We start from the raw sequence: 143,819 nt of genomic DNA, 5'->3' as shown, positions 1-143,819 counted from the left end.
TTTGGTAAGAGTCACCCCAAGATACTTTATACTGTTTGTGGCTATTGTGAAGGGGGTCATTTCCCTAATTTCTTTCTCAGCCTGCTTATCCTTTGAGTATAGGAAGGCCACTGATTTGCTTGAGTTGATTTTATAACCTGCCACTTTGCTGAAGTTGTTTATCAGCTGTAGGAGCTCTCTAGTGGAGTTTTTTGGGTCACTTAGGTAGACTATCATGTCGTCTGCAAATAATGATAGTTTGACTTCCTCCTTTCCAATTTGTATCCCTTTGACCTCCTTATGTTGTCGAATTGCCCGAGCTAGTACCTCAAGTACAATATTGAAAAGATAAGGAGAAAGGGGGCAGCCTTGTCTGGTCCCTGATTTCAGTGGGATTGCTTCAAGTTTCTCTCCATTTAGTTTGATGCTGGCTACCGGTTTGCTGTATATTGCTTTTACTATGTTTAGGTACGGGCCTTGAATTCCTGTTCTCTCCAAGACTTTAAGCATGAAAGGATGCTGAATTTTGTCAAATGCTTTTTCAGCATCCAATGAAATGACCATGTGGTTTTGTTCTTTGAGTTTGTTTATGTAGTGGATTGTATTGATGGATTTCCGTATATTGAACCAACCCTGCATTCCCGGGATAAAGCCTACTTGATCATGGTGGATGATCGTTTTGATGTGTTCTTGGATTCGGTTGGCAAGAATTTTATTGAGTATTTTTGCATCGATGTTCATAAGGGAAATTGGTCTGAAGTTCTCTTTCTTTGTTGGATCTTTGTGTGACTTTGGTATCAGCGTAATTGTGGCTTCGTAGAAGGAATTGGGTAGTGTTCCTTCTGTTTCTATTTTGTGGAATAGTTTGAAGAGTATTGGTGTTAACTCTTCTTTGAAGGTCTGGTAGAATTCTGCACTGAAACCATCTGGTCCTGTGCTTTTTTTGGTTGGAAGACTTTCTATGACTCCTTCTATTTCTTTAGGCTTTATGGGACTGTTCAGATGGTCTAGTTGGTCCTGATTTAATTTTGGTATTTGATATCTGTCAAGGAAATTGTCCATTTCCTCCAGATTCTCCAGTTGTGTTGAGTACAGGCTCTTGTAGTAGGATCTGATGATTTTTTGGATTTCCTCAGTTTCCGTTGTTATGTCTCCCTTTTCATTTCTAAGTTTGTTAATTTGGATACTTTCTCTGTGCCCTTTGGTCAGTCTGGCTAAGGGTTTATCTATCTTGTTGATTTTCTCAAAGAACCAGCTCCTGGTTTTGTTGATTTTTTGTATGGTTCTCTTTGTTTCTACTTGATTGATTTCGGCCCTGAGTTTGATGATTTCCTGCCTTCTACTCCTCCTGGGTGAAATAGCTTCTTTTTGTTCTAGGGCTTTCAGGTGTGTCATTAAGTTGGTAATGTATGCTCTCTCCATTTTCTTTTTGGAGGCACTCAGGGCTATGAGTTTTCCTCTTAGCACTGCTTTCATTGTGTCCCATAGATTTGGGTATGTTGTGTTTTCATTTTCATTGTGTTCTAAAAAGTCTTTAATTTCTTTCTTTATTTCTTCCTTGACCAAGGTATCATTGAGTAGAGTATTGTTCAATTTCCACGTGTATGTGGGTTTTCTATTGTTTCTGTTGCTATTGAAGACCACTTTTATTCCATAGTGATCAGATAGGAGGCATGGGATTAGTTCGATCTTCTTATATTTGTTGAGGTCTGTCTTGTGACCAATTATATGGTCGATTTTGGAGAAGGTACCATGAGGTGCTGAAAAAAAGGTATATTCTTTTGTTTTAGGATAGAATGTTCTATATATATATCAGTTAAATCTAATTGGTCCAAAGCTTCAATTAGTTTCATTGTGTCCATGTTTAGTTTCTGTTTTCCTGATCGGTCCATTGAGGAAAGTGCAGTGTTGAAGTCACCCACAATTATTGTGTTAGGTGCAATGTGTGCTTTGAGTTTTAATAAAGTTTCTTTTATGAAAGAGGGTGCCCTTGCATTTGGAGCATAGATGTTCAGGATTGAGAGTTCTTCTTGTTGTATTTTTCCTTTGACCAGCAAGAAGTGTCCCTCAGAGTCTCTTTTGATGACTTTGGGTTGAAAGTCAATTTTATCTGATATTAAAATGGCTACTCCAGCTTGTTTCCTGAGACCATTTGCTTGTAAAATTGTCTTCCAGCCTTTTACTCTAAGGTAGTGTTTGTCTTTGACCCTGAGGTGTGTTTCCTGTAAGCAGCAAAATGTAGGGTCCTGTTTACGTATCCAGTCAGTTAGTCTGTGTCTTTTTATTGGGGCATTGAGTCCATTGATGTTAAGAGATATTAAGGAATAGTGATTGTTACTTCCTATCATTTTTGACGTTATTTTTTAAATTTGATTGCTTAACTTCTTTTGGGTTTGATGAAAGGTTACTATCTTGCTTTTTTCTGGGTGAAGTTTCCCTCCTTGTATTGGTGTTGTCCTCCTATTATCCTTTTTAGGGCTGGGTTTGTGGATAGATATTGGGTAAACTTGGTTTTGTCGTGAAATATCTTAGTTTCTCCATCTATGGTGATTGAGAGTTTTGCTGGATATAGTAGTTTTGGTTGGCATTTGTGTTCTCTTAGAGTCTGCATGAGATCTGCCCAGGACCTTCTAGCCTTCATAGTCTCAGGTGAAAAGTCTGCTGTGATTCTGATAGGTCTTCCTTTATATGTTACTTGGCCTTTTTCTCTTACTGCCTTTAGTATTCTTTCTTTGTTTAGAACATTTGGTGTTTTGATTATTATGTGAAGGGAGGTATTTCTGTTTTGGTCCAGTCTGTTTGGAGTTCTGTAGGCTTCTTGTATATTCATGGGCATCTCTCTCTTTAGGTTAGGGAAGTTTTCTTCCATAATTTTATTGAAGATATTTGCTGGCCCTTTAAGTTGTAAATCTTCACTCTCATTTATGCCTATAATCCTTAGGTTTGGTCTTCTCATTGTGTCCTGGATTTCCTGGATATTTTGGGTTACAAGCTTTTTGCATTTTGCATTTTCTTTAACTGTTGAGTCCATGGTTTCTATGGAATCTTCAGCATCTGAGATTCTTTCTTCTATTTCTTGTATTCTGTTGTTAATATTTGCATCTCTGTCCCCTGATTTCTTCCCAAGGCTTTCTATCTCCAAAGTTGTCTCCTTTTGAGTTTTCTTAGTTGTTTCTACTTCTGATTTTAGATCCTGGATGGTTTTGCTTAGCTCCTTCACTTGCTTGTTTGTGCTTTCCTGTAATTCTTTAAGAGATTTTTGTGTTTTTTCTTTCATGACCTCAGCCTGTTGACCAAAGTTCTCCTGTATTTCTTTAAGAGATTTTTGTGTTTCGTCTTTCATGATCTCAACCTGTTGACCAAAGTTCTCCTGTATTTCTTTAAGTGTTTTTTGCATTTCCTCCTTGTTGGCTTTTGTATTCTCCTGGATTTCTTTCAATGATTTTTGTGTTTCCCTTGCAAGGGCTTCTAACTTTTGATCCATTTTCTCCTGAATTTCTTTAAGTATGTCCTTCATGTGTTCCTGTACCAGCATCATGACCAGTGATTTTAAATCCAAATCTTGTTTTACTGGTGTGATGGGGTATCCAGGACATGCTGGTAGAGGAGAATTGGGTTCAGATGTTGCCATATTGCCTTGATTTCTGTTAGTGACGTTCCTGCGTTTGCCTTTTGCCATCTAGCTCTCACTGGTGTTACTTGGTCTTGTCAGTGCTGGACTCACCAGTGCAAGCTGCCCCTTCCCCGTTGGCCTCTGGTGCACAGCTTACACCCTGCACTGCCTGTAGACAGGGTGCTGCTGTCCAGGCTGTTCAGATCCCGAAGCAGGCACCTGAAGGCTCCCACTGGGGCCCGCAGGATTTATTGGAGCACACCGACTTCTCCCAGCTGGCCGCCCGGAAGCCCCCACTAGCCTCTTGAGGGACCTGGAGATGTGGTGCGGCCACCCAGGCTGATCTGAAGCGGAGAGAGTTGACCTGAGGGCTTCTGCCTGAGGCCTTGCCCCAGATTGTGTCTGTGGACCAGATGGAACCCGTGTGCACCCCCAGGGAGCTCCGAAGGTGTATGCTGCTGTGACCTCCCCTGTGTTCCGCTCACTCCGCTGGGCAGCCGATTTCGAGGGGCTGGTATTGAGAGTGTAGCAGGAGCCAGAGGCCTCGAACCAGACCACTGATTCATTGCAACAAACATTCGCAAGTTAAGATGTGTGGGCAAAAGGGCATAGTGTGGGACACACTGCTACACACGGAAGCTTCCACAGCAAAATTTTTTAATTATTATTTTATTTTTTAAATTAATTTTTTACACTCTATATTTTATTGCTTCCCCCCTCCACCCTCCAACTGTTCCACACCCCATACCTCCTCCCTACCTCCTGTCTCCAGGTGGAAGTCCCCACCCCATCCCCACTCCACCTGACCTCTAAACTCCCTGGGACCTCCAGTCTCTTGAGAGTTAGGTGCATCATCTCTAAATGAGCACACTCCTGCAGTATGTGTGCTAGGGGCCTCATATCAGCTGGTGTGTGCTGCCTGGTTGGTGGTCCAGTGTTTGAGAGATCTCAGTGGTCCAGATTAATTGAGACTGCTGGTCCTCCTACAGGGTCGCCCTCCTCCTCAGCTTCTTCCAGCCTTTCCCTAATTCAACAACAGTGGTCAGCTGCTTCTGTCCATTGGTTGGGTGCAGATATTTGCATCTGACTCTTTCAGCTGCTGATGGGTCTTCTGTAGTGTGGTCATGCTAGCTCCCTTTTTGTAAGTGCTCCATAGCCTCAGTAATAGTGTCAGGCCTTGGGACCTCCCCTTGAGCTGGATCCCACTTTGGGCCTGTCACTGGACCTTCTTTCCCTCAGGCTCCTCTCCATTTCCATCCCTGTAATTCTTTCAGACAGGAACAATTATGGGTCAGAGCTCTGACTGTGGGATGGCCCCCCTCCCTCATTTGATGCCCTGTCTTCCTGCTGGAGGTGGGCTCTACAAGTTCCCTCTCCCTACTGACAGGCATTTCATCTAAGGTCCCTCCTTTTGAGTCCTGAGAGTCTCTCACCTCCCAGGTCTCTGGTGCATTCGGGAATGTCCCCACAACCTCCTGTCTCCTGAGGTTGCCTGTTTCCATTCTTTCTGCTGGCCCTCAGGGCTTTAGTCCTTTTCCCTCACCCAATACCAGATCAGGTTTCCCTCTCACCCCTACTCCCTTTCCCCTATCCACTTTCCCTCCCAGGTCCCTCCCTCCCTCCCCACTTGTGATTGCTTTCTTCTCCCTCCCAAGTGGGACTGAGGTGTCATTTGGGCACTTCAGCTTGTTGACCTTCTTGAGTTCTGTGGACTGTATCTTGGGTACTCTGTACTTTTTTTTTTTTTTTGGCTAACATTCACTTATTAGTGAGTACATACCATGCATGTCCTTTTGGGTCTGAGTTACTTCCCTCAGGATATTTTCTAGTTCCATCCATTTGCCTGCAAAACTCAGAATGTCCTTGTTCTTAATAGCTGAGTAGTATTCCATTGTGTAAATGAACCCCATTTTCTGTATCCATTCTTCTGTCATGGAACATCTGGGTTGTTTCCAGCTTTTGGCTAACACAAATAAGGCCACTACGAGCATAGCAGAACATGTGCCCCTGTGGCATCGTGGGGGCATCTTTTGGGTATATTCCTAAGAGTGGTAGAGCTGGGTCTTCAGGTAGGTCTATTTCCCATTTTCTGAGGAACCTCCAGGTTGATTTCCATAGTGGTTATACCAGTCTGCAAACCTACCAGCAATGGAGAAGTATTCTTCTTTCTCCACATCTTTTCAAACATCTGCTGTTACCTGAGGTTTTGATCTTAGACATTCTGATTGGTATAAGTTGGAATTTCAGGGTCATTTTGATTTGCATTTCTCTGATCACTAAGGACTTTGAACATTACTTTAGGTGTTTCTCAGCCATTCAAGATTCCTCCATTGTGAAATCTCAGTTTACTTCTATACATAATTTTTTGATTGGGTTGTTTGAGTTATTGGTGATTAGTTTCTTGAGTTCTTTATATATTTTGGATATTATCCCTCTATCAGATGTGGGGTTAGTGAAGACTTTTTCCCCAATCTGTAGGTTGCCTATTTGTCTTATTGACTATGTCTTTTGCCTTACAGAAGCTTTCCAGTTTCATGAGGTCCCGTTTATCAATTTTTGATCTTAGAGCCTGAGCCATTGGAATTCTGTTTAGGAAAGTCCCCCATGTGCCAATGAACTCAAGGTTCTTGCCCATTTTCTCTTCTATTAGATTGAATGTATCTGGTTACAGTTCTTGGTCCACTTGGACTTGAGCTTTGTGCAAGGTGACAGATATAGATCTATTTTCATTTTTGCTACATACAGACAGACAAGCACCATTTATTGAAGATGCTTTCTTTTTCACATTGTATATTTTTGGCTTCATTGTCAAAGATCAAGTATAAGTAAGTGTGTGGTTTTGTTTCTGCATTTTCAGTTCTATTCTGTTGATCAACGTGTCTGTCTCTGTACCAATACCATGCAGTTTTTTTTATCACAATTGCTCTGTAGTAAAGCTTGACATCAGGGATGGTGATTCCCCCTGAATTTCTTTTATTGTTAAGAACTGTTCTCACTATTCTGGGGTTTTTGCCTTTTCAGATGAATTTGAGAATTGCTCTTTCCATGTCCTTGAAGAATTGTGTTGGGATTTTGATGGGGGATTGCATTGAATCTATAGATTACCCTTGGTAGGATGGCCATTTTTACTATGTTTATTCTGCCAATCCATGAGCATGGGTGATCTCTCCATTTTCTGAGACCTTAGATTTATTTCTTGAGAGACTTGAAGTTATTATCATACAGGTCTTTCACTTGTTTGATTAGAGTTATCCCAAGATAGTTTATGTTATTTGTGGATATTGTGAAGGGTGTCATTTCCTAATTTCTTTCTCATCCTGTTTATCATTTGTATAAAGGAAGGCTACTGATTTATTTGAATTAATTTTATATCCGGCTTCTTTGCTGAAGTTGTTTATCAGCTGGAAAAGTTCTCTGGTAGAGTTTCGGAGTATCTTATGTATACTATCATATCTGCAAATAGTGATACGTTTATTTCTTCTTTGCCAATTTGTATACCCTTGATCTCTTTTTGTTGTCTTATTGTCCTTGTTAGCACTTTGAGTATTATATTGAATAGATATGGGGAGAGTGGGCATCCTTGTCTTGTCCCTGATTTCAGTGGGATTGCTTCTAGTATGTCTCCATTTAATTTGATATTGGCTGTTGGTTTGCAGTAAGTTGCTTTTATTATGCTTATGTATGGGTCTTGAACTGATCTCTCCAATTCTTTTAACATGAAGGGGTGTTATATTTTGTCAAATGCTTATTCTGCATCTAAGGAAATTATCATGTGACTTTTTTCTTTGAGTTTGTTTATATAGGATTATGTTAATGGATTCCCGTATATTAAACTTACCTTGCATCCCTGGGATGAAGCTTATGTGATTATGGTGAATGATGATTTTGTTGTGTTTGTGGACTTGGTTTGCAACAATTTTATTGAGTATTTTTGCATCAATATTCATAAACACGATTGTTCTGAAGTTCTCTTTCTTGGTTGGGTGGTACCTTGTATGGATTAGGTACCAGAGTAATTGTGGCTTCATGTAATGAATTAGATAGTGTTCCTTCTGATTCTATTTTATGGACTACTTTCAGGAAAATTGGTATCAGGTCTTCTTTGAAGGTCTGGTAGAATTCTGCACTAAATCCATCAGGCCCTGGGCTTTGTTTGGTTGGGAGGTTTTTAATGACTTCTTTTATTTCTTTGTGCAATATGGGCCTATTTAGATAGTTTACTTGCTCTTGATTTAATTTTGGTAGCTGGTATCTGTCTAGAACACCATCCATTTCATCCAGATTTTCCAGATTTGTTGAATATAGGCATTTATACTAGGATCTGATGATTTTTTTTAATTTCCTCCATTTCTGTTGTTATGTGTCCCTTTTCATTTCTGATTTTGTTAATTTGGATACTGTCTCTGGGCCCTTTAGTTAGTTTTGCTGAGGGTTTATCTATCTTGTTGATTTTCTCAAAGAACCAGCTTCTAGTTTAGTTGATTCTTTGTACTGTTCTCTTTGTTTCTATTTGGTTGATTTCAATCCTGAGTTTGACTATTTCCTGCCTTCTACTCCTCTTGGGTGTGTGTCTTTTTGTTCTTGAGTTCTCAGGTGTTCTGTTAAGTTACTAGTGTAGGATTTCTCCAGTTTCTTTACCAGGGCACTTAGTGCTATGCACTGCTTTCGTTGTGTCCTATAAGTTTGGATATGATGTGTCACCATTTTCATTCAGTTCCAGGAAGTCTTTAATTTCTTCCCTGACCAAGTTGTCATTGAGTAAAGAGTTGTTCAGTTTCCACATGTGTGGAGGCTTTCTGTAGTTTTTGCTGTTATTGAAGACCAGCCTTAGGCCATAGTGATCTGATAGGATACATAGTATTATTTCAATCTTCTTGTATTGGTTGAAGGTTGTTTTTTGACCAATTATATGGTGAATTTTGGGGAAGGTACCATGATGTGCTGAGAAGAAGGTGTAAACTTTTGTTTTAGGGTGAAATGTTCTGTAGATGTCTGTTAAATTCATTTGTTTCATAACCATTATTGGTTTCACTGTGTCTCTCTCTCTTTAGTTTCTGTTTCAATGACCTGTCCACTGGTGAGAGTGGGGTGTTGTGGTCTCCCACTATTATTGTGTGAGGTACAATGTGTGTTTTGAGCTTTAGCAAAGTTTCTTTTATGAATGTGGGTGTTTTTGCATTTGGGGCATAGACTTTCTCTTGGTAGATTTTCCTCTTGATGAATATGAAGTGTCCTTCTTCATCATGCTTGATAACTTTTGGTTGAAAGTCAATTTTACTGGATATTAGGATGGCAACTCCTGCTTGTTTCCTGTGACCATTTGCTTGGAAGACCTTTTTCCATCCTTTTACTCTGAGAATAGTGTCTGGTTTTGTTACTGAGATGTGTTTCTTGTATGCAGCAAAATGCTGGATCCTGTTTGTGTATCCAATCTGTCTGGATAGCAAATTTCTTTTAGCTTATGTCTTTTTATGGGTGAGTTGAATCCATTAATATTGAGAGATATTAAAGAGAGATGACTGTTGGTTCCTGATATGTTTGTTTTTGTAGGTCGCTTTATGTGCTTGTGGTTCTCTCCTTTTGGCTTTGTTGTGAGATCCTTTATCTTGTCCCTTCTTTGGTGCAGGTACCTTCTTTGTGTTGGAGTTTTCCTTCTAGGATCCTCTGTAGGGTTGTATTGGTAGATAGATACTGTTTGAATTTGGTTTTGTCCTGAAATATTTTGGTTTCTCCATCTATGTTGATTGCGAGTTTTGCTGGGTATAGTAGCTTGGGCTGGCATTTGTGTTCTCTTAGAGTCTGCATGACCTCTGACCAGGCTCTTCTGGCTTTTAGTGTCTCTGTTGAGAAGTCTGGTGTAATTCTGATAGGTCTACCTTTATATGTTACTTGGTCCTTTTCCCTTGCAGCTTTTAATATTCTTTCTTTGTTCTGTCCGTTTAGTGTTTTATTATGTGACGAGAGGATTTTCTTTCCTGTCCCATTTATTTGATGTTCTATAGGCTTCTTGTACCTTTATGGCCATCTCCTTCTTTAGGTTGTGGAAGTTTTCTTCTATAATTTTGTTGAAGACATTTTCAGGTCCTTTGAGCTGAGAAGCTTCATTCTCCTCTATTTTGATTATATTAGATTTGGTCTTTTCATTATGTGTTGAATTTCTTGGATGATTTGGGTTAGGAGTTTTTATGTTTTGAATTTTCTTTGATAGCTTTGTCAATCTCTTCTATGGTATCTTCTATACCTGAGATTCTCTCTTCTATATCTTGTATTCTGTTGGTAATACTTATATCTGTAATCCCTGACCTCTTTCCTAGGTTTTTCATTTCCAGGTTTGCCTCTATTAACGTTTTTTTTTTTTGTTTCTATTTCCACTTTTAGGTCTTAGAGCACTTTATTCAATTCCTTCACCTCTTTTTTCTGTACCCAATAAGAACTTATGACTTTAACTTAGTAACAATTAAAAGGATTTTTTGCCAAATGAAATTATGGCTATATAATCAATCTTATTTCCTCTCTGTTTCAAATCTGACCATTTCTACATTCTCTAGAAAGACAACTTAATAACAGCCCTTTGCAGCCCCAAATTCCAGGGAACTGGGTCAACAACTCTTTGTAACTTCTTCAAGCTGAGTATGGGTATTGGGATATTAATAAGGGGGTGGGGGAAGGGTAGAAAAAATGGGGGAGTTGGTTGGTCTCAGATTTCTGTGTCTTGACTGGATCTAGCTGAAGTCCAGGACATCAAGAGTTCAAGCAGGTGAGTTCAGCATGTTCTATGAGGAGACTCAACCTGGCTGTATTTTCTGTAATATATAAATCTCAAAACAAAATTTTAGTATCACAAAGACAGATCTTTTTTTTTGTTGTTGTTGTTTCATATTCTGGAATCTAGTTCTCTGGAGGTCTCCCTCTATAATTTCTGATCTAAATAGCTCTGGAAGATGTTCAGAGCCTAATTACCCTTTTTAAAAACAGAAAGACAAAAATCCTTTTTTCCAAATCAGCCTATCCTTGAGCCAGTAACCAGAAAAACCTTCATTTTGACCTCTTTCCCAGAGGAATAATATAACCACAAAACTCAACATCACAGCCATTATGAAAATCAAAACAATCTAAAACAAATAAAATAAGCTAAGATACTGTATAAGCCTCTAGGTTTTTATCTACCCAATGAGATATAATGACTGTGGCTCCATGGACCCCTCCCCCCAGCTTTCTGCTCCTACCTGGAGTCAAGCTGGACAAGCTGAATTCAGTTCTCTACCCAGGGGGCATTCCTGAGTAAGAATGCTCAGAAAAAAACATAGAATGTATTGACTAATAACCACCTGACATCTTACAGGCCCCGCCACCCAGGCCTCCTCCCTCAAGAGGGAGAAAGGTGATGGGGCAGAGATGGGAGATTGGTCAAGCTGTGGGATGGCAGCCAGGCTCCCCAGGATGTCGGGGAGGGGTGACAGGGTTGGGTGGTTCGGTGTCATGGGTGACTCACCTTTCCCCGCCAGGCCTTCTCTGCCATCCTGGAGCTGGTTGCAGTGCATCACCAAGGTGGAAGTGCATCCTGCAGTAGCCAGTGTCTGGCCAGGGGGTGGCCCCCTGCCAGCCCCACATCTGGCCCCGCCCACATTTCTCCACCAGCCTCTGGAACAGGGGGAAGGGGTATGATGCGAAGCACGGGTGCATTGCTAGATGTGTGCCGCTCTGGGTTGAAACAACACAGAGAAAAACAACCCTGCCACAGGCTCACCTAGGTCCAGGGACACAGAACAAGACACTAAGGAACACAGAGGAAACATTTTGTCCCTACATTGGCCCAGTTACAGATACCAGGTGCCCCTGCCCGTGGCAGGAGCTGGATAAACCAGATCATAGCACAACTCCCGCAGTTACTGTCCTGCCATGTTCAGAAGGAGCAGAGCTCTCCAGGTTCTCTCCTAGGTCTGGGGTGTCCCCTATACTCCCGTGGTCTCGACCTTTGGCACACTTGCCAGTCAAGCTCACCACACCAGACACCATAGGCTCTCCGAGCCTCCAGCATCCTAGACATTTGCAAGCAAACCAAAAGTTCAGACAAGTGTAAAGATTCACACTTTGACAAACAGTGAGACAGAAAACAAACCGCACGGTGAGACTTCCGATTCACTACTCCAGCGTGTCCCCACAGGAGGTCAGTTTCCTAGCCAATGCACCAAATGTAAGACTTGAGGGAGTCTTAACTTACCAGAGAGACCCCCTGAGTGAATCACACGGAGATGGGAATCGATGCAAAAAGCAAGAGGACTTTTATTTATTTAAACATTTAAACATTTAAAGCATGTTGGTGCCATCCTGCACATGGAGACAGAACTTTTTTACCCGTGTTTTCCTTAATTTCTTTCAGTGAGTTATTGATATCCTCCTTAAAGAACTCTATTATCCTCATGATATAGAATTTATGTCAGCTTCCTGATTATCAGGTGTGTTGGTGTATTCAGGGCTTGTCTGGTGGGAGAACTGGGTTCTCATGATGCCCAGGTATATTGGCTTCTGTTGCTTATGGACTTACACTTGCCTTTCACCATCTGGATATCCCTGATGTTTATTGGTCTGGGTGACTGTCTGGAGTCTGCCTCTTTTGTCCCTGGGTCACTTCAGGTCTCCTGATAGGCCTGTAGCCTTTGCAGACCACCTGTGGGGCCTTCCAACTGGGGGCTCTTCACTGGGGAAGAGTAGATCTCCTGGAAGGCCTTCAGACTATTGGGTCTTCTGTGAAGCAGTCAAGATGTTGTCCAACTGCTCTGAGTGCAGCTGATCCTCAACTTCTCTGAGTGCAGTGGGGTCTCTAGGATGGGTCAGGATATGATGTCTTCACTAGAGCAGACCAGCTAAGAGTCTGCCCCAGAAGAAATGACCAGGAGGAGGAAGGGGCAGAAGTGATAGAAGGGAACTAGTATTCGGGAATGTGGGGGGTTTGGTGGCTGATGGGTCCCGAGTCCACAAGGCTCCCAGCAGCAGCTCTGGGATTCCAGGGGAGTAGTTCTTACCAACTGCTCTGACTGCAGCAGGTTCTCTAGAATGGATCAGGATATGGTGTCTTCACTGGAGCAGACCAGCCAAGAGTCTACCCCCATAGAAAGGACCAGGCAGAAGCTATTATTTTCTTTTACAGGAGAGTTGCAAGGACAGAGAGAAAATACTAAGGGCTGGGGAGGTGAGTGGAATTGAAGTGGATGATTTGAAATTTACGAAGACCCATATGACTCTATCTTGTGTCAAGTTGACACACAGAACTAGGCATCATTTGTGACCTTTTGGCAAATTGACACACAAATACATCTTTATTAAGCCACAATGTTTCCATTTTTATTTATCCCCAAGATATCACATTAATATGAGCATCACAATACTCCAAAAATTTTAAGTCTCAAGATCTTTTAAAAATCCAAATACTTAAAAAAAAAAAAGGCCTCTAAAATGGCCAGTCTCTTTTCAAATCCAAACTCCTTTAAAATTCAAAATCTCTGAATTGTGGGCTTCTGTAAAATTCAAATTGTGTTAAATACTTTCTTACTTCAAGAGAGAAAAAAGGGCATACTGACAATCTGAACAAAGCAAAACCAAATTATTGTGCAAATAATTCAATATCCAATGCCTAGAATTTACCAAAGATCTTCTGGGTTCCTCCAAAGTGCTTGAGTCACCTCTCTGGTTCTGCCCTCTGCAGCACACAGATCTTGTCTTTCGTATTCAGCTGGCTTCACTCCACTGCTGCTAATTTTCTTGGTGGTTTTCCCATGTTACTGGAATCTCAAAAACTGCTGGAGTCCCCTTCTGTGACTGGACTACATCTTCACCAATAGTCTCTCCTGGGCTGTCTTCAGTGACTCCAGCCCCGCCACATGGTGCTAAGCCTTAGCTACTCTCCAGGATCCCTTCATGCCTTCAAAACTATGACCAAAAAGCAAGTTAGAGAGGAAAGGGTTTATTTGGCTTATTTCCATATCACTGTTCATCATGGAAGGAAGTCAGGACAGTAACTCAAACAGGGGAGTGACCCGAAGGCAGGAGCTGATGCAAAGACCATGGAGAGGTGCTGCTTACTGGTTTGCTCAGCCTTCTCCTTATAGACCTCAGGATCACCAGTGCAGGGATGGAATCACCTATAATGTCCTGGGTCCTCCTTCATCAACCACTAATTTTAAAAAATGTCATACAGACTTGCCTATGCCCAAAACTAATGAAGGCATTTTCTCAGTTGAGGTTCCCTCCTCTCCAATGTCTCTTGCTTGTGTCAGGTTGACATAAACTCACCAGCACAGGCATTTAGGTTGTTTTCATTTCCTAGCCATTGTGAATAGACTAGTAATGAACATGGCTGACCTAGGGTCTGTGGCATAGGATGTCTAGTCCTTTGGGCATATGCTAAGGGATAGTATAGCTGGATCATATGGTAGATTTCTTTTCTAGCTATTTGAGAGTCCTCCACAGTGATTTCCATAATGGCTACACCAGTTTGGAATCCCACCAACAATGAATGAGGCTTCTCTTTTCCCAAATCCCCTCCAACATTTGTTGTCAGTTATTCAGTTAATCTTTGACACTCTGACTTGGGAAAGATGACATCTCAAAGTTGTTTTGATTTGCATTTCCCTAATTGCTAGGGATGATGAACTTTTTTGAGATATTTCTTAGCCATTTTTTTTCTTCTTTTGAAAACTCTCTTATTTAATCCCCAGGCTAATTTTTGTTTTTGTTTTTTGTCTTTGTTTTTGTTGTTGTTTGTTTTTTCAGACAGGGTTTCTCTGTGTCGCCCTAGCTGTCCTGGAACTCGCTCTGTAGACCAGGCTGGCCTCTAACTCTGAAATCCACCTGCCTCTGCCTCCCAAATGCTGGGATTACAGGTGTGCGCCACCACTGCCTATTTTTCAAATGGGTCATTTTTGACTCTGTTTTGTGAGTTCTTTTAGATCCTGGTTATTAATGTCCTATCAGATGTATAGCTGAAAAGATACCCACCCCTGTCTTAGTTAGGGTTTTACTGCTGTGAACAGACTCCATAACCAAGGCAAGTCTTACAAATGAAGGACAACATTTAATTGAGGCTGGCTTACAGGTTCAGAGGTTCAGTCTGTTATCATCAAGGAGGGAGCATGGCAGCATCTAGACAGCCCTGGTACAGGAAAAGCTGAGAGTTCTACATCTTCATTTCAAGGCTGCTAGAGGAATACTGACTTCCAGACAGCTAGGACAAGGGTCTTTAAGCCAACATCCACAGTGGCACACCTACTCCAACAGGGCCACACCCAATAGTACTACTCCCTGTGCCAAGCATAAACAAATCATTACACCCCAATTCTGTGGAAAGACATCTTTTCTTTCCTTTCTTTTCTTTCTTTCTTTCTTTTCTTTCTTTCTTTTTTCTTTCTTTCTTTCTTTCTTTCTTTCTTTCTTTCTTTCTTTCTTTCTTTCTTTCTTTCTTTCTTTCTTTCTTTTTTTTGGCTTTTTTCAAGGCAGGGTTTTTCCGTATAGCCCTGGCTGTCCTGGAACTCAGTCTGCAGACCAGGCTGTGCTGGAACTCAGAAATCCACCTACCTCTGCCTCCCAAGTGCTGAGATTAAAGGCGTGTGCCACCACTACCCGGCTGTGGAAAGTCATCTTATTGATTGTTCCTTTAGCTGTGCAGAAGCTTTTGACTTTCATCATGTCTCAGTTGACAATGGTTGGCCTAATTCCTGGGCCAATGGTGTCGTAGTCAGGAAGTCCTACATCTATATCATGTAGATATTGCCTATGTTTTTTTTCAGGTCTCAGGTTTTGGGCTTTGCTACATTTTGAGTTAAGTTTTGTGAAAAGTGATAAGTACAGGTCTAATTTCTTTCCCTTGAACATGGGCATCCAGTTTTCCCAGCAATATTTGTTGGAGATCCTTTTCTCCAGCATATATTTTTTACATCTTTGTCAAATATTAAGTGGCTGAAGTCATGCATGCTCATGTTTGGGTCTTTGATTTTTTTCCATTGATAAAATATATCATTTTGCCAATGACATAGTTTGTTTATTATTGTGGACATGTAATATATCTTAAGATCTGGAATTGTAATCCAGCACTGCACCTATTTTCTCTAAGGATTGTCTTGGCTATCTTTTGTAATTTTATAGGAATTTTAGGACAGCTTTCCTCTTTTTGACAAGAATGAGTTGGGCTTTTGACCAGGATTGCATTGAATCAATAGTTTTGCTTGAATTGTCATTTTTACAATGTTTACTCTACTAATCCATGGACACGAATGTCTTTCCATTTTTTTAAAACTGAAATTCCTTCTTTTTATTTTGTCTTTTTTTCTATATTCTTTGTTTACATTCCAAATGATTTCCCCTTTCCCAGTTTCCTCCTCTCCATAAGTCCCATAAACCCTCTTCCCTCCACCCAATCAACCCCCTCCCACTTCTCTGTCCTACATTGCTGCATCATCCTTCTTATGACTTTGTGAAGTAATGCTCTAATGAAAATAGATGGTGATTTCATTAATGGGAAGATAAGAAATAAAAGGCTGTCCTGTTTCTTACATTTGTTAACTAAATGCATCACTAACCCCACATATGTGAGGTAAAGTGTACACGAATTAGGTTGGTTTAATCATTCCACAACTTATATCTCTCATAAAGTTACACTATATATTATATATGCAATTGTTATTTCCAATTTAAAAAAATGTAAGAATTAAAAATGCCAAGAGCCATAATGAGATATGCAACTTGTTTAAGGCACACTTTTTATTTACAATTTTCTCTTCAGATAAGCCATCAACAATGGAAAGAAGCAATACATCTCAGCTCTCACATTGGTACCTAAGACAAAAAGGGAGATATTCAGTATGCATAATGACACCCATATGCAGAAACAGTATACTGTGGACAAATAAAAAAATAAATACAGCTTATTTACAGTGCTGTAACTCTTTTTCATAGCTTTAAAGTTTTTATTGTAGATGTAATTCACTTTCTTGTTTAAGTTTATTCCTAGATATTTTGGTTTGTTTGCAGCTATTGTGAATGGGAGTGTTCCCATGATCTCCTTCTCTGTATTTGTTGATAGTATAGAGAAAAGATTAAGCTTTTCAAGTGGATTCTATATCCTGCCCTACTGCTGAATTTGTTTCTAAAATTTTTGTGGTAATTTGGGGTGAGTTTCTAATGTATAATATCATATCATTTGCAAATAGAGATAGTTTAGGTCTTTCCCTATTTATATCCCTTCAGTTTCTTTCTCTAGCCTTATTGCTCCAGTGAGTACTTTGAGCACAATTTTGAAAAGGAGTGGGGACAGTGCTGATCCTGTCTCATCCCTGACTACAGTTAGATTACTTCAAGCTTCTCCCCATTTAGACTGATGCAGACTGTGAGTTCATCTAAGTGATTTTCATTAGCAAGCTCTTCTACAGGACTGGTAGGTTTTAAAGACAAGATATGGCTTGGTCTTTCATTGTCGATTTTCCCATGATGAACTCTGGATGTGTGTGCTTCATTTGTTGTGGGTAGAGAAGGTTGGAGGAGAAGAAGGTATGAGGGCAGGTTGGATCTAGAGGTTGGAAATGTTTTAGGTAGAATAAATTCAGGTTGGCAGAAGGACCTGGTCAGGTATAAAGGATGTGCTTCCTATCCAAACAACAAATGTGGGGGTAAATAGGTCTAAGTTGGCTATGATGTGGAGAAATCCTGAGACAATTCTGACCCAAGCCTTGAGCTCCTCTGCAGTGCAGGTGGGAAAGGACAGACTAGGCTGGTACACTGGTTGTGAGACTCAGCCTAAACCTATCTGCTAGATTCCAGAAAAGGTATGGATGAGGATATCAAGGGCACCCACCAGGCTAGACCTTGGAGGATGGCATAGGAAGGCTGAGTGTGGAGCGGAGTGGAGTGGAATGGAGTGGAGTGGTGGAGGTGGCACAAAAGATCTTCTGAGCTTCAAATGCAGATAGGATGCAGCAGTTTAGGTGATGGCGGTGGCACAGGAAGACATGATGAGACTGGGCCTGGGAATAGAATGTGAGACTTAGACAGTTGTCTGTGGCAAGGTTCAGGTGGCCAGACTAGACTTGGGTGCTGGCTGTGGAGCCCAGGCTAGATTTCATAAAAACAAGTCTTGGGTCGTTGGGGTTGTTTACCGGATAGACCTTGGAGGAAGAAAAGGTGGAGAGTCTGAGTATGGAATAGAGTATCGGAAGCTGTTCAAAGGGTTCTATGGGTGGATGCAGGCCTACATTTTAGTTTTTGAGGACCCTCCATACTGTTTGTCAAAATATCCTTACTAGTTTTTATTTCTAGCAACAATATATAAGTGTTCTCTTTTATTCATAACCTTGATTTTTTCTTTTACTTTCAATATAGCCATTTTAGTATTGTGGCTTCAATTTATATATCAGTGATGTTGATCAGTCATGCTGAACACCCTTTAATGTACTTGTTTAACATTTATATGGCTTTCTTTGGAAAATACCTGCTCAACTTTTTTGCTCATTTTAAGTAAGTTTTCTTCTGGGGTTTTGGTTGCAGTGTTTCTTCGTATATTTTGGATATGAGCCCATTGTTGGATATAGAATTTGAAAATATTTTCTTCCATTCTGATCATTGCTTTTTTATTTTTATTGTTTGCTTTGAAAAAATATTTCCTTTTCTCATAATGCTGTTTATTTTTGTTTTCATTGTTCTTGCTTTGGTATCATATCCATTAAAATATCACTAACATCAGTGGACTGAAGTTGCTCTCCTGCCTGTGTTTCTCGGAGTTTTAGGGATTTGGGTCATATGTTTAAATCAGCCATCCATTTTAGTCAAATTTAATCAGTTTTGTATGTAATGTAATGCAAGTATAAACTTGGAGAGAGGCAGTATTTGGATATCTGGTATTCCCAAAATAATTTTTGGAAGAAATAATCCCTTATTGTATATTCTTTTGTTGTAGATCATTTGCCTGCATACTGAATTTATTTCTAATATTTCTATTCTGTCCCGCTGTTGTCTTAAATTATTTCACTATAAAATAATTAGTTTCTTTTTTTTAAATTTTCTATATTCTTTGTTTACATTCCAAATGATTTCCCCTTTCCCGGTTCCCCCCTAGCCATATGTCCCATAAGCCTTCTTCTCTCTACCCATTCTCCAATCACCTTCCTCCTTTTTCTCTGTCCTGGTACTCCCCTACAATGCTGGATCAAGCCTTTCCAGGATCAGGACCCTCTCCTTACTTCTTCATGGGAGTCATTTGTTATGCTAATTGTGTCTTGGGTATTCAGAGCTTCTGGGCTAATTAATATCCACTTATCAGTGATTGCATTCCATGTGTATTCTTTTGTGATTGGGTTACCTCACTCAGGATGATATTTTCCAGTTCCAACCATTTGCCCAAAAATTTCATGAATTCATTGTTTTTAATTGCTGAGTAGTATTCCATTATGTATCCATTCCTCCATTGAGAGACATCTGGGTTCTTTCCAGCTTCTAGGTATTATAAATAAGGCTGCTATGAACATAATCGAGCATGTGTCTTTATTACATGCCAGGGAATCCTCTGGGTATATGCCCAGGAGAGGTATAGCAGGGTCCTCCGGAAGTGTCATGTCCAGTTTTCTGAGGAACAGCCAGACTAATTTCCATAGTGGTTGTACCATCTTACAGCCCCACCAGCAGTGGATGAGTGTTCCTCTTTCTCCACATCCTCGCCAACACCTGCTGTCTCCTGAGTTTTTAATCTTAGCCATTCTGACTGGTGTGAGGTGAAATCTCAGGGTTGTTTTGATTTGCATTTCCCTAATGACTAATGATGTTGAGCATTTTTTAAGATGCTTCTCCACCATCCGAAGTTCTTCAGGTGAAAAATTCTTTGTTTAGCTCTGTACCCCATTTTTAATAGGGTTATTTGGTTTTCTGGGGTCTAACTTCTTGAGTTCTTTGTATATATTGGATATTAACCCTCTATCAGATGTAGGGTTGGTGAAAGCCACAAACAGTATAAAAATACCTTGGGGGTGATTCTTACCAAACATGTGAAAGATCTGTATGACAAGAACCTCAAGACTCTGAGGGAGGAAATGGAAGAAGACCTCAAAAAATGGAAAAACCTCCCATGCTCATGGATTGGCAGGATTAATATAGTTAAAATGGCCATTTTGCCAAAAGCAATATACAGATTCAACACAATACCCATCAAAATCCCAACTCAATTCTTCATAGAGTTAGAAAGAGCAATTCTCAAATTCATCTGGAATAACAAAAAAACCCAGGATAGCTAAAACTATTCTCAACAACAAAAGAAATTTTGGGGGAATCAGTATCCCTGACCTCAAGCAATACTACCGAGCAATAGTGTTAAAAACTGCATGGTATTGGTACAGTGACAGGCAGGCAGATCAATGGAACAGGATTGAAGATCCAGAAATGAAACCACACACCTATGGCTACTTGATCCTCGACAAAGGGGCTGAAAACATCCAATGAAAAAAAGATAGCTTTTTCAACAAATGGTGCTGGTTCAACTGGAGGTCAGCATGCAGAAGAATGCGAATTGATCCATTCTTATCTCCTTGTACTAAGCTCAACTCCAAATGGATCAAGGACCTCCACATAAAGTCAGACACTCTGAAGCTAATAAAAAAGAAACTGGGGAAGGACCCTTGAGGACATCAGTACAGGGAGAAAGTTTCTGAACAGAACACCAATAGCGTATGCTCTAAGAGCAAGAATTGACAAATGGGACCTCATAAAATTACAAAGTTTCTGTAAGGCAAAGGACACCATCAAAAGGACAAATCGACAACCAAGAAATTATTTCTAGTATTTCTATTCTGTCCTGCTGATGTCTTAAATGATTTCACTAGAAAATAATTAGTTTCACTGTGCCATTGTATGTGCGTGCGTGTGTGTGTGTGTGTGTGTGTGTGTGTTGTGTGTATACATATATACTTTGTTTAAACTTATCTCCTCACTGTTAGTGCCTATAAGATTTTTTTCTTGAGAGTATAATTTAATTACATTTTCCCTTCTTTTTTCTCCCTCCAAACCCCTCCTCCCATTTACTCCTTTCTCCTATAAATTCATGGCCTCTATTTTCACTAATTGTTAGTGTGTGTATATGTGTGTGTGTGTGTTTGTGTGTGTGTGTGTGTGTTCCTAAATATAACCTGTTGAATCTATATAATTTTACTTACATGTATGCTTCCAGGACAAATCATTTAGCATTGGGCAAACAGCTGGTGTGCTTTTCCTAAGGAAGACCTCTCTCCTGTACCTAGCTTTTCTCAGATGTCTACACTATTGTATAAGGTTGAGTCCTCATGGGTTTGTGACATGTTCATTGTTGCAGCTCACGTTTAGATGGTCAAAGAGCCTATTTTTAATTATGCTACATTGCTACTTTGATTACTCTAGCTTTCAATGGCCACAATCTCTTTATAAAGTACAAGAATCAATAAAAGAAAAATTATAGAGTATAAGACCAATATATAAAAATATTTTTATTTCTATGCAGTATCAATAATCAATGAAAAATTAGGGAATAAATTCTATTTATAATACCTCATAAAGAGTTTCATTTAAGAAATTTAATATAATAAATGTAAACTACTACTCTGAATGCAACAAAACTTTGTTCAAAGACCTATGTAAAAGGAAGGTTAATGTATTAGAAAATTTAAAACTATGGTATAAGAGATAATATAGTCCATCTATGTTTCACACAACCTGATCAGAAACCTCGCTTGCTTTTTTGTAGAAATTGGCAAACTGATCTCATTCTCAGTCCACTCAGATTATTTTGCTGCTAGATATGAAATGGATTTTATCTTGGTAAATCAAAGTTAAGGCAATATTTGTCCTGGTAATGAACATGGATAATTAAATATTTATTGTGAGACACTGTCTAGTTATGTATGCAGGCAGGTCTGAATATCAGGATTATCCCGCCTTAGACTTCTGGGTTCTTAGATTGCAGTTGTGTACAATCACACCTGGCTAACATCTTTGTATCATACTAATAGCTATTCATCTTTATGAATGAGAGGTTACTTTTGAACCTTTTATAGGATGGGCTAACCAAATAATATGACAGATATATTTTAAGATATAATTTCTATGAACAATAAAAGTAATCTATAGCCTACAAAAAAATGTTAAAAGAAAGCTTCCAGTAATTCTGTGCCAAATTGTCAAAGTTGTCTTGACCTATAAGAAGGGTCTACAAAGAAGTGGTAGATGACATAAATTAGTCAATCCTACTGAGTTATACATAGTTTTATTTTGCATTATAGTTTATAGAAACATTACAAGTGATTTATTAAACATACTCTTATTTTCTTCTTTCTAATAAACATTTCTGACAGTTATCTTGAATTTCAAGTGTTACTTAACAGCCAGAATGAGGAAAATGACTGTTAAATAATTTTCCCTGGGATAAGGGAGGAGGGGCAATACAACTACAAAACAATTAACTATGATTGTGGGAATAACAGAGAAATAAGCATGAAGAGCTACTTTACCAAAACGGGGGGGGGGGGAGTATTAAAAATCTAACTTTTATGCAGTTGTGGTTACGTTTGTTTGGAAATTCTTATAGATATATAGAAAAGGCCTGTAGAAAAACTAAAATGAAGTTTTTCTTCTGTCTTTTAATGTGCTAGAGCAGTGGTCTTCAATCTTCTTAATGCTGCAACCACTTTAATACAGTGCCCTGTGTTGTGGTGACCCCAAACTATGAAATTACTTTGTTGCTACTTTATACTTTTGCTACTTTTCTGAATTGTAATGTAAATATCTGATGAGCAGGATATCTTACGATTCTCCCCGAAGGGTCTTGACCCACAGGTTGAGAAGCACTGTGCTGGATCTTCACTTTCACTTTTTAAGTGAAGTTTTATAAAAACAAAAAAAGTACAAGGAGCAACAGAAAGAACTGAGGTGAGTAGTAGACTCTCCTGCACTACTCCAGGGGCGGATCTCTAAGTAAAGAACTTAACCAGTCCAAAATATTTGACATATCTATATACTTAGTCTGAAGTGCAGTTGAAAGGGAGAAAAAAAGAAGTGTTCATAGAATTGATCTTGTATGGGGAAATATTTTGAACATGTCCTCAGATGATTTTGTTTTAGATATGAGTGGATATCACAGTGACGAAATTTGTAACTAAAATGCATGAATCTACTGAGTGATTTACAAGATGATGATTCTTAAAGAATTGTGAGGGTGAAACTATACCTCACTGAAACAATGTATATTATATTATAAATAGTCAAGAGATATATTTCATGTTTTGTAAGTAGTGGTAAACAGAAATGTTGTAGGGTCTCTTTTACTGCCCCCTTTTATATTGAAAAATTTTAAATATATATTTCCAATCTTAATTACATATAATTTATATAAAACAAATGTGAAAATATATCAAATTACAAAGTGTTTAGATCAATTAAAAGATAAACCATATACAGAAACAAAAGATAATTATAAGAGTACATCTGGAACACTTGCAGGCCTGAACCAGCATAAGGAGGTAAATGTATACTATCTTTGAGTATAGCAATTAAATAATGCATTTTTCTTTCATAACAAGACAGGTAACACATATTTTTAACATTTGAAATTTCTTCTACACATTTAATCAGGAAAAAACCTTGAATGTTATTAAGGTTGATTAGAAAAATGAAGTTAATAAAGTGTACACAAACACAAAACAGATGGATATATAGACAGGAATATTCATACACATTGATGATTCAATCTATCTACTTCAATGTACATATTTTTCATGTTACCCAAGACAAAAATCAAGTACCATCAGCCAAGGAAAATATTTTAAAAGTATCTTTAATGACAGAAAATGAAAGCTCAGCAGTCTTTGCGCATATACACACAAACACACACGTGAAAAGCAGATATAAAAACAGTATATACATTATAATATACACATATGACAATGCATAAGAACAATACTAGAGAAACAAGAAAATGTCTCAGAGGTTACTGAAAAACAGCGGGCACATAGAGATGAGGACAATTCAAGAAGGCATGGGAGTCATTAGGATTGATTGCTGACAGCATTTTAGCATTCCATTGCTTCTGTTAAATCATCTGCTTAGTGATTTTGGTTTTTTTTCTTGCAACATAGCTGATTTATGTTTCTGGCAAGAGGGAAAAGGCAAGGAAGCAGGAACGCAGGAAAGGGGTGGTAAACAGCATTCAATTCCAGTGAAATAACCACAGCAGTGAAGATGCCATTTGCAGCTCATGAGAGTGACCACGCACACACGCCGTGTGCACACACACGCATACAGAGACATACACACAAGCAGAGAGAGAGAGAGAGAGCGAGAGAGAGAGAGAGAGAGAGAGAGAGAGAGAGAGAGAGAGAGAGAGAGAGAGAGTTAGAGGGGGGCCATGAGACTGTGCAGGGACCATGAGCATATCCATTTTTTTCTTTTTCCTAGCTGCACTGGCTGGCTGGCTGGCTGGCACAAATACAAACTTGTACAATGCTCATGAAAGGGAGCCTTTTGGCAACACACAGGGAAAGTCTTTGAAACGTCTATATGTGGACCCTGCAAGTCCACAGTTAAGGAGGGAGCATCCAGGATGCTAGCCTAGATTTGGCTTGACAAGGAAGGATTCACTCCTCAGGGCACACAGTGTTGGTTTTAAACACAGGGAAAGAACTAGGCACCACCTGAATGTCCAACAATGCAGGAATGATTACAGAAATGTTAAGGTCCATGGATACACAGGAGCACTCTGCAGGCACTGAAGATGACGGTCTTATCATAAGCCTGTTGAATAGCATGGAAAGAAGTCCAACGCGTTGATTTCTGTTTGGTTTTAGTTGCTGGAAAAAAAGCAGGTTAAGAAACACCACATACATGAACCACTCTACAAGAATGCCAATGGGGAAGGGGGGGTCTGGGGCTAGAGGGAGAGAGAGGCAGAGCAGAGAGCCTGGAAAAACAGCACACCAAAGAAGATAAAGGGGCTTCTCTCTGGGTATTGGGATGGTGGGAAGCAATTACACTCTTGCTTCTTTCTCCCACATCAGACTTCCTTCTCCTTCCAGACAGTTCTACCACGAATTGCATCACCTGTGCAGTAAACAAAGAGACAGAAAAACACTTTTAAGAATCAGACCGACCACCACTGGGAGAAGAGGCAGCCTTTAACCTCTCCAATGGCACAGATTAGTGGGATTATTCTCTACAGGGGGCCCTTGCTGCAGCTGGGGAGAGGAGGGAAGAGCAGAGGACAGAAGAGGAGAGGGGCTGAGAGCAGAGAGCAGAGAGGGGATGGGGAATCTAGCTAGCTCTGAGGTGGGGGGGGGAGAGGGGGGAGGAAGAGAGAGGGAGGGAGGGCAAGAGGGGGGAGGAAAGGGGAAAAGAGGAGCGGGAGGGGTGAAGGGGGAGAGTGAGCTGGGGAGAGAGGGAGGGGGAAGAGGTGAGGGGGGGGGAGAAACCTGCACTCCCAATACAATACACTGCTGGTGGGTTGGGGGGGTGGGGGCTGTAAACGGGGGTAGGAGCCAAGATTCGGCTCTACTGGCTGGGTCCTGGGATGTCTTCATCGAAAGGTGGCCTCGTCATCCGAGTCGATTTCGAAATCCTTGAAGTCAGCGCTGGTGGACTGGCGCGCCCAGGCTCCCCTCTCGGCCTCTCGCTCCTTGTGGGACTTGAATCTCCCCACGAAAATCTTGCGGTAGTTGAGGAACATGCCGTTCAGCGCGTCGATGGCCCGCTCGGCCGACTCCTGCTTCTGGAAGTGCACGAACCCGTAGCCCTTGGGCCCCTTTTCGTCACAGGCCACCTTGCAGGACAGGATGTTGCCAAAGACCGAGAAGATGTTGTACAGCGCCTTGTTGTCGATGGTCTTGCCCAGGTTCTTGATGAAGACGTTGCCCACCCCGCTCTTGCGCAGCGACGGGTCCCGCTGGGACCACATGATGCGCACTGGCCTGCCATTGATCATGTCAAAGTTCATGGTCTCCAGGGCCCGCTTGGCGTCCACCGGTTGCTGGTAGTTGACATATGCGTAGCCCAGAGAGCGCCGGGTGACCTTGTCCCTGCAGAGGCGGATGGACAGGATGGGCCCGGCAGGGCTGAACTTCTCATACAGCATGGACTCGGTCACCTCGGGGTGCAGGTCGCCCACGTACAGCGAGGCCGTGGGAAAGTCTGGGTTGCCATCGTCCGAGCCCCCGGCCGCCGCCTCCTCCTCTTCTGCGGCCAAGGCCGCCGCCAGCTCTTCGTCCATATCCACCCTCCCGTAGGAAGGCGACGCAGCAGCCTCCGCCAGGCTGGCCTCCTCCAGGCTGGCCTCCGCCAGGCTGGCCTCGGTGGCTGCCACCGCCGCGGCCGCGCCGCCGGCCTCTGCCTTCCCCGCGGCCAGGGCCGCCGCCTCCCCCCGCCTGGCCTCCGCCGAGGCCTCGGCCTCCACCTCAGCCTCCACCTCTGCTTCCGCCTCCGCCACGGAGGCCTCCGCCACCGCCTCCGCCACGGTCGCCGCCGCCGCCTCCGCCGCGGCTGCCGCCGCCGCCGCCGCGGCTGCCACCTCCGCCGCCACTGTCGCCGCGGACGCCACGGTCACCGCTGCCGCCGGGCCGCTGCCGCGACCTCCCTTGCCGGGCACTGAGGGGGCGGAGAGGCGGCGAGGGCCGGTGGGCGCCGGAACGCGGGCCGGGGGCTCGCGCGGCGGCCGCGGACTGGGACCCCGCTGCGGACGGAGCGAGCGAGTCACCCGGGGTGGCGAGCGCCGGCCGCCAGCGCGCGCAGCCGACTCGGTCTCCGCAGCCTGCAGCCGCCGCCGCCGCCGCTCGGTCGTGGGCTGGCTGGCGTGCGGGGCGCGGGCGGGCGGGCGGCGTGGGGTGGGGGCGGGCGGGCGGGGGGGTTGGCGTCTGTGGTCCGGGCAGCTGGGAAGGCTTCTGGCTCTTTGGTTCCCCCTGTGGCTGCTGCGGGGCTGCGGGCGGGCGGGCGGGGGCGGCTGAGCCGGGCTGGGGTACCAGTGCGCAGCCTCTGGGCGCCCACGCGCTGGGGAAGGCGATGACGGGGACGGGGACAGGGCTGTGCGCTGGGCCGGAGGGATGAGGCTTCCGTGTCTTTGGCGGGCGGGAGGGAGGGCTGGTGGGGGGGGCTCTGCCCCTTTCCCCATAAGGGAAGGTGGCCATGATTCAAGTGAGAACCTTGCTAGGCTGGGAGGGGAGGCCTTGAACATGGGCTAGCCCTGCCTCAAGGAGCCCAGAGGCAATGTTCCAACATCCAGAGGAGGGGGGTTTCCCCTAGACAGACAGAGCAGAGACAGACAGAGACAGACAGACAGAGCAGCATGAGCTCTGACACACACACACACACACACACACACAGTGGAGCAAGAGCTTACTCTCTCTCCCTCCCACAGTCCTCTCTCTCATTCTGTGTGTGTCTGTGTGTCCATTGCTGTGTCTCTGTCTCTCAAACTGGCACAGAGGCACTAGAGCACTGCTGTCAATCTAATTCCCTATGTCTGTGTGTCTCTGAGTCTCTCTCTCTCTCTCTCTCTCTCTCTCTCACACACACACACACACACACACACACAACTCGTCACTGCCACCACTGCCACCCAGGAAAGCATGAGTCTTCCCAGCTCCCCACGCAGCCTGCTGAGCCATTTTCTGAGCCCGCTCCCCTTCCTGCCCGCCCTCCCCCAGTAACATTTCCAAAGGAGAGAATAAAGAATGCTTGCTCATTCATAAGGCCCCGCCACTGTACTGTGCACAGAGCCTGCGCCAGGCCCTGGGGATGCACAGGTCTGGAGCCCAGAGGAAGGTGGGCTGCCTTCGAGCTGCTCTCAGGAGCAGAGAACCTGAACCGCAGACTGCATCCTGCCCCCCTCAGCCCCCTCCACAGCACAGGGGCTTCTGCAAAGCCCAGGTGCGTCAAGACCCCTCCTCCCACGGCCAGGTGGCCCCTGTAAAGCAAGGGCACCTGGCCTCCAGGGCAGTCCCCACTGGGGAGGGACAGACAGCCAAACCTGGGCTGGGCAGGTTGAGCAGGGACTGGGAAAGGCCAGGTCCACAGCCAGGTGCTACCTGACTCTTGGCTGTCTGCCCTTGAGATTCTGAAGTTCCTGACCTGGACCAACAAGTGCACATCCCTGCCCAGAGGGCAAAAGAGAACAGGACCTGACATCTCACTTCAGGATGAAATGCAGAGTCCGCTCTCAACACCTAGTGCTTCTGGCATGGGGTGTAAAATCACAGTGTAGACAGGGAACAGTGAATCCCTGCTCACTGCTGGTGTGGAGAGGGCGATGGCGGGGGCGGGGCGGGGGCGGGGGCGGGGCGGGGCACAGAGAACTAAATCCTGAGGGGGTAGTCAAGCTGACACCCTTCAGAGAACAGACCAAAGCAGACACTCCTATCTGTGCCTTGTCCTCCAGAAAGGAGGACCAGATGTGCAGCATTCTGTAGGGATCGAGGGCAGTCTAGCTGAAGGGGAAATGCCCAAGAACCCCGTGGAGTGGACAAAGTCTCCAGGAGCGCGGGTTGGAAGAGAGCTGGGGCTCCACAGCCATGGCCTTGTCACCATTCAGCATCTGTGAGGAAAGGGGCCACGTGATCAGAGTAGCAGAAAGGGATTTGAACATCAGCTTGCCTACAAGGGCGGCAGCCCACACACACAAATCTGTGGCAGAACATAAAGAAAACTGTCAGACTGAACCAGCTACAGAGCAGTCAGAGCAAACTTTCCCTCCATCTGCACTGCCACGGCGGGACTATGGTCGCCCGTTTCCCACAGACTTGGTGCACAGGATATATTAAGCAACCAAATAAAAATAAGCAACCTTGGTGCCCCACCTCAAGGCTGCTTGACTCCACTAGAGTAGCCCAAGCTGCCTGTTTACGAAACACAACTGCCCTCAGCCAGAAGACTGAGTTGTTTTTGATCTTGTTTTCACATTTTCCCAGTGAAATTTATTGGAAAACAGTAAGTATGGGTTTCACCTTCACTTCTTCCTACAGGTGACATTATAGTTTCTCCTTTCATCACGACCGTGCCATCTCCCAGGTCCAAATCTACTCAACTTACCATGTTCACTCTCCACTGAAGCCCTATACTCTTTAAAATCACATCATGGGTGTGCACCCTGTTTTCTTCAGGTGCTCATCTCCAGAGGCTCCCCGGGCTCTTTCCTTTTCCTGACGATTGTTCATAGCACAGCCAACCCATGGTTGCACAAATATCTGTGTGCCCCGTGGGCTTACAGTCCTTATGACCAACGGTGGCAACACTGGGCTGTAGGCTAGTTCTCTTTCTAGCTGGTGAGGTACCATGATACTCATCCCCTTCACAGCCCGGCCAGTTCACACTAAAACCAAAAGAGTTCCACTCTCCCTATGACCTCCTTGAGATGTGTTCTGCTCTGCAGTGAGTTTTCTCTGTGATTTTCTCCTTGCTTAGAGGTTGCACACTGTTTCGATTATTTATTGGCTATTTGAACACAGTATCCCATCAGGTCTGTGTGATCAGACTATGTAGTCCATGGAATTTCAGAAGCCAACCCATGTTCCTGTCACAGCACCGCGTCCATCCTGTTTATATAAGAAGCACTGCTTTCTCTAATGGCAGAAGGCACACAGATTAGGACAACATGAATTCCAGAATGGGATGCAGTGGGCCATGAGGAGGCAGGCCTTTCTGTCTCTTCCTGAGTAGCTGGTGCACAGATAGGAACCTCACACTCTGGAAATACCCAGCTCTCTGCACCTAGTTAGAGCTTGTGCCAGTAGAGCTGAGTGGCTGGGATCTAGTAGGGCTTGGGAGCTAAATGTCATACACTAGTGGTCTAGGGTGATTTGGCTGCAGAGAGTGGGGACAGGTGAGCTGCTCCTCACCATGTCATGTGTCTATCCCAGGTGGAGGACAAGGAGAAAGCCATGATGTCTGTGTGGGGCTGGAGGATGTGACATGTCATGGGACCACAAAAGGGGAGCTTCTATGACAGGAGCAGAAGACAAATGACAGGGTAAACCAACTGGAGGAAGACTCCAGGATCAGGCTCAACAAGAGTCCACGCTGCCTTAGTGGACATGCTCACTGAGTCCATGGACATCAGCGGCATGGCTGGAGACACAGGTGCAGGGGAACAGGACCTACATCTACAACTCGGTCCTGGAGAGCAGCCTTAAGATCCCCAGTCACAGTAATGAGAGCAGTATAGTGTCTTGGACCCCAGCTGGAGACTGCCCAAGTCCTTTCTCTGCAGCGTCTGTGAAGGTCCTATATCCACTTTTCCAGTTAGTTTCTGGTGAGTTTATTCCACGTGTAGGCAAAAGCGTTCAGAGTACTAAGCTCTATGACAGAGGTGAGGACTGTCCAGCATCCCTAGAGGGAGGAGGGGCCTCTCAAATGGAAGGAAGTGTCACTCATGTCCCTCATCTAATGACTCACAGGTATTCCTCAAGGGTCCTGCTGGAGACCATGACTTCACATAGCCAGATTGTCCCTTTGCTCAGCCAGTTTAGATTCCCCTGAGCATCTGAAAACAGACTTGCCAGAAAACCTGAAAACAGGTGGAGGTGGAGACAAAACTCTCTGGGACATAAAGAAGATGATTGGGAGCCACTTTTCTAGAATCCAGCCGGCAGCAGAGGAGGACCATGGAGCCTAGGGAAAGCCGCGCTGGAGATGATGATGAACTGTCAGTCTTGTCTGGAAATCCTGCCTGGAAGACAGAGCTTCAGTGTATGCAGTCACTAGGGCAGAAGCCCCGGGTGCTAGTGGAACCTAGGGGGTACCTGCCATCACTGGAGCCTGGAGCTTATTGTGACAGGGAAGAAGGAAGGAACTAGGGATGAGGGTGAAGGGGGTGGGGCAGCTGTCCAAATAAAGGTCTGAACTCATTCAGATTGCTATGCGGAATCAAGAAGAGCCCTAAGTCTGGGGAGGGCCCAGACCTACATAGACTCATTTCTAGCTCTGGTTGCTTCTCCTTGTGGCAAGGATTGATGATGTGAGAAGGGTACAGAGATAAGCAGAAGGACAAGGTGCTATGCCCCTGACGCCTGATAGCCATTCACCCATGACACCACAGTGTCTTTCCATCCTGATGTCTGTCTTGTTATGCATGGATTCTCAAAATAACTGACAAAAAGTAGATGGCATTCATTAGCTCCTTAAAGGGAATCAGTGACCAGTTGTCAGAAACCCCATATAATTTGTGAATGAATGAGTGAGTGATTATAGGAAGTTCAACAGTTCCTTGAGTTTGTGCCTCTAGCCATCCACTCCAAATGATAATCGATAAGTAGCATCCTTCCAAGGACAAACGCTGTCAGAGGGACATCCCCATGTCAGCCCTGGCCACATGGTACCTGGAGACACCATTCTGCCTGCAGGCTGTCCCTGTGCCCACAGACTGGCAAATGCCAGCCAAAGCTCTTCATGTCTACTGCCGTCCTGCTTCCTGCATTCCCAGAGTCTGCTCACTCCTTCCCTTCTCACTCCCAGCTTCTCCTCAGTGACCAGACTCTTCTGAAAGTCCAATCATCCCACCCATTGCCTGTCACAATGTCTGCCTCTTACACTTTGATTCAAGTGCAAACTTCTTGGCATGGCTGTACTCTGAAGAGCTCTTGGCAAATGACCCCCTTCAGTCCTCTGTGTACCCTGGCCAATGGGAGCTCTCTGATAATCCATGACACTCCTCTCTGCTGTGGGTTCTCTTCTTCCTGTGGTCTCCCCCTCATTGTAATTTCTGAATCTTTTCTAAAGAGTGGACACATTTTATTTTTTTGGTTTGGTTTTTCGAGACAGGGTTTCTCTGTGCAGCCTTGGCTGTCCTGGAACTCACTCTGTAGACCATGCTGTCCTTGAACTCAGATAAATGCCTGCCTCTGCCTCCCAAATGCTGGAATTAAAGGCGTGTACCACCAACGCGCGCAGCAGAGTGGACACATTTTTAACTTAGATTGTTACAGTTGTTTGCAAAACACATGTTCTAAAATGAGTAGACACAGTTCTGATATAGATTGTTACAGTGGTTCTCAAAACACATACTCATGCACTGGTCCTCAGAATACAACCAGAACAACACTTTGTGTGTTTTTAAGTCCCAGGTATTTTGGTCCTTTGTAAAGACAAATAATTATATTAAAGACATATGACCAAAGTGCTGCCCCCTTTGCATCTCTTTGCCATTCTCTCTCCTGTGCTGTTTCTCATAGAGAGAACCCTGGATCTCTCCGGGGTGGTTCTAAAGTCAAGAAGAAGTAAGATCTTGGTCTATCCTAACTGTGTCCCTTCCTCTAGCCTTCCTTTGTCTCTCTCTCTGCCCTCTCCCTGAAGTTGGGAGTCCCTTTGAATCTTTGCTCTTGGGTGCTGCCTGATCAGCCACAGCCCACAAAAGAGATGATGGCACCGGCCTCAGGGTGGGCAGCAGATAAGAAGGGTATTGCTCTGGCAGCTCTCAAACACTGCTGGCCATCTTCTAGCTCAGAGCACTTAGAAGACGGACCCTGGAATGAAACTGGCTTGGAGGCAGAATCTTAGAGACTAACATGAAACCATTGTATGCTTTAGTTCCTGCTTGAAAGTCTCCTGAAGGATCCTGGCAGTATCCTTTAGGATGCTCCCTTTGCACTAATCCTTCTTTGAAAGCAACAGCAAAGACTGATCACAGCAAGATGTTACAGCACAGCTTCCTCTTATTCCTTTGTCCCCTTAACCAAATCACAGTCCATCACATGCTTCAAAGTTTCTCTGCCCCTGTGTGTCCTAATCGCAGGCACTTTCCGGGAGTCATCACATAACAGTGTACCTGACATGCAGCAAAGGCCACGGCTCAGGAGTGGTGCTTACCTTGGACATGTTACTGTATGTTCTTGGCTCTTCCTTACCTTTGGAGTCCTGGGCTGTACAAAGAGATATTCATCAAAAGTGGTCACGAATGGCCAATGCCTGGCAAGCATTCAACGCCTATACAATAGACTCCTTCTTAATCCCATCTCCCTCTCTCCTGAGGTTGGCTTGTTCATCTGGTTCTTGAAGCCAATGGGTTTTCTTTCTGGTGCCCTAGGCTGCCTGGATGTTTCCCTCTGACTAGGATCAAAGTGTCAGAACAGGGGTGGTCTGACCTCCTGGCTTCAGTCCCTGGTAAAGGCCACTTTTCACCCCAGGCTACTACAGCCTGAATCTCTGCCCCTAAGCCACTCAGCTTACTCCCTCTGTAGGCCTTCTCCCAATCAGAGCAACATTAGGATCCACTGATCTGTTTTCTGGGGGTTCAAGGTATTTGCACATTAGCATATGAAACCCTGGCACTTCTACCCTCTCAGGAGGTGTGAAGCTACCTATCCCTCAACCACATTGTGCAGGAGTCATGACTGTTTTCTTTCTCTTCTTTTAGACTCTTCCTGGGATACATCTGGACAGACTTCACAAAACTTGATGCTTTGCCTCCGTGCAAATGGACTGGGTGCCTTCTGATGCTGCCATGTCGTCGCTGGAACAATAGCACCAAAGTTTAAGGTTATCAAGTGGCGATTCCCGGCTTACTAGTCCTTGTGCAATTCAGGTTCTAGTCTGCCTCACACACAGAACCTATACTCTCCACACAGCGTGGTCAGGTCTCATGAAGTCAAGATGAGGAACCTTTCCACCCCCAATATACCTGGTTTGTCCGGAGTGTGTAGAGGACATGAACTCTGAGCACTTTGGACCTTATCCTTTTTCTTCTCCCATGAAAGCTTAATACATGTGAGTTCATTTTGGAATCAGTGTCTCAATCTCCAAATACACTCTCTGTGTCTGTCTCCCACAGATACAAATCCTCATAAGGGAGGCAGACAAAGGACCATTAAACTATTTAAGTTGTAGCAGCCTATGGAATTATTGTTAACAGCATCTCCATGTTACATGTGGCAAACTTTGTTAATTTTGGTAGCTTTCACACATTGTGATTCAACCGCTGGCCTGAGTGCAGGATCTGGGATAAGATTTAACCCAAGGCAGTCTTGGTCCACTCTTGGTCATGGAAACCACCCTGTTTTATCTGCTCTGTCCAAACACAAGCTGCCACCACAGAGGCCATAGCTGCACAGCTAGATAATGATTAGCAGTCCCCACAAATACTCTAGGTTGCAGAGAACATGAGAATCTGTGGTTTGGTGTGATTTTCCCAAGCCCATACAGTTTCCAGTTGGCCCTCTGTATGCTTGAAGCTTCAGGAGCAAGGTCTAGGCTCTGAGCTATTGTTCCAGCAGCTTGCCTGCCTGACCTCCTGCTGCCATGCTCCCCACCAAGAGAGCCATGCACTAACCCTCTGTAACTGCAAGCAAGCTCTAGTAAACTCTTCCCTAATTTCTTTGGCCAAGGTGTTTTAACACAGCAATAGAAAAGTAGTTGTGAGGTCTCACTTGAGGCCTGTGACCCCGACTCTAGGAGAGATGTACAGAAGAGACTCATCATGCATGAGTGAATTACAGGCCATGTGGGGCAGGCTGGTGTGTGGTTGGACAATGCCTGCTGGGAGCTCTGTTGTCTGGATCTTGGGATTCAGCCTTAGGGCAGATGCAGAGTGATAAGACCAGTGTTGGAGGGGAGGACTCCTTCACCCCCTTCTTCTGTGAAACTGCAGCTGGAAAACATGTGCCTCGGGCATCTTTTCTAGATCTGGAGCCTTCTGTAGTTGATGAGATCTGAACTCACCTGAGATCTGACTCTCCTTCCCAGAGCAGCTTTTCACTTGGAAGGAAGATGCAGCCCTCAACCATGCCCTTGGTTTGATGATACTTGACTAAATCTCCTAACCTGGAAGCCAGCCCCAATTAAATGTTGTCCTTGTAAGAGTTGCCTTGGTCATGTTGTGCACAGCAGTTAGATCCTAACTAAGACAGATTCCTTGGAGGACAGGGATGAGGGAAACAAATAGACAACTGCTTAGAGCCTCTCCACTGTGCTTATAGCAAAGTCCTTTCAAAATAAACAGTGTCCTTGCCAAAGAAGAAGAATAGAAAGAGAGAAATTAAGAAAGGAAGAAGGAGGGCTGGAGAGATGGCTCAGTGGTTAAGAGCACTGACTGCTCTTCTGAAGGTCCTGAGTTCAAATTCCTGCAACCACATGGTGGCTCACAACTATCTGTAATAGGATCTGACTCCCTTCTCTGGAGTGTCTGAAGACCGCCACAGTGTACTTAATTACACATAATTAGTAAATAAATAAGTAAATCATAAAAAAGAAAGAAGATAAGAAAATGACAAAGAGAAAATAATGATAATAAAAGTAATTGAGACCCCGTCATTGAGTAGTCTCCCTGTATTTCTCATTGGGAAATACATGTTGTCCCTGTGAGCCTTTCCTTGCGTGTGTTTGGAGTTCATTTACTTCCCAGAGGTGTGCTTTTCTCATTTTGCCCCAGGTGTGGACCTTTCTAACATTGTTTTTTCTGATGATGGTGTTGGTGCTGAGTCCACAACAGCAAACAAATCTGGTGACGTCCCTGTTTCCCCATAGCTTAGAGTTTCTTCATGGCTTTCCTTCTTGAGGCTGCGTTAAGATAGTTCTGACGCATGATGAATTGCTCCGATTCTCAGGCGTGCCACTGGCAGGTTCGACACGTGACACGCAGAATATTCACCACAGCTGAAAACATGTTCTCAGGCCCTTAGCAACGCTCCCCTCTCCCTCACCCTGACACTCTCCTCTCTGTCTCTAAGCAAACACAGATATGCTTTCTGGAAATGAGGGCTTCTTTCTATTTCCTGGAATTGTGCACAAATGGAGACTGTCAAATACACACACACACACACACACACACACACCCCACAGTATGGACCTTTTGAAGGCTCTGGCTTCTTTCAATCCTAATAGTAATTATTTTGAGATTCTCTTGTTTTGTTTCCTCAGTCAAGGTCCTGTGCTTTCTTTGCTGGCCAGTGTTTTTCTGCGTAGTTACACAGCAGCTCGCTTATGTGCTCAGCTTGCGATCGGCATGTGGAGGATGTGTCTAGCTGTTTGGTAAAAATCTGGCTGTTCTGCACTTTCATGTGCATGATTTATTTAGATCATACTTGGGTACTCAATCATTCAGTGATCAAGAAGATAGTGTGTGACTGGTAGTATTATTGGTTTGACAATTTTTTTTGAGAGCAGAGATGTAAAGAAGGGGAATAGGGAAATAGCACATGACTTTTACCAACAACAGAAATAAGTATTTTTTTTTTTTTGAGAATTCATGTGGAAGTTAGTGACCATAGTAATTAGCCAAATGTAGCAATGTAATGGCTGTCGATAGTATAACAAAGTGGCACTTTTTCCTTTTTAATGCATAGTGGCTCAAGATATGAAAATCATGGCTGGACATATCGCTTCCGGCTCCAGCAGAAGAGAGAGATATGTTCCCTAGCACCCATATGGTCCCTGTTGTCTGCCTGTCCTTTTAGTTCCTGTAGATCCAATGTCCTCATTTGTTCTCAACATTCTCTTGAAGGCGCATAGAGCACATAAACTCACTCAGGCTCACACATATACACATAATTTTTAAAAATATTTTGATAATATACCATCAAGATGGATATCCAGTGAAAACGATTTGCTCTAAATTTGAGAAAATGATAGGAAAATGTCAGAAATTATAACCTGCTGGTGCAGAATCCCGCGATCTAATGTGGGAACAAAGAAAAGCACATGGAAATGTAAACTCTATTTGGTTAATCATTATAGAAAAATAATAGGGAACTCAATCTTAAATGATTCCTAAATATTTGTGATTCAGCTTATATAATTCAACTAGGTTCTCAGTGAAAATCAATGAGAAACTATCTCATTGTTTAGTCCTGAGGAAAAGGATAGTCACCATTTTAAAGTCTACCATATTCAGTCCTTCCCATAGGTTTCAACCTCAAGAAAATCTATGTACTCAAAGACTAACCTATTAGGGTTTCTTAGAGTATGGTCTAGAAGAAGGGAACAATCAGCTCCAATTCATTCTATAATATATATATTTTAAAATACATAATGTCATATGGTCTTATACTAAGGTCAGACATAAAAGCACAGATTATGGAAGCTCAAAGAAAACTAAACATATGCCATAAAAAGTTGCACTTTAGAATTTTATTTTCAGGGCTGGAGAGATGGCTCAGCGGTTACGAGTACTGACTGCTCTTCTGGAGGTCCTGAGTTCAAATCCCACAACCACACGGTGGCTCACAACCATTCGTAAAGGGATCTGACGCCCTCTTGTGGGGTGTCTGAAGACAGCTACAGTGTACTCACATATAAATAAATAAATCTTTTAAAAAAGAATTTTATTTTTAAATGGATAAAAATAAATGAAAGCAGATGGAATGGCTTAATGGCTAAAGACACTTTCCATGAGTCTCATGACCTGAATCTGACCCTTGAAAGCCAGGTAAAAGTGGATGGAAAGAATTTTATCTACAAAATTGTTCTCTAACCTCCACATGTACAGCATAGCTTGCATGCTCATATACATACACCAAATACCCATCCACACATACATACCCACAAATAATTAATGATTTCCAGTAGAAGAGACTTATCTTTCTATGCATAAGTGTGTTGTATGTATGTGTGTATGTATGTCTTGTACCACGTGTATGCCTGGTGGCCTTAAAGTTCAGAAGAGGATTTTGGATCCCCTAGAACTGGAGATGAGATGAATGTGAGACTCCATGTGGAAGCTAGAAATTGAACCTGGGACTTTTAGAAGAGCAACCAGTGCTATTAACTTCTGATCCATCTCTACAACCCCACAAACACATTACTAACTAGATTCCTTGTTGTACATTAGAGTTCCAAACTTTTCATTTCACATTAAGCAATTTTGTAACCCTTGATTTATAATGTTCTCATCTTTCCCCATGACCCTAGTAACTTCTTCCTTGACTATGTTTCAATGCATTTAATTTTCTTTTAAATCAGAAGTTGTGCTCTTACCACAAGAATGTTAAAATTTTCAATCATGTGAGATGATAAATATATTAATTGACTTGGTTGTAGTAACCTTTTGAATGTATGTAGGTATGCATGCACGATCATATACCAAGACATTATGTGGTACAACTTAAATATATAAAATAAGAAAGAAAATAAAAGGGAATCTGGAACCATGAGTCAAAAATCTTTTACCTTATTATATTGATTATATCAAATATTTTGGCACAGTGATAGAAAACTGATTGACATACTATAGATCTGATAAAGGGTTGATAAAATGCCCTTTACAACAGTGGTGTTGAGGCACCATGAGTGTAGCTTGTGGTATTCTAGGAGAAAAAAATCTCATAGAGCACTCCATTATCTTTCTGCCCCTCTTGTACAATAAACCCTGAGCCGTAGGCGAGGAAGTTGTGTTGGAGATGTTATTTGTTGGGACTAAGCTCCACAACTCTGCGTTTCGATTGTGTATGGTTTTATGTAATAGTCCCTGCCTGTTGCAAAGAGAAGTTTCCTTGATGAAGAATGAGGGCTACATGCCCATAAAATTTCATCAACATGACTGCCTAAACAGGATCTAGACAAGGGCAACAACAGGCAGCCTAAAGTGAACAGGCTCAGAACTTCAAACAATTTAGAAATGCTAAGCGTGGAAGAAATGTTCTTTCCTGGTCTTTCACACCAATTGACTATCTAATGCCAAGTAGCTAGGTAATATGCAGATTTAGAAACAATGATAATTGTTAATGAAAATTTTTAATGGAAAAAAAAGAGGCCACAAATTTGCAAGGAGAATTATATGGGAGGGCTTGGAGGGAGGAAAGGAGAAAATGATGTAATTTCATTATTAATTCAAAATATTAAAACTAAAAATCCTTAATCATAGAAGACAAATACAAAAATTAAAAAAAAGACTAACACCATATTTGTAAATGCATGACAAACATCATTATCTAAGATTTGCAAATCAAAATCACAATGAAATTTCATTCCATTGCCAAGAGATACTATAAAAAACATACTAGATAAACAAGTGCTATAGAGGATATGGAGAAATGTTTGCACAGTTGGTGAGAATATAAATAAAAAAGCTATTGGTGGAAACAAATTCACTAAAATTTTGGAAACAGAATTAACATGTGATATAGCAAGCAATTCATTTACTAGGCATACATCCAAAGAAAATGAAATTACACTGTCAATCATTTACACTGTCATATTCAATTTACAATAGACTATAAATTAAAATAGCCCAACTGCCCATTAACTGATGAATGGATAAATAAATATGTTGTACATATGTACAATGGAATGTTACTCAGCAGAAAAATGAGGTTATGGTTAATTTGAATGAGGTTATGGTTAAATGGAGTTATAGTTAATCTCAGTTGTCAACTTGATGAGATCTAGATACATTTGGGAAACAGGTAAGCCTTTGAAGGATTAGTTTAGTTGAGATGGAAAGACTTCCACTGTGGGTGTCTTCACTCCCCAGGGCTGAGATCTTGGACTATATAAAAAAGGACATGAGTTGAGTATAAATATTCATTACTTCTTGCTTCTTGTTTGCAAATGCAATGTAACCAGCTGCCACAGGTTCTTGTCACCATGATGGACTATAACCTTAAAGTATAAGCCAAAATAAATCCTCTTTGTCTTAATTTGCTTTGGTCAGGTATTCCACATCTGGTTTCAGGCCGATAAGATAGTTCAGTGATAAAGGTGCCTGTTGGACAAGCCCGGAGACCAGGATTTGATTCCTCAGACTCATAAACATAGGAGAAAATAAGCTTCATAAATTTTTCCTCTATCACACGCGCGCGCGCGCGCACACACACACACACACACACACACACACACACACAATGTATAGGCAAATAAAGCCAAATTTTAAAACGTTAGTGTCATAGAAATTGAAAATAGAAGGGTGCTTAACAGAAGTTGGGGAGAACAGCAAATAATTGTGGATTGATCAATGGGTATTAAATAAGTCTCAGATGGAAGTAAGAAGTTCCACCATGATATTACCAGTTCCATTATATTGAGGAACTATATATATAACAATAGCTTCAAAACAGTGAAGTAAAATGGTGTGTGTGTGTGTGTGTGTGTGTGTGTGTGTGTGTTAAAGACCAGGATATGTTTTGGAGAGTGCAGTGTGGTACAGTGGGAACTAAGGCATCCCTCTCCCTGAGGTATCAGACAAAGGGTTTAGTATAAAATAGAGTTTATTTTTTTTATTCGATGTATTCTTTATTTACATATCAAATGATTTACCCTTTTCTGGGTCCCCACTTCCCGCAAGTCCCATAAGCACTCTTCCCTCCCCCTGTTCCTCCATCTACTCCTTCCCACTTCCCTGTTCTGGTATTCCCCTATACTGTTGCATTGAGTCTTTCCAGAACCAGGGGACACTCCTCCGTTCTTCTTGGACATCATTTAATATGTGGATTATTTCTTGGGTATTCCAAGTTTCTAGGTTAATATCCACTTATCAGTGAGTGCATACCATGAATGATCTTTTGAGACTAGGTTACCTCACTTAGTATGATGTTCTCCAGCTCCATCCATTTATCTACGAATTTTATGAATTCATTGTTTCTAATGGCTGAATAGTACTCCATTGTGTAAATATACCACATTTTTTGTATCCATTCCTCCGTTGAGAGACACCTGGGTTGTTTCCAGCTTCTGGCTACTAAAAATAGGGCTGCTATGAACATAGTGGAGCATGTGTCCTTATTACATGCTGGGGAATCCTCTGGGTATATGCCCAGGAGTGGTATAGCAGGGTCCTCCGCAAGTGCTATGCCCAGTTTTCTGAGGAACCTCCAGACTGATTTCCAAAGTGGTTGCACCATCTTACAATCCCACCAGCAGTGGAGGAGTGTTCCTCTTTCTCCACATCCTCACCAGCACCTGCTATCTCCTGAGTTTTTAACCTTAGCCATTCTGACTAGTGTGAGGTGAAATCTCAGGGTTGTTTTGATTTGCATTTTCCTAATGATTAATGATGTTGAACATTTCTTAAGATAGTTCTCAGCCATCTGAAGTTCTTCTTGTGAAAAATCTTTGTTTAGCTTGGTACCCCACTTTTTAATGGAGTTATTTGGTTCTCTAGGTTCTACCTTCTTGAGTTCTCTGTATATATTAGATATTAGCCCTCTGTCAGATTTAGGGTTGGTGAAGATCCTTTCCCAATCTGTTGGTTGACATTCTGTCCTTTTGACAGTGTCCTTTGCCTTACAGAAACTTTGAATAGAGTTTATTTGTGGAATAGGAAGTGGAGTTGAGAAGGGAGTAGAGGCTTGGGGTGGGGAGACAGAGAAAGGGACGGGAGGGAGGAGGGAAAAGTAATAGATATGTTTAAGTTGAATTAAACAATATACAATGCATATCTGCATTGAAACACCAGTTTCTCATGGATTTATAATTTTTGTTTTTATGTATAAATTAAAAATAAATTTAATTTTCAAAAGAATTAGAAGATGGAACAATGCAATTGATTGCATGTAGTCAGCAGAAGAAATCAACACAGCAAGAACTTGCTTCTTGAGGAAAATTAATAAAAAAAAAACCCTATGTTTCTAGCCAGACTAATTAAGAAAAGAAAAATCACAGATTACCAATATCAGAAATGGAAGAGAACATTACTACAGATCCATTCAAGATTAAGGTCATAATAATGATGCCCCCAGCAGCTCTAGGCTCACAAATTTGTATCTAAATCAAGTTGGCCAATTCTAAGAAACAATTAGCAAGCACTCATGTAGCTCACAGAAGAGGAAACAACCTGAATAGTGTTTCGCCTTTAAAGAAATGAAATAAATAATTAATAATCTTCAAACAAAAAGTAACCAAGACAAACTGAGTACACTGTTGAATAATACCAAAACATTAGTGAAACAATTAAGTCAATTCTCTCATACAAATAGAGGGATTACTTCCTATCTCATTCCTTGAAGGCAGTGTTATTGTAATAGCAAAGACATTACAGAAAAACAAAAATACAAACCCATATCTCAAATGAATTTAGATATAAAATAAAAGCATTAACAAAGACAATCCAGAAACAAACAAAAAGAATTGTGTATCACAATCAACTGGGACTTATGCAGGAATGTAAAGGTGGTTAAGTTAAATTTCTCTTCATGAATCTAAAATTTATGTGGAAATGAAAAGGACTCAGAAGAGATCATAACAGTAATGAAAGAAATTGGTGATGAAAACAGTTTTTTCAACAGAGAAAAATTTCGAATAGAGGAAAAGAAATCCTATACATGGCTCCTAGAAAACCTATCAAATAACAATACAGAGCATCTAAAGTTCTTTCCAAAATTAAAGAGAAAAATATTTCTTAATTAATTATAAATCAAGAACCAATAAGTTCTCATAATTTTATATAGCATTGGCATTTATTTTGAATATGAATAGGATGTTTACATATGAGGAGTGAGACAGATTCCAATTCTCAACATCCTCTCAGGCCTCCCTTTGATTGATCCAGATACATGATTTCTATTACTGTTTCCTGACACTTACCTTGGGTATAAAATAATACAATATATTTGACTTGTTCTCCTCATCTCCACACTCAACACTGCACAGATATATGGTAGTACTACTTTGGAGTCATTTCACAAAATTGTTCTCTAATTTCTCTAACCCTATGCATAAAAATTCCCATAGGAGATTAGGATGTTTTTCAACTGGTAGAGTGCTTGCCTGGTATGCAGAAAGTTGTAGGTGTGATTACCATCCCTGCATTAAAAGTGTCCTAGCACTTGGATGGTAAAGGAGGATTTGAAGACCAAGTTCATCTTTGGCTAATTAGGCAGTCATGAAGACAGTCACATTAAAATAAATACTGTACTGGCTGGTTTTGTGTGTCAACTTGACACAGGCTGGAGTTACCACAGAGAAAGGAGCTTCAGTTGGGGAAGTGCCTCCATGAGATCCAGCTGTGGGGCATTTTCTCAATTAGTGATCAAGAGGGGAGGGCCCCTTGTGGGTGGTGCCATCCCCGGGCTTGTAGTCTTGGGTTCTATAAGAGAGCAGGCTGAGCAAGCCAGGGGAAGCAAGCCAGTAAGAAAGATCCCTCCATGGCCTCTGCATCAGCTTCTGCTTCCTGATCTGCTTGAGTTCCAGTCCTGAACTCTTTTGGTGATAAACAGCAATGTGGACTTGTAAGTTGAAAAAACCCTTTCCTTCCCAACTTGCATCTTGGTCATGATATTTGTGCAGGAATAGAAACCCTGACTAAGACAAAATACCAAGAGGGCCATTGCCATGGTATATGCTCTGCAAGATGCTGAAGAGTTCTAAGACATATAAAAGTAAAAATATAAATTCCCACAAGGAAAGTAAATGTATAGACAAATATAAATCTATATTGTTTTGACTTCAGTTTGTGGCTCCAGTTTAAGTTCTTTTATATTTAAGATAAAAACTTAAAAAAATGATTAATCTATATTACAAAGTGTGCAATATGCAGTGGATAATTTGAGGCAGCAATAATATAAAGGGTGTGGAAATATGAAGGGTTAGGGCTTGTATGAGATTAAATTGTTTCAAATTTTAAAGTAATTATTTCAGTTTCAAGATGTTTTGTGAAATTACTAATGGAAACTACAAAGAATATCTCCATGGAATATAAGCAAGAAGAAATGATTGTTGGAGACATGGCTCAGTTGATAGAGCATTTGTTTGATATGTAAAAGGCTGTAAATTCAATCTCCAGTACTGTTTTTTAAAAAAGTGCAGAAGATCCCAAGATGGAAGAATAGAGACCAACAGGACTTTCTTACATCCTCACAAATTTGTAGGAAAATCCCTGATACATGACTCCAGACAGAGGCGAGAGATTAGAAAAGCAAGAGGAGGTAAGAGTAAATGGTAGACAGGAAGAAAACAAACTAAGATCCAAAATATTAAATATTAGATATTTAATATTAAATTTATAAAAGAAACAAAGCCCAACTTAGAACACTGAATGGAGTAGAAGGAAGAACCCATTTGAGAACGGTGACAAAAAGCATGGTTTGTAAAACAGAACTTTATATGGGAGATCTGTGTAGAACCTGCAAACCAGTTGCTTGGACATGACTTACGAACTGTCACCCTTGGTCCTAGACTTGGGCAAAGGAAGGAACTGTTCCCAAAAAAGACATTCTCACTACACTGTTCTGCCAAAAAAGAGCAGACAATTTAACAGGACTGTATCTACAAACCCAAGCCCCTCCACCCCCACCCCATTGCCTTTGCCAACTAAGCAAGTAAATAAATAAATAAATAAATAAATAAAAAACTGCTGCAACTACACAAGTATGAGAAGTAGAGTAGGCAAACGTGACATGGACTTGTGGCTACCAGCAGGCAAGACTTGAATTATTGAATTATTGGCAGAGGAAACAGCCAGGGTTCTAGTAAAATGAAAGCACCCACCTTCAAATTTAAATACTAGTAGAGACAGCTCTCTCCACTTCTGCCTGAGAACAGTAGACACTGGATAACATGCACGGAAACCAAACACCCAGTGTGCCATAGAAAAGGCTGTAGGGCATTTTCTGTAATTAGTGAAGAATTTATATGGGAGTGCCTAGCCCACTGTTGGTGCTGCCATTCCTAGACAGGGGTGTATAAGAAAACAGATTGAGAAAACCATGGGAAGCAAGCTAGCAAACAGAACCCCTCCCCTCCATCACCTTTGTATCAATTCCTGCTTCCAAATTCCATCCTTGAGGTCCCGTCCCAACTTCCTGGATGAGGAACTACAAGCTGTAAGAGCAAATAACCTTCCTTTTCCACATTGCCTTTGCTCACGGTGTCTTATCGCAGCATAGAAGCTGACTAAGGCAGAGATTGGGAACAGGATTGAGGCACTGCTGTGACAGACCTGACCATGTGTTTGGGAAGATCACAAAAGGACTTTGAAACTTTGGCCTGGAGGAGTCATGGCGCGTTCAGAGCTTAACTGAGGCAGGAGCTGAACATGGTGCTGAGCAAGGTACCCCTTGGCTTCAGAAGTGCCAAAGCAAAATTTGATAGTTCCTTCACGAGTATCTTGGTCATTTCATTATACACACACTGACTCCTACATGTAAAAAAATTTTTATTCACTTTATATCCCAGTCACAACCTCCCTCCATCCTCTTCTCCCAGTCCCACCCTTATAAATCCATTCCCCCATTTCCCCCCTTCCTTCTCCTCAGAGAAGGAGAAGCCTGCCTTTGGATATCTAGTCCCAGCAGGACAATGCACATCCTTTCCCAATGAAGTCCAACCACGCAATGCAAGTAGGCTAAGGGGATCAAAATTATCAAGTGTTTAGTGGTACTAACAAAAAAAAGAGAACAGGCATAAATATTAAAATTACAAATGAAAGGAAAGACATGACAATTGCTTTTACAAAAAATAAATAGATAATACAAGATTATGAATAATTTCATACAAACTCTTAGATAACTAAAGATACCTAGAACCACACTCTCTCCTAAGAGTGAGTCACAAAAAAAGAACATAGCAGACCATGCTGATAATTGCTATGAAGAATGCATTAGTAATTCAAAACCTCCTAATAAAGGGAAGGAGGCAGAAGGGAACTGGCTGGTGAACTTGCTGGCAGTGAGGTCCACCAAGCATTTACATATAATTAACATGAATCTTTCTCAAGTGCTAAATAAATAAATAAATAAATGAAGAAAAGCAAGTATTTTATTTTCAAAGTCACTCTATGAAGCAAGAATCATAAAACCAGACAAAAACCACTGGTGAGTTTCTTATGTTCCAATGGATAGTTCAAAATCACATGGCCTCCTGGGTGGCTCTGCTTAAATTAATGGGTCAAGATAAAATTCAAAACAACAAAAATCCACTAGAAAACAATATCCAACAACATATTCAAAGGATTATATACTATAATCAAACAGGAATCATTAGTATGTGAAAAGACATCATAGATGCCATTCACAACTAAAAAAATTCAGGTTGCAAAAATAGGTTTCAAAATTTATGTCACATGACCAACACCAAAAGTACAAAGACATAACACTCATTTCTGAATTATGTATTGTCCATTTCTGAAACTTCAGATCCAACCAACCACAAATTGGAAATATTTGAAAAAATGCTTGCATTTAAAATGTACAAAATTTTACTCTTATATTATTCCTTAAACAATACAATATGCCAGCCATTTACATGGTATTTCCAGCATATTTTGTTTTATTAATAATTTAGAAACATGTCTCCTTTTGGTGTTATCAGCTAGGAACCCTCCACAATCATGTCACTACTATGGTTGTGGTTGCTTTCTGCCGAACCTCCCTCTACCCACTGTTCCTCTGAGGAACACAATTCATGACGACATGCACCACAAGTCTCATTAAAATACAACCAAGGAGCTGTGTGTTACAGTGAGAGCAAAAGACAGAAGTCAGAATGGGACCACACCTTCTGAGCTAAGAAAGCACCCTGTCCTCATTTCTCTGCTTGAGCACCACCATGTGGTATAAAGAGGCATACCTGGGGAAGAGATTGTCATTCCAGGAAGAGACTTGGAAGCCATCTAGGAAAATGCAGAAAGAAAATTAGGTTGTTTTCTTGATGTCCAGTGTTTTGTTTGCAGTTTCTGTTTAGTTTTTTCTTATTTATATAGTTGGTAAAAATCTTTTCCCATTGTGAAGGCATGCACTCTAAGTGTTGACGTCGAGGTCCTTGACCCAGAAAAGCCATGGGTGCCAGGATGACCAACAAGGGAGGAAGAAGAAAAAGAAAAGGTATGAGGGGGAGAATATTGGAAAAAAAGAAGTCAAGACTTCCTTCAAAATGAAATGTCACCTTAAGAGTCATACAGCCATGGTGGGTCCCTTCAGAAATGATACAATGAACTATGGTGTCAAGAATTACTTGGGGGGAGGGGGCTAGAGAGATGGCTCAGGGGTTAAGAACACCGACTGCTCTTCCAAAGCTCCTGAGTTCAAATCCCAGCAACCACATGGTGGCTCACAACCATCTGTAATGAGGTCTGGCGCCCTCTTCTGGAGTGTCTGAAGACAGCTACAGTGTACTCACATATATAAAATAAATAAATAATTCTTAAAAAAATACTTGGCCCAAGGAACCGAGCAGGAAGCCTGAATTGGTGCTGCTGCTTCTTCCTCTTCCTCTTCCCTCCGTATTTCGCTTGCATTCTCATTTCTTTCCCGTCCTTCCTAGATCCTCTTATTTCTTCCTCATTTATAGTTGTCCTTCCTTCCATATGCCCTTCCTTCTGTTACTCCTCCACCAGATACTCACTGAGCACTGGTACCAGGGGCATGCCTGTCTTAGTTTGGGTTTCTATTGCTGTGAAGAGACATCAGGACCACAGCAACTCTTCTAAAGGAAAATATTTACAGTTTCAGAGGGTTAGTCTTTTATCATCATGGCAGGAAGCATGGCACACATGCAGGCAGCCATAGTGCTGGGGAAGTATCTGAGAGCAGAGAGATGGGGGAGGGGGAGGGGGAAGGGGAGGGGAAGGGAGAGGGGGAGGGGAGCAAGAGGGGGAGGGGGAGTGAGAGGGAGAGGGAGAGGGAGAGGGAGAGGGAGAGGGAGAGGGAGAGGGAGAGGGAGAGGGAGAGGGAGAGGGAGAGGGAGAGGGAGAGGGAGAGGGAGAGGGAGAGGGAGAGGGAGACAGAGAGAGCCCAGGTCTCAAATGGGCTTTTGAAACCCTAAAGCATACTCCCGGTGGCATACCTCCTCCTACAGAGGCACACCACCCAATCTTTCTCAAGCAGTGCCACCCACTGACGACTAAGTGTTCAAATGCGTGAGCCTGTGGGGGCGACTCTATTAAAACCACTACACTCAGTATGTCTAAGATACATTGCAATGTGTCATGAGGAGTTTTGCCACTGCACTTTACTGATTTTATTTTTGAGATTATAATATAATCACAACATTTGTCCCTTCCTGTTCCTTTCTCTAAACCCTTCTATATACCTTCTCTGCTCTTCTGCAAAATCCATGGCCTTCCCCCTGACTAATTATTACTGCACACATATAATTATTATTTGTAATATAGCATATAATATACGTGCTACTCCACACATATTCGTGAATATCACTTTCTCAGTGCATATATTTTTACTTGACTCCAGGGCTACACATTAGACTCTGGACACTCTGCTGTTCTTACGACTGTGCCCTTGGGTAGAAGCTGAGCATTACGGAAGCTTTAAATTGTACAGCAATTTTACAGAGGTTCCCGTACAACAAGAAAAAATATGTTGAAATACAGAAACATTCACACACACAAACTCAGTAGACTGTGAACGTATGGATGCTTTACAGAACTGTAGACCCTGACGATTATAATTGCCACAAGAATAGCCGATGTTAACAACATCCAAAAGGATAGAACTAAAGAAGGAACTGTCTCAACTCTCGTATGAAAAACAGTAAGAATAACCTCCGTTAGAAGAAGACTTATTTACTTCTTGTTTTAAGGTGTCCCTGAAATGTAAATTTTGTGTCATGTTGAAACAGCCATAGAAAAACCATAGTCATTTAAAATCTTCTCTAGAGAGATCATACAAATGAGGGGTGGGTGCACTTGTCAACACCGTAATGAGAAGACAGGAACTAAAGAGGTATTTGTCCTGGAAGCAATGCAGCTATAGATGATACGCCTCCATGTGACCAGTACAATGCCGGGATGGCACAGGATGGCACACGTGTAAACTGGCATCTATGGAATTTGGTAGAAGGCCAATTATCACTGGTTAAGGACTTGGGGTAGGGCTGGGGTAGAAACAGTGGATTCTGGATGTGGGAAAGTGAATTGATTGGTTTTCTGAACATAAACACAAGGCTGGAGAAGTCTGGGTAAGCTTTTCATTGCCACTTGAGCAACAAAAGTCTGAGGGGCATTGCCTGGTGAGTCCGTCTGCCTCCCCAGCTCCAGTGCTTCCCTGAGGACAGAACTGACCTGGTGTTTGCCTCTTTCACCCAAACGACTATCCAGTCTTATGGACCAACGCCGCTCAAGAAGCTAACTACCTAAGGGTAGCTGTTAGAAGCCAGAAAAAGCATTTGACATGGAATAACACAATTCTGGTTTCACACACACGTAAATCCTAAGGAGCCTTAATCCTATGGGAAAAAATGGAAGCAACATTGAAGAGATTCAACAACACTGCAGGCGAGTTCTGCATGAATTTCCACAACTCGTGAATCAGATGCACCACCGCCATGCAGAGACTAAGGGGTCTCGGAGGATGTGCACCCTGTTACTGAGGCCAACACAATGGGAGCTTCTGCTGACTCTTGGGAAACTACCTTCGTGTGAATTGCTTTTACACAACATCAGCAGAAGGCCACGTGCAGTTCAGAGCAAACCTGGCAGGAAGGAAACGAGGGCAATGCAGGTGGAGCCTGGTTGGCTCTTTAGCTGTTGCAAGTGGAACAGCTATGAGCATTTGTGTGGATTTGAGGGTCAAAGTGCATGCCTTCATTCCCCGTGGGTAGCAACATAGGAAGAGAAAGATTGGTTGGTGTGGTAGGTGTACGATTAATTTTAAGGCACTGACAACATTCTCTGTAGTTATCCCACCAGCCTTGCAAGGTGTAAAAATAACTTTCATTCTCCAGATGAGTCGTCATCTTGGAGGCTTGCTGCTGAATAAACTCACCCTTTCTTGCTCTTTCTGAACTCTGGCTGGCTGGTTCAATTCAGCTGTTCTGGCTCAACGTCCTCTCCAAGATGAGTTATTCAACACGGCTTCTCTCAGCTTCTCACTGAATAGCTCTGCTTGGCCTCAAACAATCTCTGGCGATCTGTTCCAATCTTCTGGCTCTTCTCATTGTCTGGCTTCAACTGTCTGGGCTTCCCTGCAGGAACTCCATCCCACTGCACTTCACTCTCTGCCCTGACTCCCTTCTGTCTGCCCCTCTTGCTGTGCTGCTCTTAAATAGCCTCCTTTTCTGTGTCTCTCAGGAGAGTTGGGCCTATCCTCCTATCTGTGCCTCATCTGTCAAGCCTCTCTCTCATTCATCACCATGTCTGCCCCTCAATTAGATGTCACTTTCAAACATGGCTGCTTCCTTCTACAAACTAATGTTACCTTAAAGACGTGTACTAAGGGCTGTTTGTATTCCAGCCAGAGGGATTAAATGTGTGTGGTGTGTCTGCTATCCAGCTGCATCACACAGACCAGGATGTTTGGATGTCATCCCTTGTTAGGGCAGCAAGAGATTGAAATTCCTCTACATTAAGGGAGTTCTGGGGCATGCACATCCTGGAATGTTATTATAATTTTAACTGGCATTACCATAATGTGCATCTTGTGATTTGCACACCTTAAAATCCAGGTATCTTCTTTGGTAATACGTCTCTTCACATAAATTGCCCACTTTTTAAAGTGGATTCCTAGATTTCCTATGGAGTGTTTGGGACATATTTTAAGTACAATTCCTTTATCAAGTATATGCACCAAAATATTTACTACCCATGTGCCTTACTTTTCATTCTCTTAACAAGGTCTCTGAAAGAAGGTTTTAATTTCAAAAAAGTACAAGTTTTAGTTTTTTTTTAAATGACATATTTTCTCCGATCTTTTCTTTATCTCATTGTAAAGAAATGTTTCAGTTGCAGAATAGGTTTTTTGAGATATTTGTTCATTTTTTCATGTGTATTAGAGTTGTGCCTGAAGATAGGTCTGTGTATCACTTGCATGCATTTGCTGTGGAGGCCAGAAAAGGTGTTGGTTCCCTGGAACTTGAATTATAAAAGGTTGTAAGCATCCACATGGGTGCTGAAAATTGAACTGGGGTCCTATGGAAGAGCAGTCAGTGTTCTTAACCACTGAGCTACCACTCCATCAATCTAGAGGGTTTTGATTCATATACACATGTTAAGCTTTTTAATTACTTTTTTTGAGAGTATAATATAATTACATTGAAAAGTTAACTCAGACATTTTGAAAAGGTCATAAAACACTGACCCTTCCCAGAAGGGAGAGGCTAAATTACATTCCTCAGACCACTGGGTGGTTCCTGCATCTAGGAAAGGCCCACCTACCTTATCCCCTATCAACCAATTAGTTTAAAGGTAACACTGTTCTGCCAAGCACATTGTGCCTAATGGCAGCTGCCCCAGAACTGTATAAAAGGCCCTCTGTTTTGTCATTCTGTCTCCATGTGCAGGGCGGCCCCAACATTTTGGATAATAATAAAAATTCTCTTGCTTTGTGCATAGATTCCTGTCTCTGCATGGTCCACTTAGGGGGTCTCTCTGGTAAGTTAAGATCCCCTCTAGTCTTATATTTGGTGCATTGTCTGGGAAACTGACCTCCTGTGGAGACATGCTGGGTTAGTGAATCGAGGTCTCGAGCACGATAACCCAGCAGTTTGTTTTCTGTCTGTCCTACTACTTGTCACGCTGATTGTGAAAGTCTTAATCTGTAAGCTTTTCTGAACTTTCAGTTTGCTTGCAAGTGTCTGATAGTGCTATGATTTGGTTTATATGGTTCCTGCCACGGGCAGGTGCACTTGGTATCTGTAACTGGGCCTATCACTGTTTTCTCTGTGTGTTAGTGTCTTGTTCTGTGTCCTTGGACCTAGACGCCCGCCTGTGGCAGGGTCAAGCTGTTTTTCTCTCTGGTTGTTGGTGTCTTATTCTGAGTCTCCCATAGGGACCTTTGACTTACAGGTGTTCAAAACGCCAGGAGGATTCAACCCAGGGCTGCAAGAGTCCGGCCATGCAGGTGGTCCTGGCTAATCTTTCCTGCCTCCGGTCATCCCCATTCTGCTTGTCCTGCTGCCCTGCTGCTTGGGTGCGGGCTGTGGCGGGCCTTGCCGACAGGGCCAGAGGTGGGGCTGGTAGGGGACTCTACCATGGCCATGCACTGCAACTGGCTGCGAGATGACTGAGAATGCCTGACGGGGAAGGTGGCTGGGGGGGGGGGCCAAGGCGTCACCCAGGGCGCCAAACCACCCCCTAGATACCTATCATCCTTCCCTGACTTCCCAGGGAGCCCAGCCGCCCTCCCACAGGGCCACCGATCTCCCATCCCTGCCCCTGTCACCTTTCTCCCTCTTGAGGAAGGGGCCTGGGTGGCGGGGCGCATGTTGTTGGAGGTCAGGTGGTTATTAGTCAATACATTCCGTTTTTTTTCTGAGCATTCTTACTCAGGAATACCCTGTGGGTGGAGAACGGAATTCAGCTTGTCTTTGACTCCAAGCAGGAGGGTTTCTTAACTGGGGCAATTGTGAGAGCTCTGAATTCTTTCTCATGTTGCACAGGTAGTTCTTGGAATAGACAGGGGGAGGGGTCCCTGGAGATCCAGTCATTATTTCTCATTGGTTAGATTAAAAATGCCTAAATGGAGGCTCATATAGTATCTTAGCTTATTTAATTTGTTTTAAATTGTTTTGATTTTCATAATGGGTGTGATGTTGTGCTTTGTGGTAATATTACTCCTCTGAGAGAGAGGTCAAAATGAAGGTTTTTCTGGTTACTGGCACAAGAATATGCTAATTTGGGGAAAAGGTTTTGTCTTTGTGTTTTTAGAAAGGGTGATTAGGCTCTGGACATCTTCCAGACCTATTTGGATCATTAATGATAGAGGGAAACCAGCAGAGGACTGCATTCCAGAATATCAAACAGAAAATCTATCTTTGTGATATTAAAACTTTGTTTTGAGATCTGTATGTTACAGAAAATACAGCCAGGTTGAGTCTCCTTGTCAAACATGCTGAACTGATCTGCTTGAACTCCTGAGGTCCTGGACTTCAGCTAGATCCAGTCAAGACACAGAAATCGGAGACCAACCAACTCCCCCATTTTCCCTACCCTTCCCCCCAGCCCCTTATTAATATCTTAGCGTCCATACTCAGCTTGAAGAAGTTATGAAGAGTCATCGACCCAGTTCCCTGGGATTTGGATCTGGAGAGGGTTGTTATTAAGTTGTCTTTCTAGAAAATGTAGAAATGGTCAGATTTGAAACAGAGAGGAAATAGGATTGACTATATAGCCATAGTTTAGTTTGGTAAAAATCCTTTTAATTGTTAATAAGTTAAAGTCATAAGTTCTTATTGGGTACAGAAATCATTTTGATTCATTATTAAGGTTTTCATTGATATAGATTTCTTCTATTGATACTAAATATTTAAAAGTACAGGGTTTATACTCAGTCCTTCTTTGCTGTTTTTATAACAAATCTGAGATGTTTAAGCCTGTGAGTTTAGGGCCAAATAACAAAGGCTCTGAGTTTATTGTCAGGGTATTTTCAAGATTTTAATCAAAACAGCTGAAAGTTGTCAAGGCTTAACAGTTCAGAGATGCTTTTAGATAGATAGTCTTCAAATGCATCAGAAGTCCACAGAATGTGACGTTCTATGTTATTCATTTCACTTGTTGAGACTAGTCTGCTCCTTACAGCTTCACTGTCTTAGATTCAAAGAAGAGATTGGGCATCTGTGAGTTACTCCAGCTGTGACAAGACAGCCACTAGACAAAAATTTCTCCTCTTCATCTACAAATACTGTCCAAAGAAAGGACACACATACTGACTTAGGACAGTTTAAATCTGCTGAGACAGAGTAGGCAAGTCCTTAATATTCCTGTTTCTCTAATGTCTGTCAGAAGTTCATGGGCCAGAAGGCAAAAGACCGATGCTCCAACGTTTTGAGGTATAAACTCTGCAGGTGTTCAGCAGTCTCTACTATTTGACTATATTTTCAGTTAATATTGGTCCCTCTCAGATTTCTGATGGGGTTGAATACTGTTAGTCTCATAGCCAGCCCAAGCTGTTTAACTTTGAGAAAGCTGATATAGATGTAAATAGATGGTCTTCCGATGATATAAAATTTATAGCCAAGTCATGTGTCAGGTGTTAATTCTTACAGTCTTCTAAGACAATACAGATAACAAAGGTTCTGTTTGATTGACAGAGATGATAGACTGACTGGATGTCAGGTTTATCTTACACTTTATAATTTACAAAATGGTAATAGTTATGCTCAATTTATACTGAGAGAAAGTTTTTTATTAAACAGAACGGATAAAATGTTGCAAGGTTTCTTATCCATTCACATTGAGGCAGTGAGAGGCCAGTGATTAGAGGGGAGAGAGGAAGAGGAGCTAGAGAGGGAGGAAGAGAGGGCCATACGAGAGGAGCAGAAGGAGACCTGAGACCACCTCCCCTGATACTGAGGTGGCTCTCTCACTAAGGGAATATTTCCCAAGAGACTGATTAACCTCTTCGAGACTGTTTTATTTGTGATACAGGAAGCCAAAAAGAATTCCCCTCAGACTCAGGGGTGCCATCAATTGACCAGGCTATTGAGAACAGTGGGCTTTCCCTGACAGACCTGACTGAGATTTTAAAATGACAAAAGGTAAGGGGCACCTGAAGGTCTACCACCAGACTCCATGGGCATGTCTCAAGGGGGCTACATGGCAACCCACAAATTTGACCAACGTATGTGAGGTTAAACAGGGACCACAGCCTTTCTAGAGCAGATCATAGAGGTAATATACACCCTATGACCCCAGGAGCAAGGAATATAAAACTACTGGGACAATGGACCAGTATAGACCAGGCTAGTAGAGATATCAGAAAAAGGTTTCAGAGGCTAGAGAAAAAGAATAATCCATTGATAGATTTAGTACAGTTTGCTGAGACTTGGAGACAGAGGAGGTGAAGGAGCAGAGAAAGAGAAAGAATAAGTCTGTAGAGGGATTTAGTGCAGGTTCCTGAGAAAGTCGACCATTACAGGGAGGCAGAGGAGGAGAGGGAACAGAGAAAAAGAAAGAAAAAAATGACAGAGAAGGAAGCTACAGAGTCCTGGCTACAGTAGTTAGGAAAAGCAGAGAGGAGAGACAGAAAAGGACCAGTGTGCATACTACAAGGAGAGAGGCCACTGGGCCTGAGAGTGCCCCCAACAGAAGCCGGGAGTAGGAATTCCCAGCCCTTGGGAAAAAAGCCGCCAAGTGGCAAAGGTGAAGACAGTGACTAGGAGAGATGGGGTTCTGACCACCTCCCCCAACCCAGGGTAACTCTGAGACTAGAGAGGAAACCCACTCAGTTCTTTATGGACACAGGGGATCTATGCTCAGTCCTCCAAGCCAATGCCCCCCCCCCCTATTTCCAAGAAAAGATCTTGGGTCCAAGAAGCACTAGAACCAAAATGTATTCATGGACCACCCAAAGAACACTTCCTGCCTGATGGGTCGCAGATAACTCTCCCAAGAGGAGAAACTGACCCCTGCCAAAAGTCGAAGCTACAGACCAGAGCAGTTTTCTCCATGAAGGTCAGAGATGAGCAGGTGATGCTGTGGTGGACGGCACAAATGTCATCTGGGTAGAGCCTCTACCCCCTGGCACTCAACACAGAAAGTAAGGCTAATTGCCCTCACCAAGACCTTGTTACTTGGAGCCAGGAAGAAAATTAATATCCATGTGAAAAGCAGGTATGCCTCTGCCACAGCCCACGTCCACAGGGCTATATGCCAAGAGGGAGGGCTGCTCATGTCAGAGGAAACAAACAGGAAATCTTGGACCTCTTGGATGCCCCAAATGAAGCCAGCAACTGTGAGTATTATTCACTGCCCAGGACGTCAGAAGGGAAGAGACTCAGTGGACAATAACCAGCACATCAAGTGGCTCCAGGAGTGGCTATGCAGGAGCCTATACTGGTTATGGGCTTTCAAGAGACACCCATTGGGAAATAGGACTGAATTAAGGGATGGCCTCACGTAGAATATGCTGAAGAAAAAAGGACTCAGATGGCTAGCCACCCTAGCTACCCTACCAACTATTACCAAGAGAAGGCACACACAAGAAGAGAGAACTATACTCCCCAGAAAGCAAGCAAAAAACGTACTAGGCCAAGTACACTGATGGACTCATTTAGGGGATAAAAAGCTTGTCCAGGCAGTTAAGCAACCTAAAGTATATATTTATGGCTCAGGTTTTGGGCCAGAGAGATAATAGAACGGTGTAAGGTATGCCAGCAAGTGAATGCTTATGCAGCAAAGAGTAAACAAGGCAAAAGACCTAGAAGAGAACAGCCTAGAGAATATTGGAAAATTATATGAGTTAAGACAAGAAAATATGGATGGCTACAAATACTTTCTTGTATTTGTAGATACTTTCTCTGGATGGGTTGAGACTTTCCCAACCAAGCAGGAAACAGTTGCCATGATTAGAAGAAATTTTCCCAAGTTTTGGAGTATCCAAAGTAATTGGATTGGACAATGGTCCTGCTTTTGTCTTCTAAGGTAAGTCAGGAATTGACAGAGAAATTGGTGACTAATTGGAAGCATTATTGGGCATACTGTTCCCAGAGCTCAGGGCAGGTAGAAAAAAACAAAACCCTATGAGAGACCTTAATTAAATTGACCTTAGAGATTGGCTCAGGCCAGATGGTGCCCCTCCCCTTGTTCCTGTTCTGAGCCCAGAACAGCCCCTGCCATTTTAACCTGACCCCTTTTAAGATCCTCTTTGGTACGCCAACTCCTTTGTTGTCCACTGGGCCCTCCAAGGAGGTATCCCACAACATGAGATTTGAGCCAAACTGTCTGCCTTAAATGCTCCAGGGATGCCAGAGACTATTCATTGCTTCTAGACTGGTGTCAGGATCTATGTAAGGAGGCTTCAGGAAACAGTTGCTGGGACCCTGATGAAAGAGACCCTTCCTGGCCGTTACTAGCCACTCCCACAGGCCTCAAGGTGGACAGTACTGCGGCCTGGGTGTATGCTTCACATGTGAAACCTGCGGATGCCCCGCTCTCCAGACCCCCGCTGGACAGTACAGAAGATAGACAATCTTCTCAAGCTCGAGATAACTTGATCTTGATTATGACTGCCTGGTGGCATCCTTGGATCCTGGTTCCTTCCCCCACCCCCGTCCTATATGCCTGTCCACCTAACCTGTCATGGCACTCACTGTCTCCTTCTGTTGGGTTAGAGATGGCCAGCGCAGCCACCAGGACTCCACTCTGGTCTTATTAGGGGAAAATTATGACAGTCTGAGGGCTGCCATTGATTTAGATATAGAGAGAATAGAAACTTCCATCAGTCATGTTCAAGAATCACTGACTTCATTATCAGAAGCAGCACTGCAGGATAGGAGGGCTATGTGCTGCCCTAACTGAGGACTGTTGCTCTTATGTAGACCATGTCAGGTTGTTAACCTGTTAGGACCCCTAATTGTTCTCCAGCTATACTTGACTTTTGGCCCCCACATTTTGAACTGCTTAGTTGCTACCATTTAGACACACTTAGGTACAGTACAGCTAATGATCTTAAAGCAGAGATACAAAGAACTAGATACAGAAGATCAGGAGTATGAGCTATCAGAATACCAACAATTGCTTCAGGGTTGAAGCATGCACAAAAAAGGGAGGGGAATGAAAGGGTTAACTCAGAAACTTTGAAAAGGCCATAGAGGAGCCAGGCTTGGTGGCACATGCCTGTAATCCCAGAACTTGAGAGGCAGAGGCAGGCAGATTTCTGAGTTCGAGGCCAGCCTGGTCTACAGAGTGAGTTCCAGGACAGCCAGGGCTACACAGAGAAACCCTGTCTCGAACCCACCCCAAAAGGTCATAGAACACTGGCCCCTCCCAGAAGGGAGAGGTTAAATTACATTCCTCAGACCACAGGATGGTCCCTGCAGCTAGAAAAGGCCCACCTACCTTATCCCCTATCAACCAATTACTTTGAAGGTAACACTGTTTTGCCAATCACATTGTGCCTAATGGCAGCTGCCCAAGAACTGTATAAAAGGCCCTCACAGCCCGGAGTTTCGGTCGTTCTGTCTCCATGTGCAGGGAGGCCCCAGCATGCTGGATAATAATAAAAATCCCCTTGCTTTTTGCATCGATTCCTGTCTTCGTGTGGTCCACTAAGGGGGGGCTCTCTGGTAAGTTAAGACTCCCTCGAGTCTTACAACATCATTTTCCCTTTTCGTATCCTTCTTCCAAACTCAACAAAATACCTTCTCGTTTTCTTTCAAGTTCAAGGTCTCTCTTTTTTTTCCATTAATTGTTATTACATGCACTAATATAACCAGCTTAGAGTATACAATATTACATGTACATGAGTTTCATCAGATGTATATAGTGCATCATCTGACACCGACACTTTGTTTTGGTTTTTTGTTTTTTGTTTTTGATTTGTCCATTGAATGTATGTTGTTGACTGGTTCATGCCACACTTAGCAACAAAGCTATGATTCACCAGCAAGGACTAGAGGGGGATCAAGACGGCTGGATAACTGGTACTCACATTACACACTGTTGCTTTTACCTCTCACCACCACAGAAGTGAGGATGAATTTCATCCTTTATCCAATGAAATATTTGATTTCTTTTCCTCTTCCATATCTCAGGCTATCATCAAAGGAAATCAGGGCAAGAATTGAAGCAGGGAAAGAATCTGGAGTCAGGAGCTAACACAGAGGCCAAGGAGGAGTGTTCTCATGGCTTGCTCAGCCTGCTCTCTGGTAGAACTGAGGACCACCAGCTCAGGGGTGGCCTCATCCACACTGGGGTGGGAACTCTGACATCAACCATCAATCAAGGAAATGTACCACAGACCAAAACAATGGGGCATTTTTCTCAATTAAGTTTTCCTCTTCAAAAATGACTCTAGGTTGTATGAAATTGACATGAAACTAGCCAGCACACGTGAGTAATTTCTGAATAAGTGGATAAAATGTATTTGATGCTGAAAGGCTAAGATTTAATGTGATGTGTCACAGCTTCCCTTTTGGATGCTGATTCTGATTGTATGTAAGCTGCTTAAGCTGTGTAGACCTTGCGACTGGATAATTTAGGTGTGTGGTATTTTTTTTTTAATTTGTATTTTTAGAATAAAAGTTTATTTGTAAAAATGGAAAAAGGTCAGATCTATGATCATCTCAATTCAATATTATAATGTTGAAGTATTCCATTCGAGCAGGGAATTGTAAGGGGTCTGATGGGCTATTATTCCTTTTTGGCACTAGCATTGAATGACAGTTATCCCATTCCAAAAATGAATCAGATTGCATTTCCTGTGATCTCCTGGTTAATGACCTGGTGACTGTCTCTTCTGATCTCTTGCAATGGTCCTTCTAGAACACTGTATGCCCCAGACAAGTACCCAATTTTCCCTCCTACATCTAAGTTTTACAGACTTGTGAGCAGATCACTGTGTCACTTCATTTTGGACACACGGTAGCTGAGCTTGGTTTGAAGGAACACAGAAGTTGTGCAAAAGCCTAGCAGTTTCGAGGACTTTGCCACTTTGGAATATTTGGAATACTTTGAGATACTTGCTACATATGGAATAAATGTTCTTTTGGCCTTAGGCAAGCCTGCTAAGCTTCAGAGACAATGCACCTATTGCTGAGACCAGTCCTCAAAGGTCATCACATTGTATAAATGTAAATGAGGAACCGCCTGGGTGATTTTTTTTGTTGGCCAGCCATGAGGCCATCCTGGAGTCAACTACTTGCCGGTCACAAACACAAAGTAACCCCTTTAAACAAAAGGGTTTCTAAAAAGGTACACACAGAAGCTCTTAGAACTCAGATCACCATATACCGCCCCTCCCCCAAATCCTTCGGCACTAGAATGGACACCCCACACCAGCCTCAGTAATGCCAGGAAAACCCTGTTTCAGAACTGCTGTACATCAGTGATTGGGCTAACCCGTGATCTACAAGTCCTATTTTCTGGGGCAAGCATCGGATACAAATTCCAAAATAGTGTTCTACCACAGACTATCTCAATGATACCATCTCTACATAACGAATGGGACCTCCACAGTAAGTCCATGTGCCACCTAGGGTCACTTGACCTTTGCAGCTTTGGTGGTCCCTTTTGGTTCCTTCATTATGTGCAACACATTTGGGTCTTAATTTTTAAAGATCTTCGAATCTCAGGCATTTCTATGGATGCATCCTTAGTCAAACAGGATGCCTTTTGCACTACCAGTGATTAAAGGCCATGTGAGTAAGATTCTACAGCAATGCCTGTTATGGTTTAGACGTGATGCTCACCCCTACACCTCACAAGGCTCTTGGGGATTTGGTCCCAAGTTGGTGCTATGTGAAGAGCTTCTGAAAACTCTTGGAGAGGTTTACCTGAAGGAAATAGGTTGTGGGGGCGAGTAATTGGAGAGAATTTATTCTTGGGCCTCTTTCTCTCATATTGTTGCTGCTTCCTGTCTGCCATGAGGTGTTGTTCCTTGGCCTCATAATCCTGCTGTGATGATGCTGTGCTTTCCCATGGACCCAGAAGCAGAGAGCTGTCCATGATCAAATGAACCTTCTGGAACTGTGAGACTTCCTTCTTCTGCTAAGATGCAATGCAAAAGTAATAGGCTACTCCAATATACTCCATCACCACCAGTATTCTGTCAGGTTTCACAATGACTATAAGCCCCTGACAGTGACTATTGATAACATGTGGTGTTGATGGCCTAAGTCAAAATGTACGCTACGATAGATAAAAAAGCCACTGCTAAATATTGGGCAAGCCAAATGAACCTGAGTGGGATATTGCACATTAGCAAAATTTGAACCTCCAATAGACACATTTTGGACCTCCATGCTCTTGTGCACCACCACCCTACCTAGAATTCTACCACTTGAGCTTGTATTCCACCAGGGCTACCTGACCATAGATGGAACAAGAAACACCTGGCGGTAAATCTCTAGAAAGTAGGTGTTACTATTCTAAAACTTCTCCAGGTATGATAGGTCTAAGGGTTAACTGATGTCAAGTCCTGGTTCCCAGGAAGAATTGATAATTGTACATAGACCAATGCCTAACAGCATGCAAGTCTTGCAGAGAGGTAGAACAGACCCCAAGGTGGCTCTGATGTCAATATTTTATAATAGCATGTCTAATGGTACTCGTTCACCACCCACAGTCCTAACTCTGGGCTGCCTCTCAGTGCCCCCAAACACAGAAGGCACCTATCGCTCTAGATAGACACCCAAGATTCAAAGCAATCTCTAAAATCTTGTAAATATTCCTGCAGATGTTTTCAGCCCTCACTGGCCTGGTGGTGCTCACTGATTTATGGCTTGTATCTAGGGCCTGGTTTTCCTAATTCCTAGGCAACCAAGACTCTCCAACACTATCTCTTGTCAATATGGTACAACTCTTCCTCTACACTACCACAGGCAGGGCGCATTGTGGTACTATCAGGTTGAACAAGGAATCACTTTGTCCTGTTCATAGTAATTCTCTGACTTATGTTGATATTAGTGCTGATGATAGACTTTCTGGATTTGAACGTGTCCTGGTTCTGGCCCAAGAATTGTACTGACCTTCAAAGCCCCTGTTCACAGCCAGCTAACCTTTATATCCCAAGGGGCGGTTGTAGCTCAGAAACACCCATATTCTAGCTGTTCCCCTAGGGTGTTGGGTGACAACCTTCCTTGATGCTGTTGTTCACATCACAAGCAGCAAACCACACCATAAGTGGCATGCACACTCCCACGTTAGAAATGGAACCCATTAACAGTAGGGGTACAACTTGCCCCTTGGACCTCACATGGAGAAGCTGCCGCTTAGACCTAACTGTGCCAGTTAACATGTAAACACCACTCAAGCTGCATCTCCTAATGTCAGACCTCCCACCTGCTCTTGGGATCACGTCACCCTCTTTGTTGACTTGAGTATGGGTCAGGCACCGCTTAAATACACACGGTTGTTTGGTTTCTCCTGCTTACAGGCTGTGACTGGATATCCCCTTTCCCCCACATATGAAAGGAATCCTAGCAATAGAATATTTGAGCAGGAACGGGCTCCTATCCCCCAACCTCCACCCCGGAAAACTCATGCCTGATATCCCACCTCGTTAAACTCTCTCTTAGCAACCTCACCCACAATCTGCTAACGTGGCTTTTTCCTCCTCCATTTTTCCAGACTCCAATAATCTGCAAGAAATGGATACTTCCTTCAAAACTATCCAACAATTCCGGAGGTTTCCCTGTCTCAAATGTTGCCAAGCACTCTCTGGAGTCTTTCCTCCTTTAGGGACTAACCTCACATTGAACAACGAGCCTGAGTGAGCAGTAAATATTGGTATTGTTTAGCCTAGTGCTAGGTTTATTGTGTGGGTTGTCTTGACTGTGATACCCATCTCCTGAGGACAGAGAGGTGCAAACCTGGCAGCTGGCCAGAACAGCCCTTCTTCAGATGGGGCTGGGTAGATTCATAGACACGTGCGATACCAGTCAGAAATAGGGAAGGCAATGCAGATGAGTCTTCAAGTCACCGTACTAAGAAAAAGGATTCAGGTAAAAAGAACATCTGACGGTTCAGTAAGTAAGCAGGTACAGAATGGGCAAAATGACTCTAAGCTGATACAAAGAAGAAAGGTAGCCCCAGCCTGGGGAAAGCAGTGGGTACTGATTAGAGAGGAACACGGGGGACTTCCTGGGAGTGATTGACGCTATCTGTATGCTGATCTGTGCTTTCCTACAAGGTCCAGTGCATTTTGCAATGATCAGCTCTCTCTCGACTTACCAGCTGGACTTGTGCATCTTAGAGTATGTAATCGACACTTCAGTTTGAATCACCTCAGTACAAAGTTACCCTCACACAAAACTGTACTCCAGCTTTACTGTTCATTTTGTACTTCACTCAAATCCTCAATCTCTCTCTCTCTCTCTCTCTCTCTCTCTCTCTCTCTCTCTCTCTCTCTGTCTGTCTCTCTGTTTTTGATTTGTCTTCTCTTTTCGGTATTTATTTATTTATTTACTTGTATTTTAATGGTGTTAGTTGAACTTGGGACTTTGCACTTGGTAACCCTATGTTCCTAAAAGCCAAAGAGACTCTTTTCATTGCTGACTTTAGCAGTGTGTGCCCAGGGCTGCAGTCCCAGAGTTGGGAGGCAGGCGCTAGGTAATGACCATAAGCAGAGACCAGCCTGTTCTATACAGTGACTGTTACGTGTCAAACCCAGTCTCATTCGCCAAAGACAAAATACTAGGGTTATCTGTGTGGCGTCAGGTAATATATATCAACAGGTTTCAGAAATCGTAGACATACAATTTGGTAACTTTAGGTAATATTTGTGCTACGAGCCTAATTGTATTCATGGATATTCAAAAAATAGTGCATGCTCCAAACTCCTAAGTCAAAGGTGTCACTAAAAATGCTCACTGAAGCCGGGCAGTGGTGGCGCATGCCTGTAATCCCAGCACTTGGGAGGCAGAGGCATGTGGATTTCTGAGTTCGAGGCCAGCCTGGTTTACAGAGTGAGTTCCAGGACAGCCAGGACTACACAGAGAAACCCTGTGTCGAAAAAAAAAACATAACAAAAACAAACAAACAAAGAAAAAACTCACTGAAACAGATCCCTGGGTGTTCCTTTCATGCACAACCATGTACTACTTGCTTTCTGCTTTAATTTACTCTGTGATATAAAATTTGAAATAATTACTCCAGGACATTTAGTTTGAGACAGTCATCAGTAGCATAGGTCTGCCTAGAAATCACTATGTAAAAGCTTCTGGCTCTGAACTCCAGGACTCCTGCCATGCTGTCACATTTGTTGGAATGACAGTTGTCTGCTACCATGATCAGCTTTCATATCTGTAACCAAAGAACACATTTTTATTTATGTCAACATATATATATATATACATATATATGCACATATACATACACACGTACATATAGTTGTGTGTATATGCCCTGTTATATGCTCCCACAATTGTGTGTGGCATTTAGCCACAGTGTAGATATTCAAATATTTTTCTCATAAATATTTCTAGCTAACTTTTTGATCTCCATCTAAATAATAATTACTCAGGACTTTGAAGTTGTCTTCCTACAAGTCTTCCTCTCCACATAGGAAAAGTACATACCAAAAACACTCCCCAAAACAAAAACAAACTCTGAATCCAAGTCTGCCTGGGTATCCCGTATTTTATCTGACAACCAGATTCAGGGTCCACATCTACAAGTAAACACTTTTAGCAAGTGCTTGTGCACTGAAAATGTCAGTAAATATTGTAAGCCCATTTCTAGCCTTTTACCACTTTTGCTGGCCTTCAAATTGTCCTTGCTGATATACTGGGTCAACTCTGTCTCTGTTTCCAGCACCATTTCCTGCTGGGCTTGACCACTTGACAAAGGAATTATCATCCTGAGAATTCCTGACTCAGAAGAGGATGTCAGTGTTTCTTTGCCCTTTCCAATTTCTTTATTTTCGCAGAGCAGGCCAACATGAATAGTGTGTGGCAACGGTATAGGTTTAGGGTGCCCAAGTCTCAGCCATAGCACATAAAGCAGGACGGAGATGTGATTCCATTCCTACACCATAAACCTGCCTAGCATCAGGCTGCTGTCAGCCTGGGTCCTTGTGTGCTGGTGCCTCTTCTGCAGTGGGAAGCACTCTGGCCTTGGTCTCTTGCCTTTTTTGAGGACTTCAGAGCCCAGTCTGGCCTGGTTGTGGCCTGAGGTAAGTGGTAGACATCTTTCCGGGGTGGTGTTTGGCTTTGTAGGGAGCACCAGAGAAGAGCTGTCACTGTTTCACAGAGGACGGCCGGCTCCAGGAAACAAGTCTCCAAACTGCAGGTAGAGCCCGTCAAGTGTCCAAAGGCAGCCGTTAGAGGTGAGTGAGAGAGGGCTGTGTACTGCTGGGAGAATTGTGCAGAGAGTGCAGCCAGAGTTCCCGGCATGTTCCCGCAGCAGCTTTCTCCTTCCTTCCTCCCTTCCTCCATCCCTCCCTCCCTCCTTCCTCCCTTCTTTCCTTCCTTCCTTCCTTGTTTTTAAAGGCTAAAATCATCTGAAGAGAGAATCAATAATGAAACACCTTCGAGTGGAATTTAAAATTCATGTGCAAATAGCATTCTACAGGGGTTACTTTCATAAAAACTATCTCTGCGGATAACTCTCTTGAGGGTGAGAGTTCTCCCCTCCGGAGGATGAGATGATGCTGTCATTTGGACTAAGAACACCGAGTAGAGAGATTGCCTGAGCACTGCTTTTAAGAGTTCAAAAGTTATGGATGCAAAAGACCTATTCTTACCTGTAGGGTGAGAAAGAACAGTGGGTGACGGAGTAAGAGAAAGCAGTCTCCCCCTTAGTTGCTAACAAACCTCTTAAAAATATCTTTTCTTTCAGCCATGGAGAAAATTGCCAGAGAAGAAGTGTCTGTATTGCTCTAGAGAAGAGACCTACATTACAGCGTAGGGGCGTGTGGAGCCCATGGACGCCTAGCACTGCCCAAAGGCAGCTATGGAAGTGAGAGCAGGGCCTGGGGGCGGGGGGGGGCACAGCTGGAACTTGTCCTTGTTGGCCTCTGACCTCTTTCCGTAAAAGACCATAACCTGAATACTGGGCTGGAAGGAATGCAATTTCCTGCTAGGCTCTCTGGGCCACTCCAGTGCCTGAAGCCTACAACACCTAGCACTCACTTCCTGGTACAGGAGAAAGGGGAACAGGCATTAGCCCTGGACAAATTTGACTTGGAACTGGATTCACAGCAATAGCTCAAATTCAGCTGGCTCAAAGTACACCAGAAAGCTACAGCAGGCTGTATTTGGTTCAAAGGCACCAGAGTCCCTCCCTTTTACTGCAGTCACAGACAGAATATGTCACAGGAACAGCATTGGCTAGCTGGTACCATGGTCCTAGTCAGGGCGATAAGAACAGGAAAATGAGCTCAGCACTCACAGCATGCAGAGAGCACCCACTGAAAGCAAATTCCAACTACGGACAGTTGTTGTTAAGATGGCTTTATAGCGGTCAAACGTTTGACAAAGGTGGACTTCCGCCATGTCAAAAATAATTTGAATATGCAATGTGAAAATATCCATCCGAGAGAAACATTAGAATTTAAAGGGCATGGATAATCATCAGAAATATGCAATAGGCACAGAAGGGAAGGTATAGAGATAACTGAAGTACTCTGAATAGAAGCCAGGAAGAATGGCAGAGCATTCTGTGTGTGTGTGTGTGTGTGTTTGTGTGTGTGTGTATGTGTGTGTGTTTGTGTGTGCATGCGCATGTACGTGTCTGTGTGTGTATATCTGTGTGTCTGGTGTCTGTGTGTGTCTTTGGTTGAGAAGCCTCCACATTTCCCAGATGTCAGCCTTCCTTGTGGTGATCTTTATACAGCAGACCATTCTAGTGCAAATCAAGCCAACTATGCCTTGATATGGGCAAATTTTGACCACGATGTTCTTACAGAACACACAAGTGTTCAAAGATTCAAAAAGAAAAAATATGAGGAGCTATTTTCCTCAGATAATAGAAATGATGTTCAAGTCTGCATAACAGGCCAGCAGAGGGAGAAATCTCAACTACAGAAGCATCAACATCATGTGGAAATGTAGGGACCACTGTATTGGGATGTGGAGTCAGGCACCAATGTTAAGGCGAAGAGGCTGGATGGTTACTGTCTAGAAAGGGTAGCCTGGAAAATGGAATTCTAACCTGTTGGACATGATGCCGAAAGAGTGGACTTGCTGGGTTGAGACCATTTCTTGTTCTTATGGGCTCCCCAGGAGTTGAGTTCTGATTCTCCTGTTTATTAAAGGTCCCTGAACATCCGATGAGAGGCATGGGGGGGGGGCAGCACCTTCTGGGAGCACGAGGCCTGATGAGGCGGGAAGCAGAGAACCGAGGAGGAGGCACGACACCATTAGCTTTGGAAAGTTAGATTATAATCCGTGCCCCTCTGGACTCTCTAGTGGAGAAGCAGCATACCAAAAGGGTGTGCTATGCTGTCACCCCTCCCTCCCGAGATAAACTGGCCAAAAGGTAGGAAAGGAAACAGACCTGCACATCTCCAGGGAGAGCGGAGGCGCTCATCTGCCAGCCCCTTTTTTTGTGGTCTATGCCAAGCGTGCCCTCAGGGCACAAGCAATGTGGGTCTGCTGCATGAAGCTATTGAGACAGACAAACAGAAAGGAGCAGTCACCGAGTGCTCTCTGTGGGCCAGGCACTGATGTTGAGCAAGGAGGCTCTAATCTAAGTGGAGCACTTGCAGAGCCAGCAGAGGGCTGTTGCTGGAGTAAGGCCTCAGTTCAGGGGCAGAGGCATCTGCCTCCATCTCAAGGGGCAGGGAGCGGGAGACATGGATGAGCTCAAAGGACAGGAGTCTCCCCGTGAGAGCCAACAGGGAGGAGGGTGTTGCTCTCAGTGGCCCCCAGGCTTCTGGTCTTGCTCTTTTTTTTCACTTTTTTTATTGGATATTCTCTTTATTTAAATTTCAAATGTAATCCCCTTTCCTGGTCGCCCCCCCCCCCAACTCCTGGAAACTCCCTGTCCTATCCCCCGCCCCCGCCCCCCCCCCCCCGCTTCTATGAGGGTGCCCCTCCACCCACCCACCCACTCACTCCCGCCTCCCCGCCTTCAATTCCCCTACCCCTGGGTGTTTATGGGGCCCTCATAGGACCAAGGTCCTCTTCTCCCACTGCTGGCACCAGGGGCCCCAGCCTGTGGGAGCAGCGCCCCCGCATCTTTCTGGCCCCAGGCTGCAGAACCGGCCCCGGCCGGCGGAGGCGCTACGGGGCGGCGCCAGCGCTTTCCCACAGCTCACAGGCGGCAGAGGCGGGCGGCAGAGGCTGCGCCCCCTCCCCTGCGCGCCTCCTGGTCCTCGGGGTCAGACGGCCGCGGCCTGGGACTCCAGAGCTGGGGGCTGCGGGTGTTCTCGGCGGCCGCCGCAGCGTCCGCGGCGACTTCTCGGTCCTCGCGGCCTCGCAGCCAGCGCTCGGGCCGGCCGCCGAATGCCCGTGGACGCGCATCTCCTCCCCGAGTTCCTGCTTCCCGGGCCAGCCAAAGCCGCAGGTGAGAACGTCCGCGGTCGAGGTGGCACCCAGGGCCTGCGGGTCTCAGAGGCCCCCTGGCCTCCTTCTGCTCTCTTCCTTGCTCAGGAATCCCCCGCGGGAGCGCCTGCAGCGGGGACACTAAGTGCTCCCCGAGCCCCGAGAGCACTTCTTCCGAGGCACGTAGCCCCCGCCCAGGCGCTTCTGCGAGCTCCTTTGTGGACCCCACAAACCCCTAGGGGTTCCCCCGCCGAGCACCCCGCGCGCCCCACCGCGCGCATGCCCAGAGGCCCCGGGGAGCTAGAAAGTAGCTGAGCTGCTGGCGCAGTACCTGCTGTGAAGATGGTGTGGATCAAAAGGGCACACAAGCTGAAGTGTGTCATCCTAAAGGTGCAGGAGCTTCTTCCCCGAGATTGTCAAGAGAGCCTCTGACCTCCCGGTGCCCCCGAGTTAGTCTTTGGGTCTAGGTGAAGGAACTTGGCTCTCCAGAGCACTCTTATGTCCCGCACAGGAAATAAAATTCTATCCTGCCCTGCCTCTGGAGTCTGACAGGAGACAGGGGCACGCCAAAGACTTGGCTTCAGATGAGTATCCCGGACTTGATCTTCCTGCAGGCCAGCTGTGTCCCAGAGGAGGTGTTCAGGGAGGTGTGGAGGGTGTGGAGGTATGCTCGCCCCAAGCCATCCCATCCTTGGGGAGCGGGCAGCAAAGCGCATCACCAGAGCTGTGTGCAGCACGGGCATCTGGTGCAGGAGAGAGTAGGTGTCCACCAGCGGTCCCTTCTCTCGGTATTCTTGTGGGGCTCTCAAAGGAAGCAAGACAGATGCAAGTCCTGGAGTTTGTGGCCCAAGTGAATGACATCCAGCCCAGAGCCTTGAGGTGGCAGTAAATGAGGCACTGCAAGAAGAGGAGGAAGTGCCCGGTGCTGAGCGGTGGCCCAGAAGCAGCTGCTGGTGATGATGTGACCGGTGCCAGTGTTAGTTCGAGTTCGAGTTCCAGGGCCTGTGCCACGGTTGAAGCAAGCGCCAGCGCCAGTGCCGATGCAAGGGCCAGGGCCAGGGGCTAGAGCCATGCAGGAGTGATGTTGGTCAGTACCGGGGACAGTGCTGGTGCCAGTCAGTCCCAGTCTCAGGTCAGAGTCAGGGCTGCTGCAGCCAGCAGGGATGGCTGATGCTGAGGCGTCCTTGCTTTGCTTGTGGTAGTCCAAGGGACGCTGGAGCCCTGGGCCCTGGGCATGAAGAGTGCAGGGGCAGAGCAGGGGCAGGGATAGCATTGTGTTGTGCTCCAGTTTTGTGCTTCTTGGTGGCTTGGCACTCAATCCGCACACTGCAAAGTCGCGCTTGCTTTGTAGCTACCCCCTTCCTGATGACAAACAGTTGTGAGGGATCAAGTGATGGAGGCTGAGGATGTGGTTGAGCGGTGGAAGACTTTCCTCACACGGGATTGGCTATGGGCTCCATCCCAAGAACCATAAAGTAAAACAAATCCAAGGGCACTCATTTTGAACGGTGTCACATCAGCGTGGAAGTAAAGACAGACTAAAATCCTTTCCAAATCTTTGCTTCTCTAAGGCGTGTGATTCAGTAGGAGCATGGATGTTCAAGCTCGGCTTGCATCCAGAGTTCCCTTTTCCTTATTTTGTTCATTTACCCAAAGCACTTGTGACACACTGACATATTATATCCGAAACAGACTACAGTAGAGTCAGTAGTTCTTGTTGCGATGTTGAAGGAATTTCCAGCACAGTGATTCCCTGCTCCAGATATTAAGAGGCAAAACACAAACGTGGGCAAAATCTGACACACAGCAAAACCAGCTGATATTTACGTGTGTTAACCCAGAGCTCTGGAATGTAGGGAAAAATAAAATTGAATTAGACACCTTGCTCATGGACTCGTTTCTTTGACATATATCTAGTGACTGGCTACCATATGTGAGACTCTGTACAGGGCATTGGAAGTCTGAGGATATACCAGACTCAGCCTCTGCCACACATCTCAGAGTCTGGTTGGGGCTCTCTGTGTAAATAACTTAGGTAGATGTGGCAGTCAGACGCCATGGGGTGATCATGTGAACCAGGTGGTCAGGGAGCCCAGGGAGAGGTGTGGAAATGTGGGAGGGGAGCATCTGGGGAGCAGCGGGCTTCACTGCAACCAGGTAGCAGCACTAGAGACCTGCTGCACTAGAGATGGGTGAACTACCAAAGAACCCCTGTTGGATATTGTGGATACCTGGAGTATCCATAGCCAGACTTCCATGGATAGGGGAGGATACTGGAGGGATAGTGTGAGAGCAAGAACTCACGTGCAGGAGGTACAACCTTTAGTTGTGCCTGTCAGAGGAGAGGGGTTAGAAGTGACAGGGATTAGGCACTCTTGGCTCTGAGGCCAGCCAGAAGGAAGGCCCACCTCCAGCAGCTGTGGTAGCATCTGTGCAGCTGCTACACCACGCACTCTGGGTCCTTTCATCTGTCATTTCTAAGGAGTAGCAGGAGCGGAGCAGGTGTTTAGTCACTGGAAAGATTGTCCCCTGAAGCAAAGGCACAAAGTGGAGGTTGTCTCCCAAGGCTTGGGAGAGCCATGGCTCAGTGCTTTATGAGGGCATTGGTAGGGTTCCAGTGAAGTTCCGTGAATTCAAAAAGAAAGACAAGGGCCTGTGTGAACAGCTGTAAAGGATGCTGTTGGTGTTGTGGGGTGTTGTCTCACTGTGGACAGAAGTGTGACACAGTGCGTCTTAGCCTGGAGCAGAGCCTTGATCGCCAGACCGAGGCCCAGTCCCATGGAGTTGAGCTACAGAAGTTGTGTGGGCAGAGAGGAACCTGCTGAAACTATAGCCCTGCTCAATTTTGAAGGCCTGCGTGGCATGGCTTTTGAAGTAGCCAAATGTCCTGTGCTAAGTTAGGCTAGCCTCTAGTGGAAATCAGGAGCATCATAGCTGGACCTGGAGCTGACCTTTGACCCTTGCAGGCTGCTGGTCATGTTTCACTTCTGTGCTGCCGTGCCTTGGAAACCTCCAGGCCTCTAGACACAACCATCAGCAGATCTGGTCACAGCACTCTTGGGACCTCCCCTGGGATATCTGGGGTCCAGAAAGCATTGCATCTAAAATGCCCTATTCATTCACGTCTGTGCAGACATAAAGGAGAAGTGTCTGCTGGCAGGGTGAGGTTGACCATAATACTAGAATCTGGGGTGACTGTAGTGGGGAGTGTGGGAATGCTCTCTGTTTTTCCCTGGAGCTGGGCTCTTGGGTGTGAATATGTAGAAGTCTGTCTAAGCCCTTTCTTTGATGTGCCAGATATCCCGATTCCTCTATCAGCACACAGCCATGTGTCAATGCTGAACACTGCACAGTAGATCCCACATACATACATACATACATACATACATACATACATTCTGTATATGTATGTTCAATATCTACATATTATTTCTCCCACATGACCGTGGAGATGCACTGTCTATAGCCCACAGTCCTAATAGGTACCTAGGCAAGTTCTGCCCATTTAGAGCACTAAGCCTGTCACCCGTTCACTTGCTACTTGCTTGTATCCTCGAGTGATCTCTGTCTCCAAATGCAAGTCCATTCCTCTCGGCTGTTTCGTTTTTTTGTATCTGTTTTTTTTGGGGGGGGGATGGTGGTGGTGGTGGTGGTGCAGGAACACTACTGTTACAGAACACACCAGATATAACAAGACATGTTTCCACCTAGATGGGAAAGACGCAAGAGGAAGCCAGATGTGTCAGAATGGAAAAGGGTGAGCCTATGTTAAAAGGGCTCCCCGAGAGTGCTGCTCTTCCCTCGACAAGTGGACACAATATTTCCCCACACTTCTACAAGGCCCAGACAGCACTCTGGGTAGCACTGTGTGATCCAGGACCTCATTTATACAGAAATGAAAGCAAAGTATTTTGAGAGACCTCCATGAATTCCAAATCCCCATAGTTTCTGAAGCCTACGGTGTTATTGCCATTCTCTTCTATCTGGGCTTGCAATTTATTTTGCATTCTCACATTTATTTCTCTGTATGGCTGTATTGCTTACATCTATGCGCCTGGTGTGTGCCTGGTGCCCACAGAGGTCAAGAGGGTGTTGACATAGATGGCCTGGAACTGGAGTTATGCTCAGTTGTGAGCCATTGTGAGTTATGGGACTCAAACCCAGGTCCTCTCAACCACTGAACCATCTGTCCAACAGAGCGGTTCCAATGTCTAACATGACCTCCACCATATGAGATTATGGGATCAGGTGTGCTCTATCCTCCCTTGGACCCTTGTCCTGATGAAACTATGTTTCATTACCATTCAAGGTCACCAAGAAAAGGCAAGCAATGCCCACACAGGCAGAAAAACCATGTGTAGTGGGCAAGAAGGTTTTCTCTTACAGGCTGTCCCTCTTAATGGGCCGTGTGTAGACTGGGAACTGTTTGTGAGCACTGAACTCTAGAGCCCTGTTGCAGGATGCAGTGTCTTCCTATAAGTCTCACCCCACGCCCTGATCATGCGCCCTCCTCCCGGTAATCCTCCCCTACATCCCCTCCATGACCAATTCATGAAGAAGGCCCATGATTTCTCCATATGAGGATATTGTTGCAATGCAAGGGGGCAGAGAGACATGCTATTCCCTCCTGAGGGTTCTTGGGAATGTGCACATGCTCCTTGGGTCCAGAGGTGAGATCTGTGGGAAATTCCCTATTGAATGGTCTCTGTGTTGAACAAGAATGACACCATTACTATGCAATCACTAGTGCCCAAAGAGGGTGAGTGGGTGGCCTTCCAGAACGAAGAAAGACACTGGTTCCTGTCATTCACACCCACAACGCCCTAAGTGCCACCAAATCTGACAGCCCAGTCATTCATCTGAGGTGAGTGTCACAGCAAAAGTGAAGGAAATTTCATGATGCCAAAGAACATTGTAAAGTATGCCAGAATTTATTTCAACATCACTGGACAGGATTCTTGGGAGAGCGGGACCTGAGCGGCCGGAGGTCTTGATCAGTCTGTTCGGCCCCCATGTCTAGGACTCCAGTGGTCTCAGCCTCGGGTTGACCGGCGCCCTCTCCTAAGGAGGAAACAGACAGGTGGACCCTCAGAAGGTCTGCTGGAACTGAGAAGAGGGCTTGCGTTCAGAGTGGGGCAGGGCAAGGGAGACAGACTGACTTGCTGTGAGTGGAGAGAGAGAGAGAGAGAGAGAGAGAGAGAGAGAGAGAGAGAGAGGAAGGGAGAGAGGCAGGGGCTGGCTGGGGTCCTCACCTGAAGAACTTGGACACGCGTGCCAGAGCTTTCTGGAAGCGGCCTCTCCAGGACCTTCTGGGAGGAGCAGGCTCCCAAGTCACTCTTGGGCCGTTGGATGAGTTCTCCATGGTGTGAGCAAAGATCACACTGAACTGGGAGTATTGTATTGGGTTTCTCACAGTCTGAAAAAGAGAGTCAAGACCACACCCAGTCCCATCATGGCTGCTGTCCACAACCCCGTCCGGCTACTGTGATGTACATCTGCACAGCTGGTGGAGGTGCCCAGGATTGACAAGAGTGGCCACCTGCCCTGCTTGGACCCCAGCCCCCCGGAGGGTCGTCCGGACCACATAGGGTGAGACTTACCGACCCAGGAGGCAGAAACAAAGGGATGAAGATCATGCTTCCAGCAGTGTCTGTTCCGGCTGGACTGACTCCTTAGACTTCCTTGCAGTGATCTGTGCAGCTGACCTCTGAGCTGAGTATGAATGCTAAGCACGCCCCTTCACAGTGCCGGCCCACTCGGCCCCTGTCCAGGGCTGCCCACTCTGCCCCTGCCCATAGTTCCTCCCTGGCTCAATCCGGTAAATTCAGCCCAACCAGTGGATACAGTTTTGATAAGTGACCTCTTCTCTTTTCCTGTGTCTCTCACTCCCACCTCTCCAAGGTTCCTTTCTCCCTTCCTTTCCCATTGTATCTTAGTCTCCTCCGTGTTCCTCGCTTCTTTCTCTTCCAACCTCACTCGGACTGTCCCACTCCGTCTGTCTGTCTCTGTTCTTCCTCTCCTCTGGCCTGCTGGCAGACTCAAAGCACTTTCTGTTCCTGAGCAGCGGTGCACTGAGGGGCCCCACTGTAAGAAGAAAGCACACTTACATTTTAACCATTTCTCCTTTGGGGTGAAGCTATTTGACCTTAGTAGACTGTACTGGTCCCTGTGAGCACCCAGTCAGGTTCCTTGTCTTAGGTTCTTTCCTAAGTCCTGGAGAAGGGTCAAGAGTCACTCGAGCAGGCATGTTTTATACTGTGCCTCAGGCAGACGCTACCATCATAGTACTCCCGTACTCTGCTCTGCTCTGGGTCTCACACACTGAGCTGTAAAATCCTGTAGTCGTGAGGGATGCGTATGAGAAAGCTTTGGCATTTCTGAGGGATGGATAGCTACTCAATGCCTTCAGAGTGTGGGGAAACAGAGAATTGTGTCCGTCGTGGCCTTTGACTACGTTGTTGTGTAAGCCTATTTGTGGCCTTCGGCCATCACTTTTCTTTGATGGTCCCCACGGGCGTCACTACAGAATTCTGCATGGACCTGGAGTGGCAGAGAAATTAGGGAAAGAGTTGGAGGGATGCTTGCCCTGGAGCTGACACTGAAGGGGAAACTTGCCAGACAAAGTCTTTCTCTTCATACGGGCCTTCTCTCGTCCCTGAGGTGCTTCGCAGCAGCCCAGGAGGCAGCAAGCAGGTGTGCCGCTCCTTTGCTGGGCCCTAAAGGGCAGGGTGTCGGCTGCCCCTGTGCAATGGAGGTAACAGCGCCCAGAGTTTTCATGTGTGATTTCCATGTTTACCCAATCACTGCAGCAGAGCTTTAGAAATCGCCAGGTACACCTTCCCCCAAAGCTCAGAACTGTCATGGTCCCCTCTGAAGTGAATATGTTTCTTTATCCTCAATGTGTCTCTTTCCTGTCCCTGGATCCAAACTCCTGCAAAGACCCCTGTGCTAATGAGGAAGGTCCACCTTTTGCTCCTGCAAACATAATTGCAGCAATTATGGCCAGGCTCCCTGGCCTGCACTTGCTGCCATCCTGAGCTACCACCAGGGGGCAGTACAAGATGGGAGAACTGTGTCAGCAGAACCCCTGAGCTCACTCTCCATGATGCAGCTTCTGAATGAGGCTTCCCAGGAGCCAGAATCTGTCCTAAGCTAAGGGCTCATGCCAAGACATTTCCCTGCAAGTTGCTTGAAGGCAGGGCCAGTTTGGGATGTGCTACCATCTGCAGTGATGCTGGAGAGACTGAGTGCAGTGAGGAGTCCTGCCCGTGCATCCCCTAACCAGCAAGGCAATGTGGAAGTTGGTGGTTGAAGCAGGAGGAAGGGAAGAAGTATCTGTCACTGTTTCAAGGCAATGTACACACGTCTGTCACTTGACACCGTGGACTCAGAAACAGCAGGAGGTCGGTGTCAGGTACAGGACACTTCTATGTCTGCCTTGGACTGAATTATTTCTCCTCATAATTGTTGTTGTTTTGAAGCCTTAACCCAGAGCTTAGTGCATTGGGGACCTTTGGTGTGGAATGAAGGTGGACCTTAGCCATAGGTAGGAAGCTGACTTAAAGGGATTTATGTCATCATGTGAGGGGACACCAGAGGCCATGCTCTAGGCCGGCACGAATGCTTGAAGGAGATGCTGAGTGACAACTCGGTGAGAAGGCGGCTAAGCTGGAAAGTTCCCCAGAAGCCAAGCTGGGGGACTCTTTGTTCTTGGACTTGCCATTCTGTGGAACCATCAGGAAATAAACTTCTGTTGTTCCAACCATCTTGTCTTGGGCATTCTTTTTATGGCCGTCTACAATGTGGACCAGTGTTCCCTATGTTGGGTTTCTCTTAAGAATGAGCCTGGGTTGATACGGACAAGTACCAGGGGACTTGCAGGTAGGGAGACCGGAGCTCTGTGGGAAGCATGGGTGTTTCCCCCTCGGGAACCCTGTGAAGAACAAAAGCAGTCTCCACTCACCTGCTTTGAGGGCTCCCAGAGTTCTTCGGGCTGGGGGCGAGTGTGTGTCATGTTAAAGAGTCTCCCACTGTGAGTTTGAATGTTTACTCTATGAACAAATATCACTGCGTTATTAAAATATTATACAAGAGAAAAAGAAAGCAGTTTGTGGAGGGCAGCATAGGCTTGAGGATGTGCTGAGACAGAAGGGGGTAAAGGGGAGAAAGAGAGTGTTCAATTTTCAGTTTTTGTGTCCATTCCAGAGAGCAGAGGTCAGCAGGATCCTGTCAGCCCAGAGACACACCTGGAGAAATTACAGGTAATTGTTTGCAGGAAGCACTGTGGGCAAAGGTGGGCCCCGGGCAACTACATGGCTGGCAAGGAGCTTCTGTGAAGCTCTTCGAAGGTGGGAGGCCCCTCGCTTCCTACCGTGCTGACAGACACTTTGTGCAGGACACATGACAATCGGTGCTGCCTCAGATCTGCTCTAGCTCATTCATTGTCCTTCTGTCCCTTCCTACCGAAGAATACAGGAAAGGTGACAGATGAAAGAAAAGTCCCTCCATGTGGCTTCCACCATCACCTGTTACGCAGGTGCTGTGTGTCTTCAAGACTTCTGCTAACGTGACTTTACATGCCTCTATGTGGCCCTGTGGGTACACATGGCCCCCATTTCCCTTGACATAAAATATGACCATATTGCCCAGAGTGGAAAGCAATTTTTATTTTGTTCTTTTTATTTTACCTGAGGACCGGGAGTATTTACAAGCCATCTCATAGAAAGCTTTGTGCCGTGGGTTTCAAGGTCAGCATGATGTCTGTAACCTAAGCAATGTGCCTGCTTTCTTTATGTCCACATGGGAGGACCTTTGCCTGCCTCTTTAGCTTTCAAATTTTCACATGCTTGTCACATTTACAGAGGCCGTTGCTCTAGAAGAAAATGTGGAAATAGAATTTCGAGGCCACAGTAAAGTTACATTTAAACATCAAGTAACCATTGAGGGAAGTGTCTCCAAGGAGGAGGTGTGCATTTGTGAGGTTCAAGTCTCTGACCCCTTTAATTTTGCTGCTTTGATGGCTGACCTATGAGAGATGCTGTGAAAATGGTTTTTTGACACAAGCTGAGTTCTGGGGCCAGGGGAATCATTCCAGGCAGGCAGTATTCAGAGCTGGTCTCCAGTACCTGTGCTGGGGTGAGATCAGGAACGCCACTGACAGCAGAGAGGGTGGGACATGCTCCGGGACCCCGGGATTTCGAGATCCCTCAGAAAACTAGTCAGCCTTGACCGTTGTCATGGAGTCAGGAATGTGTTGCAGAGGATTAGCTCTCTGGTATGGGTGAGGAGAGGGATGCTGTGGTGGAGGGGGTTGTGTGTGTGTGTGTGTGTGTGTGTGTGTGTGTGTGTACAACTCTAGAGAAATAATACGAGGCAGCTGCAGTGACCTTTGAAACCACAAGCAAGTAGCTGTGGACCTCTCTACCTTGTGTTTTCAGACTTTAAACATGGCTACCAGGCGTCAGCAGAGTCCATCTTCATGTGAAAGGGATACACTGATTTCTGGGCCAGCGGTGTTCAGAAGTGTTTGACCCTTGAGAAATTGGCAGGGCATGATCAGACTGGTCTGGATTTGGAAGGTCTGTCTTATGATTTCAGGGGTGATGAGGTCACAAGACACACCTAAAGACCTGCCTGACTGATCTTATTTAGTCCCCCCACATCGGGGCACTGGGCTTTCAATATTGAACATCTTGAAGTCGATGGGTGGACCATGTCAGGGTGACGGAGAGTGATATTGCATATTGGGACATGGAGAGTGACTCATTGGGAGACAGCCCTTTCTGAAAGCGATGGCCCTCGGAATGGCACCACCAGGCTGCCATGTCCTAGTCCCCTGGGATTTGGAATCACAGAATGTGTAGGTGTACAGAAACTCAGAGATCGCTCTCTGGAAGTTTTTTGTTGTACAGAGATGACAGGGAATGGTAGCTTTGGAAACAGTTTCACCTCCTTTATGGTCACAGAGATAGAAAGTTTCATTGGCAGGATAGCCAAGTGAGAACACTAAGATTGTAATTAGGGGTGGCATTTGAATCTTGACTCCAAGTATCTGACACGGTACAGAAACGAAGGGACAATGAGGGGCCCACCATGAAAAGGACAGTCAGGAAGGGCCGTGCCACCCAGGTATGGCACCATAAGCAGTGGCCTTCTGCCAACTCAATCAGGAGTGAGGTGGAATGGCTGGGACATCACTATCTGCTGGGCGCAGAATGGGGCTTCTGTGTTTGCCCTTCTCTTTGTGCTGGGCAGAGAGAGAGAGAGGTGAGAGAGAGAGAGAGAGAGAGAGAGAGAGAGAGAGAGAGAGAGAGAGAGAGAGGTGAGAGAACCTTATCACGAAGCCCCCACTGCATTAAATCCCTTCTTGGCCTGTTGGGTTTGGGCTCGGGTAAGTCTCACCATTTTCTTAGTCATCTTATGAGTTGGAGGGTGACACCCTTCCACCACAATGTCTTCTTCCAGCGGTGTCCTGAGGAGCTGAAAAGGACAAGAGGAATCGGAACCTCATCTCCCTCCTCCTCTGTTTCTCTGTCACTCCTTCTCTCCCCAGTCCCTCTCCTCAAACTCTATCTCATGCCCTAACCAGTGTTCATTTGAATCTCCCAGAGCCATTTCTGGATTTCTCAAATCCTTTCCCTCAGGTTGCTCTCCACTCACACAGTTGTTCTGGCTTCCTGCTCTGTGGATGCCTGGGTTTCCTGATGGGGTCAGCAAAAGGAGAGTGTGTACCCTTCTCCCAGATTCCCCATGACAGGAACTGCTGGCTACCAGGTCACAAAGGCAAAGCTCTGCCCTAGAGCAGTGTCTAAATATGGGCAATTTTGACAATGTCCCTCCTGGAGGCCGCACGTCACTGTGCGACAGCTATGTGGAGAAGAGTGCATTGTTTGCGTGTGATTGGGTGTGTGCATGTTTGTGTGCACTCATTAGATCAGAAACAGGAAATGATCTCTCCTGCAGCGATGTAGCAAAAAAGAAGGGGTTGGGAAGGGGATTGGGATGGAATGGGAAGACAAGCAGCAAGGGAAAGGGAGGAAGACTAGAGGATTCCACGGGGAGATAGAGGAAACTTCTGCCCTCTGCATCAACGTCACAGCCCCATTCTGGTTTGATAAGGCCCTTCCTCTACACCGGAATTCCTTCAGAAAGTATCCACTCTGAACTGTCCCCCTTCTAGGAGAACAATGGCTTTTGTGGTGTGTGCTGGGGAGATCTTTTGCCTGCAAATATGTTTCAGCCTCACAGACCCAGAAAGGCAATGGACGCCCTGTGGGAGACTGGTGGGTCCAGAGAGGAGCTGTAAGTGGGAAGGCCCTGGGGCAGAGGAGAAGTGGTTGTTCTCTTTGTTAAGTAAAGGCAAAGATCAGACTACTGTGGAGAATCCTGAGGTTGCTGGTCATGTGGAAGGTATATGAAGAGAGGCAATTCTCTTACAAAATAGTTTGATATGGAAATGGCTGATAGAAAAAAAGAAAGAAATGGCTGGTAGACAAAGAAGTGTCCACAGGGCTGGTTAGGAGTGCTTCCTGGGATTTCCTGCAGTGTATTTGTGGGGTTTCTTAAGGAGCCCTCTCAAGGTCTTGATGGAAAAGCCAAAGTGATAGTCATGTGTGTGGCTGCACATGTTCCCAGATCCTCTCCTCTGTGGGCTGGCAGAGCTGGGACAGGCCATGTCACTAGGACATCGATGACATTTAATTGGTGGTCCAGCCTGGCTGCAAAAGGAAGGACCGGGTCCCAGCACATATGAAATGCTTGACAAGTGGCAGAATTAGGGCACCAGGGCCCTGAGCCCATAAGTCAAGCCAACAGGCAGATTTCGGCTGGTACCGATGGGAGGATACAGGAGAGGCCGCGGCTGGAGCTTATCTGACCCCTGTCCATACCATATGACCTCCTTATCTGCTAGGAGAAGGCTGACCCTCTCTTCCTTACTGGAAAATTGTTTATAGTAATGTAACCTTTCCGATCTGCCTCCCTTCCAGAAAAACAGAGCCTTTATTTCCCTAATGGAGAAATCTTTTGTCTGCAGATATGTTTCAGGATTAGAATACCCCGGAATCAGTGGGCAAACTCTTGAGAAGTGGATGTTGATTAGGAACCAGGTTACCTACCTTCCTAGTAGAACCTACTCTTTCCTAAGTGCCTAGAGGATTCCAGTTACTGTCAAGGTAGCTATTTAAATGGGTGTGTACTTTCCAAGTCTTGCAAGGGCCCTGTCAGTTGATTTCACAGACGCACTAACTCAGGTTAAGGGTTGTCAAGAGTTTGTTCTCAGTCACACAAATGACTTACTGCAAACCTGGGACTCCACCTTGGGTCTGACTGAGAGGTGGGTACATTCTGTGCCTCCCAGGTTAAAGGAAACACTCCCAAGCTGTCTCAGGCCGTCTCTCCCTTGCCCACAGTACCAAGCCCAGGGTGTTTCTGTTGTCTTCCACATTATTAACTGATCTGGGGCAAATCAGGCTGACCATAACAGCTTAACAGAATGTACACTTTTCCTCTCCTAGAGTTTGGTCCATCAGGGACGCCACATGAATTGTGTGGGTACTCCACGTCCCAGCCATTCTGATACCCCACTGCAATCAAGGCTTCAGAAGCCCAGAGACTGTGGTGCCTCTCCCACAGGCCTGACTGAAGGTGAACCAACTATTGGCAGGGTCCAGTTCCTGATGGGAAGCCGCATGAAGAACTCAGCTTATTTCTGGCTGTTAGATATATATTGCCACCGGCTCTGTGCCAGCTGCCGTTTTCCACCCGGACTGTGTGCAGTTAGCGCTGGGAGAGGAAGTCTTCCTAAAAGATGGAAGGCATAGTCTTGAGATAGCCTGCCCTCAATCAGTAAGGCCATAGTGTCATATTTCCAATTCTCTTGGCCAGAAGCAAGACTTGTGTTGGGTCCATTTCACCTGGGCACAAGTGCACACAAGGAGGTTGTCCCTGGGGTCTGTTGTAGAAGAGTGCTTACCACACGCGTTTGTGCCCCTACCTGAACTATGTAGTCAGGCCAGGTGGTGGTGGACATTAGGATATCATTGCTTATTGATAGGAGAGCACTCAGCAGCTTCCCAATGACAGTTACAAGAGGGCAGCAGCCCTTGCAGCCACACACAATCAGGCAAGAAGTGGGGTGAGTTCTCTTTGATTTTCTGGGGATTTTTCTCCCTGTTGCAGTGGAGAACATTCTAAATATGGAAAACACAAGACAAAGGGGAGCTCCCATGGCTTCTGTACACACCGTTCCAGAGCCACATGCTTCATGGTGAGGGGACATTGAACTGGAGGCAGTGCCATGGGGCTAATATGTCTATTTGGCATGATTCCCAGTGCCCAGGAAGCGAAAATCCCCAATCAAAGCCTTAGCCACGTTCAACCCAGTTCTGTGCCTCTGTGGATTTTCTCAGCACCTGGCAAGAGATGGGCATCGCACTTTGCAGTTACTTTACTGATTTCTCCCAAAGGGCAGAAACAGACATGGTGACCCATTGTGCTATCAATAACCAGAGGTGATGAGTGACACCTTCCGGTATGGAGCTATCTCAGGTCAGGGAGGTGCTGTAAGTTACTACTTTTCTCTAGGCCCTAATTCGGTTTCTGGGACATTATGGCTGCTTCTGACCCAACTCCATAACCTCCCACCAACAGTCATCTCGTTCAGCACTGCAGCTGTCCCTCAGGCCCTGATGGTCTCAACCACTCGGAATGAAGTATCAGAAAGCAGTACTTTGTCTTTATGTCTCCGTCACTTACTGTCACCTACTCCATAACACACAACCATATATATGTATATGTATGTATATATGTATATATATATATATATATAAATACACACACACACACACACACACACACACACACACACACACAGAGAGAGAGAGAGAGAGAGAGAGAGAGAGAGAGAGAGAGAGAGAGAGAGATAGAGAGAAGGCAGACAGTCTCTTGAGCAGGGATGACAAATATTATATAGCCATTTTAAACAAACACAAAACTATATACCAAGGAGATATGGATATTCCTGTGGGTAGAAACAACAAATATTATAAACCCACACCCCTGAAATATGCTTAGCAGTTGAGAAACTTGGAAAGTAAGGACCTGGGAGCAGCAGACAGCACTTGGTCACCACCTGTGACTCCACATCTGTGGCTCTGTTGTTATCTGAGTTCCTGAGTTGTCTCCCTTGGGAAGGAGAACAGAGGGGTAAGTGACTCTTGAACAAGTGGAGAATTTGTGACCCATGCTAGAGTTTCCTGGTGGGATGGAATGCTTGGTGCTTCGAGAGAGGCAGAGATTGGATGGGGGGCTCACATGATGCACCCCAGCGCACATATCATCTCTCTAGTGTCTAAAGGGGTCCACGAGACTCTGGGAAAATGTTGAACTTCCTTGGCCAATATGGCTTATGCAAATGTACTCTGGTGTTGATAAAAGAGCATATTGGATCTGGGGATATAGCTTTGTTGCTACAGAGCTCTTCTTGCCTGAATGTGGGTGCCAGAATTTATACATGCCATACAATAAACCAGGTGTGGTCACAAATATCTGTAATTCCAGGACTTAGAAGGTGGAGCCCGGAGGCTCAGAAGCTCAAGGACTTAGCAGTGATGACTATTCCAGCCTGTGCCTAAAACCTTGTCTTGTAACAAAGATACAGACAGGAAAGGGAGAAATAAGAAGCAAGAGGGAGGGAGACAGTGGACAGAAAGCACAAAGTTTCAATCCTTTCCCTAACTCTTCCCCTTAGGGTCCTGATCTCAGTCCAGTGCTGGACTGTGAGTATCTGTCTCAGTCAGTTGCTGGTAGAGCCTCTCAGAGGACAGCCATGCTAGGCTTCTGTCTGTAAGCTCACCATAGCATCTGTATTAATTTCAGGGATTGGTGCCCACCCAATGGGATGGATCCCAAATTGGGCTGGTCTCTGATTGGCTCCCCCTTCAGTTGCTGTTCCATTTTTGTCCCTGTATTTTTTTAATACAGGAACAGTTTGGGGTCAAAGATTGGGTGGGTTGGTGTTTCCATCCCTCCACTGGGAGTCCTGTCTGAGTACTGGAGGTGGTCTCTTCAGGTCCCATCTCTCCATTTTTGGCATTTCGGCCAAGGTCACCCATATTGAGTCCTTCTGGGTTACTTCTACGTTCTGCCCATTGCGAATAATGGTGCTATGATCATAGTAGAGCAAGTGTCCTTGTAGTATGTTGGAGCATCTTTTGCATATATGCCCAGGAGTGGTGTAGCTGGGTCTTTAGGTTGAACTATGTCCAATTTTCTGAGGAACTGCCACACTGATTTCTAGAGTGGTTGTACCAGCTTGCAATCCCACCAGGTGTGGAGGAGTGCTTGTCTTTCTCCACATCCTCACCAACATGTGCTGTCACTTGGGGTCTGGATCTTTTCTATTGTGATTGGTGTAAGGTGGAGTCTCAGCCTCAATTACATTTGCATTTCCTTGATGACTAAGGAACTGAAGGGGATGGCAACTCTATAGGAAGACCACCAATGTCAGATAACTATGACCCCCATGTGTTCCCAGAGATTAAGACTCCAACAAAAGAGCAAACACTGGTGTGGTCTGAGGCCCCTGGTACATTTGTGGGAGAACACTGCTTTATCTGGCCTCAGTGCCAGATATGAAGTATGTGGCTACTTCTGTATAGAGATTTGATGCCCCAGGGATGGTGGTGGTTGCTGGGGGGGCAGGGGAAGGCACCCACTCAGTGTCAAAGGTGAGGGGGTACTGTTGAGGAACTCTGTGCAGGGTGATCAAGAGGTAGGTAACACTTGGGAAGTAAACATATAAAATGATTAATAAAATAATAGTAAAAGAGAAAGTTTGATGTTTTAGGCACAGCCAGTCCTTGTCAAGATAATGCTCAGGCCTAGTCATGACAATGCTGGCTTTCACCAAGTGCTATTTGGGAGCTTTCTGTAGATAACAGTGGACCCAGAATCCTGACTCTATGACTTTAACTCAGATTCCTGATCTGCCTAACTCTGTGACCAGCAGGGAGCACCACAGCCAGCCAAGACCTATATTCATTCCACACAGCAGTGACACTTAAAGACATGGGTCAGTGCCCTTTGGTGGAAAACAGTCACACTGAATGGAAAGTGACTCCACATGTTCTTCAGTCTGCTTATCATGGGGAAGGAAGGGAGATCCAGCCACCTATCCTCCAATGCTATGACCCCTCCCTTTCGGTTGCATGGGGAGGGTCTCCTGGGAGACCCTCCTTCTTCATACAGGAAGGTCCTGTCTCAACCACAGCAGCGTGCAGACTCATTCAGATTCTTGAAGAAGTGTGATATGCATAGGGCATATAAAAAGAGTTAGTGTCAGGGGTATGCAGACCACTTCATCTTATTGTGTTTCGAAGGCTTAGGTCCTGTTCCCTCTGAAATATTCATCCCTATGTCCCTGGCCCAGTTTTCCACAGTCCCTTCTGCAGATAAGGACAGGCTGGCCAAGAACTTGATACATTCTCCTCACTCTGTTGAACCTTGGGATTCCTCCCCAACTTGCATATCTGTTTCTTGTCCTTCTTTCTCATCCAAGTCCATTCTAATCAAGAGTTTGTTCCCAGCATAGGACACCAAGGCCTACAAAGAAGTGAGTTATTCAAAGTGGTGCTTATAAATCCTCTAGCTTAAGATTTAGGGAAAGGACGGTTTTGCATCATTGGCATTGAATTTACTGAAACACATCACATTCACTTGACAATTGTATATTTCTAGTTTCCAGCTCTATCCTCATGTTGGCAAATTCAGTTTACATACAGAGAGGCTCTTCCTGGTCTCTGGAACACCCATAAACTCTCCATGGTTAATATCCCATGTCAACCATGGTTCTGTACCCAAACTCCAGGTTTCTCTTCCAAGAACTGATGGAAGCTAAGGAGTACCATGGGGAAACACAGAGGCAGAAACTGTCTCAGCGAGACCCTATGAAGCCTTGACCTGAAAGTCATCTTCTCTTTGATGTGCTCAACATACCAGTAAGCATTTTGTTTCTTAGCTGGTGTCTATTCATTGTACAGAGAAGTGGGTTTCATGAAGAGTGTGTCATACAAGTATATGAGTAAGCCCACCACACCACTCACTCACGTTGTTCCCCTCCCTCTTTCTTCCCTCTGTTCTTTCTAGATTGTTTCCTTTCTTTTTTTATACTAAATTGGAGTTTTATTAACATTTTACCTGTTCCACAATCCCTGGGACTTTAATGATTGTTTCCTTTCTATGCTGATAGTATCATCTACACATTATTTCATGCATCTATATAATCCTTGACATCCCCAAGTGGAAAAAACATGCAAGATTTGCCTTTTAGACTAAATTCACTTAAATTTGCACACTCACATTGCAGAAAACTTGTTAGTTCTCCACCTGTCTGTTGAGAAATCCATGGCAAATGAATGACTAGCCTTAATGTCAGACCTGAAACTCTGAAAATGCTTGAGGCAGATATCATCACCAACAAGGAGTTCCTATAAAGACCTGGCCTGCTTTACCAATGAGACCAACAGCAAGGAGCAGACAATCCACTGAAGAGACAACATGCAGAATGGGAGAAAATCTTTACTAACCACATCTGGCCAAAGATCCACATCTAATTTTGAGTCTTAGAAAAGGCCCCAATTCCTGGGTAACTCTCCATGGTTCTGACCTTGAGAATGCCCTCGCCTTGCTTGTAGCAGAGCTTCCAAATAGAACATGATGCTTGCTCCTGCGGTCATGGCATCTGAGACGATAACATGGGTGTCAGAAGCAGCTGCTTACATTGTTGTAGCTCTTGTGGAGAGTGCCACGCTACGTAACTCAGACTGGTTTGCACTCATCAATTTCTGCCTCAGCTTTCCTATCACGGAGAATACAAACATGGAGCAAGACCACCACTGCATGTTTTTCATCTGGAGTAGGAGGAGAAAGGATTTGGAGATTCACCACAGGGAAACATTTTTAAAGTAGAGGAATCCTTGCCAAACATTTTTCCCCGAATCATCTACACAAGTGTATGGGGTCAGCCACCTACCTCGCTTTAGTGTGTGTGTATGTGTGTGTGTGTGTGTGTGTGTGTGTGTGACTCTCTCTCTCCCTCCCTCTCTCCCTCTCTCTCCCTTCCTCTCTCTCTCTCTCTCTCTCTCTCTCTCTCTCTCTCTCTCTCTCTCTCTCTCTCTCTGTGTGTGTGTGTGTGTGTGTGTGTCCCAGCTCCAAATTGTATTCAAGGACCTGGGCCCCTGCAGACTGTTCCCATTTTTAACTCTGCTCCACAACAATTTCCTCTTAGCGGTGGATGGATGACACATGCTATATAACTGACTCACATAAGCGTAGCGTGTTAGCCCATGCCTCCCATCTCATTGCAGGAGACCGAGGCTGGAGCACTGTAAGTTTGAGGTTAGAATTATGTACATCATGAATTGTATGCCAGTGTTTTAGCTGCTTCCCTATTGTTCTGAGGGGACACCATGAGCAAGACAATTTACCAAAGAAAGAACTGTTTTGTTGTTGGGGGTTTGCTTACCGTTTCAGAAGTTGTCATGAAAGCCATGGCCCGGAGCATGGCAGCAGGCAGACAGACATAGTGCTTAGAAGTCAGCGGGCAGACAGACATAGTGCTCAGCAGTCAGCAGGAAGCGGGTAGAGGGCAGTGGGCAGAGGCATGCAGCAGGCAGCGGGCTGGCATAGGGCTGGAGCAGTTGCTGTGAACTAACACACTGAGACCATAAGCAGGATTCAGAGAAAGCCTGAGCCAGTAACTTAAAATGGTGAGGGCTTTGGAAACCTCAAAGCCCACTCCCAGTGACACACATACCCCAACAAGGCCATACCTGCCGGATATAGTGAGAAATGATGTAAAAACCAAAACAACTCCCAACTCACATGGAAACAAGCAACCAAAGCTCTGGAAACACTGCCAGCACTCCCAGATCACTTTATAAAAACATCAATCAACTGTCCTTACATCCTTAGAAGTAAGTGTCTGGCTTCCACCAAACCCCATGAGACAAAACATCCCAGAATTGCCCTGAGAATAGGGTGTGCTGGCCAGGACCTTGTGTGAGCCTCAAGATGTGTGGGGAGGGGCAGGGAGAGATTCACCATTGGCCCTGACTGCTATTTAGTAGCTGCCTCTCTGGGTCCATTCCTCTAACTAAGGTTTTCACTGCAGCCACAAGGGTTGAGGGGCTGAAAGTCACTTGGTCTCAGCTGAGGTGAAAAATTTGGGCCATCCCTCAAGCAACCATTTATCCAGCACAGAATCCTCCAAGTGCTAGGCATCTGTCCTCTAGATGGTGGGAATGTTGTCAGGACTTTATGCAGGTATCAAGGGGCAATAAATATCTAAAAATAAAGAAGGTACAGAATTCAATAGCAAAATAAACCCACAGACCCCATGTTTACAAATGGACTAAGGACCTGAATTGACGTTGTTGGAAGGAGATCTAGATATCGAACAAAGTTCTCAGCCATAATCATCAGGAAAATGTGAATGAAATTCAAAGTGAGACATCAACTCACCTTTGTTTACATTAACAAATCATCAGAGATGAGAATTAGTGCCAACAAGGACCAAATTGCCCCTTGCAAAACATTCTTAAAGAGGGAGTTGGCACAGCAACTATTGAAAACACCATGCATATGTCTCAAAACATTAAAATTAGAACTGCCATGAATTCTAGCTACACCTGTACTGGTGGTGTGTCCAAAAGAAATAAAATCAATCACTGCAAGAAATGTCTGCATTCCCATGCCTGGTGATCCCCATGTCCCTCTAACACTTGTTTTAGGGACATAATCCACATGTCTGTTAGTGAACAAATAGATCACACATCTAGTTGGGTCTAAGTATGGGGAGGCAAATCCTCCACTTCCAGGAACGTGGGAGGCTGATTCAGAGGGATGACAAGTTGAAGACTTGAGTATGCTAGACAGTAAGTTTACATACAACATGGTGAAACTCAGTAGATAGAGTTACATTTCTTTCAGCTTTAAAGATGGGCTGGGGATAGAGCCAAGGGGAAGAATGTTTACTTACCAAATGAAAAGCCTGACATGCAGCCCACAGCATCTTCAAAACGTGTCCTTTCTCAAGCAGAGACATGCGTGCACACAAACATGAAACATCACTTAGCCACAGAGAGACAGAAATCTTGCCAGGCCTTTTAGTTAGCTGTTTTTCAGTAACGTGGGTGAAATAGAGTCATCAGGTACACTGAGACTTTCAAAAAAGACAAATGTGTTACCTACCTTTACATAGGTAAAAAAAAGAGAGTGGTTGCCAGTGTCTGAGAGGTACAGATGGCAAATGGGAAGAGGCCAGTATACAGGCAAAACATTTTGTATCATAAGAATATATTGACCACTTTGGTGGTCGTGGTTAATAGTATTCATAGTTATAGGTTATATATGTGGTATATGTGATCTATGAAGTACAAAATAATAGGCTGCCTTAGCTGCTTATAACTTAAAACATATCAGCATTATCTACTACTTGGCTCTTTTATGATAGAAATTGTAAGTCTAAATCTGTATCAAACACTTATATTCATCATAATATATATGATTGTTTAAAACTCCCCTGTGTTCTTGAAATGAGCAAGGTGGAAGTCCTGAGTGATTTCATCACAAAGGAATAATGGTTACTCTGAGGGGGAAATGATGTGCTATTTAGCTTGATGGTAGTGATTTTGCAATGTTTCATATACTTGCAAACCCCAATTGCATACAATTTTTATTTTGAGCTTTCTTTGAGAATGTTAGGAAGAACACTTCCATACAGCTATGAGAACGCAGGGACAAAACTCCACATGTTCTGAGCCCTGAGAAGAGCTAACACTGGCACTCGACCCTCTCTGGGGTCCCGGGCTCAGATAAGAGCAGTGTTATTGGTGAGTGTATAGAGATGCACTTATGAGAATGGTGTGCATTAGAAACAATGAATTCATGAAACTCTTAAGACAAATGGATAGAACTGGAGAATATCATTCTAAGTGAGGTAACCCAGTCTCAAAAGAACACTCAGGTATGCACTCACTGATAAGCAGATATTAGCATAGAAGCTTGGAATACCCATGACACAATCCACATATCAAATGATGCCCAAGAAGAAGGAAGGAGAGGCCCCTGGTCATGGAAAGGCTCAATGTAGCAGTGTAGAGGAATACCAGGACAGGGAAGTGGGAAGGGTGGATTGAGGGTCAGGGGGAGGGAAGAAGGCTTATGGGACTTTTGGGGAGGGAGGATCCAGGAAAGGGAAAATCACTTGAAATGTAACTAAAGAATATATCGAAAAAAATTAGAGTGGCGTGGCAGGCAAAAGTATCTTCTCCTGTCAAACTGTGACTCTGTAGCTCTGGACAGAGTGGGAGGCAAGAGACAGGTATTACAGAGCCTAGAGCAGCAGTTCTCAATCTTTCAAACGCAGGGACACCTCTAACCAGAATATTAGTTCAGTTTCACTTCAGAACTTCAAGTTTCTACTGTTATGAGTCATAGTGTAAATATCTGATATTCTGGATAACTATATGCATCCCCCATGGGAGTCTCCACCCACAGCGTAAGAAACATTGGCCTGGAAGAAGTTTGATAGGTGACTGTGGCAAGAGGTGAGATCAGTGGCAGAGGTACATCATTTGGGAGACAGAAGTATCTGGGTACTGGTGAATGACACCAGTGAGTGTCTTGTGATCCGAGGGCAGATTGTTCCTCTGTGGCTATGATAGGAGTCAGCCTGGAGACTGCTGGGCAGATTGGGTGTGGGATGGGAAGAGGAAGGTCTATGACGGCTCCTCATGGTTCAGTCCAGCTGCGTTTGTCTCACCTGGTTCTTAGTGTTACTACTGAATCGAACCACATTACACTACATATTTCAATAGGCATTCAGTGTTTAATCTCTCTCTCTCTCTCTCCCTCTCTCTCTCTCTCTCTCTCACACACACACACACACACACACACACACACACACACACACACACAAACTCAGTCATATGAACATACATAGGTTTATAAACTAAGAAGGCATAACCCCTTTTGGGTTGGTGGAGCTGAGCCCTGGGTGTGAGGTTCAACTAGGATTTGATAAGTTGTGACATAGAGCTCAGATTCCCAACTGAGGTTGGGCCTGCTTTAGTTACCTTATTGTCAACCTGACACAAGCTAAGGTCATCTGGAAAGAGGAAACCTCAGTTGGGGAAATAGTTCCAGTACACTGGTAAGCATATTTTCTGGATTAACCAGTGGTGATGGAAGACCAAGCCCACTGGGCAGTGCCATCCATAGGCCAGTGGCCCTGTGTTATGTAAGAAAATAGGCTGGACCAGCCATGAGAACCAGGCAGTAAGCAGCCTTTCCCTATAGCCTCTGCTTCAGTTCCTGCCTTGAGTTCCTGTCTTCCTCACTCAATTAAGTATAGGACCCTAAATTGTGGGATGAAACAGGCCCTTTCCTCCCCAGCTTGCTTTAGGTCTATGGTGTTATTCACATCAATAGGACACCAAGTATCATGGGGCCCAAGTCAGTAGACAGAGGACTGGTGAGGAGAGATCATGCTCAGACTATCAAATGTGCCACAGAAAGAAGACATCTAAGTTGCTGGGATGAACAACATGGTGATGGCCAATCATCACTGTGGATCTGACTAGATTGTGAATCAACTGGGAGACATATCTCTGGAAATGTCTACGAAGATATTTCCAGAACAATTCACCTAAATAAAGGAGAGGTGGACTGTCTATGAGGATGGGTTATGTCATTACATGGATTTTGTTTCAGGGTTCAATAAAAAGGGAAGCAGAGAAACAATGAATCCATGAAATTCTTAGACAAATGGATGGAGCTGGATAACATCATCCTAAGTGAGGTAACCCAGTCTCAAAAGATCAATCATGGTATGCACTCACTGATAAATGAATATTAGCCTAGAAACTTGGAATACCCAAGACATAATCCACATATCAAATGATGTCCAAGAAGAACTGAGGAGTGGCCCCTGGTTCTGGAAAGACTCAGTGCATCAGTGTAGGGCAATACTAGAACAGGGAAGTGGGAAGGAGTAGATGGGGGAACAGGGGGAGGGAAGAGGGCTTATGGGACTTTCGGGGAGTGGGGAGCCAGGAAAGGGGAAATCATTTTAAATGTAAATAAAAAATATATCGAATAAAAAAAAAGGGAAGCAGAAATGCCAGTGTTCAGCCACCAATTCTCCTCCAGGATGGATTGTATCACTTTAAAAAATTATTTATTTTAAATCTATGAAAACACTTCGGCTCTCTTTAGACAAATGAGAAGAGGGCATCGGATCCCATTACAGATGGTTGTGAGCACCATGGAGTTGCTGGGAATTGAAATCAGGGCCTCTGGAAGAGCAGTCAGTGCTCTTAACCTCTGAGCCATCTCTCCTGCCCCAGGATTGTACCTTTCACTCAGTGATCTGAGATACCTTGCGAGTTATTTTTGGAAGCAATGACGTGCATGAGCAAAACAAGCTCCAACTAGTCTCTCCCTGTGGGTCTCACCCTGGCCTTCCTACAGGGATTGAGAACAAGGGTTTAGGATTTGAAATGCTGCTGTCGCTTCTGTACTCTACGTCTCAGAGGATCCTCTCCCTCTCAGGAAGAAAGAGGAGGGTCAGCTGGCTCCAGACAAGCATTTATTTAGTTATTTATTTATTTTCTATACTCTTTGTTTACATTCCTAATGCTTTCCCCTTTCCTGGTTCCCCCTCCCCATATGTCCCATAGGCCCTCTTCTCTCCTCCCATTCCCCAATCAGCCCCTCCCACCTCTCTGTCCTGGTGCTCCCCTACAATGCTGGATCAAGTCTATCCAGGATCCGGAATCAGTCTGGCGATTCCTCAGCCAAGCATTTTTTACTCCATTAATGTGCAGCATACAGGAGACTGCATTATTTAAAGGGGGAAGGCTTTGGAGTTGTTCTATGGGCCGTTTATGTTCTCTTACAGGGAAAATATATTTCATAGTTCAGTAAAACTGCCTGGCTGCTTCTCCACCTTAGGGTAAAAGATCAGCTGTGCTCTTTCCTCCCTCGCAGCTTCGCCCTGAGGAAACTATGTTACAGTAACTCCCAAGGTCCCAGTAGGATGTCAAGAAACCCTCATAGCATGGAGAGCAACCTTGTGTAGTTGGAGACTAGGTTACTTCTTGAGGGGGGGTGTCTTGTCTTGAGGAGATGTGCGTGCGTGCGTGCGTGCGTGCGTGTGTGTGTGTGTGTGTGTGTGTGTGTGTGTGTGTAAACTGTGGGTATGAGGTGTAAAGCCCCTTTAGAGTCTCTGTAGATTCTTTGTGTGAGCTAGCTCTGCCCTCTTCACAAACACTGCTCAAAATCTTCAGCTTTGAAGCTTGCTTAGAGTACAAGGGTCCTGGCTGTATGGCAGTCTGTGGGTAGAGCTGCCATCTGTAAGAAAAAAACCCTCTTGAGTGGAGACTGCATTGCAACAAATCCCCCCCCCCCGCCTCGCCCCCGCCCCTGCCCCCTCCCCCGCAGGTGATCAAGCATCCTTTCCTCAGGAGGCAGCATGGTCATCTTGGGAGTAGGCAGAAAGATTCTTTCTCTCTCCCAGGCATTCCTACCTCTCCCCTCCCAGGTATTCCCACCCGCATCACTAAAGTGTTGTCCCCAGCACTTCTTAAGTTGATGTGAGTATGGAATGGGAAAGAAATTTCACGAAGTCAAAGCAAAATTTAAAGTATGCCAGAATTTATTTCAACATCACTGGACAGGATTCTTGGGAGAGCAGGACCTGAGCGGCCGGAGGTCTTGATCAGTCTGTACGGCCCCCATGTCTAGGACTCCAGTGGTCTCAGCCTCGGGTTGACTGGCGCCCTCTCCTAAGGAGGAAACAGACAGACAGGTGGACCCTCAGAAGGCCTGCTGGAACTGAGAAGAGGGCTCGCGTTCAGAGTGGGGCAGGGCAAGGGAGACAGACTGACTTGCTGTGAGTGGAGAGAGAGAGAGAGAGAAAGAGAGAGAGAGAGAGAGAGAGAGAGAGAGAGAGAGAGAGAGAGAGAGAAGGGGGGAGGGAGAGGCAGGGGCTGGCTGGGGCCCTCACCTGAAGAACTTGGACACGTGTTCCAGAGCTTTCTGGAAGCGGTCTTTCCAGGACCTTCTGGGAGGAGCAGGCTCCCTGGTCACTCTTGGGCCGTTGGATGAGTTCTCCATGGTGTGAGCAAAGATCACACTGAACTGGGAGTATTGTATTGGGTTTCTCACAGTCTGAAAAAGAGAGTCAAGACCACACCCAGTCCCATCATGGCTGCTGTCCACAACCCCGTCCGGCTACTGTGATGTACATCTGCACAGCTGGTGGAGGTGCCCAGGATTGACAAGAGGGGCTACCTGCCCTGCTTGGACCCCAGCCCCCCGGAGGGTCGTCCGGACCACATAGGGTGAGACTTACCGACCCAGGAGGCGGAAACAAGGGGACGAAGATCATGCTTCCAACAGCCTGTGTGATGGCTCCAGGGACACCTCACTCCAGGAGTTCTCTGCACAGACCTGCTGAGCTTCCCTCTGAGCTGGGTGTGGAGAGTCTAGCCTGCCCCCTCCGCGGCCCAAACCCCACCCCCTCCATAGCTCTCAGCCCCAATCAGCTGGTTCCTCCCTGTTTCAGTCTTAGGACACTGTGCTCAACCAGTGGATACATTTCTGCTGAGTGGCCTGTGTCCTAATTCCCGCCCCTCCGAACTTTCTTGTTACTTGCTTTTGCTGTTCGTCTTCACTCTGGACAGCTCAGCAGTCTGAACACAAGCTCTCCTTGCTGAACTGAAAATGCAGAGGCCTTCGGGTTCACAGTGAGTAGTCCTTCCGAGGGGTTTCCACAGACAGAAGATCTCCTGAGGCCTGTCTGTCAGTGGTCTCCTCTTCCAGTTAGGACTTTGATGTTTTTCATGGTTCCCAGGAGGTGCAGGGTCCGAATGCTTTCTACAAGTCCGGAGTATGTGCGGGGCATGGCGCCCTGAGGCCTGACGGACTGGTCCTTATCTTTCCTCTCCGAGGAGATTGCTTTCTGCAGGTCTTGCACGTAATTGCTCCTCTGTGACTCCTTCTGGTGGGTGATACAAAATATTTTGGGGCCTGCGATGCTTCTACAATGTGCAAGACACAAGGTCCATGCATAGATTTTAAAAGTTAGCAGTTTAAACTTAGCTCTATGACTCATTTTGGGTCACCTCTTGGAGAGGCCCTAGAGCCATTGAGGTTTATTTGCTTTTTAAACAATTTCATTGGGGGGAATCTGTTGTTTTTCCTGTGCTGCTTCCTAATATACCTATCATAGAGATTTGGCAGTGTTGGGTGTGGTCTTCCTTTGAATTCCCTGGTGAGTATGTTCTGTCCTAAGGTGACTCCATGCTGTTGCGCTTACCACCATGTTGTTTATTCCTGGCCTTCACTCCTCCATCTTTGTCCTCCTCCCCATGTCGTTAGCCATTTTGGGTCCTAGACATTGCCATAGAACTTGGAGCAACAGCTTTTCTTCTTGTTAATGATTACAGCGAGTGACAATCCAGAGCTTTTGATTTTTTGATCGAAGAGCTTTATACCTCCTTTTAATTTTTCTAAGCCAGATATCAATACTTTTCTCTAACCAAGTCTTTCAGTGATCATGCCAATATTCTCAGCAGATTCTTCATCTACTGTACTGTTATTGAAGACTGTATTAAAATATTTTGAGCATCCAGTTAATTGAATTTTAGTGTGTTTGTGTATAGTAAAATTGTCTTTTCAGTAACCTTGTACACAATTTCTCACATTTAGGGAATGATTTTTATCTGGTGTATGGATTATTTTCTCTATCAACTATTCTGTCACTTTTAAAGACAATAATCGAGAGGTGTTTTTTTGTTTAGTGGAATGCAATTACCTAAGCAAATTCTTACTGGTCAGAGTACAGAAATCAAGTTCCTGTGGAATGTTCAGTCATAACTGCTTTATCTGTATGATATGTTCCTGTTTCCACACCAAGGCTCAGGCAACTTTTTGAAAGAAGTGGCAGGAAAAACTAGGGCAAAACAGTGTCTTCTGCTCATGACAGGACCACTGTACTTTTGAACTCATAGCACAGAACCAGAAGAATATCAAGCCAGTCAATCATTTAGCATAGTTGGGAAAGGGGGTCATGAGTCTCCACACCTAACTGAGGAGTTATAAACAGTAGATAACTTTTGGGCTTAGGGCAAATGTGTTTTTTCGAAGCCTGTGGCCCTAGGGAAGCAGCCATGTTCCTATGGATGGCCCCACTCTTAGGAGCACAATTTTGAGGCAAGGTATGGTGACTGGTGCAACTTGGGAGATTCAACTTAGCCCCAAGTGAGTAGTGGATTGCTTTCACAGCTGTTACAGCCATGGCATCACCATCCAAATAATTGAATAAAATCATTTCTGCCTGTTCAAGTCTTGGGTGTGTCAAAATTATGCCTTCTTCCATATGCAACTAACATTAGGTATTGGATCTCCTCTACTTTAGGGAACTACATAAAGCCTTTTCTCCTGTGAGTGTCTCCAAGAAGGAGCAAGCTATCCCAGTAAAGAAACGCCTGGTTCGGAGACTTAGAGCGACTATGGCTGCTGCCCCTACATCGCACATGCCTGTCAAAAAATTGGTTGTAGAAGAAGGAGTTCCCAGTAAGTGTCTTTTACTAGATGGGGTACCTAAACTTGTAGGAGGAAGCATGAGTTGTTTTGTCACCAATCCCATCACTGCCTTGCATTGTGTATAAAATAAAACCACTGTCAGGTACCAAGTATTTACAAGGAGAAATGATTTGCCATGTATCAGGGAGTTGAAAAAAAATCAACAATGTCTTGAGAACTCAGTATGGGTGTGGGGTATTTTAGAAAAGGGATGGTGGGGGACGAAGAAGCAACCCAAATATGACTCTTATTTTACAGCTGGAAAGAATACTGTGCACCAGCTGCAGGACCAGGTTGACGCAGCAACCCAGGAGGTAAGGAGAGTCTGTTGCCTAAGGTGGATTTCCTCATCAGCCTTTGCCCAGAACCTTTATACTATATCCCAGAGAGTTCCCATCTCCAACTATATGACCTCCTCCTCCTCTCGTGGCAATGGAAAAATAAGTCCTCCATGGACCTCAGTATTTGCAAATCAAAGAAAAAAAAAGTAAGATTGAGTAGCCTTCAAGGTTGCCAGAGCTCTGAACTCAGTCCTTATTCTCATCTAAAACTATACTCATACTTTAATATTTCCATATACATCCGGGTGCCTGATTCTCATCTTTGATCTCTGCCACCTCAGATGAGCTCCCAAGGGCCTGTGCTGCTGAGCCAGCTCCCAGAAACAACATCTGTGCCAGAGACCAATGGGAAACAACTGATGGTGTCCCTTTCTGGGGAGCCCCATGGGCCCTCTGCCGTGCCAAACACGTGAGTACAACAAGAAACATGCAGTGTCCTGGGTTTTGGAATTCCAATGTTGTGCTTAGAGCCATGGGAGGGTGACAATAGGAAGATGGAGGCAAGGGGTAGGGGAAGGAGAAGACAGCAACTGTGTCAAAGAGGCAAGGACAAAACACTTTCAGATTTCACATATTTTATTCATGAGGGTCTGGACAATTGATTATTTTCCCAAGTCTCTGTTTCTCAGCAAGTGTGTTGGTGAACAGAGTCTATATCTGTAGCATCATGAAGAGGACTAACACAAGGTTTACCACATAGGAGCCCCTCGAAAGTGGTGTGAATGTTAGTACTTTTGGTCAGAGGAAGAAAATCCTGTTGAAATGTTTGAGTATTAAAAGGCGGGCCACAGGGCCTCAGGGAAATGTCTAGAGGCCAGCAGAAAAAATTCTGGAAGTGAATCTGAGTTGTCTTTCATGGCCTGACATGACTGGGTAAAATGGAGGCAGGAATGAGCCATTGAAAAGGGATGATACTCACATACCTTCAGCCACTTTCAGACTAAAACACAGGCATTGTGATTCATCATCATCTTCTCTGTAGCCCTTGGAGGAAAAAACCAGTACAAATTATTTTCTCAGAGATGCAGGTAAAAGAGGGATAGAAAGGAAAATGAGTCTATCAATAGGAGGGGTTTGCCCAAAGTACACAGATGAATAAATATCTATGCTATCATTTGGATTCCCAGATCTCTATGCTGCCAATCTCTGCTACTCTGTCTACTGATAGTAGACTTCCATGAGCACTTTTAATGCCCTGGTCTCTCCTCTTCTTCTTCCAGGTGTCCAAGCCTGATTCTTCAGCCCTGCGCCACCACTGATCCTATGCTACTGCAGCCACAGGTCCTGTCAAAGACTTGGGATTAAGAACAAAGGGATGGAAACTCTAGTAGACCAAGTGGAGGTGGGGGAGCAGCTGGGAGAAGCCAGGTGCTAGAGGTCCACTTGTCGTAGGAGAAGACACATATTTCCATAGTCTTCATTCTCCCATACCCTTTCTTCTACAGGGCCCCAGTGCCTCCAACCAGGCTTCGGTTTCTGCTACCTTAGAGTGGCAGGAGATGCTGGAGGCTGCTGAAGCTCTGCTGGCTCTGAAGAATTCTTCTCAGACACGTCACCAGCCCTGTGGCATGCCAGGTATATAGGGATATTGAGAGGTGAGAGGCTGTGTGATGAGCTTTTGGTAGTTGGGAATTCAGTGTTGGTGATTTTAACGAGCTCAGAACCAAACAGTCAAGTCCCTAAGACTGACTGTAGAGAAGCTGCCTCTGGGCCACTCAGTCAATCTTTAGGTTACTACATGTTTTGTTCACTAACAAATGGCCAGTGTCCTGACATCAAGAAACAGGTAGACTGATGTCCCTGAAGTAGCAGTCTTACTCTAGGGGAGGCAGTATATCAAGTAGAAGGATTAGAACTATGTGTAATGGTTCCCAATGCATGGTTGTAGTTGTGTCCCAGACCACTATAGACTGAGGAGGACTAAAAGGACAAGCCTAGGGGATAAGGGTTTGAAATGGGCACTGACCTAGGGCACCTTCATATAGATACAGAGCCTGGGCAGTCTAATCAGGTTAAATTTGACCAGTGAGTTTCAATGGTTTACTCAAACATGAAGGGCTTCCTGAGTTCAGAGGAGCATTACGTGGCTTGGGAGTCTGAGATAAAAGACTGTGCACTGGTGAGACAAAAACACCAAACTGGTTTGTGAGTGGGAAGCCACTCTGTGTGGATATGCTCACAATGAACGAAGCTGGAGAGATTGTCACTGAGGTCTAGCAAGGAGTTTAATGTAAGGCAGACCAGCAAACCTGTGGGGTGAGGAGATTCCTCAACTCAATAAAGATCATATCTAGAGACCCCAGGTTTGACCAAAAGCTATTGCTGGCTGCGACTGAGAGACAGTAGAGCTAAGAACAGAGATAAGGGATTCTGATGGGATGGGCGTATTCCTGGTCTCACTGAAAAAATCTGAGATTATGTCACACACACACACAAACACAAACACACAAATACACACACACACAAACACACACACACACACACACACACACACAAAGTGAAGAGAGAGCTTAGTGGAGTATCACGTATGTGATTGGACTCTGGACTTTGTCTTTCTGTCTCCAGGTACTGCTGGAGAGAGGGGATTGCAGCTGGCCAACCCCTCTATGCCACCAAGGCCTACTAGCTCTGGTTCGCTGCCTTCTGGACATCTGGATTGCATGTCCCTCTTGACCTAAGAACCCAGACTTTGAGGCCTTGCTAGAGCACTGCCTATTTGATTCCTCTTTCTGAACTTGCAAAATGGCTCTTGTCCAAAGTGCTTAATGTGATTTTTAAGCATTCAGGTATTTTATAAGCTTTCAGATCCTTTTTATGATGTAGGACAATGATGTAGGCTTTCCTATGTTCTTTACCCCCATCCCTTATTTCTTTGGAAGCTGGGGCTTTTTATGTGTCTTATAACATGCTTTGTGCAATCTAATATGATCAATCAATCTATCAATGGGGTTCTGAGTGGTATCAAATGCCAGTGTTTTCCTTTGTGTGCTCTCACTCGCACACATATCTGTGCACTACTGTACTTTAACATGCATGTGGAAACATGAGGATTTTCACATTGCACCTAGATTTGTGTGTTACCAAAAATAAATAATTTTGTAAGGCATTAAGAAGTATGTTTTTTTTATTAAGTGGCGTATCAAGGAAGACTACTTTGTTAACCAGTTAGCTCAAAATCAATTCTATTAAAGCATCAGACAACATCAGAGCACAATCTCTTTCAGAATTTCACAGCCCTTTTATTTGGTACCCAAGTCAACATTATGCAGTGTTTAATAGGTTTCTTCATCCTTGCATGAAGTTCTGTATCCTCGAATAATGTTCAAACTCAGTGTGGAAATAGAGACCCCACCAGACTGACAGAAATCTCAACCAGACTTTGATGGATGCACCCATTCTCCACTTTTCCTTCCACACCCCTTCTCATTTCATTGCAAATTATTAATAATGCATATCCCTTCTATTCCCTTTTGTCCTGATGCTCTGTTAACAAGAATTCTGATATTCTCCATCTGATGATAGAAAAATCAACATGAGAAAACAGGATATGGAGAAAAACTGAAAAACATCTCACTTCTCTTCTACTTCCTTCATTAGTTTCATGGATAAATGATTCCTAAGTCCATACTTCCACGGTGACAAATGATTAAAGTCAAGTATTCCTTAAGGAATAAGATCCTGCTCTACAATGGTATCTTCAACATATGTTGGTTCCATAGCTGAGTTAGTCCTTCTGGATTTGTAGTTACCACTAGGCAATGGTTGTGATTTTGTATTCACAGAGCTATGGAGCATGCAATTCTTGTATGATTATTTTTAACCTTTATTGGTATTTAACTTTTATCTGAAATACATTTAAAATTTATATTCAGATACAGTGTAAAGAAGACATCTGGTTATACAAACACCATATGTTAAACACTCTTTATATAATGATGGTCAAGAATATGTGGACTACAATACCTGTGAGCAGTGTGGAGGTTAGTTGAGAAGCCATAGCAATAGGCCATGATAAAAACAAGAAAGAATTCTAGCTGTAGGCGTAAGATAATTCTCCATGCTCCTGCCTCTATTACACATAATGTTGAACAAGGAGAAATCTGGAACACTTAGCTCCTGTACTGGGACTGACATGGTAGACTGGCCTATGGATTCAATATTTCTGTCTTGTCTGACTTGAAAGGTTGTAGAAAATAGGTTGACAGTTGGAAGCCACTCATAACAGAAGCCAGAAGCATTTAAGAGCTGCAGGCCTACAATGCAGGCACCATGGGAACCGGAAACTAGGAAAAGCGATATGGGTAACTGAACCTCTGACCCACTGTCAACAGTCTTCCTATACATTAAGCCAGAACTCAGGACTAGGAGGGACCTCATGAACAATTGAAAGAAAACACCAAAACTGTATTTAGTAAGTTAAAAGAGAACATTGACAGATAGTCAAAGCAATGTTCAAAATAACAACAAAGTGAAGACAGAAATAAAATCACTAGATTAGTGACTGATGTTTTTTGTTTTTTATTTTTATTAGTTTATTTTATCGTATGTGCCAGTGTTTGCCTGCACGTATGCATATGTTCCACATCCATGAGCCTGTGGAGCTCAGAAGATGGAATGGGATCTCCTAGAACTGGAGTTACAGATGTTTGTGAACCATAATTAGATACAAATTTGGAGAATCACTATACTATTGCTGGGAATTGAGTGCAGGTCATCTGTACCTTCTCCCCAGCCCCTACACTTTCTTATTTTAAACCACATAATAAAGCTACAATTATCACACTATTCTGGTATGGGCATACACAAAGAAAAACAATCTAGAGGAATAGCATAGCATCCAGAAATAAATCCTCATCCATATGGTCAAATGACCTTTAACAAAGGTACCAATCCTACTGGATGAGAGACATTATTACCTCAATAAGACATATTGGAAAACCAAATGGAAATGATGCAGTTGGCAATTACATCATCTAAAAAAATACCTAAAATGAATTAAGAAGGCACAAGAAGAAAAACGAGCAGTTGCTGAATTTAAATCTGTCTGCCTTTTCTTAGAACAAGATGAAAGTGAAATATTCCTGCTGCTTTCATAACAGGCTATCTTTGATTATGGAAACCATTGGTTTGAAAATAATTTAATTTGTGATTAATTGTGATTGAAATAAACTGTTTTAGAATAGTTTCAGATTTACATACTAGTTAATTGTACAGTTAGTCTCCAAATTTGTGTATCAATTGTATTTATCATTTTTGAAGTAGAGTTCACACATATCTATGCATGCTTAATGATCTTTTTGTCAGCAAATGGAGGAATAATTTGAGTGATTAATTTAATACCTGTATAAAGCAAGAAGTACAAAACAATATGAGATACATAGCACCTACGTATGTGGGTTAAAATCCATATCAATAAGAAATGCACCTTTCAGAAAAAAAGCATACAAACAAAACACTAGAAATGAAAATCCTGGAGCACTAACATAGCCATTAAAGGTGAATGGAGTGAGGAATAATAGGACTCAATGAAAAACTAAAGGAAAGGATGGCATTTCACAGTTTGAATACAACCTTGTGAAACATATATATTATTAGCTTTAATTCAATCTTCAAATTTTGAAGCCATGGAATCTAAGGAAGCAGGCAATAGAAAAATATAGAATTGGAATTCTTCACCAAGAAGCAGTTGATGATATGATTCAGATCATCTTCCCCACAGAGGCAACCCACACACAATCACTGCTGAAAATGAAACCACCCAGGTAAAGATCTGGCAGCCATAAACAGTTGGACATTAGGCTCATACTAGGTATTTGATAAGCAGAATACCTTATAGGACTTCATGAACCCCGTTGAGGCCAACAAGACAAAGCCTACCCATACTCTACTGTACAGCAAGGAACACAGAGAACACAGGTCATTCACTGGATCAGCACTGGGAATCTCAATGGATCTTAAGAACTTACTCTCTGATGTCATTGAAAGCGATTGTGTAAAATTATGGCCCTAAACCTAGTTGTACTCCTCTCAGATATCCTGTTATTGTCCTGTGTCATAGAGGTCCTGCAGGCCCTTTCAAGTGGCCCAGCAGTTCATAGATGGGGTAGATGTTGGGGTGGGCCAACTCAAAGTCATGGGTTTGGGCCTGAATGGTAGCTGAGCTGGTCAGTCTGCCAGCTCACCACCAGGGCAAGCTCTCCAATACTGTCCCAGCTAGCTTACCCAGTGCCACAGACAGCAAGGGATGAGACCAGCTCTTCCACTGTTATGCTTGAGGAACCAACAAACCCACGGCCATCCTCATGCTGGCAGGGCCAGCTCTACTGTGTTGTCCAGGCAAGGTGTGGGGCTTTCTCTTCTTCCTTTCACCTCCCTCTCGCCTGTAACTGGTGAAATGCTGAGTCAGCACTCCTGCTTTGATGACCCAGGGGTCAACTCTACCACCTGCCACAGATGGTGAGGGACAAGGGGTCTGAATGTATCTCTCTTGGGCCCATGCCCTCTCACAGCCAATAAGTGGCAGGATGAGTTCTTCCTTGGCCTGCCCTCAAGACCTGCTCACCCATACCTACCCCTATAAGGATCAGCTATACTGTGCTGTCCAGATGATATAGGGCCCACTATCCAGAGTGCTGCAGCCAGTGGATGAGAGACAGGACCTCTCCCACTCCCACACCTTCTGGACCAGCTCCAAGGCAATTTCTTAATTGCACCCCCTGTAAAATAAAAAAGGCAAACTGCATATTTCTAGTATATAGTGACACAGACTATATATTACTATTCCAAAATGAAGGAACGGGAGTAAAGGAATACTGGATCAGAGCAAGACCAAAACCCAGCAGGATAAATGCCAAATTCTGTAGCTCCATGTCTGATGTTGAGAGTTAAATTTCAAAGGGCTTAGACAGCACTACTCCAACTTTGCTGTATGCAACATACAAATGTCTCTTGGAATGGTCCTATTCCCTGTATTTAGTTCTCCTTGGTAGATATCTCATGACTCTGGCATCTCCAACATCTTGGGATCTCCACCACAACCCACCCTTTCCTTCACAACTTCAGCTACTGGCCTCTCAGACCCCCATGCAATGACTCTACTACCACATATTGCCTGGACTCAGTGGCTCTCTGAAACCACAGATGAAGATTCCATAACCCCTTTAATCAAGTATCCTTCATTATGTTAAAGCCAGCATAACATGGATAACATAGCTAAGTTTACATGCCCTCTTAGGATGAATGAAATGCTGAAACTGCTAGAATTCTACAAGGCAATACAAGGCAAACCAATACCAGAGAAGACTAGTGAGGCAGATCAAAGTAAACCAAGGCCAGATCCTCCTCCCACTGTCTGTGGGAACGTATTTATATTATCTCTAAACATCATGCATCCTCTCATGTATCTGCTTCAGCAAAACATCCTCTCACCCGTGTGCCCGAGAAAACCATCATATGACATAACTGAGTTTCAAAAGAAACCAGAAACTTCTCTTTCAGTGTTTTTTTTCAAAAGTCACTGACAATGTAATTAAAACAACAACAACAACAACAACAACAACAACAACAACAACAACCTGCCAGGCATGGAAAACTTCCTTTTGAGTTGTTGGTTGGGGAAGTCCAAATTAAAAGGTATGGCTGTTATGAAGTATAATCCATTGAGGAGGTACCTGGTAGGCCCATACCAAGGTATGTCTCTGAGTAATTGCACCATGGAACAGATCTAGTATAAAGGGGTTCATTAGGGGGAAGGGAGGGGAGTGGGGGCTCCGAGAAGGGAGAAGCAAAGTAGACAGACAGAAAGAAGGGAGCAGAGAGAGCTTGAGGACAGAGAAAGGTGGAGGGGTGGGGTAAAGAAGGACAGAAATGGGGTACATTATCTTAGGGTAAGGAGCTAGTTGCTTGTTCTCTAGTTGTCAAGCTACAGTTAGCTGAGCTGTCAATGTAATCAGAGACCTCAGAAGAATAATTTGTAAATCTCAATGGCTATGTATCAACTAAATTTCACAGAGAAATCTTGTCTCAATAAATAATAACAATTATTTTAAATCATCAAAATGAAGGTGATTATATGTTCAATGGTTATGATGCTATTGTACATCTTCATTGAGAGAGGTCAAAATGGAGCAAACCTAGGTAAAAAAGAGCAGAGCTGCTAAATTGGATTAGTCTATAATTATGAGGACTTCAAACTGCTGGACAAAAGGAATGCTGTATTGGGACAGAGGCTCTAGATTTGTGTTAACAGGAAAGAACAAAAGGCTTTGGGTTCTTTCCAAAATTATAAAAATCAGATTTGATGGAGGGAGACCTCCTGAAGATATTGTCTACAGAAAGAAAGGAGAAAATCAAAAGGACAAAATCAACCAGTAATGTATAATGCTAAACCCTCTATGGAAACAAATCAGAAACTGACTAGGACATAAATATGTCCCCAGGCAGAACTTTAGCTACACATAATGAATAAATCTTGTTGGTCCCTTAGTCGGTCTTCCTATAGATGGACATGGGAGAAGATAGTGTTGGGATGTGAGGTCATGATGGGGATGGGCCATAGAGGCCCAGAGGAATGCTGATGGCCAGCAGAGAGAACATCCTCGAGAAGACCCTGGCTTGCCCTTCATAACCAGTGAGGACTGGGCAAAATGGAAGCCAGTGTCAGTCCCTGAAAAAGGAGGGTACTCACATCTTTCCAGATGCTTTGCAGATTAGAGCATAGTCACCGTGGATTCTCCATCATCTTCAACATAGCCCTGGGAGGAAAGACCTGGTATGAATTAGTGTCTTGGGGAAAATATAAAAGATTGAAAAGGAAGCCGGCTAAGAAGGTGCCTGGGTGAAAAAGACCAACCGTTTAAAACTGTGCAGATTTCCCCAGCCTGATTTCCAAACCCCTGGCCCTGCAAGTGTTCTGGGAGGAGTTGTCCTCCAGAGGGTTTAATCCCCGGCCTCTCCTCTCCTTGCTTCCAGATACTCAAGTGTGATCGTGCAAAACCGTGCCGTCCATGGGCCTCATCTACTGCAGCCACAGGTCCTGGCAAAGTAGTGGGGACTAGGTCCCATGGAGGGAAAGAGTTCAGTGAATGGGAAGAACAAAAAGCCGTGTGGAGGGGTGCTGCTGGGAGGAGCTGGGCACTTGAAGGGGCTCCTGTGCAGGTGGGAGGAGGTGTGGTTTCCCAGCTGTCATTCTCTAATGTCACTTCCTTTGCAGGTCTCTAATGACACCAAGCAAGATACTATTGCTGCTGCCTTAGAGTGGCAGCGGAAGCTGGAGGCCGCTGAGGCACTGTTGGCTCTGAGAAACTCTCCTCTGCCTCCTCCTGTTTCTGCCTCTCCACGACAGCGGGGCAACATGCCAAATAGCTATCTTCCTGGACGTCGACCACGAGGTGGGGAGACTTGGGAAGTTGGATGGGTTGTGGTAATTTGGTTGTACCTGGGAACTTTGAGTTTGAACTGTCTTGGCTCAGACAATTAAGTTCCTCAGTCTGACTTAGGAGATGGTATTCCAGGGGCTGCTCTGGGAATCTTCAGGTAGCAACAGTTGCTCAAGAGCAAATGGCCAGCGCCTGACCTCAAAACAAAGCAAAACTACCACCATCACCGTAACAACAACCAAATCCTGGTAGACAAATGCCCCCAAGGTGACCAGGTCTTATCTGAGTTCAAGAACATGCCAAATAGAAAGAATGTAAGTAGGCATAATGACTCCCAGCCCAGCTAAATGTCCTCAGTTCCCAGTCGACTGAGGAGGCCTGGGAGGTCATGCATATGAAGGAATGGTCTGAAAGGGAACCAGGGCGTGGTGAAGACTTCAGAGCATTTGTCTGTATAGATGCGGAGCCTGGGTGCCTTCCAGTCATGAGCTCAGAGAAGAATTCCATAGCTGGAGAGGCTGCTAAGGAAGGCCAGGCCATGATGATAAAACAATACAAAACAAAATCAGAGCAAAGCAAAACAAAGAACTACGAGGAAGACCAACCTGGTGAAGTGTGTTAGTGGGAAGCCACTTTGTGTGGCAGACATACTGGAATAAGGAGCAAGGAATGAAACTGTAGACCTTGCTTCTCACAGAGGTCTGGAAGAATTGGTGATGTAGATTGGGCCAGAAAACTAGGGGAAGAGTAAGAGGAAGTGCAGAACTTCCCTGATACAGTGAGGATCATAACTTTAGACCCAAGGTTTGACTAAGTGGGATTATGGTGACTGACAGAGAGGTGGAGGAGCCCAGATCAGAGATAAGGGAGTGAGTCTGTTCCTGGCTTCAGGGACAACTCTTAGATTGGGTGGGGCACTGGAGTGTGAGGGTTTGCTGGGTGGTGACACAGATAGGGTTTGCTGGGTGATTTGGCTCTGGCCCATCCTTTTCTGTTTTCAGGTTCTGCTGGAGAGAGGGGGCTGCAGCTTCGTAGTCCCTACCTGCCACCACGGTCTGCCAACTCCATCTCTTTGACTGGAAGTCTGGAGTGCATGCCCTTCTTCACCTAAGAGACCAGAGTGCGAGGTCTCACCATAGCATTGCCTATTTGGCAACCTGGTTCAAGCCTAAAGTGACAAGTGTTTTTAAAACTTTTTTAGCTTTTGAGATGAGTTCTCACATAGCCATCCCAGCCTAGGATTCAGTACATAGCTAATGATGACTTTGAACTCCTGATTTTTCTCCACCTCCCAAGTGCTGGGATTATAGGCATGTGTTACCATGCCTGGATTTTTAAAAATTATGATGATTCTTATGCTTTCAGTAGTTCTGTAATCATTCAGACCCTTTCTATGGTGTAGGGATTTTTCACTGTATCTAAGCATGTGTGTGTGTGTGTGTGTGTGTGTGTGTGAAGAAATAATAAACACACGCTGTAGGCACCGAAATCTGTGAGTTGTTTCTTAAAACAGCATAAGACAAATATCCAGGAGGATTGTTGACCTCCACCAAGTCTTCGGGTTAACTAAGCATTTATTTTTAATTAAGTCTTGAATGCAAATTCAAACCTTGATGCAGCTGCTGAAGGCTTTTCAAAAGCACCCTTTATTTGCTACCCAAGGTAACGCATAGAAGGGTTGATAGGATCATGTTTAAAGCCTGAATATTCTGAGACTTCTGCTAATGTTCCACACATATGAACTGCTGGTCCCCCCAGGCAGACAGCTAACTAACTGTACATAGCTTGGTGTAGACTTTTTTTGTTGTGCCTTTACCTCCTTCCTTTCTTCACTGCCTAATAATAAATAATCAGGATCTAACTGTGAGGTGCCAGCTGGCCTTGAGTTCACTGTGTACCTACCTCAGGTTCTCTGGCAAAGATCTTATGTGACGTTCCTGACTCAGCCTCTCCCCTGCTAAGATGACGGGTGTGCCTCACGATGTCTGGCTTCCTGCCTGTATTTGTAATGACACCTGTTTGATGCTGCTGCTATCCAATTTCCACAATTCCTTTATTTTCTGAGGCTGGGAGAAGTCAGGGTTCTTATAGTCCCCATGTAATGGCATAGAAACGAGCATGGAAAATCACAGAGGATTTTGAGAATTAAGCTGGGCTGACTTCCATCACATACCTTCTTTTTCCCTTAATGCCAAAGTGTGTCATCCTCCAGTGACAGATGAATATGCCCCCATGTTCCCGCAGTAGTATGACATTAAACCACATCTTGTTCCCACAGTTAAGTAAAAGGGGAAATGTGTTTTGGTAGAAGAACATGGCAGAAGAAGAAGGAGGAGGAGGAGAAGGAGGAGGAGGAGAAGGAGGAGGAGAAGGAGGAGGAGGAGAAGGAGGAGGAGGAGAAGGAGGAGGAGGAGGAGGAGCAGGAGGAGGAGGAAGAGGAGGAGAAAAACAACAGGAATAACACAAAAGACATTTGAGGAAGGAAAGAGGCTAATGTGCCTGGACCCTTTGATTTTCGTGAGGCCTGGTATCTTTTTGTCAGAGGTCTTCAGATCAGACCTTCTCCCTTCCAATGTTTCATAATTAATGAGTTTCTGGTATATTTTAATTCTCTTTGGATATCTGTGTTAAGTGTTAAGTGATTTCATATGTCTCCCTTTGTCATGTAATCTCACAGTTCACAGCTTTAAAACCCCACCTCTGTTGTGTTTTGACACTCACATGTTCCATAGCCACAATGGTTAGGTCTGAATTTGTCCATCATTTTAGAGCACTGTTAAAGTAGGGTCACTTGAACAGGAAGTGTTAAGGTGAAAACATCTAGGCTGTCATACAGGCCAAGCACAGGCTTCTAGGGGAAGGGTCGTTCAAGGAGGGAAGTTCTCTATGCCTTCTCACTGGCTGAATTCACAGTACCAGAAGGCTAAAGAACACGAAAGGTGAAGAGATTTTTTTTTTTCAAATTCAGACTGCTACTATAAGTAATGTATGAAAAATAGTGAGGGGGCTGGACAGATGGCTCAGTGGTTAAAAGCACAAGCTGCTCTTCTGAAGGTCCTGAGTTCAAATCCCAGCAACCACATGGTGACTCACAACCATCTGTAACAAGATCTGACGCCCTCTTCTGGAGACTCCGAAGACAGCTAGAGTGTACTTACATATAATAAATAAATAAATCTTTAAAAAAAAAAGAAAAATAGTGAGATGTCGAAAAATAATTAGGAGTTGATGGATTTTGACTACAGATGTTTCATCAGTTAATAAAGTGGATATGATTGCAAGCTTATAAAATTTAGATTCTACTTATTGCCTGTGTATAGGAATGACCCTCATGTGTCTTAAAGTTTAACAATTAACTTTTGTGGCCAGGAAGAGCCTGTCCCAGCAGTCCACTGTTTCAAGTTTTGTCCACAATGCCAACTCAATGCCGAGACAATGAGCATTCTATTGGCAAAAAGGCAAAGAAAGGGTTAAAGCCTTCTGGAATGTAGTATTTTTTGTTTTTGTTTTTGTTTTTTGTTGTTTTTGTTTTTTGTTATTTTGTTATTTTTTGTTGTTTTTGTTTTTGTTTTGTTTTGTTTTTTTGTTTTGTTTTGTTTTTTTTTTTTTGAGAAAGGATTTCTCTGTGTAGCCCTGGCTGTCCTGGAACTCATTCTGTAGACCAGACTGGCCTCGAACTCAGAAATCCACCTGCCTCTGCCTCCCAAGTGCTGGGATTAAAGGCATTCGGCACCACTGGGGCTGCCGCTGCTGAGGCCACTGCTGCTGCAGCTGCCGCCACCGCTGCCGCTGCTGCCTCTGCCGCCGCCGCTGTCGCCGCCGCCTCCACCACCACCCGGCAGGAATGTAGTATTTTAATAACACAAGATTGTGGAAAATATTTTGCAGGCTGGACAGTTAGGATCATTTATGATCAAAGGCATACTAGCATACATGACCACATATTGCTATGCAATCAGTTACAATAGAAATAATCATCTTTTTTTTTTTTTTTAGATATGATTGGAACTGCATCAGAGTAGAAGGATTTGTATCAAAGTAACTCACCCCCCACACATACATATGGATTCTAGTGAGACAAGACACTGCTATTTTTGTGTCACAGTTTGGAAGTGATACTGATATATTTTGTAGTTTCAGTAAATCTGTTAGTAATCCCTGCCTGTTGTCCAACTGACAAAATCAATTTCACATGATATCTAAATAGGAGTGTTAAAAGTGATTACCTGGTGAAAGTCAGGGGCATAAAACAAAATGAAATATGTAGCAGAAAAATCTGTGGGCAAAAACTAGATTGCACATAGAAGAGCAGAGTTCACAAGAGCACGGACAGCACCATTGACAGGAAATCCCCAAGACACTTGCACATGCCTTGGAGGAGAATGATACTGTGGTTGAAGGGGGATCGATAAGTACCTAGAGGTAGAGCCCTTGCAGAGATGCAGAGGACACTGGAGCAAATCAGGGACTGGTGTCAATTCAACTCTTAAGCCACAGGACCCCAGAAATTAGGCAACAGAAGAATTTTGCATTGGACTTCTTCATCCAGAATCGGGACATCATAGAATTCATATCATCTGTCCCAGTGAATTCATCCACATATGAACACAGGCAAACGGTGAGACCCCACAGGGCAAGATCTTGCAGAGGCACAGACAGTCTTGTGTCAGTCTCATATTAGGTACTTGATTTGAATCTGGTCCAGTACTGGGAATCTCTGTGGATGTCAAGTACTTCCTTAGCTCCCGTCTTCACTCCCTCACAGTCATCTCTAGGGTCTTTGTAATTGTGCAGTCTTAGCCTGTTATCCTGACGTGTCTCCTGCCTTGCTGGTCCCCCTTGCTGTCTTGATCCCTGTCTGTCAGCACCTTTCCCTGAGTAGGAGGGCTGGAATGCCATGGACGATGCTCATGGGGTCTGCATACACGGTGCTTGTGAGTTTTTGTCTCTGGTGAGGATGACATTGTTGGGCCTGATCTCTTGTTCTTTTCTTCACTCATTATTCCAGTGATCCTGCAGGTGAGTGTGTCAAGTGTCTTTATAACTCAGAGAACACTTCCCAGGGGCTTAATGTCTGATTCAGATCAATGCCTTAAAATGAAATTCCCCAATTGCACCTGAAACACTGGTGAGCTGTCATCAAATCCATTTCTTTCAATGATGTAAGACTTCATAGTCTTTCCAGCTCTACACCAAGAAGATGCTGCTCATGTGTGTGTGTGTGTGTGTGTGTGTGTGTGTGTGTGTGTGTGTGTAGGCCAGGGGACGATGTTGAGTGTTTCCTTCTATCACTCTCCACCTTAAAATATTATATTTTTATGTATAAGTCTTTTGCTTGCATATGTGTATACATACCACGTGTGTTTCTGGTTTCCTTGTAAGTCAGAAATGGCAGTAGGATACCCTGGAACTGGAGTTTTGGATGTGGCAAACTACCACTTGAGTACTGGGAATAGAACCTGTGTCCTCTGCAAGAGCATCCAGTGCTGTTATCTGCTGAGCCATCTCTCAGCTCCTCCATGCTATTTTGAAAGGGACTCTCACTAAACCTAGACATTGCCCTCTAGGCCACATCAGTCGCCCAACAAGGCCCTAATATTCACCTGTCTCTGTCACCGGCCCTTGGGTTTCAGATGTATGCTGGGGATTATGTTTATTCTGGAGGCTGGGAGTAACTCAGGTCTTTGTGCTGGTGTAGCAAGGTCTCTATCCTCTGAGACACCTCGTCAGCCCTAGAGCAGGGCATGTCATTTACAAATATGTCATTCCTGTATTTTGAAACACCTCATTTTCAGCATCAGCAATCAATACTCCGGGCCAGTGAACGGAGCAGACAGTTCTCAAAAGAATCACATGGCTAAGAAGTATCTTAATAGTGACTGGCTAAGAAGTATCTTAAAAGAGATCTACATCCATAGCCATCAGAGAAATGCAAAGTCAAAGGATTGGACATTTCCATTTCCTCTCAGTGAGAATGCTTATCATGAAGAAAACCAATGCCAAAGCCTTGAGGTGAGGATGTGGGTAGAGGGGAACCCTCACTGTCAGTGCAAGTATAACCCAATGCAGCCCTTCCAGGGATCAGTGTGCAGGTTGCCCAGAAAGCTAAAAGTATGAGTTTATATATGACAAACAGCAGCTGTATCACTTCTAGGTATGCAGCCACCATCTGCTATCACCGAGACATTTGCATGACTATGCTCACTGTTACTCTATTGCACAATAATGAGGAGATGAAATCAGTGTAGATGGCCATCAACAGGTGAATGGATCATGAAAATATAGTGCATACACAAAATTAGCTTTTATTCAGCCATAAATAAAAATGAAATTTACAGGAAAATGGAAAGAATTGGAAAATAATATAGTTAAAGGAAGTATAGCTTAGAAATACACTGCTTCATGTTAGTCTCAAATGTGGATCCTTTTATAACTCACACACACATACACACACACAGGGAAAGAAGCTTCCAGAAAGTGGATAAAGAAGGTGATAGCATACCTGTGAAAGGAAAGTGGAAGGGGGACTCTGATGACTGGATGTGTACACATGGGGAGAGGGACAAGGACCTGGGGAAGAGAACCAGGTGTCTGTCAAGAGACCAAGAGAACTAAACACTCATGAAATGTTCATAAGGAAACCCGTTCTGATATATCAGATTATAATACTATCTATATCAATAATCATTTTTCTGGTTGAACTAGATTGTTGGTTTTTAAAGTTTTCTTTTTATTCTGCTGAGATGTGATTTTTTTTTAAAAAAAGAAAGATTCACATCAAGTTGTGATTTGGCCCCAAAGGGCCAGAATATTGTGATCGTCCTGACTGAACCTTGAATTATCTGGGTTTCAAGGTAGGCATTATCATGACAGATTTGCTCTGCTCATCTATATTTTCAGGTTTATTTTTAAATCATGTGTATGGATATTTATCTGACATTTGTCTGACTCTCTCTCTCTCTCTCTCTCTCTCTCTCTCTCTCTCTCTCTCTCTCTCTCTCTCTCTGTGTGTGTGTGTGTATGTGTGTGTGTGTGTGTGAGCAAGTGCACCCAAATAAGCTTGCATGTGCACAGGAGCCCCTCATGCACGCTTGGTGCCTGCAAAGGCCAGAAGAGAGCATCGGGGCCACTGGAATTGGAGTCACAGATCATTGGAAAGTGCAATGTGTGTGCTGGGAACTACTGGGCCCTCTCCCAGAGCAGCAAGTGTTGCTAATCTCTGAACAATCTCTCTAATCCCTGCGATGATCTTCTTCTGTGTTGTTTATGGAATGTCCTCTGGACACCTCTTCCTAGCCACTGACCACAGTGCAAACAGTATAGGCAGAAAAGACAGATGGAGGAGGCTGGGGATTTCTTTTTTTCTCAGCCTTGCTAGTCTTGTTTGAGATCTTGATGCCCGAGGCTGGCTGAGGTAGCTGGAGCTTCTTATGTTTTGGTAAGGTAAACAGTGTTAGTAGACATGCCAGGGATCTCTGCTCTGGCATCTGCCGTGCCCTCCTGGTACTTATCTATAAGTAAATTAAAAACAGCTTTTCTAATTTGAATATCATGGTGAGGAGCATATAGTGAAGCAAACTGGACCATTTAGGGTAGGCAGCAAGGGAGTGGGTGCAAAGAGAAATGTACCTGCCAAGGAGGACATCCTTCCATAGCCTACTTCCTTCAAGTCATCCTTAGCCCTTTCCCCTCAGTTCCTACAGACCACTGACGCATCACCTTGGTTTCTCTTTCCTGTTGCTATGCTACAATATCCGGAATAAAGAAACACAAGTGACAAACGATTTATTTCATCTCCAAGCTCAAGAATACAGAAGTCAAAGCAGCAGAAGGAGCCTGAAACAGTTGACCACAGCACATCTATAATTAGGGAGCATAGAGGGGTGACTGTTGCTTATTTCCTTTTCTCTGGCTTTATAGTCAATGGTGCTAGCCAGGGAAAGGTTCTGCCCACAGTTGGCAGAACATTTCATCTCTATTAGCATAATCAAGATAATCCCTCAGAGGCATGCCCAAGGCATTTCTTAGGTAATCCTTGATCCTGTCGAGTTGATAACACTAGCCACCAGAGGTATGAATCTATAAACAAAATTCACTCACAGAGTCAGACACCTCCCATGTCATTCACCTATCAAAGGCTCTGCCTCTGAACCCAGATGCCCTGAGACCAAGCTTTCAATTCATGAGATTTTGGCAGACATTTGAAAGGTCCAATCTATAACATTTTTTATTTCATGTTTGAATTGATATGTTAAGGTTTGTGTCACAGGGGCAATTAATAGTTTAACTGAAAAGAAGTTAGCTCAAGTTGATAGGGATTTGATATCAATATTATACAAAAATTGAAGTTTGTAAAGCCCTGGACCAGCGGTTCCCAACGTTCCTAATACTGTGGCCCTTTCATATAGTTCCTCAAGTTGTGGTGACCCCCAACCACTGGTACTGGAGGACCCCTGTAAGGTGGAAGGAACTGGGTCCTGATATCAGTGAAGGAGGACAACATTGATGGTCACAGCAGCAATGTCAGCACTAGCAACATGCCAGGAACACAAAGGCAAGCAGACAGAAAGCCGAATGTTTCCTTTCCTTTTATCCCAGCAGCTGGCAGAAGGAGCTGCCCACATTCAACATGGGTTTTCCACTATTAAAAATATGCTACTCTGTGTGCTCTAGGCATTTAGAGTAATTGTGGCTTCATAGAAAAATTGGGGAGTGGTCCTTCTGTTTCTATTTTGTGAAATAGTTTGAAGAGTATTTGTTCTATGTCTTCTTTTAAGTTCTGATAGAACTCTGCACTAAACTCATCTGGTCCTGGGCTTTTGTTTTGTTGGGAGACTATTAATAACTACTTCTATTTCTTTAGGAGTTATGGGCCTGTTTAAATCGTTTATCTGATCCTGATTTAACTTTGGGACCTGGTATCTGTCTAGAAAATTGTCCATTTCATTCAGATTTTCCAGTTTTGTTGAGTATAGGCTTTTGTATAGGATCTGATGATTTTTTTTAGATTTCTTCAGTTTCCGTTGTTATGTCTCCCTTTTCATTCCTGATGTTGTTAATTTGGATACTGTCTCTGTGCCCTCCACTTAGTCTGGCTAAGGGTTTATACATCTTGTTGATTTTCTCAAAGAACCAGCTCCTCATTTGCTTGATTCAGTAGCCTGATGTGGCTGTCTCCTGGGAGGCTCTGCCAGAGTATGAAAAATGCAGAGGCAGGTGCTCTCAGCCAGCCATTGGACTGAGCAGCACAGGGTCCCCAGTGGAGGCGCTAGTGAAAGGACCCAAGCAGCTGAAAGGGTTGGCATTCCCATAGGAGGAACAGCAATATGAACCAACCATTAACCCCAGAGCTCCCAGAGTCTATACCACCAACCAAGGAGTGCACATGGAGGGACCCATGGCTCCAGCCAAATATGTAGCAGAGCATCATTCTTGTCAGTCATCAATGGGAAGAGAGGCCCTTGGTCTTGTGAAGGTTTGATGCTCCAGTGTGGGGGAATGCCAGGACCAGGAAGCAGGAGTGGGTAGGTTGGTGAGCAGGGGTGGGGGGTATGAGATAGGGTGCTTTCAGAGGGGAAACCAGGGAAGGGAATAATACTTGAAATGCAAATAAAGAAAATATCTAATAAAAATATGCTACACAATAAATTCCCTCACAGGCTTATGTCACCTGTGATTATAGATCTCATCAGGTTGATAATACTGACCACTACACACATGTACAAGCGCCATTCTCTCTCTCTCTCTCTCTCTCTCTCTCTCTCTCTCTCTCTCTCTCTCTCTCACACACACACACACACACACACACACACACTATGTCAAACTACGGCATGGTCCTCTATTACCATAGCCTGTTGTTAATATCTATGGTTGGTTTTAGTGGTTCTCCATTTAATTGTTTCATGGAGATTTGAAATACTATGGTCAGTTTTATTTCATATGTATGCATGTTTTTCCTTCAGGTACGTTCACAGATGGTGGAAGAAGATGACACATCTCCTGGAACTGGAGTTTGACAAGTTTTTGAGATGCCACATAGGTGCTGGGAATGGAACCTGAATCCTCTAGAAGAGCAGTTAGTGCCTCCTTTTTTATTGGACATTTTCTTTATTGACATTTGAAATGTTTTCCCCTTTTCAGGTATCCCCTTCATAACCCCTTATCCCATCCCTCTCCCACGCCTCTATGAGGGTGCCCACCCAGCCACCCACCCCTGTCCTCTCACCCTGGCATTCCCCACACTGGGTCTTTGACACCCTCAAGCCCAAGTCATGGCTCCACCCAGTCATATCCACTGATGAGTGGATATTAGCCACAAAGCATCTTTGGAATACCCAAGATTCAATTCACAGACCCCATGAAGCATAAGTAGAAAAAAAGGCATAAGTGCTCCAATGCCTTTTAGAAGGGGGAGCAAAATACTCACCAGTGGAAATACAGAGACAAAGTGTGGAGCAGAGACTGAAGGAAAGGCCATCCAGACACTGCCCCACATGGAGATCCATCCCATATACAGCCACCAAACCCGGACACTATAGTGGATGCCCACAAGTTCTGGCTGAAGGGAGCCTGATATAGCTGTCTCCTGAGGGGCCCAGCCAGAGCCTGACAAATACAGAGGGGATCCTCACAGCCAACCATTAGACTGCGCACAGGGTCCCTGTTAGAGAAGGGACTGCAGGAGCTGAGGAAGTTTGCAGGCCCAGTGGAGGGAGCAACAGTGTCAACAGGCCAGACCCCAACTCAGACCTCCCGGGGACTGGTCCATCAATGAAACAGTACACATGGAGGACCCATGGCTCCGGCAGCACATGTTGCAGAGGATGGGCCTGTTGGACATGAGTGGGAGTTACTGCTTCCTTAATGCTGAGGGATCTTCTCTCCTCTCTCTCTCTCTCTCTCTCTCTCTCTCTCTCTCTCTCTCTCTCTCTCTCTCTCTCTTCTTTCTCTCTCTCTGCCTCTTCTTTTCTTTTCTTTCTTTTTTTTTTTTTGAGACAGGGTTTCTCTGTGTAGCCCAGGCTCTCCTGGAACTCACTCTGTAGACCAGGCTGGCCTCAAACTCAGAAATCTGCCTGCCTCTGCCTCCCAAGTGCTGGGATTAAAGGCGTGTGCCACCACCGCCTGGCTCATTTTTCCTTTATTAAGCAACAACTTAAGCCAACATCACTTTTAAACTCAAAATTGATGTGCTACATGTTACTTGATTACTTGGCTGACACCAAGAATAATCTTTCAAACTTATTATTAGATGTGGCACCTAGGGAGTGCTGGAAGTGGGTGGCAATCATATTCTCTGCTACTGCATGAACGAGGGCATCTTTGAGATGTTCCTCCCAGCAGAGCTGTGTGCTGCTGTGTTCTGGGTGACATATACAGGTAGGCACTCTACACAGTTCCGCATTAGGTTCCGGAATAGATGACCTCTAAGAACTGGGAGGAAGGTACAATACCACCCCTGTAGGTGAGAGAATGCTAGCCCCTAGATGGAAGAAAACCAATGTCTGGTGACAGCATCCACCCACCCCAGCTCCTGCCCTCTTATTGATCCTGGCACACAGCTTATGTCTTTTACCTGAAGACATAAGTTCACTGGGCTGTTTGTGTGTCTTTCCTGGATAACTAGCTGGCCCCTCCCTCAGCATGGATTTGAGCTGGAGCTGGATTTCAGATGCTCTGAGGAGAAAATTTCAAGGCATCCCAGGGCGTGTGCAAGGGATCTGGGCAGTCGGGGTCTCTCAGTGTACAGCCTCAAATATGGAGAGCCTGCATTCTTAGGGGGAAAAGGGGGTTTTCCTGTTGTATACTCTACAGTTAATTGTACTGAAATAACCGACAAAGATAACACAAGGGAGTAAAGTTTATTTGGGGTTAGAGTTTGAAGGATTACACTCCATTATGCCAGGTACTGAGACTGGCACTGAACTTGTCCCGTGGCTCTGACCACATTATAGAGAAAAGACAATACCTTCCAGCTGACTTTCTCCATACTCCGTTGTTTTAAAATTGTGCCACCCCATGTTGTGAGGTCGGACCACCCACGTTCCAGATGGATAGTCTGACCTAAGAGAAACCTCTCTGGGGTCATCCTCACAGACACATTTGTGTTTGTGTCTGGGAATAGCCCAGGTACTTCTAAATGTAATCAAGTTGATGGTAAGTACTCACTATTGTGTCAGATCAAGTATAGTTGCTACACCTTGTGCTTTGGTCTATACACCTTTGTATAGAAAAGAGAAAGTCATGCTACTCATGTTGAATCTGAGACCATCAAGGGCAAAGGTACAGGAATGGTAGACACTCGGACCTCAAGGACTTTCACAACTGAGAATAGAGATGTGAGATATTCAAGCCTTTCAAGTGCATAATCACATGGAAAACTGGAATAGCTCTTGGGAGAAATATGCATAATGAGAACACAATAAATGATAACTTGTTATAACATACTGGAAAACACTACAGGAAAATGTACTGCTGACTGTATGCACACAAACAGTTGTTGTCACCTGTTTCTGGAAAGGGCACATTTTTCTAGGACCGGAGAGATTGTGTATTTCAATCTTAGACTTGGCACAAGGTTCATCAACTGGCTAGAAAACTGTGTTCAGGGACTTTTAGAGATGGTGGACAGAGAATTCCAGGTTTTGTGCAATCTGCAGGTTCCCTTTCATCTGTTGTTCTGACATGCCTGGCATACTGGTGACATTGCTTTTCTAGAAGCTGCAAAGGCTTGGATCCGGCAATTCATAGACATTCCCTTAATTAGATCATGGGTGGCTATACTAACCAATTGCTAATATTAGACAAGTTTCTGTTAACATTGCTATTAGACAATGCCTCTGAGCTAATAAAACATTTTTCTCATAGCCCGAGACCCATGGTGAAAGCCATATTCAGAACGAAGTCCATGTAGAATTGCATGTAAATTTCTTCACGCAGACATGTGTGGATGTGGCAGTATATGACCAAACCTACCTCCTTAACAGAATAAGAGCATTCCTGGTAACCAGGTACATGTTTCAGAGACCATAACCTATCATGATTTTGTAGAAAAGAGATTATTGTAAGTTTGCTTCCCCACCACAGAAACTCTGTGTTCTATTTTTCTCATGGCTCTGGTCATGTCTACTGGAGCACCTTCCAGTGAAGTCCCACTGGGACTACCTATGGTGGAGGAAACAGCACTCATTACTTCTGATTTGTGGGCCATGTGATCCACAAATGGTGTTAAATGTGTATTTAGCGGTGTTTCCCCGTGTACCATCTTTTACTTTTTCAGCCCTGCTGGCAGAAATGGGATGCAGCTCATGCAAGATAAGCATTGGAACACGGAACACGATCCACAACTCTGTTTATTTCACTGGGGCACAAAATGTTTGCACATGGAGCCTGCAGGCCAGGATCGCCCTCTCTCCCAAGTAGGCCGTGAACGTGCAGTCCTGAACAAAGGAGACTGTAGACTTTGACCGTTAGGCCAGCTTACGTGCAGTCTTCCTTGTTGTTCACAAACAGAGTTGTTGTTGCTTTTGTTGTTGTTGTTGTTGTTGGCAATTATCTACTTTTCCTCAGTATTTTAGGGTACCAAAAGTTTGTATTTGTGTGGATACCAGAGCGGAATGTTCAGAGCCTACATTTTATGAAACCCAAGGAAAGCCATATGGAGCCCTGGGTTTTTCTACTTGGCTCACTTTCTGTTCACTCTCTGAAATCCATTTCTAACAGACTAAATGGACTGGAGGACCTGAAAATATGTTAGATGATTTCCTGGAACCATATTGATGCTTAATTACAGCATTATGAAATAATTATAGGATTAAGAAATAATCAAAGACCTGCTGTTTCTGTCCACAAGGAGCAAAATCCTGTGTTTGCAACACTAGGTAATGATCACCATTAAAAACAACAAACAGTGAGTAGGGTAAAACTGACCTCTTAAAATAAAATAGGTTGCCGTTTTGTCCTTTTGACAGTGTCCTTTGCCTTACAGAAACTTTGTAATTTTATGAAGTCCCATTTGTCAGTTCTTGATCTTAGAGCATAAGCTATTGGTGTTCTGTTCAGGAACTTTTCCCTGTGCCCATGTCCTCAAGGCATTTCCCCAATTTCTTTTCTATTAGTTTCAGTGTGTCTGTTTTATGTGGAGGTCCTTGATTTACTCGGAGTTGAGCTTAGTACAAGGAGATAAGAATAGATTAATTCGCATTCTCCTGCATGCTGGCCTCCAGTTGAATCAGCACCATTTGTTGAAAAGGCTATCTTTTTTCCCACTGGATGTTTTCCTCTCGTTTTTCGAAGATCAAGTGACCATAGGTGTGTGGATTCATTTCTGGATCTTCAATTCTATTCCATTGGTCCACTTGTCTGTCCCTGTGCCAATACCGTGCAGGTTTTTTTTTTTTATAACACTATTTCTCTGTAGTATTGCATGAGGTCTGGGATACTAATTCCCCCAGAAGTTCTTTTACTGTTAAGAATAGTTTTAGCTATCCTGGATTTTTTGTTATTCCAGATAAATTTGAGAATTGCTTTTTCTAACTCTGTGAAGAACTGAGTTGGGATTTTGATGGGGATTGCATTGAATCTGTAGATTGCTTTTTGCAAGATGGCCATTTTAACTATATTAATCCTGCCAATCCACGAGCATGGCAGTTTTTTCCATTTTCTGAGGTCTTCTTCGATTTCCTTCTTCAGAGACCTGAAGTTCTTGTGGTATAGATCTTTCACTTGTTTGGTTAGAGTCACACCAAGGTACTTTATATTGTTTGTGGCTATTGTGAAGGGGGTCATTTCCCTAATTTCTTTCTCAGCCTGCTTATCCTTTGAGTATAGGAAGGCAACTGATTTGCTTGAGTTGATTTTAAAACCTGCCACTTTGTTGAAGTTGTTTATCAGCTGTAGGAGTTCTCTGGTGGAATTTTTTGGGTCACTTAAGTATACTATCATGTCATTTGCAAATAGTGATAATTTTACTTGTTCCTTTCCAATTTGTCTCCCTTTGATTATGTAAGGCAAAGGAAACCGTCAAAAGGACAAAACGGCAACCAACAAATTGGGAAAAGATCTTCACCAAACCTATATCCAATATATACAAAGAACTCAAGGAGTTAGACCCCAGGGAACCAAATAACCGTATTAAAAATGGGGTACAGACCTAAACAAAGAATTTTCACCTGAAGAAATTAGGATGGCCAAGAAGCACCTTAAGAAATGCTCAACATCATTAGCCATTAGGGAAATGCAAATCAAAACACCTCTGAGATTTCACCTCACACCATTCAGAATGGCTAAGGTTAAAAACTCAGGAGACAGCAGGTGTTGGTTAGGATGTGGAGAAAGGAACACTCCTTCCCTGCTGGTGGGATTGTAAGATGGTACAACCACTATGGAAATCAGTCTGGCAGTTCCTAAGAAAACTGGGCATGACACTTCCGGAGGACCCTGCTATACATCTCTTGGGCATATACCCAAAGGATTCCCTGGCATGCAATAAAGACACATGCTCCATTGTGTTCATAGCAGCCTTATTTATAATAGCCAGAAGCTGGAAAGAACCCAGATGTCCCTCAATGGAGGAATAAATACAGAAAATGTGGTATATATACACAATGGAGTACCACTCAGCAATTAAAAACAATGAATTCATGAATTTTTTAGGCAAATGGATGGAACTGGAAAATATCATCCTAAGCGAGGTAACGCAATCACAGAAGAATACACATGGAATGCAATCATTGATAAGTGGATATTAATTAGCCCTGAAGCTCTGAATACTGAAGATACAATTAGCATATCCTCCCTTGAAGAAGGAAGAAGAGGGCCCTAATCCTGGAAAGGCTTGATCCAGCATTGTAGGGAAGTACCAGGACAGAGAAAAGGGAGGGGGAAAGATAGGAGAATGGATGGAGAGAAGAGGACTTATCGGACATATGGGGAGCAGGGGACTGGGAAAGGGGAAAGCTTTTAGAATGTAAACAAAGAATATAGAAAATAAATAAATAAATAAATGAATAAATAAATAAATATAATAGGGCTAGGAAGAGGATTTAAATATGGACTGTCTAGAAACCAGGATGCTACTTGTATTTCACAGATTTTGTTGGTGAGATCACGTCATTGTATTTGCCTGGGAATAGGATACAGTCTGTAGAAGATGCATGCCAAGGTAATCGAGGGAAGTGTTTGAAACTCCGAAAAGACAAGGTGAGACTTCAACTCCTGTAAGAAGCAAGGGAGAGGAAACAGTGCGTGTATACGGTTTAGATAAGCAGTGGTCACTGTACTTGTTATCAGCTGTGTCTTCTCAGGCTAGCGAAGGTGAAGGGGCTGGATTGTTCCTCTTATTGTAAAGTAGCACATGGCCATTCTTAATGAAAGGCGAGTGGAAATCATCTGGAAAATAAGGTGGGCGGGGCATACAGGGAAGCAGATTTGCACTGAAGTATTAAGGCAGCAGCGGAAGGTGGGTAACTGCTGTCCTTTCTCCTCCACTGGGTCACTAAGGGTGTCCCCACGCCCCAAACACCACCACCATCAGCAGAAAGAACAGAGTTTCATCCAGTGCCAAATTCTGCTTCTCACACCCGGTCTTCTAATCCGGGACCAAAAATTCGGAACTCAACACTGTGTATAAAAGAACACTGTGAGGTTGCCATGGCCTCCTGTCTATAATCGCAGCATGCAGAACCCTGAGTCATGAAGTCAACTTAGATTAAGCTACAGCGTGGGCTATCCCGGGAGTTGAAGAGCACCCAATGTTGCATAGTAAGAACATTTTTCAAAAGAATGTCTATTCGCTACAGAGATGGCTATGCAGCCAAGAGCAGAGGCTGCTGATATGTAGGATCTGGGTTTGATTTCCAGCACCTACATGGGAACTACTAATCTTCTACAGCAAATTGAATCCCAGAGGGTCCAACACGTTCTTTAGGCATCTGAGGGCACTGCACACATGTGGCACACAGACACATGTGCGTGAAAACCGCTGAGACGCATTAAATAAATCATTAAAAACTTAAATAATTGAAAACATTACAAAAGAAGAGGATAAATCAGAAACCTGGGAACCTACAAGCATCAGTCTGAACGAAGTTAGGCAATAGTTCAGGATCGCAGCTCTAAAGAAATGAAGCTTTCGGTTCTATATGGGGCCAGTGTACAAACTACTCTTATTTGCATGAAATCAACCAAAACACAGGAAAAGGTTCGGAGTGTGTGTGTGTGTGTGTGTGTGTGTGTGTGTACGTGTGAGACTGCACACTCCCTTGTGCAAGTATTCGTGATGGAGCGAGAGGTGGACTTTGCTCCATCCATTGCTCAATCCCTCTTCACCTTTCTTGAGGCACCCATTTCACTGGGGCGGGGTCTCACTGAGGTGCTTAACTTCCAAGCTGGCCCCAGGGATCCTCATGTCTCTGCCTCCCTAGTGTTGGGATTACAAGGTCCCTCCTACACCATCAGCAGTTTTGTATGTGTTCTGGGGTTCAGAGTCGGGTCCTCGGGGTTATTAGGTACAGCCCGCGTGATAGCTGGCATTTTCTCCAGACACGGTTTCCCTGGGCAGCCCTGGCTGTCCTGGAACTCACTCTGTGGAGCTTGCTGGCGTCAAAGCCGGGGCTCCGACTGCCTCTGCCTCCCCAGTGCTGGGACGAGAAACAGATGATAGCAAGGCGCTGGCCTCAGCCTTGACAGGCTGCACTTTGGAAAGGTCAACAGGGGCTGCTCGGCAAGCAGGTGGTCTGAAAATGCTGGCAACCAGGAAAACAGAGGCAACCCAGGTAAAGGCCACTAGAGAGCGCAATCTTAGTTTTTCTCTCCTGGGAGGCACTGGGTGCTGACGACAGGGGAGAACATGGATCACGGCGGGGGGTAGGAGGTCGGGTGGGGGTCAGTATGGGTCACAGAGGAGCCACAAGGTGGCGATGAAGACTGTATGGGGGGAGTAAGTCTGGAAGCTCATTGGTCTAGAAACAGGTGCTGGGGAGAGAAAAAAAAAACCCTGGCAGCTCATTGGCGGGAAACTGAGGTGGCAAGGGCGGGAAACACAGGTGGCAGGGGCGGGAAACAGAGGTGGCAGGGGCGAGGAAGTGCATCCTCCCTCAGATCTCACCTTCCATAATCTGACCCGCTGGACACCGAGGTAACTGGAGGCTGGCGTCGAGAATAAGGTCTGCAATTCCCTGTCCTGATTCCCTCCTCACCGCTACCCTACCCCCCCCCCCCCCATCTCTGGGCACCCAATTCCTTCATCTTTCGGCCTCCTCAAGCAGGTCTGCAGAGGTGAGACCGGAGAGGCTGCTTAGCCCGCGACCGCCTAGCCTACCCTGCTCCCTCGCGGAGCTCGGAGCTCGGGCTCCAAGGGCTGCCAGTTGCGCGACCCTGAGGGAGGCTACTGCTATTTTTGACTCAGGCAGGGCAGAAAGGGATGGCTGGGTTTCCTGAGGAGAACCTGTGCTCTTTGAACTGCCACAGGGTGACAGACACAGGAGGGACTATCAAGGAAGGGAAGAAGCCACGTGCTCAGGTGCCATTGGTGAAGTGTGGAGGAGCATCTAGAAGGATGGCCAGAGGCTGTGGCACCTGTTTTCACGAGGGCAGAGACACTAATTTTTTAAATTTTATTTTTGTTTTTTAATTTTAAGTGCACTGCTTTACCCACGTTTAAGTGTGTGACAGGGTCAGAAACCTTGGGACTGCAGTTCCAGACAGTTGTGAGCCAACATATGGGTGGTTGCTGGGAACTGAACCCGGTAGTTCTGGAAGGGCAGCCAGTGCTCTTAACTGTTGAGCCACCTCTCCAGCCGCAGGGGGTGAAGGAAAGAGGGAGAGCTGGCGAGAGAGACAGAGACAGAGATAGACAGAGAGAGACAAAGAGACAGAGAGAGAAAAAGAGACAGGGAGGGAGAGACAAAGACAGAGAGAGAGACAGAGAGAGAGAAGGGGAGGCAGGGACGGAGTGAGAGAGAGACAGAGAGAGACAGAGAGAGAGAGAAAGGGAGACAGGGAGGGAGAGAGAGACAGAGACAGAGAGAGAAAAAGAGACAGGGAGGGAGAGACAAAGACAGAGAGAGAGACAGAGAGAGAGAGAAGGGGAGGCAGGGAGTGAGTGAGAGAGAGACAGAGAGAGACAGAGAGAGACAGAGAGAGAGAGAAAGGGAGACAGGGACAGAGAGTGAGACAGACAGAAAGAAAGAGAGGGGGAGACAGGGAGAGAGAGAGAGAGAGAGAGAGAGAGAGAGAGAGAGAGAGAGAGAGAGAAGTCTTTTGTCCTGAGAAAACAGCCTGCCAAGGAGAAGCTATCTCCTAGCTATCTCCTGGGTAGAACAAGGAGAGCATAGCATTTGTCCTGAGAAAAGAGCCTGCTGAGGAGGCGCTATCTGCTAGCTATCTCCTCCTGACTTGCACGGGGCATAGCATTTGTCCCGAGAAAAACGGCCCTCTGAGGAGGACCTATCTCCTAGCTTTCTTCCCCTGGCTGGGACAGGGCATAGCGTTTCACCCGGGGCCAAAAGTCCTTTTTCAGTTGGAGAAGAAACTGGTCAGATGAGGAAATTGGAGGACTCAGGAAGACACATAAATGTAAGTGGTCCAAGATTGTAGAGTAGTGCAGTCTTCTACTATTATTAACGTCTTTGATGTGGTTATTATTGGAGACAGGACGCGCCTGAGTTATGAGCTGTCGTCCACCTCACCACTCTCCTGCCTCAGCCTCCCATGCACTGGTATTTCCCTCATGAATCGGCCATGCTTGCCCGGGGAGACGACAGCATGGTTTGATGAGGAGCAGGTGGTCAGTGCTTTCCAAGGGGATCAGCGGAATCACTGAGATTGAAGCTGGGGTTGAGGATAAACCGTAATGCAGGTAGCACGGGGATATATGGCTTCCCCTGAGGCTAGAGACTAAGTTCATTCACTTCCAAGGGGACAGTGAGTGACTACAGGACCTTGGGGAGGTGGGTCAAAGTTCCCCCATAAACCAGGACTAGTGTTTGGTGTTGGCAGGGCACAGGGTGATGAAAGAGAGCTGAGAGTGCTCACTGCTGAAGGAGATCAGGGACACCTCTCTGTGGCTCACAGCGGGGGTGGATGTGACTGAGAGAGCAGGTGATGGTCAGCAGGGGCAGCCCCTATTGTGGGGCTTGGAGAGCAGCTCCTTAGGAGAAGGTGATGGTCCAGAGAATTGACCCTGGCACTGTGCAGGAAGGCAGACAGGAGGATTTTAGACACTAGAAATAGAGGTGTCTGGAGGAAGAGTAAGTACACTGGGGGTAGGAATTCCAGCAGCCATTTTGGTCGCCTGCCCTAACCCTAGAACCATGAAATTTGAAACTTGAAGACAGATGTGATCTGTTTTCTCCTGGAATTCTGCCTCCACTTGAGTAGAGGGTATAGGACCAGACGAGCAAAGACAGGTCTGGGGTGCGGGTGTGTGGGGGTCCGACTTGGTCTCAGAGAACCTGTAGTTTGCTCTGAAAGTGCCACACCCATGGGAGGGAGAATCAGCAGCAATCGGGGTAAAGCACACTGCTGTCTCTTCCAGACCTACAAGTGCCACCTTCTCATGAGTGTGCTATCAACAGGGGAGGAGTCAGGCCTCCTGTATGTGCGGCTAACATGAGTCTTTTGATGTCCTCTGTTAGGGAATCTGATAGAGCCTTGCCCCCCACTATAAGTTCTGGGCAGAAGATCAGGGGACACAGAGGAGGAGGCGTCTGGCTCGAGACCCGGGAAGACTGGTTGCTGCCCCCGACTCTCCTATGAGTGCCCAGCAGTGTTCCCCCAGACCGAATGCCATGAGTGAGTGTCTCTGGCCATGGTGTGTGTGGGAGTCTCAATTCGGGTGTAGTAACACCAAGGGCTTCAGGACCACAGAATCTCCACTTGACCTTAACCAGGCAAATCTCCCTGGCCCTTAACCTGTATGAGAGGCCTCATCAGCTAGAAGCATCTCCTGTTTACAGAAAACTGAAATGTTGTGGGTGAGGCATTGAAAAGATTGACAGGGCCACTAGTCCTCAAATGGGAGGGGTGCTTTCAGCAGAGTGTGGTGAGGAGGGAGGTTCAGCCAGGCTCTGCATGGTCTGTTACAGATGAGCAACATCTTTGTCAGCCCGAAGTCCTGCTTCCCACAGGTCCCCAGCAGGTAAGGAAATTTAGTTGCTACACAGATAGGCGCTAAGTCAGCATTCACCGTCCAGATGGTTTCAACTGTGTCCCGAACTCTGAGAATATACCAGCAATCCTGCCCGGTACTTGCATTGCAGGCTTTGGAAAGACTTCGCTTTTTTTTTGGGCCTCGGTGTTCCCAATCACAGAAAAAGGAAACAAAACAAACAAACAAACAAACAACAACCCAAAGGGGTGAGACGGTGGTCGTCAATTTGGAGAGCTCTGCCGTTCCCCGTGGCTTTCGTGATCTTGAAACATTCCCATCCTGTCTGTCTAGGTGGTCATATCTGATCTTTAACAGGTGTCTCTGTCCTTGCAGGCCATCTTCCAAGTGCCTCTGATGCTGTGCTGGCCGACCACAATCATCAATATGACCTGTACTCCGGTGACTTTGAACCCTCAATCGACCCTTTCTCTCTCAGTGAATCCCAGCCAGCCCGTGACTATACCCTGCCTGTGAGTAGAAAACAACAAAATATAAAAAGACCATGGAGCCCGCTGTGCCTTATGGCCCTGAGTGTCCAACTCGTGCTCGGTGCTATAGAACTCTGGGCTTCAGCAGGTGGAAGGAACCGTGGTGGGAGGGGACAGAGAGAAAGGGGAAAGAACAGGAGGATGGAAAGAAGAAAGGAAGGCAGGGAGGGAGTGAGGGAAAAGAAAGGAGTATTATAGTGGAAGGACAGGACTGAGTAGCACTACAGCCTAACTTTCAAGGACAGGGTCCTCAGACATGTACTATTTCCTGTGGGACGCACTTGGAGAACTATTTCTGAGGCGTTCACTCTCTGTGGGCATGTTTGGAATATAGTCTGCCCAGGAGCATTAACGAGGAACAAACACGAAGCATACACCACACAGCTGGCTGCCAAACACTTTGAGACTGTTGAGCCATGCTGGGGCAAATGGGCACGAGGAAAGGTTCTGCTGAAATCTGGAGGCACAATCGGAAGGGCCACAGAGGCCTGGGGAACTGTCCCGGGCCAGCAGAGAACTGTGTCTACTGCTAGATGAGCTTGGCATAGCCTTCCTCACTGGTCGGCAGTGGGCAAGGTGGAGGCAAGAGCCAGTCGCTGAAGAGGACCATTTCACTTTCTCCTGGTGCTTTGCACAGTCCAGAAGCTCTTGGCCATCTTCATTGCACCCAGGGGAAAGAGTTCACACTTGAGAGAAGTGTCTCAAGGAGTGAAATGGAAGGAGGTCGGAGGGAAAATGGGGGCAGGGCAAGGGGAGGGTCCATTCCAGACACAAAAGACCAGTGTCATCTGTCCTATCGTCTGTAGATATTCACACAGGCTGAGCTTGTGGAGACCCCGCTCTCCGTGAGTACTTGCAGACGTGGTCATCCAGAATGTTTAACCTCCTGGCTTCTCCTCTCCTCACTGACAGCTTCTCTAATGTGATCGTGCAGCCCACCACCATCCCTGCCCTTCCTCTTCTGCCAGCACAGGTCCTGGTAAACGAGCAGGGACGAGGTCTCTGGAAGGGAAGGGATGGAGAGAGAAGAACCTCTTAGAGATGGGGGTTTGGAGGAAAGGAATGAGGGCTGAAGGGTCTGTTATCTTGGGGGAGGGGTGTGTTTTGTCAGAAGTCATTCTCTTGCTCAATTCCTTTGCAGGTCTCCAACGTCTCTTCCCAGAACCCTGGCACTGCTAACCAGGCTCCTGTCATCTGCGCCCAGAGCAACAACATGGCCAGCCGGGTCCCTGAAAACTATGCCCAGACCCCAGTCGCCTCCAACCAGGGTAGCTCGTCTGCTGAGGAAGACAGGCAGAAGGTCATGGATGCTGCCGAGGCTCTCCTGATTCTGCATAACTCCTCTCAGGCACCCCAGGTACCTGGCTCCTTGAATGAGGAACTTGGGCTGGAGAAGAGTAGGGAAGTCTGAGGGCTTACACTGAGAGCAGTACCTGCAGTTGCTGATTGCATCCACTAGGGGGAGCTCCAGATCTCGAGTGTGATTATTGAGTAGTGGCAACCAGGGACTGCTCAGTCCATCTTCAGTTTTCAAGTCTTTTGCTCAACAGCAGTGGGCAAGTACCCTGAAGTCGGGAAACTGTGAGGCCCTCAAGTCTGCAAGGCCTTGTGGGAGGGTGGAGAGCACAGGAAGTGGAAGGAATGGATCCGGGTAAAATGACTCCCAGCCCGGGGGTGTGCAGCAGCCCTCAACGGGCTGAGAAAGCCTCAGAGGATAAGCACGGGGCATGGGGGTCTGGGGTGTTGGAGCATCTCCACGCCAACTCAGGACACTGTCCCTGTGGACGTGGAACGTGGAAGCCTTCCCAGGCTGAACCTTACAAGCAAAATGTCAGGTGTCCATCAAGGAAGGGCTTTGTGAGAGACTCTCGTAGCCAGGGAGGCTGGACAGGCAGGCTGCTGAATAAAAATGGCCAGTGAAGAGCACTGTGTGAGTGACAAGCCACTCTGGGTGGATCTCCTGGTTCAAAGGATGCTGCGTGGAGCCAGGAGCTTGCTTCTCACAGGGGTCTATCTGGGTGGGGAATGTAAGCTATGCCAGGACGGCTGGTGCCGGCAGTGAGGCAGTAAAGGACTCCAGTCAGAGCGAGGATCTTTCTCAGGGACCATGGGCTTGACCAAATGAGACCTATGGCTGGGGCTGTTGGTGAAGTCAGTATTCGAGAGAAGGAGCTCAGATAGGAACAGGTGTGACCTTTGGTCACCATGGAAATCTTAGACTGCTCGGTACACAAGGTTAGGCCTGAAGAGCCAGGTGAGGACATACCTGGGATCTGACTTGGCTTTTGCATTTCTGTCTGCAGGTCCTGAAGGAGAGTGAAGAGTGAGGCTGTCCCGTCTCTCCCTGTCACCTCGGCATACGTGATCTGCTTCACTGACTGACAACTGGTCATCTGGGCCGCACCCCACTCTGTCACTGAGAGCCAAAGAGGCGGCCTTGCCGAGGAGTGCCTGCTGTATTTCTCTTTCTTAAGGTGTAATGTAGTTCCTGTCCAAAATCAGAAATTGCTCCTTAACGCTCTTGCGTTTTAGGGCCTTGGAAACCTTAGTGAGGGGTGGGGAGATGTTCAAACTCTGACTGTATGTTCTCGACCTTGCATTACTTTTTTTCCTCCTTTGGAAGACTTGGATCTTTCTGTGTGTCATTAATGCTGCACTGTGCAGCATACATGAACCGTCTGTTCACAAGGTTCTGTCTGAGCCTATTCCTGAGGCAGTGTTTCTTTTCTCTATTCTTTCTTTTCTTTTGTCTCGCCATGGCTTGTACACTTGGCTATTCTTGTGCGTAGCCATGCCTTCAGACACATCAGGATGCTCACCTGTGCCTAGGAATCTGTACATGACCCCAAATAAAGTATCCCAGTTGTAAAGCACTGAGAAGTATGGGCTGCTTCTGTGAAAACGTAGGACAGATATTTGGATAGACAGTTTTCCTTTCCCAGTCACTAAGCTAGCTAATATGGTTCATACAGTGTCCTATTAAGGCACCAAGAGCAGCAGACATCGGGTAGAAGGCTTTGTTGAAAGTGCATGGCGCCCTCCCTTGCTTACCGACTTGAGCCTGTGAAACCTCCAAAAGGGACTTTTCTCTGTCCCCTGGCATTTCTGTGTTGACGACATCAGCAGAGTGAATCCAGACTTGGCAGAAAGCTTATCATTCTGCCCTAGATGTCTAGTAAGGCATCCTCAGAGCTGTTACTACCATGTCTGAGGGTCTGTTGCAAAAGCTGCAACCACACCTTCCCTTTGCTCCTAGGATGTAGCCTTCTTGGACTCTAATCATATGGTGTCAGGAATCGCATTTTACTAATTCACACCTACAAATGCCTTTGGGTTTCCAGGGACATTCTGACTATCATTCTAGACTTCCCTGCTACACACCACCAAACTCAAAACCTTTTCAGATTTGGGGCAAAAACTGTAAACCTTTTGACCACAGCTTAGAAGTTGTTTGGCACTGTGGTTTTACATCCACATGTTTACACCCAACACAGCCTTGTGTATTTTAACCTCAATTTTAGAAGGAACCACGTGTCTTATGCACAAATGCAGTCCTATCAAAGAAATTGAAGATTCTACAAAATTCCTGTGAAACAGCTAGCCATTACCAATATCCAATAAAATCTTTGTGTCTAAATTTGTTCAAATGAGGAGGATAGATGAATCTCAAAGAAGATTGCTTCCTACTGACTCCTAGAACCTGCTTCTCCCTCTTTGAAATGACTAACAAAACAGCGACCATGACAAAAGAACAAACAAGCACACACACACACACACACACACACACACACACACACAGAGAGAGAGAGAGAGAGAGAGAGAGAAAGAGAGAGAGAGAGAGAGAGAGAGAGAGAAACCCAGGAAACAAAATTGCCTAAGTCAGGATATGATAATGCTTGTCAGTCCAGACTGCAAGAGCTTTTAAACAGTGGCCAGAAATGGCTCCATTTATAAAATAGTGTATTAACCAGTAATATTGTGAGTCTATGCATAAATAGGGAAATGATTTCTGAGGACAGTGTATTAACATTGTAAGAAGGCCGATATTTCTGGGTATTGCATCTCAAGTTGCTTCCTGCACAAGTTACCTGGCTTCTTGAAAAAAATAGTAAATGTGGGAGCACCGTTGAGATGCTTTTCTAAGATGGCCTGCCCTGGCCCTGCCAAGGCTGCCCCAGTGAGTCTGGGGAGGAGGCAGTGCCCCGCCCCTAATCAGATCGTTTTGTCCTATTTCTTCAGTCCTGTACTGATGCTCTGACAAAATGCAGAGCCAGGGCGGCCGACCATAAAGAAGGTCACCTAAAGGCTCCGGACCTGAGGTCCTTTCCCATCCTGTTGCCTCCACCTCGCGCCTCGTTTTGGGCCTGTGTGATTTACAGCGAGGGCTTCCGGTCCTTTTTCTCTTTTGTTTCTGAAGCTCTGGTCTTCTTGTATTATTTCTCTGGCAGAGGAGAAAGAAATAGGGAAAGAAATGAAGAGTGGGTTGCTGGGAAGGGAGTCTTTATCCCTTCTGTCCGTGTCCATTTGTGCTTGCATCCCTAACTGTGCCAAACGTGGCACCAGCATCCAACTAGAAGTCGCCGTCCATGCTCTGCCCAAGGGCTCCTGGACATAACCTAATAAATGTCTTTAATTCACAAATTACCCAGTTTCAGTTATCAGAAAGCGGAAAAGGGTAGAAATGGACAGGTGACATTGCAGCTACAACAGAATTGGAAAATTCAGTGGTGGGTTTGTATGCCAGTGATGGTTAGAGGCCTGCATAGTTTTCATTTGAAACTGAGAGCCCTGTACCATTGCGAGTAAGAGAATAATCCACCAGGAGCTGTGACAGGGTCTATACTAGAGGGAGATATTTCCAGACCATGTATCCCGTAATGGATAACATTAAATTTGTACATGTAACTGAGGCACCATAACAACTACATCTAGCAGTAGCTGCAGCAGTAAACACAAAACCAGCAGCAAACTACCTAATTTGAAAATAGACAAAAGCCCTGAATACAGGTTTTGAAAACAAACAAATGACCAATGTGCAAAAAGGTGCTTACAATTCTATGCTGAATGCGCCCAGTCTCCTCTGATCAGAGTAGGGCCTGGTTGTTACTTGAATGGGAGACTGCATGGGAATACCGGATGCTGTTGGCTTTAAAAAATAAAAACAAAATTAAAAAGAAAAAAAGGAAAAGACAATTTTCTTTTCAGAAAAGTAGTTAGGAAGTTGTGGAGAACATGGATCCCAAAATTCTGTACATGTTCAGTGCTGATGAGATTTCTCACGAAATACTGTGCATGTGTGCACATTTGAAGTTACAGGTGTACCACTGCACATTCGGAGGGGCTGTCTGTACTTTCAAGCACAGGCAGGAGCTGGATATTCACTTTCTACCCTCTAGAAAAGTTCACTAAAACTAACTTAGCAGCCCAAACATAAAGCAACAAAATCAGGCAAAGTGGGATACAGATCAGCTGTTCTGGAGATAGAAAGCTTGTGCCTCCGGGCCCTGTTTGTCCTGTGGGATATGGGGGCCAAACTTACATCCCCCTACTTGCTTGTCAAGTGGTTTAGCTAAGGAAACACACCTCCAGCCCTGTTGGGTCTCACGGAATTTGCAGAGACATCACCAAGTGAATTCATGAATTTTTCCAAGGGGGAAATGCATTTCAGGCACTTGACATGGTATTGCTTCCAAAGCAAGGAAATGACGAAAGGTTGTTCCCGACATAAATGCCTGCGCTTACTAGAGGAATTCCTAACTGGGGACTTATCAAGGGTCCAGTACTGTCGCAGACAAAGTATCCCGTGGGTATGTTTTTAAGTAAAAATATTTTGTTTTGGTTCCAACATAGATGACACGGATCTTATTCAAAAGGGACTTGGGCATTTTAGAAGGAGATAGGGAGCACTCCCATCTTCCTCACGTCTACACCAGAAAGTCGATTTGTAGAACATGAAACAAGGATCACTCTGTAATAAGTGCCACTACTGACACGTGTCCTAATATGCCTGACTGACCCTTCTGAAGTGTAGAGAATAGTTAGACCGAGCATCTAAGAATAAGTCATATTTGACACCCAGGCTTCAATTTTCTCTCGAGTAAAGGGAGACATGATGGGAATAAGAGCTCATTCCAGAATTTAACTAATACAGCACCTAGCATCTGCAGCATGTCAAGCACAAGGAGAGAGAATCAGGAGGTCATCTTCCAAGGAGAGAAATTCAGGAGGTCATCCTCTGACAGTAAATTGTCTCGAGGCTCTGGGGTCTATGAGGGCACCTGGCCAGTTTTGCTGCCCCCACTTGTCTTAGCCTGCTACCAGGCAAAATGGAGGGATTAAAGTAATTGATGAAGGATGCCACAGTTACTATGAGTAGCAGAAAATTTTGAACTCGGATGGTCATTATTTATTTATTTATTTATTTATTTATTTATTTATCTGTGAGTTCAATGTCGCTGATACAGGCACAGCAGAAGAGGGAATGGATCCCATTACAGATGGTTGTGAGCCACCGTGTGGTTGCTGGGAATTGAACTCAGGACCTGTGGAAGAGCAGTTAGTGCTCTTAACCGCTGAGTCGTCTCTCCAGCATTTATTTGTTTGTTTGTTTGTTCATTTATTCATTCATTCATTTATTTATTTTTATTTATGATATAAGACCAGCAGGGGCATAGCTGGATAATAAAGAAATGCACTTTTGACTCTTTGAGAAACTGCCACAATCATGTCCTTAGTGGTTCTCTCAGTTCTGTGCCCTGCGAAACACTTCTCTCTAAAGTTACTTGACATTATCAATTTTAATTGTTTTCTTTCCTCGGTTTTTATTCTTTAATCCTTTTTTTACACTCCAGTCTTTTTATCCTCCTCCTGGTCTGCCCTCTGACTGTTCCTCATCCTATCCCTTCTCCCCAGCCCACCAGGCCTCCCAATTCCCTGGAGCCTCAAGGCTCTTGAGAGTTAGGCACCTCTTCTCTCACCAAGGCCAGACCAGGCAGTCCTCTCCTCTATGTGTGCGGGGGGGGGTGGCGTATATCAGCTGGCGTATGCTTCCTGGTTCGTGCCTCACTGTCTGAGAGATCTCAGGGTCCCGGCAAGTTGAGACTGCTTGTTTTCCTTGGTTTCTCCCTCCTCCTCAGCTCCTTCCAGCTTTTCCCTAATTCCACCACAGGTGCCCCTGACTTCTGTCCATTGGTTGGGAGTAAGTATCTGCCTCTGACTCTTTCAGATGCTTCCTGGGCCTCTCGCAGGGCAGCCACACTAGGCTCCTGTCTGTAAGCACACCATACATAGTGTCAGACCTTGGGCCCTCCCTTTGACCTGGATCACACTTTGGGCCTGTCACTGGACCTCCTTTCCCCCAGGCTCTTTTCCCATTTCCGTCCCTGCAGTTCTTTCAGACAGGAAAAATTCTGGGTCAGAGTTTTTGACTGTGGGATGGCAATCCCATCCCTCTACTTGATATCCTGTCTTTCTGCTTGAGGTGAACTCTACAAGTTACTTCTCCCCACTGTAGGGAATTTCACCTAAGGTCCCTCCCTTTGAGTCCTGAGATTCTCCCACCTCCCAGGTGTCTGGTACATTCTAGAGTGCCCACCGCACCCCAACTCCTACCTCCCAAGGTTGCCTGGGTTCATCCTTCCTGCTGGTCCTCAGGGTTTCAGTCCTGTTCCTCCCATCCAATACCTGATCATGTTCCCCTTTCCCTCTTCCTGTCCCCTTTCCCACCCAGATTCCTTCCTCCCTCTGCCCCTCTCCCTGTGAGTTTTTCCTTTTCCCTCCCAAGTTGGACTGAGGCATCCTCACTTGGGCCCTTCAGATTGTTAACCTTCTTGAGTTCTTTGGGCTGTACCTTGGATATTCTGTAGTTTTTTTGGCTAATATCCACTTATAAGTGAGTACATACCATGCGTGTGCTTTGGGATATGAATTATCTCACTCATGATGATATTTTCTAGTTCCATCCATTTGTCTGCAAAATCACGATGTCCTCGTTCTTAATAGCTGAGCAGTATTACAAATAGAATTAAAGACCCAGAAATAAAACCACACACTTACAGAAATTTGATCTTTGACAAAGAAGCCAAAAATACACAGTAGGGGAAAAAAGCATCTCCAATAAATGTTGGTGGTCTAACTGGCAGTCTGTATATAGAAAAATGAAAATAGATACTTATTTGTCACCGTGCATAAAGCTCAAGTCCAAGTGGAGCAAGGACGTCAACACAGAACCAGATACACTGAATCTAATGGAAGAGAAAGTGGGAAAGAGCCTTGAACACACGGGCACAGGGGTCAATTTCCTAAACAGAACTCCAATGACTCATGCTCTAAGATCAAGAATTACAAGATGAGACCTCGTGAAACTGGAAAACTTCTGTAAGGCAAAGGACATAGTCAATAAGATAATTCTGCAACCTACAGATTGGGGAAAACATCTTCACTCACTGCACATCTGATAAGGACCTAATATCCAAAATATATAAAGAACTCAAGAAGGTAACCTCCAAAAAAAAAAAAATAGCTGAGAAGCACTTAAAGAAATTTTCAAAGTCCTTAGTGATCAGGGAATTGCAAATCAAAACTGACCCTGAGATCCCATCTCACTCCAATCAGAGTGGCTAAGATCAAAACCTCAGGTGTCAGCACATGCTGGTTTGGATATGGAGAAAGGAACACTCCTCCATTGCTGGAGGCATCGCAAACTGGTACAAGCACTCTGGAAATCAACCTGGAGGTTGGTTCCTCAGAAAACTGGAACTAGATCTATGGAAACTAGGTCTTTTAGAGTCAGGCAAAGTTAACATGGGGGAATGAAACAACGTGTCAGGGGCCCCCCACGAGGGACAGATACAAAAATGCTAGGCAGGTGTTGAGTAGGCCAAAGGTCTGGTACATAGACATAGTTTGCCACAGCTACAGAATAGAGTAAAGAAAGACTCCTGGCCAGGAGAACAATCTTCAATTCGTATTAGAAATCTGGAAGAAAGGGGGACTTGAGGAGGAGGTCTGTGTTGGTAACACACACAGTTCTTTTAATCTAGCTTGTGAATAGCACTGTGCATATAATTTTAGAATATGGCAAAACATATGTTATCCCCCCGGGTGGTACACCCCTTTAAAAAAATAGTAAATGCAAGCTAAGCTAGCCCTCTTTAGAAAGATCTGTAAATGGCAGGCACTGTGTTCACGAAGGAGTGAACAGAGCCACAAATACTTCCATGCTTCCATGGAGGCACAGTAGATTTGTGATTTTTTTTTTGAACTAGATGTTTGAAATCTATAGAAGGGTTGTTTATTAATCTTTCAATAGAAACAGGCAAGGAAGGAACAAAGAAGAACTGAATAAAAGAAGGAGAGCTGAAACAAGGAAGAGAAGGAGACAGGCAGGAAAGGAAAGGAATTAGGGAGACTGGAGGATGCAGGGCGAAAGTGAGCACAGAAAGGGAAAGCCAATTTAAAAAGAAATGATTTCATCTGAAAATGTTGGTGACACTTTATTAAAGCAGCAACAACTCAAAACAAGCCCCTCAATCCCAGACCTTATTAGACTGCCTTCCGGGGAGACAAGGACAAATAACAAGACAGAATTGATTTGTTTTGTATTCTTTTTTTTCATTCGATATATTTTTTATTTACATTTCAAATGATTTCCCCTTTTCTGGCTCCCTACTCCCCGAAAGTCCCATAAGCCCCCTTCTCTCCCCCTGTCCTCCCACCCACCCCTTCCCACTTCCCTGTTCTGGTTTTGCCTAATACTGCTTCACTGAGTCTTTCCAGAACAAGGGGCCACTCCTCCGTTCTTCTTGTACCTCATTTGATGTGTGGATTATGTTTTGGGTATTCCAGTTTTCCAGGCTAATATCCACTTATTAGTGAGTGCATACCATGATTCATCTTTTGAGTCTGGGTTACCTCACTTAGTATGATGTTCTCCAGCTCCATCCATTTGCCTAAGAATTTCATGAATTCATTGCTTCTAATGGCTGAATAGTACTCCATTGTGTATATATACTACATTTTTTGCATCCACTCTTCTGTTGAGGGATACCTGGGTTCTTTCCAGCATCTGGCAATTATAAATAGGGCTGCTACCAACATAGTAGAGGATGTATCCTTATTACATGGTGGGGAATCCTCTGGGTATATGCCCAGGAGTGGTATAGCAGGATCTTCTGGAAGTGAGGTGCCCAGTTTTCTGAGGAACCACCAGACTGGTTTCCATAGTGGTTGTACCAATTTGCAACCCCACCAGCAGTGGAGGAGTGTTCCTCTTTCTCCACATCCTCGCCAACACCTGCTGTCTCCTGAGTTTTTAAACTTAGCCATTCTGACTGGTGTAAGGTGAAATCTCAGGGGTTGTTTTGATTTGCATTTCCCTAATGACTAATGATGTTGAGCATCTTTTAAGATGCTTCTCAGCCATCCGAAGTTCGTCGGGTGAAAATTCTTTGCTTAGCTCTGTACCCCGTTTTTTAATAGGGTTATTTGGTTTTCTGGTGTCTAACTTCTTGTGTTCTTTATATACATTGGCTATTAGCCCTCTCTCACATGTAGGGTTGGTGAAGATCTTTTCCCAATTTGTTGGTTGCCAATTTGTCCTTTTGATGGTGTCCTTTGCCTTACAGAAACTTTGTAATTTTATGAGGCCCCATTTGTCAATTCTTGATCTTAGAGCATAAGCTATTGGTGTTCTGTTCAGGAACTTTCCTCCTGTACCGATTTCCTCAAGGGTCTTCCCTTTTCTATTAGCTTCAGTGTGTCTGACTTTATGTGGATGTCCTTGATCCATTTGGAGTTGAGCTTAGTACAAGGAGATAGGGATGGATCAATTCACATTTTTTCTGCATGCTGAACTCCAGTTGAACCAGCACCATTTGTTGGAAAGGCTATCTTTTTTCCACTGAATGTTATCATCCCCTTTGTTGAGGATCAAGTGGTCATAGGTGTGTGGGTTCATTTCTGGGTCTTCAATTCTATTCCATTGATTCGCCTGCCTGTCACTGTACCAATACCATGCAGGTTTTTTTTTTTTTTTTGAACACTATTGCTCTGTAGTGTTGCTTGATGTCAGGGATACTGATTCCCTCAGAATTTCTTTTGTGGTTGAGAATAGTTTTAGCTATCCTGGGTTTTTTGTTATTCCAGATGAATTTGACAATTGCTCTTTCTATCTCTATGAAGAACTGAGTTGGGATTTTGATGGTTATTGTGTTGAATCTGTATATTACTTTTGGCAAAATGGCCATTTTAACTATATTAATCCTGCCAATCCATGAGCATGGAAGATTTTTCCATTTTCTGAGGTCTTCTTCCATTTCCTTCTTCTCTTGTCATACAGATCTTTCACATGTTTTCTCAGAGTCACACCAAGGTACTTTATATTGTTTGTGACTATTGTGAAGGGTGTCATTTCGCTAACTTTTTTCTCAGCATGCTTATCCTTTGAGTATAAGAAGGCTACTGATTTGCTTGGGTTGATTTTATAAAATGCCACTTTGCTGAAGTTGTTTAATCAGCTATAGGAGTTCTCTGGTGGAGTTTTTTTTTGGTCAGGTAGGTAGACTATCATGTCATCTGCAAAGAGTGATAGTTTGACTTCTTCCTTTCCAATTTCTATCCCTTTGACCTCCTTTTATTGTCTAATTGTCCCAGCTAGTACCTCAAGTACAATATTGAAAAGATAAAGAGAGAGGGGGCAGCCTTGTCTAGTCCCTGATTTTAGTGGGATTGCTTCAAGTTTCTCTCCATTTAGTTTGATGTTGGCTACCGGTTTGCTGTATACTGCTTTCACTGTGTATAGGTATGGGCCTTGAATTCCTGTTCTTTCCAAGACTTTAAGCATGAAAGGATGCTGAATTTTGTCAAATGCTTTTTCAGCATCCAATGAAATGACCATGTGTGTTTTTTCTTTGAGTTTTGACAGCGCCCTCACTACCATGGTACCGAGTATGGGGCGTAGGCCTGGGGGATTAACAAAAAACACAGACACGGGTGATTCTGCAAGGAGAATGCCAAAGCTTTACTGAGAGACCAGCAATATATATATATATATACTAGGGGCCAGGGAAGGGAACAGGAAAAATCAATGATATTCTTAGGTCAGGCACCTGGGAAGTCCCTACCACACCAAGCAGGAAGGCAGGAATCAAGCTAAGCCACAGGATGTTTTGCTCTCAAGAAACCTGTGTAAAAAGCTCAGCTGGGCGCATTGAGCCAAGCTCTCTGGTTCCCAAGAAGAGTTTGTTTATGTAGTGGATTGCATTGATGGATTTCCGTATATTGAACCATCCCTGCATTCCCGGGATAAAGCCTACTTGATCATGATGGATGCTCATTTTGATGTATTCTTGGATTTCGTGGGCAAGAATTTTATTGAGTATTTTTGCATCGATGTTCATAAGGGAAATTGGTCTGAAGTTCTCTTTCTTTGTTGGATCTTTGTGTGGTTTTGATATCAGTGTAATTGTGACTTCGTAGAAGGAGTTGGGTAGTGTTCCTTCTGTTTCTATTTTGTGGAATAGTTTGAAGAGTATTGGTGTTAGGTCTTCTTTGAAGGTCTGATAGAATTCTGCACTGAAACCATCTGGTCCTGTGCTTTTTTTGGGGGGGGGGTTCGAAGACTTTCTATGACCCCTTCTATTTCTTTAGGGGTTATGGGACTGTTTAGATGATCCATTTGGTCCTGATTTAATTTTGGTATTTGGTATCTGTCTAAGAAATTGTTCATTTCCCACAGATTCTCCAGCTGTGTTGACTATAGGCTTTTGTAGTAGGATCTGATGATTTTTTGAATTTCCTCAGTTTCTGTCGTTATATCTCCATTTTCATTTCTAAGTTTGTTAATTTGGATACTTTCTCTCTGCCCTTTGGTTAGTCTGGCTAAGGGTTTATCTATCTAGTTGATTTTTCTCAAAGAACCAGCTCCTGGACTCGTTGATTCTTTTTTGGTTCTCTTTGTTTCTACTTGATTGATTTCAGCCCTGAATTTGATTATTTCCTGTCTTCTTCTCCTCCTGGGTGAATTAGCTTCTTTTTGTACCAGAGCTTTCACGTGTGCCATTAAGCTGCTATTTTATGCTCTCTCCCGTTTCATTTTGGAGGCACTCAGGGCTATGAGTTTTCCTCTTAGCACTACTTTCATTGTGTCCCAAAGATTTGAGTATGTCTTGCCTTCATTTTCATTAAATTCTAAAAATCTCTGATTTCTTTCTTTCTTCTTTGACCAAGGTGTCATTGAGTAGAGTATTGTTCAGCCTCCATGTGTATGTGGACCTTCTGTTGTTTTTGCTGCTATTGATGACCACTCTTACTCCATAGTGATCCGATAGGAGGCATGGGATTAGTTCGATCTTTTTATATTTGTTGAGGTCTGTCTTGTGGCCAATTATATGGTCAATTTTGGAGAAGGTACCATGAGGTGCTGGGAATTCTTTTGTTTTAGGGTGAAATGTTCTATAAATATCAGTAAAGTCCAATTGGTCCAAAGCTTCAATTAGTTTTATTGTGTCCCTGTTTAGTTTCTGTTTTCCTGATCGGTCCATTGAGGATAGTAGAGTGTTGAAGTCACCCATAATTATTGTGTTAGGTATAATGTGTGCTTTCAGCTTTAGTGAATCTTCTTTTAGGAATGAGGGTGCCCTTGCATTTGGCGCATAGATGTTCAGAATTGAGAGTTCTTCTTGGTGGATTTTTTTTCCTTTGACCAGCAAGAAGTGTCCTTCTGTGTGTCTTTTGATGACTTTAGGTTGAAAGTCAATTTTATCTGATATTAGAATGGCTACTCCAGCTCGTTTCCTGAGACCATTGGCTTGTAAAATTGTCTTCCAGCCTTTTACTCTAAGGTAATTTTTGTCTTTCACACTGGGGTGTGTTTCCTGTATGCAGCAAAATGTAGGGTCCTGCTTCCTTATCCAGTCTGTTAGTCTATGTCTTTTTAGTGGGGAATTGAGTCTATTGGTGTTAAGAGATATTAAGGAATAGTGATTATTACTTCCTGTCATTTTTTATGTTATTTTTATATTTGAGTGGTTATCTTCTTTTGGGTTTGATGAAAGAAGGTTACTATCTTGCTTTTTCCAGGGTGTAGTTTCCCTCCTTGTATTGGAGTTTTCCTCCTGTTATTCTTTGTAGGGCTGGGTTTGTGGAAAGATATTAGGTAAATTTGGTTTTGTCATGGAATATCTTGGTTTCTCCATCTATGGTGATTGAGAGTTTTGCTGCGTATAGTAGTCTTGGCTGACATTTGTGTTCTCCGAGAGTCTGCATGAGCTCCGCCCAGGATCTTCTAGCTTTCATGGTCTCTGGTGAGAAGTCTGGTGTGATTCTGATAGGTCTTCCTTTATATGTTACTTGGCCTTTTTCTCTTATTGCCTTTAATATTCTTTCTTTGTTTAGTACATTTGGGATTTTGATTATTATGTGATGGGAGGTATGTCTGCTCTGGTCCAGTCTGTTTGGAGTTCTGTGGGCTTCTTGTATATTCACGGACTTCTCTCTCTTTAGGTTAGGGAAGTTTTCTTTCATAATTTTGTTGAAGATATTTGCTGGCCCTTTCAGTTGTAAATCTTCACTCTCATCTATACCTATAATCCTTAGGTTTGGTCTTCTCATTGTGTCCTGGATTTCCTGGATGTCCTGGGATACCACCTTTTTGCATTTTGCATTTTCTTTGACTGTTGAGCCAATGGTTTCTATGGTATCTTCGGCATCTGAGATTCTTTCTTCCATCTCTTGTATTCTATTGTTGATATTTGCATCTATGGCCCCTGATTTCTTCCCAAAGCTCTCTATCTCCAAAGTTGTCTCCCATTGTGATTTCTTAGTTGTTTCTATTTCTGTTTTTAGATCCAGGGTGGTTTTGCTCAGGTCCTTCATTTGTTTGTTTGTGTTTTCCTTTAATTCTTTTAGTGATGTTTGTGTTTTGTAGAGTCCAGCTCTCACATCCTAACCGTGGGTCCTCTGGAAGGAAAGATGGGTAAGGAAAGGGGACAAGAGAAATCACATGGAGAGACACAAAAACACATGGCTTCTGGTTCACGTCTCCATCTTTAATCATGCCTCTCTCCCAAGAAACAAAGGCAGACCAAGCCCCTCCCCTGAAGGCTGGAAACCAGTTCTTCTTGTTCTTCAGGAGGTGGGTGGTCAGGTTGCTGGCTGCTAATCTTGAGAGCAGTGGGCAGGGGGAAGTCACAATTCCTCCCTTCTATTCTTGAGAGCAGTGGGCAGGGGGAGGTCACAATTCCTCCCTTTTTTAATTTTAAGAAAAACCAGTGGATAACTATATTCATCAAAAGACAATGGGCGTTGACCAGTGAGGGAAAACATTGGCCTCGACCCCCTTAAACATTAACTGACATCTTTTTCAGGGGAGGGGAAATAGACTGCCTTAATAATTTAAAGACAGTCTTTCAATATCAACCCTTATGCAGCAGGGCGTGCCTTTCAGGGAAACTCAGAAGAACATTTCCTTTTCCCTTGCAGTGCCTCGCCTCGCACCTCAAACTGATGCCCATGTTTGTTCAATTAACAAACATGCATAGATCCGGTTCTATGCAGCCCCCTCTCTGGGGATCCACTGGTAAAGTAAATGCCCTGTAAATATGAGTTGGCTGGTTTTCATAGCCGCCCATCTTCGAGTCCTGGAAGCCATTGCTGTAGCAGTTCAACTTCTAGTGTTGTATCTGAAAGATATCTGCTTGAAACACAAAATAAGGTATTAAAAGGAAAAACTTCTTGGACTGTTTCTCTGGAGGGCCCATGGTATTTAATTTGGCTGTAAATTAGTAGATCAGGAATAAAACCTGCTTGCAAATTAATGGCTAGAGGAAAAGTAGCCTACCTTCCCAATATGGGAGAAGTAGCCTTAAGAACATTATTGAATTAGTCATACTTACCAGCTGGTTCAGGGTCTCTATTTGCCTAACATATCAATCTTTCTGGCAGCCATCGGGCTCCATCTTCTTTTTGAGAGAAAATATAAATAGAACTTCTTCTCCATAATAAAACGGGGTCTGGACCATTCCCTGTATTGGTTAATGACTCCTGCCATGTAACCGTGGAAATCCCTTGGTATAAAAACTTGTGAACAATGATTGATTACATTTAGAGGCTTCTCTCGAATGTAGAGAAGTGAAATGAAATCTTGAACAAGTATCAATGCAAACATGTATAAACTTTAATTTTCTAATCTTGCATAGTGAGTTACATCCTTTTGTCAAAAATGACTGGGCATAAGGCCACATGGATCAAGTCCTAAATGAGGAGCTGGAGATAAGGAAAGGCAGTTAGGACATTGTTTTACAATAGTGAAAACAAAGATCCTGATGGCATATTAAAATTAAACATGCCATAGGTTTCCAATAAAGGACAAATTTTGCAACATACAGACTAATTGTAAAAGGAGTAAAAGTCTTATTTATAGGTTGAAAAACATTTAATATCATTGTCAGCTTTGCTAACTGAGCTGAGCCAAGTGTTTCTATAACCACCTGTTGATTATAAATAAGATATCTAGCTCTTCCTTCAGAAGAGCCATCTATGAAAATCAAGAGTATTTTTATGCAGAGGCTATAAAGATCATATTAGGAAATACAACCTCATGCATATCTAAGAAACATTATTAATCTATCTTGAGGACAACAGCAATGCCAATAAGTGAATTCTTCTATCTCATCTAGGCAGCGGCATGTCTAGTGAAAGGAAGCCATATACATTTAGCAAGGATTTCCTTGGCATCCAAATTTTAAAATTTTCTTAAAAATATATATGCCTTAAAAATATATATGCATAATTCAAATTATATGCATGGGATACCATTTCCCCTCTGTTTTTCTTTTTTAAGAAGATATTTTTTGTTTTGTAAAAATGTTTTATATCACCTCATCTTTGAGGATAATAAAGAATCAAATTGTCAAAGATATCACAAATGAATAGCCTTTATTTATTAACTGGCCAGTTCCTATGTTTGTTCTAATCCAAGTTGGAACACCAAGCATATACCATAACATAGGCAATAACTATGTAATTACAGAAAATAAACATAACATTCTCAGTTGGTTTTGGCTAGAACAGTTGCAACTAGAATGCCCCAAAATGAATCATAGTTATATGCACATATTTTGATTTTCTAAATTAGAAATATGAGTATCATTTATCTGTAAAAGTTAATTAAGTCGTCTAGAATCAACAGCATTATGAGGCAGAAGTAAAAATTGAGGACATCGAGAACAAATCTTTATAATTTGATGTACATAAAAATATAAAATTATTTTTAAGCCATTACCCTTTGATGATATAAATAATAAATATGCTTGTACATCCGAATGTTTTTATAGAGCCTGTGTGGGATACAAATTTTATGTGCCCTGTCGCAAGGGGTCTTGTCCAGGCACCTTTTTAAAGATTAAATTATAAATAATTATATTGTAGTTGCCTTCAGACACACCAGAAGAGGGAGCAAGGAATAAACGTTTTATTAGACTGTTTAAACATTTCTTTAAAATATTTTATAACATT

The 143,819-nt window shown here is 44.3% G+C and overlaps 4 protein-coding genes across 4 annotated transcripts; 3 read left to right on the top strand and 1 right to left on the bottom strand.

The window, feature by feature from the left end:
* Positions 1 to 24,502: 24,502 nt before the first annotated feature.
* On the bottom strand, positions 24,503 to 26,456 carry Pabpc1l2b (poly(A) binding protein cytoplasmic 1 like 2B). The gene has a single exon (XM_052171625.1). It carries the CDS (start codon positions 25,845 to 25,847, stop codon positions 25,158 to 25,160), a length of 690 nt encoding a protein of 229 aa, XP_052027585.1. The 5' UTR covers positions 25,848 to 26,456; the 3' UTR covers positions 24,503 to 25,157.
* Positions 26,457 to 66,609: 40,153 nt separating this feature from the next.
* LOC127674515 (doublesex- and mab-3-related transcription factor C1-like) lies at positions 66,610 to 98,383 on the top strand. The gene is made up of 9 exons (XM_052170261.1): positions 66,610 to 66,640; positions 66,928 to 67,322; positions 75,506 to 75,561; positions 94,785 to 94,942; positions 95,210 to 95,265; positions 95,574 to 95,701; positions 96,513 to 96,573; positions 96,738 to 96,867; positions 97,858 to 98,383. The coding sequence occupies exons 1-9, from the start codon at positions 66,610 to 66,612 to the stop codon at positions 97,968 to 97,970; spliced, it is 1,128 nt and encodes a 375-aa protein (XP_052026221.1). The 3' UTR covers positions 97,971 to 98,383.
* A 4,775-nt stretch (positions 98,384 to 103,158) lies between these two features.
* LOC127674514 (doublesex- and mab-3-related transcription factor C1-like) lies at positions 103,159 to 105,780 on the top strand. Its single transcript, XM_052170260.1, has 4 exons — positions 103,159 to 103,178; positions 104,263 to 104,323; positions 104,504 to 104,681; positions 105,671 to 105,780. The coding sequence occupies exons 1-4, from the start codon at positions 103,159 to 103,161 to the stop codon at positions 105,778 to 105,780; spliced, it is 369 nt and encodes a 122-aa protein (XP_052026220.1).
* Positions 105,781 to 115,972: 10,192 nt separating this feature from the next.
* LOC127674513 (doublesex- and mab-3-related transcription factor C1-like) lies at positions 115,973 to 127,716 on the top strand. The gene is made up of 5 exons (XM_052170259.1): positions 115,973 to 116,045; positions 125,753 to 125,805; positions 126,151 to 126,287; positions 127,218 to 127,284; positions 127,447 to 127,716. Exons 1-5 carry the CDS (start codon positions 115,973 to 115,975, stop codon positions 127,714 to 127,716), a joined length of 600 nt encoding a protein of 199 aa, XP_052026219.1.
* Positions 127,717 to 143,819: the final 16,103 nt, after the last annotated feature.

This window comes from Apodemus sylvaticus, chromosome X, assembly GCF_947179515.1.
Source record: "Apodemus sylvaticus chromosome X, mApoSyl1.1, whole genome shotgun sequence".
NCBI classification, from domain to species: Eukaryota; Metazoa; Chordata; class Mammalia; order Rodentia; family Muridae; genus Apodemus; species Apodemus sylvaticus.
Note: the sequence above shows the minus strand (reverse complement) of the source record. Positions and strands in the feature narration are given on the sequence as shown.

What these genes read in the sequence shown, in the direction of transcription:
- Pabpc1l2b (XM_052171625.1), bottom strand. Translation starts at nt 25,847, where the DNA reads ATGGACGAAGAGCTGGCGGCGGCCTTGGCCGCAGAAGAGGAGGAGGCG.
- LOC127674513 (XM_052170259.1), top strand. Translation starts at nt 115,973, where the DNA reads ATGAACGAGGGCATCTTTGAGATGTTCCTCCCAGCAGAGCTGTGTGCT. An exon ending in TTCCCACAGGTCCCCAGCAG is followed by an intron (nt 125,806 to 126,150) that starts GTAAGGAAATTT and finishes CTGTCCTTGCAG; the next exon opens with GCCATCTTCCAAGTGCCTCT. An exon ending in CCCGTGACTATACCCTGCCT is followed by an intron (nt 126,288 to 127,217) that starts GTGAGTAGAAAA and finishes CCTCACTGACAG; the next exon opens with CTTCTCTAATGTGATCGTGC.
- LOC127674514 (XM_052170260.1), top strand. Translation starts at nt 103,159, where the DNA reads ATGGGGTACATTATCTTAGG. An exon ending in CTCATCTACTGCAGCCACAG is followed by an intron (nt 104,324 to 104,503) that starts GTCCTGGCAAAG and finishes CTTCCTTTGCAG; the next exon opens with GTCTCTAATGACACCAAGCA. An exon ending in TCCTGGACGTCGACCACGAG is followed by an intron (nt 104,682 to 105,670) that starts GTGGGGAGACTT and finishes TTCTGTTTTCAG; the next exon opens with GTTCTGCTGGAGAGAGGGGG.
- LOC127674515 (XM_052170261.1), top strand. Translation starts at nt 66,610, where the DNA reads ATGGATGAGCTCAAAGGACAGGAGTCTCCCC. An exon ending in CAAAGGACAGGAGTCTCCCC is followed by an intron (nt 66,641 to 66,927) that starts GTGAGAGCCAAC and finishes GGGCCCTCATAG; the next exon opens with GACCAAGGTCCTCTTCTCCC. An exon ending in CTATGCTACTGCAGCCACAG is followed by an intron (nt 96,574 to 96,737) that starts GTCCTGTCAAAG and finishes TTTCTTCTACAG; the next exon opens with GGCCCCAGTGCCTCCAACCA.